General features: G+C 45.5%; 1 protein-coding gene across 3 annotated transcripts; it reads right to left on the reverse strand.

The window, feature by feature from the left end:
• Positions 1–2486: 2486 nt before the first annotated feature.
• Positions 2487–97987, reverse strand: CHD1 (chromodomain helicase DNA binding protein 1). Of its 3 annotated transcripts, none has more exons than XM_077289676.1 (37): positions 97574–97987; positions 91102–91264; positions 88509–88701; positions 88247–88390; positions 83202–83272; positions 82317–82481; positions 80184–80434; positions 69542–69767; positions 63337–63437; positions 62370–62548; positions 60202–60329; positions 59154–59370; positions 58500–58589; positions 52707–52897; positions 52135–52323; positions 51651–51813; positions 47928–48080; positions 47763–47834; positions 47456–47605; positions 42721–42869; positions 42524–42620; positions 42343–42438; positions 42001–42174; positions 29867–30030; positions 29555–29596; positions 17696–17823; positions 15723–15861; positions 15231–15381; positions 13380–13499; positions 12799–12951; positions 11204–11443; positions 10970–11107; positions 9290–9468; positions 5363–5459; positions 5195–5246; positions 4711–4921; positions 2487–3838 (listed from the first exon to the last, which is right to left on the reverse strand). In XM_077289676.1, exons 2-37 carry the CDS (start codon positions 91146–91148, stop codon positions 3478–3480), a joined length of 5421 nt encoding a protein of 1806 aa, XP_077145791.1. In that variant the 5' UTR covers positions 91149–91264; positions 97574–97987; the 3' UTR covers positions 2487–3477. The 3 variants fall into 3 exon arrangements, with proteins under 3 accessions (XP_077145791.1, XP_077145798.1, XP_077145807.1); XM_077289683.1 differs by having other exon boundaries at positions 11204–11439; positions 12795–12951; positions 97574–97957; XM_077289692.1 differs by lacking the exon at positions 82317–82481 and having other exon boundaries at positions 97574–97958.
• Between the last annotated feature and the right edge of the window lie 19251 nt (positions 97988–117238).

Raw genomic sequence — 117238 nt, forward strand, 5'->3', positions numbered from 1 at the left:
GGTTGATTTAGACGTGGAAGCTACAGCCGCATCCACTTTAGGAATTTTAACCCATTCCGCCAGGATTTTGTCATCAAAGGGGTACCTTCTCTTCGCTGATGGCAGGAAACCCTTATCCTGCTTATCCCATTCTCGCTTAACAAGTTCTTTCACCGTATCCACTACCGGAAACGATTTACGGCTCCTTTGGCACAACCCTCCTTGTTTTCTACAACCCCCATGGTGGTACGAACCGCTTTGGTGATGAGGAACGTGAGCATTCACCCTCTTGCATAGACGGGCTCGATCCTGGCGATACCTCCCTGGATCTCTCATGCCGACTGCTTTTAAGGGACCTACTAATCTCCTCCCTTATAACTGCCCTGAGGTCTGATGCACGAAGGGGAGCCTCCTCTTCCAAGGTCTGACAAATACAAGTTTGGCAGAGCCTTTTCTGATAACTATCAGGCAGGGGAACCGCACACAAAGCACATTGCTTGTGCTTAGATTTAGCCGATTTCTTGGCCTAAAACAAAGCACAAGGACAGACAAGCTATATGAGCTACTTGTTTTTTTTTTTTTTTAAAACACTCACCAAGGCTGAACTGTATAGTACCGGTCTCTGAGGAGGGGAATCCATACGTGACGTTGAGGCACCTGCCTGCTCCTGTCCCCATACCACGCTGCTGCTGCTCCTGGAGCGGCTGCTGTCACTCTTCTTACGCTGATCAGGCACCTCCACCTGAAGGTGCTCTGTATCCGCAACCGAAGTCATAACTGCCGCACATTCTCCTGCAGTCACCGCTGCTTAACTCCTCCTCCTCCTTTTCGTATTGCACATTCCAAATCCCTACTGTGCACAAGCGATAACATGACGATAGGCGTTCACTCCCCTAACACCTATGTCATCACTCTGCCCACGCTCATTCATTGGCTGAAAAAATGGCGCTAATTGCGTCATACGAAACGCGACTTTTGCGCCATGGTCGCGTACCGCATGGCCGACCCCGCACAGGGATCGGGTCGGGTTTCATGAGACGCTGACTTTGCCAAAAGTCGGCGACTTATGAAAATGAACGACCCGTTTCGCTCAACCCTACCCAGAAGTCCTACCTTCCACTTCCGGGTCCTCTGTATGAAGGACGCTGAGCCGGCGCCGCGCGCTTACAGACAGCGCTGCGGCATTCACGCGACCCAGGGCGGCGTGCCCGACCCCTGGGAACGCGTACCCCACGACCAGACGAGGAGGGGTCTGAAAAAGAACACCCCCGACGCTGCTTCCAGAGTCCCCGATTCTGCCGTTCTCAAGGAAACCGTGCAGAGGCATGGTGGACCCGGGTAAGAGAATCTCCTGCAGGCTCCCGCCATCCGGACAGGAACCCAAACTGGAGTGGTGAGGGGGACCGCCCCTTTAAATCCTGTAGGTTCCTGTCCAGATGGTGGGCGGATCCCCTCTCTCGTAAGGGTGCTGTCGTGGCGATAGGAAAAAATCTCTTTTTCGACATTCTATGATATGATTTTGTTTACTAAAAATAACGTGTGATCTAGTTGTATGTTGACTATTTTTTTTTTTTTTTTTTTTTTCATAAGAGGCCGACACATCCTGTTTTGTACAGATCACTCCTCAGCAGTCATTTCATTATTACAGGATTACAAGGGAAAGGTAAGACTCATATACAGGTAACCGGTTCCACAATTAAAACGATAGTTGGGAGTCACAAGTCCTGAATAATGAACTCTGCACAGGTGACAATTGATAACACTTATCCCATAGAAGTTGATGAACAGCTCTATTCTACAAGCTCCTATGGCTTACATTCGAAACATGTTGCTCGCCCCATCATGACATGGAATCTTTTAAAATATTTATTCAATAAAATTTTGCAGTTTTGATGAAGTTGGAACCTTACTTCTTCATTTACCTCCACATTTGGTTTCATGGAATCCGTTCTTCTACGTCTTTCACAAGCTGATTTCCAGTTAATACTATTATCTGCTGTAAAGCATCTCTGACTATTTCAAGCAAGCTGGTCATCCCCATTATCATGTACAAAAAAAGTATCAACCATTAGAAAATAAAAACAACAGAAAAAGGAATATTTAGCAGTATCCAGATTATTTGAGTTTCCTACTGTTAATGACTTGTAACAGTGATTGTATACACAGACCCACGGAAAAAACAGCATCTTCCCTGTGAGTCAATGAGACCTTGCTCGAGGAATCCCAGTGACATATAGCAACCTGCCCAATGAAGAAGTACACAGACAGGTCAAGTGACCCGAGTGTGTGAAACTGTGTGTAGGAAATATATACATATAATATAGAAGCCATGCCACTAAAATAAGCTGGAGAAAGCAGACGATTCAGAAGTTCTTACACTTTAATATCCTTATATAGAAGAAATCTATATACAATCAGTGTGCATTTAAACAGTATATAAAGTCAACCAATTTACTGGAAATCATACTGGCTGCATAGCACATTTGACATTATTGCCCATTTCTTTATAAAAAAAAAAAAAAAAAAGGGAAAACAAATGGATTAACAATAGAATTTTGGCTGGTTCGGACAATAGAGCTGCTTGTCTGACAAGTTGCCTGGTTTTAAAACAATACGTTAAACTATTTCAGGCTGCATAAAATCTCTCCAAGAATTAATTTTATCCATAGATTAATCACAACATTGACATTTGTTTAAAATTAATAAGAAAAAAAAAATGTGTACTATAAAATGGAACACTAAACAACATAAAATGGAATTAGTGTTCCCTTTCCCCCTGTTTTTTTTTTACATTCTGAACATTTATTCCATAAAGACTAAAGAGAAAAAAAATGTAATGAATGTACATATAATCCATACTTTATGAGAAGGCCTGAGTTGGTGGGGAAAGGAACAGTCAAAGAAAGCCTGAGGAAAGAAGAAATGTCCATTTAATTAATTTACAATAATTTACAGCAGTTTTTGTATAAAAAAATATTACAATTGATCACAAAGGAAAAAAAACTGGCTATTTTACACTTTTAGGTACAGGTTTTAAATATTCAAGCATATGATGAGAAGCGGCAAGGTGTTTGCAGTGTACAATGTAAACAAATAGCTTTGGAAAGTGAATAAAGTCCTTGAGAGCATTTCCCAGGCAATAAAAGCCTCTCCAATTACTTGTCATCATAATCATAGGTCAAAAGGTGGTCACAGTTCAAAGATGTTTGTTTTATACCTTTAATAAAATTCAGTCAAAATGGGCAGTGCTGAGGTCTCCATAATAGTAAACATCTAAGTTCATAAAAAAAAAAACAATGCCACATTTGCAGCACAGTGCAGCATATACCTTAAATACAAAAATATTCTCTGATCTGGTGTGATGCTAGACCTTGCATTCAGGAAAGTAGTAATGTCTGCACTGGGCAGATCCAGTCCATTTCTTTCAAGTCATGTAAGGCAATCACTGTGATAATTTTACGGAATATGGCTAACGTCCAGGACTGTGATGGCCCTGTGTTATGTTTTGCGGCCACTCCATAAATGTTCCGGCGTACTTTTATGATCTGAAGAACATTCAAAAGGTGATCTGCGGCCCAACGGTGATCTAGAATCATAAGGAGACCTCTGGTCCAATGGAGATCTTGGCCCACTACTTGAAGCTCTGTGGTCCATCTGCCAGTCTGAATGGTACCGGTAATCCCTGGAAGATTTGTGATGGCTGTAGTCAGAAGTGGATCGGTGATCTGAATGTAAACGGTGGTCAGAATGGGATCGGTGTTCTGAAAGTGACCTGTCCTTTAAATTTCCTTCAACATTTGACCTATGATCTCTGCTTCTGTGGTCATCTAATTTTCTGTGTTTGATTTCACTGTGGTACCTAAGAGAGACACACAATTCATTAACCCTACTTGTATAAAGACCAGGCACGTAAAATATAGTTTTTAAATAGATTCACCACAAGGGAAAAAGTATAGAATACAGGAAATCAGTAAATGGGCTGCTTAGGAATTCAAAACATGGCTACCTTCCTCCAAAAACAGCACCACACTGGCATAGAGGTTAGGTCTGGTATTTTCACTTCAATGGAGCAGAGCAGCATTCCAGATGATGTGAAGTTCTGTATTTAGAAGAAAGTTGCCATGTTTTTCCTCATGCTGAACAATTCTGAACTGATTTACAATAATTTCTTTAGATAATGTTCAACATACGCAGAGACGTTTTAAAGATTGCCATCACAGGCATCAGTGCCTGTCTCCATTGAGGCTCAAATCATCAGAAGTGACTTTAAGGTCCCAGGGAAAACCAGGTTCACGAGTGAGACCATCACAAACAAAGAGAAAATAAAAGCTTTCCTCAGATGCTTGGTCATCTCTGAACATAGGACATCAGAGCAAGGAAACTGTTCTGAGCCTAATACATCGAACGAATCGAAAGAATGGAAAGCTTATGACTAGTGTTGAGCGAGCATGCTTGGATGAGGTGTTATCCAAGCACGCTTGTGTGTTAATAGAGTATCATCGGCGCGCTCGAATAATATGTTCGTGTCACCGTAGCTGCATGTCTCGAGGCTGTTCTACACATGTAGGGATTGCCTGTTCTTTAGGCAATCCCTGCATTTGGTGACTCGAACATAGAGTATCTTTGGAGTGCTCGAACAACGCCTTATCTGAGCACACTCCCTCATCACTACTTATGATGACTATACAGTCCTAGAGAGCACAACACTAACCGGCAGCCCTGGACACTTACCTGTCCTGCTTGTAATGATGATCCCAGTCTCGATGGTCTTTACCATTGCTGAAGTTAGAATACGGTCTTTTTCTGGAATCGCCCTTGTAAGCATCACTGTGATGTCTGTCCTTGTGATAGTGATCGTGATACTGCGACAGATGTCGATCAGAGGAATAACTATCTCTGCTGCTGTCATCATGGTTTGTGTTTTCTTTTAACCTTTCAACATCTGAAAGGAAGAAGTATGAAATATGGTGACTGTATACAAGATATTTCTATATCTGTAGAGTCACTATCAGCAAAAGCACTTTTAAATGAACTGAACACGCATCATATAACAAAAAGTGAAAAGTGTAATGCTATGCGAAGAAGAGACCAGGAAATGTTAAAAAATGGAGAGATGATCTTATGAATCAGAGGGATACAATACTAGTGTAAAATATCTCAATACAGATCTAGACAATACAGGGACTAAAAATATGGATGTAACAGAGTAATTTACCTGGGTGTCTAATGATTGTGTTCATGCTGCTGCTGATGTTCTGGTCGTTGTGCTGTAGGGTGGAAGGGGGAATAGATCAATGAACTGACAAGAACCGGGGTCTAATAAATCAATTGCTTGTTAAAAACAACAAACAAAAAAAACACGATTGGCGTTGTGAATGATTACCTGAGATTCCTGACGTTTCTTGATGGCGTGCTTGTACAGTTTGTGCAGTTTACGAGCATCAAACTCTGTAAACTTGGATACAAAAATCCATAAGTTTCTAAAAGGAAATGATAAAGCTATAGTCAGTAAAAGTGCAAAAAATACTATAGAAGAATTAGCTTCCATGACGTAACGCATCACGGTGAAGGAATGCCCTTGCTTGTTGTAGCCAATAAGAGAAAAGCCAAACTGGAACTTTATCTAGAAATTAAATTAGTTACAATAGCATGTAAAAGCTTGTGCACTCCTGGTCAAACTTACTGTTACTGAGGACATTTAAGCAAGTTGAAGATATAATGATCTCTAAAAAGTCTAAAGTTTAATTTGTATTTGATTTTGCAGCCAGATAAGAGTCTTTCAAGATCTGGTTTGAGGAATTTTCATCCATTCTTCCAGTTCTGTGAGATTCCAAGGTCGTCTTGCATGCACTGCTATTTTGAGGTCTAGCCACAAATTTTCAATGATGTTCAGATCAGGGGACTGTGAAGGCCATTGAAAAACCTTGCGCTCGCGACTTTTGATGTATTCTATTGGTGACTTTGAAGTGTGTTTAGGATCATTATCCATTTGTAGGAGCCATCCTCTTTTTATCTTCAACTTTTTTTTTTTTACAGATGGTGTTATGTTTTCATCAAGGATCTGTTGAAGTTTTATTTAATCCATTCTTCCCTCTACCCGTAAAATGTTCCCCGTGTCGTTGGCTGCAACACAACCGCAAAGCATGATTGATCCACCCCCACGCTTAATAGTTAGCAAGATGTTATTTTCCTGAAATTCTGTGCCCTTTTTTCTCTACACATACCTTTGATCAATTGTTCTATTTTAACCTTATTATCGGACCACAGGATGTCTCCAAAATGCATCAGGATTATTTTTCGATGTTCTTTTGCATACTTCTGACGCTGAATTTTATGGTGACGACAAAGGAGAAGTTTTCTTCTGATGACTCTTTCATGAAGGCCATATTTGTGCAGGTGTCTCTGAACAGAACAATGTACCACAACTACAGAGTCTGCTAAATCTTTCAGAAGGTCTTTTTCAGTCAAGCAGGCGTTCCGATTTGCCACTCTAGCATTCCTACAAGCAGCTCATTACAATTTTGCTTGGTCTTCCAGATCTTATCTTTACCTCCACTGTTATAGTTTTCTGTAATTTCTTAATTATATTTTGAATTGAAAAAAGGGCAACTTGAAAACATTTTACTATCTTCTTATAGCCTTCTCCTGCTTTTTTGGCCTCTACCAATTTCATTTTCAGAGTGCTAGGCAGCTGGTTAGAAGAACCCATGGCTGCGGTTTTGGCACACGGTTAGAGGAGGCTGCGGTTTTATAAAGGTTGAATCACCTGGCCTTTCCTAACGATGATCGTGAACAAGCCATTACCTTTACAGGCTAATTAAGGTCTGAAACCTTGGTGAACATTATCCGAGCACACAAATCTCAAAGTGTGCCCCAAATTTTGCATTGGCCCATGTTCCTTTTTGGACTTTTTAAAATGTAAAATATGAAAAGCTATATTTTTTTTGTCTAAAATAAAAAAAGGAAATGTGTTATCTTTAACTTGCTTAACTGTTCACAATAACAGTAATTTTGATCCGGGTGCTAAATCTTTTACATACCACTTTATAGCCAAATATTAGTGAATGAAGTTAGCGCAGAAGTGAAAGTTTGCCATTCTTCTACTACTTTTCTGTTGTGGTAGCATCTATTTGTGCAAATGATTCAAGCAATCTGGCATGTCACTTTTGTATTAGCTGAAAAATGGGTACTGCAAACAGTTGGACTGTCATAACTTGACATTCTGGGAGGAATTAGTCTTTAGTTCAGGACCGGGCACAATATACGATTTTATCCCTCATACGCATATAATGGCTTAAAATTTTACTCACTGGATATTCAAATAAATTTGTGAGTCTTTTTTGCGATACATGGGGCTTAATTTTTATGTGATCTAATAGAAGAAAAATGTACGCATTTTTCACATTTTTTTCTATGACCACAAATAGTTACTTAAAAAACAAACAAAAAAACCCCACATTTTAAACTTGCAATGCTGTTTCCACAGGATTGGCAGCATTTCTATTTTTTACAATTTGTTTTCTTACTTTTTCATTTTTTCACACACTTTGCCCCCATAGGATCTTAAAGAGTTTTTGTTGGTAAGGTTTGGGGATGGGGATTGGTAGCATTTTAACATTTTATACATTCTTGTTATAGCTGATTTATTCTGTAATATTCGAGCAAATTCAGCCAAAGTTCCTGTCCCTATAACAGAGAAGTCTGCTTCTTCTAAGCAGGAGTGGACACAAACAGAAGAGGGCACCTGAGCAGGAACACTATATGGGCAGTCCAACAGCTCATCATAATACACAATTCCACCTGCTATAGAGATTGAAGTGGGCCAGCTTATCTCTTGCCCTTGTATGGCTGCACAAATTGCACCAATGTTATGTCTGTGTCTGCTCTTAGGACACGGCAGCGCTTGTTCTGTTCCTTGCTTTGTACTGTGTATACAGCAATCCGGAAGGCAGAGAAGGTATTGAACTATCTCTGCTTTTTCTTTGGGGTGACTGGCTGTGTCTGATACATTTGAAAAAATTGGTGACTCTAAGGTTCAGCACCTGTTCACACTTAATCTAATGTTTGGATGTGACGGTCAGTTTTTTCAAATGTATTATTTAGCCTTCTGACCGAGCACTCCGCCTCCTAGTCACAGGTGTCTTAATTGCAGCAGGTCCAGTACCCCTCCACAGAGAGAGAGAATGTTGTCTAAGAAGAGGTTTTCATAGGTACCCATTCACATGGAGACGTTTATTCTCAGCGAGGAAGGAAATCGTAGGACCTGGTATAAGAGAGATGCTGTAAAGTGGCTACCAGGTACACATAAAATTGGCCTTTTTTATGCGCTAAACGCTCTCATTTTTCATATTTCTAGTGCAGTAATGCAGTTCAATTTCTGTGTTTCATGTTTGCATGTGTTAGCGCTGCAGTGTGCTGCCTTTTTTGCTTGGCTGTGTCTGATAGTCAGCTCCTCACTGCTGCAGTTAGCCGCCAATGACATTTTGGAATGTCAGTTTATAGTAGAGTGTAAACCACTCTGACAGTAAACATTTGTAGGCAGTCCAGAACTGGTTAAGAAGGTCCTAAACATGTGTAATTTTCAGGTACATCTCTGGCCTGAAATCTCATTCCGCTGTGAGAGAGCAGGTGAAACTTCAGGACTGCTAAGCGGATTAATCCCCCTCTTGATGTTAAAAAATCCTTTATAATGTCAAGAATCGGATAACATTGAGGGTATGTGCCACACGTCAGGATTTCTTCAGGATTTTTTGTGGTTTTTTTTGCAGATTTCCTTAATAAAAACGCTATAATACCGCATAAAAAACGCATACATTATGCATCCTATCATTTAGAATGCATTCTGCATTTTTTGTGCAAATGTTGCATTTTTTTCCACAAAAAAAAACGCATTCCGGAAAAAGAAGCAACATGTTCATTATTTTTGAGGATTTCCCATGAAATTGGAGTGTCCGGAAAAAAACGCAAAAATTCCACAAAAAAAATCAGCCAAAAAAAAAAAAACGCACAAAAAACACGCATGCTGATTTCTGGCAAAAATGTCTGGATTTTGTCAGGAAAATTTCTGCAAGAAATCCTGACGTGTGCCCATACCCTGAAAGTTAGGGCAAACAAAGCACATTAACAGACATAATCCACAGACCTATTCTTATGTCATAAATTTGTTGCAACCTAACAAATTAGAGCAATAAGTGCCACATTTTACATTAGGCACAATTAGAAAATTACAGAAAAAAACAAACACGTATAACACAGTAAAACAGTTGTATGTTCTATAAAATGTTTTGTGAGGCAAAAGCCATTCACTTACTTCCTCCACTGTTTTATTTGTTCTGGGTTTGCATATTCTTTCAAGCATTCGGTTATGTGGTCCCCGATCTTAATCAAACACTGCCGGGTGTGCTCCAGCTGTTCACGCTCAGAGAGTCCTTTTTCAGGTCGATCCAACTGTTTTAATGCAGCTTTCACTGGCCTCATTCGCTCTTTACACTAAGAAGAAAAAAAAAAATGCTATTTTTATTTTTGCAATTAAATAAATTTTAAAAACAAAATACTTGTCCAAGAAAATCATCTCTCACCTGAGAAACAATTGCCAGACTACAAACATGTCTACTGTCCTAATAAATCAGTGGCAACAGAGTGCACCTCGTAGATAAGTACTGCTTTTGTAGAAAAGTCCCACAAATATACTTGTGTGTTTGCGAATGTAAATATTGTATACCGTATATAGTCGAGTATAAGCCGACCCCCTAATTTTGCCACAAAAAACTGGGAAAACTTAATGACTCGAGTATAAGACTAGGGTGGAAAATGAAGCCGCTACTGGTAAATTTCAAAAATAAAAATAGATACCAATAAAAGTTAAATTAATTGTGAAATCACAGTAGGTTAAGTCTTTTTGAATATCCATATTGAATCAGGAGCCCCATATAATGCTCCATACAGTTCATGATAGGCCCCATAAGATGCTCCATATTAAAATACACCCCATATAATGCTCCATATAACAATGTGCCACATATAATGCTCCATGCAGTTCATTATGGCCCCATAGATGCTCCATATACAAATATGCCCCATATAATGCTTCATACAGTTCAGTATGGCCCCATAAGATGCTCCATATAACAATGTGCCACATATAATGCTGCTGCAATAAAAAAAAAATGACATGCTCACCTATCGTCGCTGCTCCTCAGCAACCCGTCTCTCCGCACTGACTGTTCAGGCAGAGGGCGGCGCGCACACTAATACGTCATCGCGTCCTCTGACCTGAACAGTCACTACAGAGGACGCGGAAGACGGAGCGGCGCCGACGCTGGAACGAGGGACAGGTGAATATTTAATACTCACCTGCTCCCGGCGCGGTCACTGGCAGCTTCTCCCGGACAGATGGTCTCCGGCGCCCGCAGCTTCTTCCTGTATTGAGCGGTCACTGGTACCGATCATTACAGTAATGAATTTGCGGCTCCACCCTTATGGGAGTGGAGTCCATATTCATTACTTTAATGAGCGGTACCACGTGACCGCTGAACACAGGAAGGTGCCGGCACCAGAGACCATGGGACACGAAGGGACTGCGTCAGGAGCAGGTGAGTATGTGACAGTCGTCGCTCCCCCTCACCTGCCGACCCCCCTGCCTTCCATGACTCAAGTATAAGCCGAGAGGGGAACTGTCAGCCCATTTTGTGGGGCTGAAAATCTCAGCTTATACTCGAATATATATATATATATATATACGGTATATATATATATATATATATATATATATATATATATATATATATATATATATATATATATATATATATATATATATATATATATATAAACATATACACACAAAAAAGGATTTTTCCATTCCTGACCAAAACCTTTGAGCTCCAAAGTGACGATAAGGAAATGATGGGTTTTAATTTGCTGTAACCAAAAATTAAAATAGTCAGCAATCAAAGTAGCTAAACTCTTAAGTAAATCAGAAATAACCTACCACACTGAACGTCTTTTGATCCAGTTCTTCTGCCTCTTCAGAAATAGGAACGGGATCACTGCTTGCAGTTATGTGAACAGGGGTTTCAGCAGAGATATTTTTCTTTGCCTTTTCTTTTTCTGGTTTCACATCATTTACCTTGCATCAAAAATGTATAAATTGTCAATGTTTATCTGTAGCCCATGGAATAAATTAATAATGTACCATTCACCAAAAGCAGAAAACGTGACTCACCTTCTCTTCTTTAATTTCTTTATCTTTTACTAGCTCTTTTGTTTTAGCTTCCTTTTTGTCTTTTTCCTCTTTCTTTTCATCGCGATCTTTCCTTTCTTTCTTTACCTCTTTCTTGTTCTCCTTTATTTCCTTTTTCTCTTCTGGCTCCTTTTTTAATGGGACTTCTGCCTCTGTCCGTTCCTCATTTTCTCTTTCTACTTTAGCTTTTTTACTGTTTGTTTTCACAGAACTATCTTCTACCTGCAGCAAAAACAAAACGATCATTTTCAAGAGCACAGTAGAAAACAGCACTGTGTAATCATTTATACCCTGTACCTACCCTGGTGAGCAGGTACTGCGTGGGAAATGACCACTGACCAGTGCTACCATAGTTGCAAACATTTCTGGCGACATTTACATATAGCCCCCAGCCACACAATCACCTCTTACCCTACGTTCACATTTGCGGTGTGCGCCGCAGCGTCGGGCGCCGCATGCGTCATGCGCCCCTATATTTAACATGGGGGCGCATGGACATGCGTCGCACTTGCGTTTTGCGCCGCATGCGTCCCTGCGGCGCCCGCGTCTGGGCGCAGAGGACGCAGCAAGTTGCATTTTGCAAGTTGCAAGTTGCTGCGTCAAAAATCAATGAAAAAAAGGACGCATGCGGCGCAAAACGCAGTGTTGGGCATGCGTTTTGCTGCATTTTGGTTTGCGTTGTTTGAACGTACCATAACATAAACCAAACCCCATACCATCCAGTGTTATCATCAACCCTGCTACCCTTAGGGCCCAGGAGTCATGATAAGAAGACAATCATTGCGGGGCAAGTGCTTCTGACTTATTGATCCTCGCCAACTATAGTCTTTAAGATACACCTTATAGGGGACATCAATCATAGACAGGGTCACACATGTGGTGCTTCAGCCAAAGACAAAAAAGGATCAACCAGAAGTGAGTAGTCATAGCCTTAAATTTCCATTTCAGTCAAAGTTCACTTCTCTTGGAAAACACTATACAAGTAGTATGTGTGATTCCAGCCGTAAAGTGGTTGGCGACTAATTGTGCAACCCTTTTTTTAAATGAAGTAATCTCCCTCTCCTGTAGGCACCATTCCAGCTATGTTGGCACTGGGTCTCCCATTGCATGCATGACATTGCCTGTAGGGCTCACATGACAGTACAGTCAGCGCCCGCTTTTGTGATTTTCCAATCTAACTTCCCTTGGACAACCTCATAAGTGGGATCCGTATGATTGCAGCAGACCAATATTGGCCACCAACTGTTATGGCACGCGAGGCCCTGCAGCCAATGTCATGAGAGCCCCAGGCCATCTGCACTTCAACATAACTGGAACGGTTCTGGTGCGGGAGGTGAATTTCTGTTTATATTTTAGAATGGGGACTACGTTATTTAAAAAGAGGCTGTCCAGTTAGAGAACAACCCCTTTGAAGACATCAAATTCAGGTTGTTTTTCCCTAGTGACCACCATTAACAGCTCTAAAATATCACTATTATTATTGAGTGCTGTTTTGGTGAAGTTTTTGGTGTAATGTGTCAGTTGTATCCCAATGATCATGTCCTCTGTGTGAAACAGAGTGCGTTTGCTAAACTTGCCTTGTCTTCATCATCCTCATCTTCCTCTTCTTCCTCCTCTTCCTCTGATTTTTCTGACGTTTGCGGTGAGGATTCACTTTTGACTTCTTCAATTTTCACAGGTTTCACCGTTTTACTTTTCTTTGCTCTGGTCTTTCTCCGTTTTGAGCTTCCCTACAATAAAGTTGAGATGTTAAGAAAAAAAAGCTTAACTTGAAAAATAAAAACAGCGCAAATAGAATTATTAATAATAATAATCTTTATTTTTATATAGCGCTAACATATTCCGCAGCGCTTTACAGTTTGCACACATTGTCATCATTACTGCTAATAACTTCAATGCACACACAATGTACATCATGAGACAAAATCCATCTGCAAGGAGTTTGCATGTTCTCACTGTGGTTGCATGGGTTTCATCTGGGTTCACTTCACACCTCTAAGACATACTGATATGGAATTTATATTATGAGCCCCAATGGGGACAGTGATTATGTCTGTAAAATGCATTGCAATTAACGGTGCTATATAGGATAATTAAAATTGTACATATTCTCAAAAGTTCGACAGATTCTTTAAAGAACTCTTAATTAACAACTCACTCCTGAAAGCCGTTGTGCTTCTTTTTTAGCCAGGTCCCTGCTCAGCAGTTTAATGAGGTAGTCTGCTCTAGTCTGTAATTGCTTAGCTTGGGGCTTCTTATCTGGATCATCAGGCAATATCTAAAACAGGAGACAAACAATTATAAACTAGAGGTTAAAGTCACTTTTCCTGCACCCAAACCCTTGGGTACTATAGTCAGGGACACAAAACTTCCATATACGCCATTATGATCTTACTACGAAGAGAAAAAAACAAAAACAAAATCCTGCTGGGAAATTCAAAAGGTGCACGCCATTTTATAAATTTGCCTCATCTTTGGGCTGTTCATGTGCCACAAAGCAAAATTCTTGTCAATCTTCAACTGTTACACCAATACCGGTCACTGATTATAGTGAATCTATTAGGAAGTATTTGTTTACCCCCCCTGCCACAAAGTCTGGCCCACTTTTAAGAAAAGACATGGGGCTGGCATAAAAAGGGTCTAAATTGGCAACTTTTAAACGGCACAAGACATCTGTAAATATTCTGATAAATTCCCTCTGGGCCTCTCGAGTCCCCCTTTTGAAGGAGTGGGCATGGTGTACAAGTATGAGCCCCACCGCTTCATTCAATGTGTAGAGCTGGAGAGTAGTTCTAGCAGTCAGTCTCTAAAAGAAGCGATCATTAATGTCAGACTACTGCTGCATTCATACTGGGGACCTGGGACCCCCTGTTCTATTGATCGGTGGGATCCCAGTCATGGGGCTTCCAGGGGCTATACATTTAACACCTATTGAACAGATCTGATCCTTATAAGCATATGCTGCTACACTCCTTATTCCATTGTTGTAGAACCTTTAGAAATTAGCTGCAAGATTCTGCACTTTTTCTCACAGTCCATAAATATACAAGTTTCTCTCACAACTTAAGTAGTTTTAAATTCATTTTTCTGCACTTTACACATTCATTTCACGAAAACACCACAAAATTATGGGAGAAAACAAGTTTTAGTCTTCAATTATTGGGATCCAAAAGCATCTAAATACCCACCAATGTTTTATGATATTAAGTCATAAAAACACTTTGGTGGGACAAGTACTCCACTAAGAAAAGTCAATGCCATGCAGTGCAACATATGAGATAGATGAAACCTAAGTGTCAAATAAATGTCTATCTGCAAACAAAATAGAGGCATTAAATCAAGCACAAGCCCGCAATTAGTATTATAAACAGGGCACAAGACACTACAAAAGAAAACCAAATATGAAAAGCCCTCAGCAGCCAAAAAAAACACTAAAAACATTCACTACAAATTACACCCATAATGGGTCGAAGCAAAAAAATAAAAAGAGGAAAAGAAAAATCCTTAACCGTATTAATCTGAGTTAACAGAGCATGGGGCTATGGGTGCCAGGCGAGATCACGGGCCTCCCCCGTCAGGCGAGATCACGGGCCTCCCCCGCCAGGCGAGATCACGGGCCTCCCTATAAACAAGGACCGCACAACTCGCTCTCCAGTTGTAGGTCCACAAGTCAGCTCCTTGATGAGTCGCTACATATCACGGGACACATGGCATTATTCAGATAAGTGTCTTTCTTGGAGGGACTTTGAATATTTCAATAACTGGCATGGATTGGCAATATTAGGAATGTCCCCCTTGTGAGAGTATCCTCACAGAATGGTTACCTGATAGAGATCAGATGACTGTGGCCGAGTGTGCCATATGGTTCACCACTTGCTGCCACAAATAAAGAGGGGGTACAATTTACCTGGTTCCTTCTTGCTAATACGGAAAGGGAATTGGAGCAGATACAGTTCCTTACTGTATTCGCCCAAAGACCAATATGCACTTACAGAGCAGTTCATTTTACCTTTTGTGTTAAGTTGAGGTCAGGATCCATTTTTATCATTTCCCAGCTGCCATAACCATATTCATAGATTCCAATTAAAAGATTTGAGTCGTCGTCTTTTTTCCAGTCAATGTCAAAGTGTGCTGCTTTTGTGTGGCATGGAATAACATATCTAACAATCAGGAAGAGAAAAAGTATAAACTACATAGAAAACATAACAATCAAGTTAAATAAATAAATGGTTTCTGCAGATAACAGATTTTGAAATTCATTTCTAACACCATATGAGAAATCTTGTAGTCTTATTTTAATACTGAGGGCATAGGAGACCCAGAGGTCTGTGCTTGAACATATCTGATCGGCAGCTTCAGCTGCTCTGTGGCTAAATTCCGGCTACGTGATTTGAAATAAAGTGTCACCTCTGCAGATACCTTTGGGTTTTATGACCAAACCTAATTTGATGGCTACAGCATTAATCTAGACCATAAACACATTGTGCTAAATTCCACACACCTTTTCCTATCGTCGGGTTCTGGAGGAATAGATTTATGCAATGGAAGCAGCTCTTCTTCATGAGAACTGACCAGCTTTGCATTAACTTGTACTCCTGAGATACGGAATGTTGGTCCTTTCATTTTCCCTCTCCTTCCACCTTGGATGAAAAAACAATTTGAAAACCATATGAGTTTTTCTCACGGTGCTAGAGGGTATCTCACCAAGGCTACGGCAGTTCAGCCTGGCTGGGAACACAGCCTCAGTGATCGGAGGTAACCTCGATGACGTCACCACCGGTCACTGAGACTACACTCGCAGCAACTCACTCACCAGTGGTTCTCAGCCTGGACGGTCGCATTTTGGCACCGTCCAGGTTAAAAACTGATTATCCCCCAGACATGTATTACGGCGTTGGACAGAACGACCGAGAGGTGAGGGATATTGTTTATTTTTGTTTTCTTACAGAAGATGAGGGATTCGGTGGAATTAGGCATTAGGTGAGTATAACTGTGTTTTTTCAATTTAAAAAAAAAGTAAAAGTGTGTTTTTGTTTTATTTCTAATAAAAGACTTTATCCTGGCTGTGTCTTTATTTACAATATAACTATAGGATTAGTAATGGAGGTGTGGGCTTGATGTCACTTGACAATACAAAGGTGACATCAAGCCCACAAATATGAACCCCACTTGCCACCGCTACAGGGCAAGTGGGAAGAGCGAGGCTAAGTGCCAGAATTGGATCATCTATAAGATGCGCTATTTCTGGGGAGCGCTTATGTTTTTAGCCTGGAGGGTGCCAATATCCATGGCCCCTTCCCAGGCTATTACTATCAGCCCGAAGCTGTCTGCCTAGCCATTGCTGGTTCGATTTTATAGGGGGACCCATGTCAATTTTTTTCTTGGGTTCCCCTGTAAACTAGCCAGTAAGGGATGAGAAAACAGCTGTGAGCTGATATTATTAATAGAACCTGGGAACCTTTGGCTATTGGCTCCTTCCCAGAATATTAACATGAGCCCTCAGCCATCAGCTTTCCCTCTGCTGGTTACGAAAATTATGCAGGAGCCCATGCAATTTTTTAAAAAGATTTTAAAAAATAAACAGATATTGCATTTCACGCAGATTTGAGAGTTGCTGTTTTGTTACAGCATATGTAGGTTAATTATGTTAATGCTCCTACATTCCCACTTGCCAGCCACCGCTACAGGCAAGTGGGAAGAGCTGGGCAAAGCACCAGAATTGGCGCATCTAATAGATATGCCTTTTCTGGGCAGCTGTGGGCTGCTATTTTTAACCTGTGGGGGCCCAATATCCATGGCCCATTACCAGCCTGAGAATTCCAGCCCCCACGTGTCTGCTTTAGCAAGGGGGAGACCCAACGCCATTTTTTTATTATTATTTATTTAAATAATTAAGAAATATGGCATGGGGACCCCTCTATTCTTGGTAACCAGCCTTGTTGAAGCTGACAGCTGAGGGTTGCAGCCCCCAGCTGTGAGTTTTGCCTGGCTGGTTATCAAAAACACAAGGGAACCCACGCAGAGTTCTTTTTTTAATTATTTATTTACAGCGCAGGAGCCTGCTAATGAATACACCCATCAGCCGCTCCTACTCTCGCTGTTATTAGCGGCAGCAGGTGTCGGATGATGGGAGCTGTAGTCCCATCCGCTGACACCAGAGGTAAACTTTATACCTCCGATCAAAGCTGAGTGCTCACGCTCTTTTGACAGTGTGGGAACAGCGACTCTCTGACCGGCGGGGAAGATTTCAATGCTGATCAGAAGCTGTGTTTGCTGTGCTGTAATACACATGACAGCGTGACAAACACCCAGTGTTCGGGTGGCCGAACCCGACCAGTAACACGGATTTCCTGATGAAGTCAGTGTTCGGTGTCCATGCCCGAACTGTAGGTGTTCGGTACGGACGCCGAACTTTACTGTTCGGGTTTGCCCATCTCTACTTAAAACCCCTTTTTAAAGCATCTCATCACATACCTGTCCTTTCACTGCTAGAACTATCTTTCAGAGCTTTGATACATCCATTGTGTACCAGTTCTCCAAGTCTACGCAGGTCAATTTCAGATTTCTCTACCAACTCCGCATCTCGAGCTATAGCATCTAACCTAGAAAAGAATTTCATACAAAAATGTGAAAACGATCTTAAAATACTGTTATGTAAATTGTAACAATTGATAAACATTTATAGCACACTTCAAGAAATAACATTTCAGAATTACATTAATAACATCAAGCAAAAAGGAGATTTTTGTGTACTCACCGTAAAATCTTTTTCTCCGAGCCACTCATTGGGGGACACAGGACTATGGGTGTTATGCTTCTGCCACTAGGAGGACACTAAGTAAACAGAAAGATTAACTCCTCCTCTGCAGTATACACCCCTTCACTGGCTGCAATTTTAACCAGTTCGGTAAGTAAAGCAGTAGGAGCATGAACAATGACAACCTATGTCAAAACCAAAGAAGTAACTACAAGCCAAACAGGCTAACAGGGTGGGTGCTGTGTCCCCCAATGAGTGGCTCGGAGAAAAAGATTTTACGGTGAGTACACAAAAATCTCATTTTCTCCTACGCCTCATTGGGGGACACAGAACCATGGGACGTACCAAAGCAGTCCCTGGGTGGGGAGCAATATGCTAATACCCCATGTACCACTGGCTTATGGCTAAGGAACTGCCGCTCGCAGAATGCGCCTGCCAAGGGCGGCGTCTGCAGAAGAGAGAGAATGAATGTGGTAATGTTTGGTAAAAGTGTGCAAACTGGACCATGTCGCATGTTGTGTATCCGCTTTTTGGGCTCCCCTGGTGGTTGCTGGTGGTACTGGTGACTTGTTTGCACTTTGCTGCTTCTGTTCACCTGCTTCCATCAGCGTTTGGGAGTTTCCTATTTAGCCTTGCTCTCCAGTCATTTTCTTGCCGGTCATCATTGTAACCAGAGCCTTCGGTTGCATGTTCCTGCTACTAGTCTGCTGATCAGCTAAGTGGACTTTGTCCTTTTGTTTTGTATCTTTTGTCCAGTTTGCAGTTTTTGTTATTCTCTGTAGCTGGAAGCTCTTGCGGGCTGAAATTGCCACTCCTGTGTCATGAGTTGACACAGGAGTCTTAAAGTAATTTCAGGATGGTTTTTGAAAGGGTTTTCAGTTGACCGTGAAGTCCTCTTTTGTATCTTTCTGCTATCTAGTAAGTGGACCTCTCTTTGCTAAATCTACTTTCATACTGTGTATGTCTTTTCCTCTTAACTCACCGTTATTACATGTGGGGGGCTGCTATCATCTTTCGGGGTATTTCCCTAGAGGTAAGCCAGGTCTGTTCCTTCCTCTACCAGGCGTAGTTAGTCCTCCGGCTGGCGCGTGGCATCTAGGAAGTCGTAGGTATGCTCCCTGGCTACTGTTAGTTGTGTGGTAGATTTAGCTCACGGTCAGCTCAAGATTCCATCACCCAGAGCTCGTCCGTTATTTTCTGTGTTCTGATGTTTCCCTGCCATTGGGAACCATGACAGTCGCAGCCTTGCAGACCTGCTGTGCTGACGCCTGGTGCCGAATGGCCCACAAGGCGCCCACCGACCGAGTGGAATGGGCCTTGATCCCAGCCGGGATAGGAACACCCTTGACACGATAGGATTCTTGAATGGCTGACCGAATCCATTTAGCTAGTATAGCTTTGGAAGCGGGAGAACCCTTCCTGGGCCCCTCTGGAAGTACAAACAGGACATCCGACGTGCGGAAGGGAGCCGTCTGCGAGACATACCGACGAAGAGCCCTCACCACATCAAGAGTGTGCAGAGCCTTTTCAATGCGGTGGACTGGTGCCGGACAGAACGAAGGCAGAACAATCTCCTCATTTAGGTGGAAAGGAGAAACGACCTTGGGCAGAAAGGCGGGAGAGGTTCTCAATACTGCCTTGTCCGGATGAAAAATTAAAAAGGGAGGGCGGCAGGAGAGTGCAGCCAACTCCGAAACCCTTCTGATGGACGTAATGGCCACCAGGAAAACTACCTTCCAAGAAAGGAAGGTCAAGGAAACGTCCTGTAGCGGCTCGAAGGGAGTCTCCTGAAGAGCTCCGAGAACTAAATTAAGATCCCACGGATCCAAGGGCATTTTGTAGGGAGGCGCTACACCGCAAACTCCCTGGAAAAAAGTCTTCACCGGCAGTCTATTGGCAATTTTTCATTGGAAAAGGACTGACAATGCCGAAATCTGACCCTTTAGAGAGCTAAGTGCAAGTCCCGACTCTAGCCCCGATTGGAGAAAATCCAATATAGCAGGGATAGAAAATACCAGAGGAGATCGCCCCTGTGTGTCGCACCATGAAAAGAAAATTCGCCAGGTACGGTGGTAACTGCGCATGGAAACAGGTTTCCTAGCCCTGATCATGGTGGAAGACACCTTGGGAGTGAAACCCGCTTGGCCTAGAATCCAGGATTCAATGGCCAGGCCGTCAAAGACAGGGCCCCTGAGTTCTGGTGGTAAATCGGGCCCTGTGAGAAGATCCACGCGATCTGGAAGACGCCAGGGGGCGTCGGCGACCAGCTGAACCAGTTCCGCGTACCATGCCCGACACGGCCAATCCGGCGCGACGAGGATCACTGGTACCCCCTCTGCCCTGATCTTCTTGATGACCCTCGGCAGCAGGGGAAGAGGGGGAAAAATGTACGGGAGGCGGAATTGGCGCCAAGGTAAGACCAGGGCGTCTACTCCGAGGGCCCGTGGGTCGAGGGACCGTGCAAAGAATTGTGGAACCTTGTTGTTCATCCTGGATGCCATGAGATCCACATCCGGGGTCCCCCAGCAATGACAAATCTGCTAGAAAAGCTCCGGGTGAAGGGACCACTCGCCGGAAGCGAGACCCTGGCGGCTGAGGAAGTCACCGCCCAATTCTCCACACCTGGAATGTGGATAGCCGAGATGGGCGAATGGTTGGACTCCGCCCAATGCAGGATGTGGGACACCTCGAGCATAGCCGTCTTGCTGTGGGTTCCCCATTGACGGTTGATGTACGCCACGGCCGTGGCGTTGTCGGACTGGATTCTGACTGGGTGACCCGCCAGAAGGTGGTGAAACTGGAACAATGCTAGCCTGATAGCTCGGATCTCCAGGAGATTGATGGAAAGGCGAGACTCTAGAGTGGACCACCGCCCTTGCGCTGTGCGATGGTTGAAAACCGCCCCCCAGCCTATGAGGCTGGCATCGGTGGTCGGAGAAAAGACCTTCCCTGGGTTAGGGAGGACTTCAGCGTCCACAACCTGAGGGTCTTCCTGACCCGTGGGGACAGGATGAATCGGCGGTCGAGGGAGGACGGGTTGCCGTCCCATGCCGACAGTAGCACATGCTGTAGGGGACGGAGATGAAATTGCGCGAATGGAACCGCTTCCATGGCAGCTACCATCTGCCCGAGAACGCGCATGCTGAATCGAATGGAGTGGGAGACTGGACGGGAAAGACCCTGAGCTCCCCGCTGCAAGGCTAAGGCCTTGTCTTGAGGGAGGATGACCAGACCACGGGAAGTGTCCAGTGTCATCCCAAGAAAGGAGATCCATTGGGCCGGAATTGGAGGATTTTTGGAAGTTTATCTTCCAACCCAGGTGAGAAAGAGTATCCACCGTAAGAACGACGGACTCTTCGCAGGCTGGGTAAGAAGGACCTTTTATCAGTAGGTCATCCAGGTACGGAAGTCCCACAACTCCCCTGGAATGAAGAATGGCCATGGCAGCCGCCATGACCTTCGTGAAGACTCTGGGAGCGGTGGCGAGACCGAAAGGCAAGGCCACAAATTGGAAGTGTTCTCCGCGAAACGGAGGAACTGCTGATGCGGAGGGAAGATTGGTATGTGGAGGTAGGCATCTTTGATGTCTATGGACGCCAGGAATTCTCCTTTTTCCATGGACGCGACCACAGAACGGAGGGATTCCATTCTGAAGTGTCGGATTTTGACAAATTTGTTTAGCAGTTTCAGGTCTAGGATCGGACGTAGCGATCAGTCCTTCTTTGGGACCACGAATAGATTCGAATAGAAACCTTTGCTCTAGAGGGACCGGAATGATGACTCCGTCCTTTTGTAGTGCCCGTATGGCCCGGAGAAACGCTGTGGTCTTTGATTTTTGAGGGCAAGACTGGAAGAAGCGCGTGGGTGGGGGGGGGGGGGGGGAGGGGAGGGGAGGAAAATTCTATTTTGTATCCGGCGGGCACCAGTTCCCTGACCCACTCATCGGAAACGACTGAGAGCCAGGCTTGACGGAACTAGAGCAGGCGCCCTCCTACTTTGTTGGTGCCCTCCGGATGTTGCAAGGAGTCATTGAGTGGAGGATCTATGGGATGTGGATCCCTTAGACCCGGATGGTCTCGGTCTGGGTTTCCAACTACGGTTAGGTCTGTAAGAGACCTGGGCGCCTCGGTCACCGCGCGAACGTCGTCCTGATGCGGAGGCAGAGGATGTAGAAGACCAGTTGGTATTGTTACGAAAAGGCCGAAATGGAGGTTGCTGTTGGTACCGAAAAGGCCGGGTGGGCTTTTGCTGGGGGAGAAATTTACTTTTTCCTCCGGTGGCATCCGAGATCATTTGGTCTAGTTTTTCTCCAAATAACCGACCAGCCTGGTAAGGCAAGGATGTCAAAGAACGCTTGGAAGCCGAATCTGCTCGACAATCCCTGAGCCACAGGGCACTCCTAATGGAGATTGCATTAGCGGCTGCCTGTGCAGCGCAATTAGCTGCGTCTATTGAGGCGTTGACTATGAAGTCCCCGGCCTGGGCTATCTGGTTAGCCAGGTTGATAGCTTCTGGGGGTAAGTCACTAACTTGGATGGTCGTGGAAAGCGTCTCGGCCCAAGCGACCATAGCCTTAGCCACCCAAGAGGCAGCGAAAGATGGGAAGAGAGAGGCTCCTGTGGCCTCGAAGACGGAGTGAGCCAGATAGTCAATCTGGCAGTCAGAGGGGTTCTTAACGGAGGAGCCGTCGGAAAGAGACAGGATGGTTTTGGACGCGAGATGTGACACAGCAGGGTCCACTGAGGGGGACTGCAGCCAGTCCTTGATTAGTTCCTGAGAAAAAGGATATTTGGCCTCGATGGGCTTTTGACCCATGAAGCGTTTATCGGGACGGTCCCTATGTTTTTGTACAATCTCCTTGAACTCAGGATGAGTCACGAAAACCTTTTGAACACGTTTAGTCTTTTTGAACGACACCACGTGTTCGGGCTTAGATACGGATTCCTCAGTCACCTTCAGTGTCTGGTTGACCGCCTCGATGAGAGAGTCGAGAGTTTCTTGGGAGGAGGAGAAATCCTGAACGTAGGAATTGTCGGACTCATATTCAGAGTCATTTGGGTTTGGAGAAGGGGACCGGGAAGCAGAGCTTGCAGGCGCTGAAAAGCCCACTGGCCTATGGTCAGGGGATGGAACGTGAACACGTTTTCTAGAACCCCGGGTAGAAAGTGACAGCGTACGCCCCCTGCTGGTGGACGGATCCGTACCGTCGTCGGAATCCTCCGTGGTCTGATTTGGAGGGGTACCCCGGAGGGAGTCAATTGCCCTGACTAGGGAAGCCACAGATCGTGACAAAGAAGCTGCCCACTCCGGGGGACTAGGCTCTACAGGGTCGACGGCTGCGGCATCAGCGGCGGCGGCGAGAGGCGGCTGCACAGAGGCCGGGAGACAATTCGCACACAGCGGGTTACTGTAAGCTCGGGGCAGGGCCGTATTGCAAGTGGCACATACAGTGAAAAACACTGTGTGCTTCTTGTTACCCTTTTTAGTCTCCTTGGATTGAGACATAGTGTCTTTAGAGACAGAGCAGGGCAGTATACGCAGGGAAGGGTTAAGCTTTCTTGAAGCAGCTTACCCACGATCCTGTGTCTGTGTCCCCGGGGAGGAATTAGCCGTGGCGGTTCCTGGACTGCTGGTGGACGCGTGGGCCACCTTGCAGAGAGAAAGCAATATGGCCCCCGAGAACTGCAGGGTGCCTCTCATCCCAGACGAGAAGCGCCGATATAGGGGGCGGGGTTACGGCCGTGGGAGGGACCTGCCCACTGCGGCCTACTCCAGCTGAAAAGCCGGGGGCTAAATTTTCGGCCTGCCCGGCGATGCGCAGCGGTGGCGGTCGCAAGGAGCGTCGCTGACACCGCAGGGCCCCGACCCAGCTAGACTAGAGCTTCGGGGGGCAGGAGGGATTTGTACTTACAGTGCCCTCCGGTAGCCGGTCCCCCTGTCACCTGTGCGCTCCACTCCCGCATTCAGATCCTCTTCAGGTAACACCGGCGCCTGTCTGAAAATCTTGCAGGGCGCTGGAATAGCCTTGCAACGCCATAGTGTGGGCCTTGTCTGTGGGGCCCTCGGAGAGGTACATCAGAGCGGGCTCTGTGTGCTCGCCGTCCAGCAGGGGGGAAGGGAGATCTGGACCAAGATGGGAACCGTCGCCCCAGTAAAGTTGGCGTGCTCAAGCGTCGCAGGAGAGGGACGGGGAGGTATACTCTCCGTGCTCGCCTGTTGCTGGTTTGGGGGAGAGTGGGCCCTATAAAAGGGATCCTTCGCCCCCTTCACTCCGTTGTATAAAAAATAAAAATTAACATAAAATTAAAAATTAAAATTAAAACAAAAAAGTTGGGGTCTCAAAACAGACCCAAGTGCCTCCTACAGACACTAAGCAAGAACTGGTTGAAATTGTAGCCAGTGAAGGGGTGTATACTGCAGAGGAGGAGTTAATCTTTCTGTTTACTTAGTGTCCCCCTAGTGGCAGCAGCATAACACCCATGGTCCTGTGTCCCCCAATGAGGCGTAGGAGAAAAATATAGTCCTGCTCATCGTTATTGGCACACGAAGTTTAAGTACATAATATAGAATATCTCATGAAAAAAAATGAATCAAATGAAACAGTTCTTTTGTATGGAGCACTTCTGTTAAATACAAAAGAGTAAATGATAAACAATAATTTAAAACAAAAAACAATGGGAGGGAAAAATAGAAAAACCTAAAGATTGACGTGACAATGGTGTTGGCACACATTACTTGGAAACCTTTTTGACAAATTTTGAATCCCCTGTAGTAAATCACAAATGAGAATCACCTGTGATTAATGGTCGGTGCCCATGTGACATGAATTAGCCAATGAATATTGACTTCAGTATTTTAAAAAGCCTCATGGTAGGCCCTGTTCCTTTGTCATAATGGTGAAAACAAAGGAGGTGTCATCAGAACTGCTATTAGCAAACACTTCCAAAGGGTATAAAGCAATCTCCAAAGACCTTGGTATCCCAGTTTCAACAGTGCGCAATGTTATTAAGAACTTTGCCAAGCATAAACCGTCAAAAACTCTCTAGACGTGGGGGAAAGCAGAAAATTGACAAGAGAAGTCTTCAAAGGTTGGTTCGAATGGTGGAAAAAACATCACGTCAAACATCCGAAGACCTGAAGGCCAACCTGGAACAGTCTGGGGTTAGGCTAGGGTCACATTGCGTTATGTGACCGCGTTTAACGGACTACGTTACACCGCGGCATAACGCGGTGTTAACCTAGTCCGTTAACGCCGCCATAGCCTGTAATAGTGAGCGCGTCGCTAGCGCCCGCCCACATTGGGCGGGCGCTAGCGATGTCGCGTCATTTGAGTGACGGACCTCGGACGCTGCTTGCAGCGTCCGCGGCGCGCCCGAGGTCCGTTCCTCGCTAGTGCAGATCGGGGATTTGCGCTAGCGGGGACGCCGAACGCGGACCCTAGGGAAGCATTGCGTTAGCGCAACCCGCTAGCGCTATGCGCTTAACGGATTGCCCTAACGCAATGTGATCCTAGCCTTATGGTTTCAACAAGTACCATATGCTGCACACTAAACCAAGCAGAGCTTTATGGGAGAAGGCCAAGGAAGAAACCATTGCTTAAGAAAAGACATACAAACATACTGGAGCACTATGGAAAGCACGCTCTGTCTGCAACAAACTGTCATTTATCCATGACCTCTTTATCAACAAACTAACAAACTCTCCTTCCTTGGCATCACTGAAACCTGGCTCACCCCCTCTGACTCTCCAGCTGCACTTTCTTATGGCGGACTCAATCTCTCTCACACCCCTCGCCCCACCAGCAAACGTGGTGGTGGAGTTGGCTTGCTCCTGTCCGATACCTGCTCCTTTACCCCAATTCCACTACCACCCTCCGCTACTCTTCCGTCGCTTGAGGTGCACTCCGTCCACATCTACTCCCCCTCCAGCTGGCTGTCATCTACCGCCCCCAGAATTAGCCGTTTCCACCTTTCTTGACCACTTCACCACCTGGCTACTTCCTTTTCTCTCAGCAGACATCCCCACTATCATCATGGGTGACTTCAATATCCCCATTGACACTTCCACCCCAGCTGCCTCTAAACTTTTATCACTCACTGCCTCCTTTGGTCTCACTCAATGGTCCTCCGCAGCCACCCACAAAGACGGCCACACACTGGACCTCATCTTCACCCGTCCCTGTTCCCTTACTAATCTCACTAACTCGCCCCTCCCAGTCTGACCACAACCTACTGACATTCTCTTCCCTCTCCTCTGCTAGAGAACAACCCCCACTCCACAAACTCACTCACCCTCGCAGAAATCTCAAACACCTAAATTTATACTCACTCTCTGAGTCCCTTCTCCCTCTTACAGACATAGCTTCCATCCATGACACAGATGCTGCTGCCACTTTTTATACCACCACAATAACAGCTACACTTGATTCGGCCGCCCCCCTCACGCATAGCAAAACTCATACAATCAACAGGCAGCCCTAGCTGACCAAAGAACTGAGATGGGCTTCCAGGGTCGCTGAGCGGAGATGGAAGAGATCTCGTTCTGCTGAGCACTTTATCGCATACAAGCAGTCCCTCACCAGCTTCAAGTCCACTCTCACTGCCGCACAACAAACCTACTTCTCATCTCTCATATCCTCCCTGACTCACAACCCTAAACAGCTCTTCAACACTTTCAATTCTCTATTCCGTCCCGCAACACCTCCTCCCTCCTTTAAGCAGAAGATCGATTACATCAGACAAAGCTTTGGCCCGCAGCCCCCAATGCCCCTCCTCTTGACTGTTCAGCCCTGTTATTCCAAAGCCAGCTTCTCCACCATGACAGACGATGAGCTCTCCACCCTTCTGTCAAGATCACATCTCACCACTTGCATGCTTGACCAGCTCCCGTCCCACCTCATCCCTAACCTCGCCAAAGTCTTCATTCCAACCCTAACACAACTCTTCAACCTCTCACTTACAAACTGTGTCTTCCCCTCATCCTTCAAACATGCATCAATCACACCTATCCTCAAAAAAAGTCCCTCGACCCATCCTCTGTGTCCAGCTATCACCCGATATCCCTTTTCCCCTATGCCTCAAATCTACTGGAACAGCATGTCCATCTTGAACTGTCTTCCCACCTCTCCTCCCTCTTTGACCGATTACAATCTGGCTTCCGACCACATCACGCAACTGAAACTGCCCTAACTAAAGTGACCAACGACTTACTAACCGCCAAGAGCAAGCGACACTACTCTGTCCTCCTTCTCCTGGACCTGTCTTCTGCCTTCGACACTGTGGATCATTCACTCCTGTTACAGATTCTCTCATCGCTTGGCATCAGACTTGGCCCTATCCTGGATCTCATCATATCTAACTGACTGGACATTCAGTTGTTTCCCTCTCCCACACCACCTCCTCTTCTCGGCCCCTGTCTGTCGGTGTTCTCCAAGGCTCAGTTCTGGGACCCCTACTCTTCTCCATCTACACCTCCGGCCTGGAACAGCTCATAGAATCCCACGGTTCACAATATCATCTCTACACTGATGACACGCAGATCTATTTATCTGGACCTGACCTCACTTCCTAACTGACCAAAATCCAACAATGTCTGTCTGCTATTTCATCTTTCTTTTGTGCTCGCTTTCTAAAACTGAACATAGACAAAACAGAATTCATCATCTTTCCCCCACCTCACTCTACCCCTCCACCCGACTTATCAATCAATGTCAATGGCGGCTCACTTTCCCTAGTCCCGCACGCTCGGTGCCTCGATCCTTGACTCTGCCCTCTCTTTCAAGCCACATATCCAAGCCTTTGCCTCCTTTTGTCGATTCCAACTCAAAAAACATTTCCCGGATCCGTGCATTCCTTGACCATGAAACCACAAAAACACTAGTGCATGCCCTTATCTCCCGCCTCGACTACTGCAACCTCCTACTCTCTAGCCTCCCCTCTAGCCCTCTGGCACCACTCCAATCCATCCTAAACTCTGCTGCTCGACTAATCCACCTGTCTACCCATTATTCCCCAGCCTCTCCTCTCTGCCAGGCCCTTCAATGGCTTCCTATTGCCCAGAGGCTACAGTTTAAAACACTAACAATGACACACAAAGCCATTCACAACCTGTCTCCTCCATACATCTGTGACATGGTCTCCCGGTACCTAAATACACGCAACCTTCGATCCGCTCATGATCTCCTTCTCTACTCCTCTCTCATCTCTTCCTCCCACAACCGCATACATGACTTCTCCCGTGCTTCCCCTATACTCAAGAACTCTCTACCCCAACACATCAGGCTCTCGCCTACCATGGAAACCTTAAAAAGGATCCTTAAGACCCACCACTTCCGACAAGACTACAACCTGCCGCGATCCTCTGTCTGCTGAACCGCCGGATGACCAACTCTACCCTCTCCTAGTGTATCCTCACCCATACCCTGTAGACTGTGAGCCCTTGTGGGCAGGGTCCTCTCTCCTCTTGTGCTTGTGTGTGACTTGTTTTACTCATGTTTATTGTACTTGTCTATATTTGCCCCGTTCATATGTAAAGTGCCATGGAATAAATGGAGTTATAAAAATGTATAATAATAATAATAATAATAATACAAAGGAATTACTTATCTTTTCCAAAGAGTACTTTGACAAACCACAATCCTAATGGGAAAATGTTCTATGGACAGATAGAACAAAAATAGAGCTTTTTGGCAATGCAAAGCAATGTTTTTTTTGTTTGTTTTTTTTTAAAAAAGGGCGGAGTAAAGCATGTAAGGAAAATAACACCCTACCAACAGTTAAGCAAGGTGAAGGATCCATATCATTGTGGGGTTTGCTTTGCTGTGTCTGGTACTGGAGGCCTTGACCGTATCACAGGAATCATGAAATCAAAGTATTATCAAGAGATTTTAGAGCGAAATGTCCTTCCCAGTGTAAGAAAACTTCATCATGAGTCCTCTAGAAAGACAATGACTCAAAGCACACATCCAAAAGTACACAGGAGTGGTCGAAAAAGAAAAAAAATGGACCATTTAAAATGGCCATCAATGAGTTCTGACCTCAATTCCATTGAAAATCTTTAGGGTGAGCTGAAATATGCCATTGGGAAAAAACCCTGCAAACATTCAAGAGTGAACAAACTGCAAAGGAAGAGTGGGAGAAAATACCAGCTGAGAAGTGGAAGAGGCTTACAGATGGCTACAAGAAACATTTGGAGGCTGTCATCAATTCCAAAGGGTGTACAACCAAGTATTAATTAGGGGTGCTTTTATTATTCCACACGCTGTTATTCTGTTTCTTCTTTGAAATTGCAATATGTAAGTTGAAAAGCAATGTTTTATTGTTGTATTACTTTGGACCACTAATTAAAAACAATCCCAAGGATATAACTTTGTTACATTTCCATTTATTTCTGAAGATATTGTACAGTCTATAAAAAAAATGAAGGGGTGCCAATAATGGTGAGCAGCACTGAAACAACTAGACACTGTTCAGACCTACAGTGTATAAGCCAGGTTTACGGCCATTGTATGGCCAGCCAGATTAATCTCAATGCCCGGCAGAGACACCACAAACTCAAATCAAAGGGAGAACAATTACCTTTCCAGAGGTCCACCAAATTTTTTGTAACTTTTAATAAATCTAGAATGAATGAATGAAAAAAAAAAAAAAAACAGGTTAGAAAACAATTATAAGTTCTGAGCGCTGCAATATTGTAACACTGATAAGATCTCATTTATAATTTGCATACTCCACAGAAGACCAAAGGGAAACAACAAGAACAATACTAGCTGCATTTGTAAGTTGACTCTAGAAATGAGAAATATCAGCTGAAACAATATTCCAACCATCAGCCGACCATCAGAGCCTGCTGAAATGGTAAGTCCACTAGCAGCTTTACTACACACATACCTCCGGATCTCAGCGTCACTAAAACCTTTAATAATTTCCCTTGGTATGGTCCTTGGTCGACCACGTTTCTTGGGTCGTTTTCTATCAGAGCCTGAATCACTGTCATCAGAGGCTGAATATCTTCTATTCCGACTGCGCCTGCCTTCGCTTCCATTAAAGCTTGCCTGAAAGTCAGAAATATTTCTTGAGAAACAGAACACAATAATCCACAAATACAAATGGGAAGCTCCGGTTCTGGAGAGAAAAATACATGTCACAGCTTTATTGAAGGATATGCAAACTTTTAAGGACTTTTTAGTTTACTTAAAGGATTGTTCCCAATATGGTTAAAACTGCAATGTGGTTGTAAAAACAAGCAACATTGCAATTTATTGGTTATAAAAAATCCCTCTGAACTGAAAAATGGAAAGATAGCTGTGGTCAGTCTCCTAGGCAAGGAGCGCAGCACTTACAAGCTCTTAGTTACAGACCTTGCAAGTGCTGCTTTGAAGCTGTCAAGATCCAGCTTCAGTCCCCATGATGGTATAGAGGCAAAATTGCATTGGCTCAACCATGGCACTAGTCTGAATTGTCAATCAACAGGAGCGCAGCGCCACCTAAGGCCTCTTTCACACTTCAGTCTTTTGGCGTCAGTTTGAATCCGCCGTTTTCATCAAATAGCGGATCCGCCATTTTTTTTGTCGGATCCGCTATTTTCCCATAGACATGCATTAGCGACGGATTGTGGCGGATGGTCATCCGTTCCATCCGCCATGTGACGGATCCGTCGAAATTTGGCGGACATCTAGACATAGACTGACATTATAACGTTTTTTGTCTGCGCCGAAATGGCGGTTCGCGACGGATACGTCGCGTCCGCCATTCCATAGAATGGCCGCCTATGGGCGACGGATCCGTCGCGACCGTCATTTCGGCGGATCCGTCGCCCCAATCCTTTTTTTCAATTGCGCATGCTCCAAAAAGTAGATACTTTTCCCAGACAACCCCCAAGTAACAGATCTGTCAAAAAAACGGATCCGTTAGAACCGTTTTCTCAACAATTGTGACGGATCCGTCACTATGTCGGAGCTGACTGACGCCAAACAACTGAAGTGTGAAAGAAACGTGCCAAACAGGAAGCCTGGAGCCAGGGGAGAGATGACCTGCCTAAACAATGATTTTGAGAAGAACCCTCTGAATTCTTGTATTTTGGGTTAAAATTCATTTTTTGCAGTTGGGTTTCATTGAAAATTTTGTACCATTTGGCTTTTACATGCAGGTTTTTTTTTTTTACCTTGTACATAACTGAGTGCACAACGTGATTGACCGAGAGCATCAACCTTATAAGCCCCCAGCAGCTGATTTCTGACCACAAACCTAAACTTGGATGCAGTCTGAGGTAAAAGAAAAAAGAAAAAAAAAAAAGCTTTTCTGATCGGGGTTTTTTTTTTTTCCATAAAAGGAGATTTTTGTTTACTTACCGTAAAATCTTTTTCTCCGAGCCACTCATTGGGGGACACAGGACCATGGGGTGTTATGCTGCTGCCACTAGGAGGACACTAAGTAGACAGAAAGATTAACTCCTCCTCTGCAGTATACACCCCTTCACTGGATACAATTTCAACCAGTTCGGTAGTAAAGCAGTAGGAGCATGAACAAAGACAACTATGTCAAAACCAAAGAAGTAGGGTGGGTGCTGTGTCCCCCAATGAGTGGCTCGGAGAAAAAGATTTTACGGTAAGTAAACAAAAATCTCCTTTTCTCCTACGCCTCATTGGGGGACACAGGACCATGGGACGTACAAAAGCAGTCCCTGGGTGGGAAGCAATATGCTAATACCCCATGTACCACTGACCTACGGCTTAAGGAACTGCCGCTTGCAGAATGCGCCTGCCAAGGGCGGCGTCTGCAGAAGAGATAGAATGAATGTGGTAATGCTTGGTAAAAGTGTGCAAACTGGACCACGTCGCAGCCTTGCAGACCTGCTGCGCTGACGCCTGGTGCCGAATGGCCCACGAGGCGCCCACCGACCGAGTAGAATGAGCCTTGATCCCAGCTGGGATAGGAACACCTTTGACACGATAGGATTCTTGAATGGCTGACCGAATCCATTTTGCCAGAGTAGCTTTTGAAGCAGGAGAACCCTTCCTGGGCCCCTCTGGAAGTACGAACAGGACGTCTGACGTGCGGAAGGGAGCCGTCCTTGAGACGTACCGACGAAGAGCCCTCACCACATCAAGAGTGTGTAGAGCCCTTTCGATGCGATGGATAGGTGCCGGACAGAACGAAGGCAAAACAATCTCCTCATTGAGGTGGAAAGAGGAGACGACCTTGGGCAAAAAGGTGGGAGAGGTCCTCAATACCGCCTTGTCCGGATGAAAAATTAGAAAGGGAGGGCGGCAGGAGAGCGCAGCCAACTCCGAGACCCTTCTGATGGACGTGACGGCTACTAGGAAGACTACCTTCCAAGAAAGGAAGGTCAAGGAAACGTCCTGTAGCGGTTCGAAGGGAGTCTCCTGAAGAGCTCCGAGAACTAAGTTGAGATCCCACGGATCCAAAGGTGCCTTGTAGGGAGGCGCTACCCGGGAAACTCCCTGGAAGAAGGTCTTCACCGGCAACCTATTGGCAATCTTCCGCTGGAAAAGGACTGACAATGCCGAAACCTGACCCTTTAGGGAGCTAAGGGCAAGTCCCGACTCTAATCCGGATTGAAGAAACTCCAGTATGGAAGGGATAGAGAATACTAGAGGAGATCGTCCCTGTGTATCGCACCATGAGAAAAAAATTCGCCAGGTACGGTGGTAACTACGCATGGAAACAGGTTTCCTAGCTCTGATCATGGTGGAGGACACCCTGGGAGAGAACCCTGCTTGGCCTAGAATCCAGGACTCAACGGCCAGGCCGTCAAAGACAGGGCCCTTGAGTTGTGATGGTAAATCGGGCCCTGTGAAAGAAGATCCGCGCGATCTGGAAGACGCCAGGGGACGTCGGCTACCAGCTGAACCAGTTCGGCGTACCATGCCCGACGCGGCCAGTCTGGCGCGACGAGAATCACTGGTACCCCCTCTGCCCTGATCTTTTTGATGACCCTCGGTAGTAGGGGAAGAGGAGGAAAAATGTACGGGAGGCGGAATTGGCGCCAAGGCAGGACCAGGGCGTCTACTCCGAGGGCCCGTGGGTCGAGGGACCGAGCAAGGAACTGAGGAACCTTGTTGTTCATCCTGGAAGCCATGAGATCCACATCCGGGGTCCCCCAGCGATGGCAAATCTGCTGGAAGACCTCCGGATGGAGGGACCACTCTCCGGAGGCGATGCCCTGGCGGCTGAGGAAGTCCGCCGCCCAATTCTCCACACCTGGAATGTGGATCGCCGAGATGGGCGAATGGTTCGACTCCGCCCAATGGAGGATGTGAGACACCTCGCGCATGGCCGTCCTGCTGCGAGTTCCGCCCTGACGGTTGATGTATGCCACGGCCGTGGCGTTGTCGGACTGGATTCTGACTGGATGACCTGCCAGAAGTCGGTGAAAGTGGAACAATGCTAGCCTGATAGCTCGAATCTCGAGGATATTGATGGCAAGGCGAGACTCTTGAATGGACCACCGCCCCTGGGCTGTGTGATGGTTGAAGACCGCTCCCCAGCCTATGAGACTGGCATCGGTGGTCACCACCAGCCACCGTACTGGGAGAAAGGACCTTCCCTGGGTTAGGGAAAACTTCAGCGTCCACCACCTGAGGGTTCTCTTGACCCGAGGGGACAGGATGAATCGACGGTCGAGGGAGGACGGGTTGCCGTCCCAAGCCGACAGTAGCGCATGCTGCAGGGGACGGAGGTGAAACTGCGCAAATGGGACAGCTTCCATGGCCGCTACCATCTGCCCGAGAACTCGCATGCTGGCACGAATGGAGTGGGACACTGGCCGAGAAAGGCGCTGGGCTCCCTGCTGCAAGGCCAAAGCCTTGTCTTGAGGGAGTATGACCAGACCGCGGGAAGTGTCCAGTATCATTCCCAGGAAGGAGATTTTTTGAGCCGGAATTGGAAAAGATTTTTCGAAGTTTATCTTCCATCCCAAACGAGAAAGAGTATCCACCGTGAGAACGACGGACTCTTCGCACGCTGGGTAGGAAGGACCCTTTATCAGTAGGTCGTCCAAGTACGGAATCACCACCACTCCCCTGGAATGAAGAATGGCCATGGCAGCCGCCATGACCTTCGTGAAAACTCTGGGAGCGGTGGCGAGACCGAAGGGCAAGGCCACAAATTGGAAGTGTTCCCCGCAAAAGGCGAAGCGAAGGAACTGCTGATGCGGAGGGAATGCGGTATGTGCAGGTAGGCATCCTTGATGTCTATGGATGCCAGGAATTCTCCCTTTTCCATAGACGCGACCACAGAACGGAGGGATTCCATCCTGAAGTGTCGGATTTTTATGAATCTGTTTAGTAGCTTCAGGTCTAAGATCGGACGTAGTGATCCGTCCTTCTTTGGGACCACAAACAGATTCGAATAGAAACCCTTGAATCTTTGTTCTAGGGGGACCGGAATGATGACTCCGTCCCTTTGAAGTGCCCGTATTGCCTGGAGAAACGCTGTGGCCTTTGACCTTTGAGGGCAAGACCGGAAGAAGCGGGTAGGGGGGGGGATGAGAATTCTATTTTGTATCCGGTGGACACCAGTTCTCTGACCCACTCGTCGGAAACGACTGAGAGCCAGGCTTGACGGAACAAGAGTAGACGTCCGCCTACTTTGTTGGAGTCCACCGGATGATGCAAGGAGTCATTGGGCGGAGGATCCACGGGATGTGGATCCCTTAGACCCGGGAGGTTTAGGCCTGGGTCTCCAGTTACGATTAGGTCTGTAAGAGACCTGGTTGCCTCGGCCACCGCGCGAACCTCGTCCTGATGCGGGAGTAGAGGATGTGGAAGACCAGTTGGTATTGGGCCGAAAAGGCCGAAATGGAGGTTGCTGCTGGTACCGAAAGGGCCGGGTAGGCTTTTGCTGGGGGAGAAATTTACTTTTCCCTCCGGTAGCATCCGATATCATTTGGTCCAATTTTTCTCCAAATAACCGACCAGCCTGGTAAGGCAGGGCTGTTAAGAGAACGTTTAGAAGCCGAATCTGCTCGCCAATCCCTGAGCCACAGGGCTCTCCTGATGGAGATTGCATTGGCGGCTGCTTGTGCAGCGCAATTGTCTGCGTCCATAGAGGCGTTGATTATGAAGTCTCCGGCCTGCGCTATCTGGTTTACCAGGATGCTGGTTTCTGGAGGTAAATCACTGGCTTGGATGTTAGAGGAAAGAGTCTCGGTCCAAGAGACCATAGCCTTAGCCACCCAAGAAGCGGCGAAGGATGGGAAAAGAGACGCTCCTGTGGCCTCGAAGGCGGAACGAGACAGATAATCAATTTGGCGATCGGAGGGGTTCTTAACGGAGGAACCGTCCGAAAGAGACAGGATGGTCTTGGACGCGAGGTGTGACACAGCAGGGTCCACCGAGGGGGACTGCAGCCAGTCTTTGACTAATTCCCGAGAAAAAGGATATTTGGCCTCGATGGACTTTTGTCCCATGAAACGTTTATCTGGGCGATCCCTATGGTTTTGTACAATCTCCTTAAAGTGAGGGTGAGTGACAAAAACCTTTTTAACACGTTTAGTTCTTTTGAAAGACACCACATGTTCGGGTTCTGATGCGGAGTCCTCAGTCACCTTCAGGGTCTGGTTCACCGCCTCAATGAGAGAGTCGAGAGACTCTTGGGAAGAGGGGGGGTCCTGAACATAGGAAATGTCGGACTCATATTCAGATTCATTCGAGTTTGGAGAAGGGGACCTGTAAGCAGAGCTTGCAGGTACTGAGGGGCCCGCTAGCTCATGGTCAGGGGATGAAACGTGAATACGTTTCCTGGAGCCCCGGGTAGAAAGTGACCGGGTACGCCCCCTGCTGGTGGAAGAATCCATACCGTCGTCTGAATCCTCCACGGTCCGACCTGTAGGGGGGCCCCGGAAGGAGTCAATTGCCCTGGCTAGGGAAGCCACAGATCGTGACAAAGAGGTTGCCCACTCAGGGGGGCTAGGCTCTACCGGGTCGACGGGTGCGGCATCGGCGATGGTACCGGCGTCGGCAAGGGGCGGCTGCACAGAGGGTGAGACGCAATCTGCACACAAAGGGCTAGTGTGGGCTCGGGGCAGGGCCGCATTGCAAGTGGCACATACAGTGAAAAACACTGTGTGCTTCTTGTTACCCTTTTTTGTCTCCTTGGATTGAGACATAGTGCCTTAGGGACAGAGCGGGCAGTATACGCAGGGAAGGGGTTAAGCCTTCTTGAAGCAGCTTACCCACGGTCCTTGCCTGTGTCCCTGGGGAGGAATGCAGCCGTGGCGGTTCTCTGGAGTCCTGTGGACGCGTGGGCTCCTTGCAGGGAAAGGAAGAATATGGCCCCCGAGATCTGCAGAGCGCTTCTCATTCCAAACGAGAAGCGCCGATCTAGGGGGCGGAGCTACGGCCGTGGGCGGATCTAATCATTGCGGCCTAGTCCGGCTGGAAAGCCGGGGACTAAATTTTGTGGGCCTGCCCGCCGATGCGCGGTGTCGGCCGCGATGGAGCGTCGCTAACCGCCTCTGACCCCTGGCTGGCGGCTCCTCTCCCCAGGGACCCGGACCGTACGTCATGCCGCAAGAACATCCTCCTGAAGAGCTCCGGAGCGTGGAGGAAAGGGAGGGGGAGGGGGGAGTATGTACTCACAGCCTCCAGATGTGCAGGTCCCCTTGACACAGTGAGTGTGCGTTCTCAATCCATGCACCTTGGTGAATGGAGAGGAGTCTTCTTCCAGATGGAAGTGTGCAAACGCCATATAATGTGGGCCTTGTCTGTCGGGCCCCGGAGAGGAACATTAGAGCCAGGCTCTATGTGCTCGCCGTTTTTCAGGGGGAGGAGGGAGATCGGAACCAAGGAGGGAACCGTCGCCCCAAAATCGGCGTGCTCCAACGTCGCAGGAGAGGGACGGGGAGGTATACTCGCCGTGCTCGCCTGTTGCTGGTTCGGGGGAGAGCGGACCCTATAAAAGAGAAGTCCGTCGCCCCCTTCACTCCGTTAGATAAAAAATAAAAATTTACAGAAAATTAAAAATTAAAATAAAATAAAAATTAAAATAAGAAAATCGGGGTCTGAGGGTCAGACCCAAGTGCCTCCTACAGACACTAAGCAAGAACTGGTTGAAATTGTATCCAGTGAAGGGGTGTATACTGCAGAGGAGGAGTTAATCTTTCTGTCTACTTAGTGTCCTCCTAGTGGCAGCAGCATAACACCCCATGGTCCTGTGTCCCCCAATGAGGCGTAGGAGAAAAGAGCTTTTAAACTCTTCCATCAGAATGAGCTCACTGACGGACTCTTAAGGCCCCGTCACACATAGCGACGCTGCAGCGATACAGACAACGATGCCAATCGCTGCAGCGTCGCTGTTTAGTCGCTGTGTGGTCGCTGGAGAGCTGTCACACAGACCGCTCTCCAGCGACCAACGATGCCGAGGTCCCCGGGTAACCAGGGTAAACATCGGGTTGCTAAGCGCAGGGCCGCACTTAGTAACCCGATGTTTACCCTGGTTACCAGTGTAAAATGTAAAATAACAAACAGTACATACTCACCTTCGCGTCCCCCGGCGTCCGCTTCCTGCACTGACTGAGCGCCGGCCCTAACAGCAGAGCTGTGACGTCACCGCTGTGCTGTACTTTCACTTTAGGGCCGGCAGTCAGTCAGTGCGGGAAGCAGACGGCAAGGGACCTGACGGACACCGGAATGTGAGTATGTACTGTTTTTTTTTTTTACATTTACGATGGTAACCAGGGTAAACATCGGGTTACTAAGCGCGGCCCTGCGCTTAGTAACCCGATGTTTACCCTGGTTACCAGTGAAGACATCGCTGAATCCGCGTCACACACACCGATTCAGCGATGTCAGCGGGACCTCAACGACCAAAAAAAGGTCCAGGCCATTCCGACACGACCAGCGATCTCACAGCAGGGGCCGGGTCGCTGGTACGTGTCAAACATAGCGAGATCGCTACTGAGGTCGCTGTTGCGTCACAAAACTTGTGACTCAGCAGCGATCTCGCTAGCGATCTCGCTATGTGAGACGGGGCCTTTAAGATAACTCCTTCTGCAGCCAGCAGTAAGGTAGTGTTACACAGAGGCTAGGACAGGCAAACAGTGCAACCATTTTTAACTAATCCCAATTGCAAAAATTGTTGTTTTTAACCCAAAATTTATGCCTTTAAAGGAAAAATGCCATGAATTTTATTTTTGTATTAATAATTATTGATTATATGATCAATTATTTTTGTTACAAAATTAAATAGAGTGGTTTTACATTTTTTGAATTATCTTTTTCTGCAGCCGCTGGGGTTGCCATTTTCATTTGCTGGTGTGTAAGACTATGTTCACATGTCCAGTAATGATGATCAGCAATCCGATGGCAAAATAGTTAAGCAGACACCACTTTTACGTGCTCTTTTGAATAACTGATCTCTGCTGGATCCGTTTCTTTAACATTGCAGCCATGCGTTGAGCTCTGCGTACGGGTAAGACTTTTCTGCAGTGTGATCCTCACGCTGCGGTGCGCTAAACACTGACTGAGCTCTGCTACATCAGGATTACGCTTTATTCAGACGTTCCAGACGTCCCTGCGTTACAGACATCTGAAGGAGGCTATACACTGACATGTATGTAATCCCATCATGTGTGATACAGCCCACCGAGACCACAGCCTGTGATACACTCCCCGTAACTAATCCCAGATTGTGATGCAAAGACACGTATCTATTCACATCCTGTGTGATACACTCTGCTGAGGCCTGAATCTAATCCAATCCTGTAATATACTCTACACATCTAATCCCAGCGCGTGATACAGTCCACGTACTTAATCCCACTCTGTGTGAAACACTCCGCTCGAGGCCTGTATCTAATCCAATCATGTGTAATGCACTATACGAAGCCTTTTTATCTAATCACAGTGTGTGATACAGTCCACGTATCTAATCCAAGTGCGCGACGTAGTCCGCGTATCTAACCACAGCTTATGATACAACAAGAAACACCCTCTAACAGAATTGGTGCTGCCAGTCTTCCTCAGCGACAGTCCACATCTGAGTATCACTTTGCAGTCACCACCAAAAGGTTTCTGGTCCTGTGATCTTAATAAAATGATAACGGAGTATCAAGCTTAACACCCAGAAGCAGAGGGGATTGCCGTCAGATACATGTGAGCAAACCGCGCCCACTATTACTGCAGTAGTAAAGCGAGCTAGTTGTGCACTAGGTTTTTATGGAAAATTTCAGCAACTGCTCCCCCTAGTGTTTAAAAGTGGAAAATATCAAACATTTTAAAATTAGTTCTCTTTTTTATGCAATTAAAAAAAAATGTACCGTATATACTGAGTATAAGCTGAGATTTTCAGCCTATTTTTTTAGGCTGCAAGTGCCCCTCTCGGCTTAGACTCGCGTCATTGTCCCAGGGGGGGTCACATACTCACCAGCTCCCTGTGCGGTCCCTGATGGTCTCCGGGTGCTGACAGCTTCTTCCAGCGTTGAGTAGTCACATGGTACCGCTCATTACAGTAATGAATATGGACGCGACTCCACTCCCATATGGGGTGGAGCCGCATATTCATATTTGCAATGAGCGGTATCGGTGACCACTCAATGCTGGAAGAAGCTGCTGGCGCCGGAGAGACCATCAGGGAAGCTGCCAGGGACCGCGCCGGGAGCAGCTGAGTATAATGGGGAGGGTGAGCACTGCGCAATATTCACCTGTCCTCGTTACACTGCCGGGCTCCGTCTTCCGCGTCATCTGTCTGTGACGCTCAGGTCAACGTCAGTGCAGAGGACGCGGAAGACACAGCGGCGCCCGAAGGTGGAACGGGGACAGGTGAATATTGCAAGTGCCAGGGGCCTGAGCCACGAGAGGTGAGTATGTCTTTTTTTTTTTAATCGCAGCAACAGCATATGGGGCATAATAGTCTATGGAGCATCTTATCATAATCAGCATTTGTGCAGCATTATATGGGGCAAATATCTCTATGGAGCATCTTATGGGGCCATAATCAACATTTGTGCAGCATTACATGGGGCAAATGTCTCTATGGAGCATCTTATGGGGCCATTATTAATCTTTGTGCAGCATTATATGGGGCATATTTTAATATGGAGCATCTTATGCGGCCCATCATAAACTATATGGAGCATTATATGGGGCGTATATTGTATGGAGCATCTTATGGGGCCCATCATGAACTGTATGGAGCATTATATGAGGCTCCCGATTCAATATGGATATTCAAAAACACTTAACCTACTGATATCTCTATTCATTTTACTTTTATTGGTATCTATTTTTATTTTTGAAATTTACCGGTATCTGCTGCATTTTCCACCCTAGGCTTATACTCGAGTCATCAAGTTTTCCCAGTTTTTTGTGGCAAAGTGAGGGGTGTCGGCTTATACTCGAGTATACACGGTATATATATTCTTTTAAATTAAAACATTAATACTACATTTTTTCAACTGTTGAAAACATTTTAGGGGATAGCACATTCCATTTAACACCTTCACGACATATGACCTATATTTACGTCATATGTCGTCTCCCAGATTTTGATGCGGGCTTCGGCACCGAGCCCGCATCTTTCCGGACATGAAAGCTGATTTAATCAGCTGTTAGGGTACTGTCTCACAGTGGCACTTTGGTCGCTACGACGGCACGATCCGTGACGTTCCAGCGATATCCATACGATATCGCTGTGTCTGACATGCTACTGCGATCAGGGACCCCGCTGAGAATCGTACGTCGTAGCAGATCGTTTGAAACTTTCTTTCGTCGTCTAGTGTCCCGCTGTGGCGGCATGATCGCATCGTGTAACAAAGGTTGTATACGATGTGCGCACAGTAACCAACGGCTTCTACATCGCAAATACGTCATGAAATTATCGCTCCAGCGTCGTGCATTGCAACGTGTGACCGCTGTCTACGACGCTGGAGCGATATTGGAGCGACGCTGGAGCGTCACGGATCGTGCCGTCGTAGCGACCAAAGTGCCACTGTGAGACGGTACCCTTAGGTACATTTCACAGCAGCGGGTGGATCAGAGCTCCAACCGTGGCTGTTAATCTGCTAAATCCTAATGTCAACCTCTGACAGCAGGATTTAACATGCAGCAGCCACAAATGTGTCACAAATTCTGTCCATCCACGCCCATCACGATTGGGGGACACTGATGGATTGTCATGAAAGCTGGGGCTCTGCAGAAGACTGCCGTGCCTTGGGTCTGATTTTTTTTTCTCTTCACCTCTTAAACAAAACAAACTATACATGTTTGGTATCTGCGTACTTGTACTGACCTGGAGATTCATATTGTCAGGTCAGTTTTAGGCTACTTTCACACTAGCGTTGGGCTCGGCCCGTCGCGGTGCGTCGGGCCGAGGTTACCGACGCTAGCGTTGTCTCCGCCGCACAACGGGGGCAGCGGATGCATTTTTCCAGCGCATCCGCTGCCCCATTGTGAGGTGCGGGGAAGTGCGGGGAGGTGGGGGCGGAGTTCCGGCCGCGCATGCGCAGTCGGAAAAAGCGGACCGTCGGGAGCAAAAAACGTTACATGTAACGTTTTTTGCTCTCGACGGTCCGCCACAACACGGCGCAACCGTCGCACGACGGTTGCGACGTGTGTCAATGCGTCGCAAATGCGTCGCTAATGTTAGTCAATGCAGAAAAAACGCATCCTGCAAGCACTTTTGCAGGATGCGTTTTTTCGGCAAAACGACGCATTGCGACGTATTGCAGTTAACGCTAGTGTGAAAGTAGCCTTACCTGACAGTGAACATGGTCAATAAAGAAACAAAAAAAACTGGGAATTGCACTTTTTTTTTTCACTGTGCTTGGAATTTTTTCCCCATTTCCCAGTACACTATATGGTAAAATCAATTGTGCCATTCAAAAGTACAACTCATCTCACAAAAAAAAGCATTCATACAGTTATATTGATGGAAAAATAGAAATGTTACAGCTCTTGGAAGAAGGGGAAGAAAAAACGAACACGAAAAAAGGCCATGGCGTGAAGTGGCCAAGTAAAGAAAATGCCTCTAAGATGTCCTTATCCTTTAAAGCAGAAACTCACCTGCTTTGCACAGTTTCGCATCCTGGGAAGCAAATAGATTTCTTGAAGCTCCTTTTGTCTTTCCTCTTCCTCCATTTTTCTTCTCTGGTCTGAGGGTATAATGTCTTCCCATGATTTTGTATTTCGGTCAGACTCCACCATATCATCCTCTTCCATTGTTGAAAAGTTGGCAACCTTAAAACAAATAACTAAGCCTGTTATATGGACAAGAAAATGTAGGCACAAAAATGGAGTGATGTTCTATCAGGCAAAGAGAACCAGCATTATGCCAAGTCGTCCCTAGTCTGCTAAGCTTTGTGGCAGCATTATGACTAGTGATAAAAGCATATTAACAGAAAGTACCTTAAACTGGGAAAGTAATTCATCGCCTACAGTAAATGGGCCACCTTCATTTTCACGGGTCTCCGCTCTCTTCAATATTTCATCAATGTCCATTTCCTTGAGTTAACGATAGAGGATTGTTAATAGGGAAAACTGCGTAACACACACACACAACGTAGGAGAACGTGCGCTATAATTCTACCTGAGGCTCTTCCTCTTCTCCTTCTGGTTCCTTGAAAAGCTCTTCAGCACCAAACTTTAAAATAGCAGCAAGCTCTTCCTTGTTAAACGGCGTGGAGCTTAAATGTGGAACATATACCATTAATTAGCTGATGCAATTACTTGTAGGGCAAAAGAAGAAAATGAATCCAACAGAGAGTTCACCACACGCAGACATACCTAGACGGCGTTGATCCAGTGTGTAACACAGTCTTGCCAGTGGTGTCCATTCTTTGAATCACAAGGTGATCCAGCACCATCTTCTTCTTTGCCCTTTCAATAATTTCTTCCTCCACAGAGCTTTTTGTGACCAAGCGATATATATTCACCTAAACACAGCGATCTGGTAAGTTTGTGCGTGCACTTCGCTCCACATTGTAACTAAAACATCCCAAGAAAATATTCCATTAACCTGTTGGTGACTACTGACATACAAGTGTGGGGGACGTGCATCATCACTGCCTGCAGCAGGCGTCTGGTGCTGAGCCGACTCCGTACAACACAAGTTCAGGCTGTACTACATGGCTGGCATGTGGGTGAAACAGCTGCCATCCGAGATGACACTCTCAACCATAGCACCAGCATTTAAAGAAACTGGTCTGGAGCTCGAGACCCGTGTCTGCTTCCTAGTGACGCTAAACTGAATAGAAAGGTTGTCAGTAGGCGGGTGCAACCTGCTGGGGAGGAGCCCCACTGTTTTTGTTAGGTGTAATTCTTCCTGTCAGCCTCTGGGTGGCATCAGAGGACACCTATGAGCTCCTGTGTCCCACAATGAGGTGACCGACAAATATAGATAGATCTATATTCTATCTATACACACACCTGTATTCCTGGTCAAACACCGTCACAGGAGATTAGATCTACAAAACTTCATATTTACCACCGGTATGTCATTGAGACATTGGCCTCTTTATAGAGCCATCCTTGAAAATATTAGCCATAGGACTGCATCCATTTTATTAATACAAAGGATCTTTGGCTTAAGTGGAGCGTTTCATTTTAACCTAAATATGTAATTGAGGGTAAAAAATCATTTTTGCAAATGGTTTCCATGTGGCTTTTACAGGCTCATTCTTTTTAATTCACAATCAACTTTGATGTGGTCAGAAATCAGCCAAGAAGCTGCTCAGAAAAAGACAGATAAAAGCATTTCTAACTATCTCCCCTCAGACTGTCAGGTCGATCTCACCTCCCCATTAATGCATTCTGCAGTCAGTAATAGACAGTAACAAGGGAGCTATAGACCACAAACGATGCAAAAGGTTTAATGAAACCCAATTGCAAAAATGATTTTTACCCCTAAAGATGCGTATAGCTACAAAAAAAAAAACAAAAAAACAAAAAACAATCCTTATTACGAGAACCACGCTATAGAAATATCTTTAGAAAATAATGTCCTAAATTAATTGAAAATAAATATTGCAGCATGCATACTTAAAGAGGTTGTCCCGGATAAAATAACAAATCTGCAGCCACTGTATGTGACTGCAGACTTCTGAATCCCTCCAGCAAATGCACCGTGCTCTGCGAGGATTTGCCGATTTCTGAGCTAGGACCGGTGGGTACGTATGTGTTATACATACTCCTGGGCAGAGCTCGTCTAGTGGGCAACGCCTCACTCCATACAAGTGTATAGAGCGTGGCCATGCCCACTGGACAGAGCGCAGACTCGCTTAAAAAAAAGCGTATGTCGCGAGGGTGCACCCACTGCCCGGGAGTATACCTTAATCATACGTACCGGCCAGTCCCAGCTCAGAAACCAGCGTGCTTCTAGGGGGATTCAGAAGTCTGCGGTCACAGAGTTACTGCAGACTTATTTTGGCCCGGACAACCCCTTTCACAGAGGTGTACGAGCTTTCCAAAAATATTGTATTAAGAAATGTTAAAAAAAAATCTTAAGTTAACGTTCTTTAATTCCTATACTATGTTAAGCATTTAAAAATGGAGGACTGTATTCTGCACTCTGTCTCCCCATGATTATACTTCTGGTCAGTAACTATGTGGCAAGACTTGCAGAATGGCTCAAATATACAGTTTACATTAGGGCTGAAAATCAGATGATCGATGTATCACTAAACACTAATGTTTTTACTTTTTATGGTATAGCTCAGCGATGGTGACCTTTTTAGAGACCCAGCACCCAAACTGCAAACCAAAACCCACTTATTTATGGCAAAGTGCCAACATGGCAATTTAAAGGGAATCTGTCACCTAATTTTTTGTATATAAGCTGCGTCCACCACCTTTAGGGGCTTATCTACAGTATTCTGTAGTGCTGTATATAAGCCCCCGATGTAACCTGAAAGAGAAGAAAAACAAGTTAGATTATACTCACCTGGGAAGGCGGTCAGGTACGATGGGCGTCGCGGTCCGGGTCCAGCGCCTCCCATCTTCATGCGATGACGTCCAGTGCACAGGCGCCGGGAAAGGTCCGAGAAGCCCAGCGACTGCGCACTGCAGTACTTTGCGCTGCCCTCAACAGGGCAGATAAATACGCCTGAGCAGGAGCCGTGACAGGAAGCAAGGAAGAGGACGTCATCGCATGAAGATGGGAGGTGACAGACCCGGACCGCGACGGCCATCGGACCGGACCGCCCCTAGGTGAGTATAATATAACCTTTTTTTATTATCTTTCAGGTTACATCGGGGGCTTATCTACAGCATTACAGAATGCAGTACATAAGCCCCTGATGCCGGTGGCCGCAGCTTATATACGAAAAAGTAGGTGACAGATTGCCTTTAACCAGTATACTGAGGTTTTAGATTAGAAAAACAACTTGTACAAAGAGCAGGCGGGGAGCAGCAGAGAGTAGGCGGGGAGCAGAGGTTCTAGACTGCAGATATAAAACGAATATGCTCCCCATCCCGGTATATGCTCCCCCATTCCATGTACCCTATATATGCTCCCCCATTCCATGTACCCTATATATGCTCACCCAATCCATGAATATGCTCCCCCATCCTTGTATATGCTCCCCATTCCATGTACCTGCTCCCCCATCCATCCATGTAACCGCTCCCCCATCCTTATATACGCTCCCGCTCCTCCATCCATGTACACGCTGCTCCTCCATCCATCCATGTACACGCTGCTCCTCCATCCATCCTTGTACACGCTGCTCATCCATCCATCCTTGTACACGCTGCTCATCCATCCATCCTTGTACACGCTGCTCCTCCATCCGTCCTTGTACACGCTGCTCCTCCATCCGTCCTTGTACACGCTGCTCCTCCATCCGTCCTTGTACACGCTGCTCCCCCATCCATCCATCCTTGTACACACTGCTCCCCCATCCATCCTTGTACACGCTGCTCCTCCATCCATGTACACGCTGCTCCTCCATCCGTCCTTGTACACGCTGCTCCTCCATCCGTCCTTGTACACGCTGCTCCCCCATCCATCCTTGTACACGCTGCTCCCCCATCCATCCTTGTACACGCTGCTCCCCCATCCATCCTTGTACACGCTGCTCCCCCATCCATCCTTGTACACGCTGCTCCTCCATCCATCCTTGTACACGCTGCTCCTCCATCCATCCTTGTACACGCTGCCCCATCCATCCTTGTACACGCTGCTCCTCCATCCATCCTTGTACACGCTGCTCCCCCATCCATCCTTGTACACGCTCCCCCATCCATCCTTGTACACGCTGCTCCCCCATCCATCCTTGTACACGCTGCTCCCCCATCCATCCTTGTACACGCTGCTCCCCCATCCATCCTTGTACACGCTGCTCCCCCATCCATCCTTGTACACGCTGCTCCCCCATCCATCCTTGTACGCTGCTCCCCCATACATCCTTGTACACGCTGCTCCCCCATCCGTCCATGTACACGCTGCTCCCCCATCCGTCCATGTACACGCTGCTCCTCCATCCGTCCTTGTACACGCTGCTTCTCCATCCGTCCTTGTACACGCTGCTCCCCCATCCATCCTTGTACACGCTGCTCCCCCATCCATCCTTGTACACGCTGCTCCCCCATCCATCCTTGTACACGCTGCTCCTCCATCCATCCTTGTACACGCTCCCCCATCCATCCTTGTACACGCTCCCCCATCCATCCTTGTACACGCTCCCCCATCCATCCTTGTACACGCTCCCCCATCCATCCTTGTACACGCTCCCCCATCCATCCTTGTACACGCTCCCCCATCCATCCTTGTACACGCTCCCCCATCCATCCTTGTACACGCTCCCCCATCCATCCTTGTACACGCTCCCCCATCCTTGTACACGCTCCCCCATCCATCCTTGTACACGCTCCCCCATCCATGTACCCGCTCCTCCATCCATCCTTGTACACGCTCCCCCATCCATCCTTGTACACGCTCCCCCATCCATGTACCCGCTCCTCCATCCATCCTTGTACACGCTCCCCCATCCATCCTTGTACACGCTCCCCCATCCATGTACCCGCTCCTCCATCCATCCTTGTACACGCTCCCCCATCCTTGTACACGCTCCCCCATCCATCCTTGTACACGCTCCCCCATCCATGTACCCGCTCCTCCATCCATCCTTGTACACGCTCCCCCATCCATCCTTGTACACGCTCCCCCATCCATGTACACGCTCCCCCATCCTTGTACACGCTCCCCCATCCATGTACCCGCTCCTCCATCCATCCTTGTATACGCTCCTCCCATCCTGCCAGCGCAGCGGTTGTTCAATGCATAGAAATAACACAAACACTCCTACTCACCTTCCTTCCTCTGCCGTCATGCTGCCTTGTCTTCTGAAGCTAGCAGCTGACTTCAGCATCCAAGCAACTGGACATAACGTCACTACCATGCGCTCAGTCACGTGCACGCCAATATAAGAAAACAGATTTCGCTGGCTAGGAACATCTATTTAGGGACACTCTGCCTGTAAAGTATGGATGAAAGCAGAATTCTAAAAGGAAAACACATTACCTGTTTCTTTTGTCCTATTCGATGAGCTCTTGCTTGGGCCTGAAGGTCATTTTGTGGATTCCAGTCGGAATCAAAAATGACTACTGTGTCAGCTGAAGCAAGGTTTATTCCAAGACCACCGGCACGGGTAGAGAGCAAAAAGCAAAAGTCCTGTGCAAAGAAAGAACAAGTATTTTCGTAATTTTCTTTTATTTTTGCAATTAGAATGGAAGTGAAGCAAAGCTTCACGAGAAAATAGGTGGAAAAAAAGAGGTTTAACAATCATTCAAAAAATTTCATTATCACTTAAAAAACAAGTCATCCTTACCTCCGAACCTTCCGCATTAAAATGGTCCAAGGCTTGCTTTCGTATTTCACCTTTGATGGATCCATCTAATCTCTAAAAAGAAAACATGACAAGTTTAAGCAATCACGATATATCTGAAAAGTACTAACAGTTTTACAAACATAACTCAATGAAACTGAAATTTACCTGGAAAGGAAACTGCCGTGCCTTTAGATATTCTGCAAGGATGTCCAGCATCCGAACCATTTGAGAAAATATCAAGACTCTGTTACCACGTTCTCTCAGACGTACTAGCAACTTGTCCAGAAGAATCAGCTTCCCGCTACTCCGAATTAAGTGCTAAAGAGCAAAAACACAAAGTAAAACAGAAGAAAAAAAAATGAATAACTGAGAATGATCCAGTTTCCATCATTGTTTAGGTGTAGCTACACAATGGCACGGCCATCTACAGCTCTGAATATTACCAAAACCTAGTATGTCATATTCTGTATTATAAAATGCACAGATATTGTGCATCATCCACAATGCTGGACCACAGGAGGCCGGCTGCCAGGAAGCAAGGATTTATTTCCTGCATGAAGTGTCACATTCCCTGGGGATCAAAGTCTATCACTTCCTGAAATCATCCAGATTTCTTAAAAAAATAAATAAATAAAATCTTACCAACATGCCCACCGCTACACGTCCTACACTGTGACTGGCTGCAGCAGTGATGTGTTGATTATACTTGTGGATGTCCATGGGTTATCCATAGCATAGGTGATAACTTACTGATCAGTGGGGATCCAGCCACTGGAACACGCACTGGTTTGCAGAACAGGGAATTTTTATCCCTATCACACAATGAAAATTTAGCAATTTTCAAACTTTGAATTCTTATGCCCTTAAATCAGAGAGCTACCGTATTTTCCGGCGTATAAGACGACTTTTTAACCCCTAAAAATTGTCCCAAAAGTCGAGGGTCGTCTTATACGCCGGGTACGGGTGCACAGAGCGATCCTGGATGGTTCCCAGGGTCTGAAGGAGAGGAGACTCTCCTTCAGGCCCTGGGATCCATATTCATGTAAAAAATAAAGAATAAAAATATGGATATACTCACCCCTCCGACGGACCCTGGCTCTCAGCGGTGCAAGCGTCTGCCTCCGTTTCTAAGAATGCAGTGAGTGAAGGACCTTCGATGACGTCGCGGTCACGTGAGCGGTCACGTGAGCGGTCGCGTGACCGCGACGTCATCGCAGGTCCTTCACTAACTGCATTCTTAGGAACGGAGGCAGACGCTTGCACCGCTGACAGCCAGGGTCCGTCGGAGGGGTGAGTATATCCATATTTTTTATTTTTATTCATTTTTTACATGAATATGGATCCCAGGGCCTGAAGGAGAGTCTCCTCCAGACCCTGGGAACCACACGCCGTATAAGATGACTGGGCGTATAAGATGACCCCGGTCTTATACGGCGGGTATATCCCAAATTCCATATTTTATATGGAAAAGTTGGGGGTCGTCTTATACGCCCAGTCGTCTTATACACCAGAAAATACGGTATGTCACAGAAAACAGTTAATAAATAACATTTTCCACAGATTTACTTTACATAAACACTATTTTTAAAACTTATTTTTGTTAGGACGTGATAAGGGTTAAGGCTATGTGCAAACGTTCAGGAATTTTTGCGTTTTTTCGACCGTTTTCTGCAGAAAAACGCTAAAAAAAAAAAAAAAAACTCCGCGGTAAAAAAAGCAGCATGTGCATTAATTTTGCGGATTTTTCACGTTTTTGCCGCTATTTATTGCATTGGGAACCTTTGAAAAAAACGCGAAAAATCCGCAAAAAAAAAACAAAAAACGCATGCGGATCTTCTGCAGAAAAAGTTCAGTTTTGTTCAAGAAAATTCTGCACACTTTCCTGAACATGTGCACATAGCCTAAAAGTTGACCAGCAGTTTCTCATTTCTCCAATAACATTTTCAAAACCATTTTTTTTTTTTTTAGGGACTATATAATCAAAAATACCCAAATGTCACCATCCTAAGAAAAGCACCCCTCAATGTGCTCATAACCACATTCAAAAAGTTTATTAACCCTTCAGGTGCTTTAGATGCCAAACATGATTGGGGACTTGCTTTTTTTGCGGATTGAGTTGAAGCCTTTGTTAGGTACCTTTTAGATCACATTTATCTGGTGCTTTACACTGAGCACTTACATAGGATAATAATAATAATTTTTATTTATATAGCGCCAACATATTCCGCAGCGCTTTACAAATTATAGAGGGGACTTGTACAGACAATAGACATTACAGCATAACAGAAATCACAGTTCAAAACAGATACCAGGAGGAATGAGGGCCCTGCTGCTCGCAAGTTTACAAACTATGATGAAAAGGGGAGACACGAGAGGTGGATGGTAACAATTGCTTTAGTTATTTGGACCAGCCATAGTGTAAGGCTCGGGTGTTCATGTAAAGCTGCATGAACCAGTTAATTGCCTAAGTTTGTAACAGTACAGACACAGAGGCTATTAACTGCATGAAGTGTATGAGAACATGATGCGAGGAAACTGATTATGTTTTTTTTTTTTTTTTTTAATAGGCCACACAGGGATAGTTAGGTTAATGCGTTGAGGCGGTAGGATAGGGGTTTACGTGTGACGTGATTCAGATGAAAACCCCGGAGGGATTCAATATAATGAGGCAGCAGAGTTACTCTGGACACAGTCTGGCCTCTGTTCAGCGGTGCACTTTTTTGCACATCTAAAAAGACGTTCACTGCTGTTTTTGGGAGGCAGAATGAACAAATCAACAACAGGAATTGGTTTTATTCATTTTTTTTACGCCGTTCCTCATGTAGTATAAGTGATATGGCGACTTTATTCTTCGGGTCGGTGCGATTACAGAGATACCAGATTTATATCGATTTATGCTTGGCTGCTGTCACACACTAATAGATATTTTTCTCCTTCGCCTCATTGGGGGACACAGGACCATGGGTTATGCTGCTGTCACTAGGAGGCTGACACTGTGTCCCCAATGAGTGGCTCGGAGAAAAGGATTTTACGGTGAGTACACACAAAAATCCCTATTTTTATTGCAAACAAACAGTTTTTGCATCACCATATTTTGAGAGCTATAATTTTCCCATATTTCGTCCGACAGAGTCATGTGAGTGGTTGTTTTTTGTGGGACGAGTTGACATTTTTATCAGTATCATTTTCAAACACGACATTTTTTGATCGCTTTCTGTTCAGAGGCAGAATGAACCAAAACCAGCAATTCAGGAACATTTTTTTTTTTTGTCATTTCTCGTGTGGTAAAATTGTTAAATGCAGCCTTATTCCTTGGGTCAATATACGTACAGCGATACCACACTTAAAATATAGTTTATGTTTTGGCGCTTTTACACAATAAAAACTATTTTATATGAAAAAAAATATGTTTGCATCGCTTTTTGATCGTGTTTTATTCCACTTTTTGTTCAGCGATATGATAAGGCAGATTTGTTTATAAAAATATTTATTTATGGGTACAATGTAATATATACACATTTTTTTTTTTAAATTATTTTGGGACTTTTTTTTTTTTTTTTTTAAATATTCAGTCCCTTTACATGCCTGATAAATGCTATCGCTGTATTTCGATAGCAGCTTTTAGCGGGTTAAAGTGCCGGGAGCGGGGCAAGCAAGTGCCAGGTGTCAGAATTAGCTGACACCCGATGGCGATCGCCCTCCTGTGCGCGGAAGATTGCCATGACCTGTATATACTGTATTGTGCAAAAACGCATTGTGATTGCGATGGTTTCAGAAAATTGGCGCAAAACCTACACTACCATCCACAATGTGTGACTGCAGCCTAAAACATATGATTGATTTTATTGCTGCAGTACTTTTGAATGAAGTGACGGCATTATGTCTAACCTGTAAAGCTTCTTGCCTGTTGTAGAATTCATTATCTTCCGGAGGCTTAATGAGGTAGCAATGGTTACAACACTTTTTAAGCTCCATCATGATGTTTAAAAATCCTGAGGTACTTCCTTTCGAGCCTTTGCTCAAAGCCTTATAATTCCGTGTTAAGATCCACCTGAGGAAAGGACAGAAACAATGACTAGAGCTCTTTTACAAGAACATACATCCTGGATAGGGTACTGATATAATTCAATGGGGCTTTACATAGTTATATTTTCACATGGCGGTATAACAAGGCAGCATGAGATAAACTCTTGGCATAACTATTGGATGCCAAATCACATGAAATTTCCAGCACTAGCGCAGGAATAGTAAGGGTTAGTAGGATCGGAGATACAAACCCAATATAAAATAATAATGTTATTAATACTCATTGTGGTCCAAAATTGCATGCATAAGTTAATGTTCAGAAACAACCCACGGCACGTATACTTACTTATAGTACTGCTTCTGCAGAGCACTCATCTCAACTCTCAAAATTTGTTCTACTTTAGCTGGTAAAGATTTCTCCACATCTTTCTTTACTCTTCTTAGAAGGAATGGCTCAAGTTCTTTGTGAAGACTTGCATAGCCATATTCTCTGCCTTTACCATGCTCCTCCTCAAAGTGCTCCCAAGAGGAGAACCTATTATAAAATATATACACAAAAATAATCTTTTGTTTAGTCTGCTCTATGGAAGAAATTGTAGCTCTAAGAGTTGCAGAAGGCACAAGACAAAAGGGGTCATAACACTAAAAAAAAGTGTGTAAAACAGAGAATTCCCCAAATATTATAATGGAAAAGGACATCTTATACAGAATACAACATCTCTAAGGCTTCGCAGTCCGAATGGTTTGCGGTTTTCCTGACCAGAACTGGACAGGCTCGAATATGCCTCCAAGGATGTGGAGTTCCAGTTAGGAGACACTTATGGACAGCCTGTGCATCGTATTCGGACCACGAAACATGGATGTATAAAACAGGCCCAATATTCTACGTATTAATGCTTTCATATCTGAATCTCTTACTTTTCTGGCATAATGAAGTGAAGCAAGGACCACAATTCTTTAAGGGAGTTCTGTAAAGGCGTTCCAGTGATGAGGAGACGATGATTTGACTTGAAGTCTATCAGGGTCTTGTACAGCAGAGAATCATCATTTTTCAGCCGATGAGCTTCATCAACACCTACGAAAGACCAGTTAACACCACCTAGGAAAGACTAGGGAAAAGAAAAGCAACAACTCTGTTAATAGTTTCTGTGACTGACTAGAGTTGAACGCTCATATTCAAGAAAATTTAAGGGGCTGTCCACTGCTAAGACAACTCCCCTTTTTGATCTAAATGTTTGGTGCAGTTAAAAAAAAAAAATTCACTCACCTCCCATGTAGGCGCTGTTCCAGCCGTGTTGGCATTTGCGCTCCCAGGGATCTCATGCGGTTGATATGAAAAGTGACCCTGGCGCCCAATCAGAGCTGGTGTCAATGGCCACGCCTTCGGACAAATCGAGCATCAACAGGAAGCGAGAGCAGCCGCAGCGCTGACTCCCTTTTCATGCTCGATGTCTGAAGGTGGGGTCAGTGACGCCAGTGCTCACATTTCGTAACAACCGCATGAGAATCCCAGGAACCCGAGTGCCAACACCGCTGCAACAGTGCCAGCACGGGAGGTAAATAAGCTTTTTTACTTTATAGGGGCAAAGCTTATATGTGAGAAGGGGTTGTCCAAGTAGTGGGCAACTTCTTAAAGTCACAATTAACTTTTTAGTTAGCTGCTGGCAATTTGTTTTCTCTATTGCTTCATTGGGGGACACAGGAAACCATGGGGGTGTATGCTGCTGTGACTAGGCAATACAAAAAAAGTTAGCTCCTCCTCAGTAGTATACACCCACCGACTAGAAACAAGACGACCAGTTTAGCTTAGTGTCAGTAAGAGGCAGACATGGGTCTTTTATTAGACCCATATTTACCTTGGCTTTCTCTTCTATCCCATGGAGGGGAAACAGTGTCAACAGTCACACTGATATCCCATGTAGAGACAGAGTACGGCATAGACTGACAGCCCGTATCCTCATCTGTCTATCCGGCAGGACCCTAGCCTCTAACACATCATAACACATCAAGAGTATTCAGGTGATCTCAGGAAGGGTCCAGGTCCCCACTCGTGCCCACCAGAGCCAGACAGTGTCAGGAGGTACAGACATCCAGCAATCCGATGAGGTTTGGATGTTTGATCTTATATCGGAGACATCTTCAGGGACGAAGAGTTACCCTTTTTTATCCTGCAGGTTCACCTCCCCCTGTTCCCCAGGAAGATGACTGGACATTAAGTGTTACTCACAGGATTCACTATACAGGGGCTCTTTATTGTGTAGTTGTACATGTGGGGCTCTTTATTAGTGTGTGATGGATCATGGGCAGTGCATTGGAGGTGTCTTACTAGCCTTTTGTTTTCGGCACAGCCTCGTCCTCCTCGTCGCCCTGGTTCTTCATGGAACCCTTGTTCTCAAATTTAGCCCCCCGCTTAGCTTGGAGCATTCTCTTGCGGCTGGGATACGTCCCCGCAATCACAGCCAATCAGTCGCACTGGCTCTTCTGTACTTCAAGCCCACCGTCCTCAGCCAATCACAGTGCGCCTTGCTCCCCCAGATGCCTGCACCAACCGTTACATGAGGAAAGGTGAGCTGCAACTACTACTGCTACTATTACAGTGTTTGGGCCGGTTCCTGGCTGATTAAAGACTCTTTATTCCATCAGTCTAATCCACATTATGGAGAGTCTCTTCAGCCCTGGGATTCAATTCCTGAAGTCACGCAATTCCCTTCTCCAACATCGTAAACCACAGCCATAGTTCGAGAGCCGGTTCAGTCCTGGATCAGATGTTTGAGAACCACGAAAACAAGTTCCTTACTCCAGGAAAGCCTTGTATCCTTCTTGGTATTTAGAGTCAGTTTGTTTTTCCTCTCCCGGTCATTACATTTTGACTTCCAGGTACAGAATTGTCTCACACGGACAGACCATTCCAATTTAAGGAATCTCTGGCTATGTGGCCATGTGGTTCACAGGTTCAGCACTCGTACCCAGCTGGTTGGGTTGGTGAGTCACCCTCCACCCTCTGTTGCCTACACAAGGCACCCTGTTGCCAGGAGCAGGCATCTTCCCAGGGTTCACCCTCCCCCAGATGGTTAGACGTCACTGAACAGACTGCAATTAACGATCTTGTCCTGTTGCAGTTCATGCCAAAGTAAGCGGTCCTACATTCGAGGATCCTGGTCCCCTTCCTGCCTAGAAGGTCCGGGTTGGAAAAGGGTTACCCAAGAAGCCTCAGGGGGTCAGTACTTATTGTTTCCAATACGCTGGACCAGTCATTCTCATATCGGCTAGAGTCCTCATCAGTAACATTCTTTTCACCAAGTACGCCCTTTCCAGCTCTCAGTTTCACACTGTTGTTCTTCAGTACTTGGATTCTAGGTTCAGACCTCTCCATGGTTACCTCCCAGATAGTTGGTAGGTCTCCTTCCCATGCTTTGCAAGGCTTTACTCCAGCCACTAAAGTTTTTTCTCATCTAGCCATCTCCCTATTCAGTGTAGGACAATTCCTATCCTTCCATTCAGGATCTCCGGCTTATGTAGTGATGTTGCCTTCAACATTCTCAAAGACAGCTAAATCCTGCGAGTTTATCGCAGCGCAAATTCACCGCAGTGAAATGCTTCCGGTGAACTGCGGTAAACTCACCTCTGCACCGTGAGACTTTTTGTCACTGTGCTAGCGGTGATCTCACCGGAGGGAGTTCATTTGCCCGGCTGGGAACGCAGCCTTGGTGACTAGAGGTAACATGATGAGGTCACCGCCGCTCACTGATCATTCATCAGTGGTTCAAAGCATGGACGGTCGCATCTTGGCACCGTTCAGATTGAAAACTATTAATCATCCCCAGACATGGATTACCGCATTGAACAGAACGATGGACAGGTGAGGGATATTGTTGTGTTTTATTTTTGTAATATTAGCGGAGACTAGTGATTCAATGGAATCGGCGTTAGGAGAGTATTACTGTGTTTGTTATTCTTAAATAAAAAAGGGAAAGTGTGGCTTGTTTTTATTTCAAATAAAAGGAGAGAGAAGAGAGAGAGAAGAGAGAGAGAGAGAGAGAGAAGGAGAGAGAGAGGGGGAGAGAGAGAGAGAGAGGGGGAGAGAGAGAGAGAGAGGGGGAGAGAGAGAGAGAGAGAGGGAGAGAGAGAGAGGGAGAGGGAGAGGGAGAGGGAGACTTTTTTTTTTTTTTTTCCGGAAATGAAGATCCTTCTGGGCATGCTCAGAGTTGAAAAACTGGATCCGTCGCTGGAGTCCAGTGTGTGACGGTGAGTGACGGATCCTGCGTCCATAGGCTTCCATTATAGCCGACGACAGACAACACAGGATGCGTCGCTGACTGATTTTCCGACGTGCAGAAAAAACGTTTCTATGAATGTTTTCTTTGCACGACAGACCGTTATTTCACGACTGATCCAGTGCACGACGGACGGCCATCTGTCCCAATCCATCGCTAATACAAGTCTATGGGAAAATGCAGGATCCTGCATTCTCAAAAAACGACGGATTGTGACGGATTAAAAAAAAACCACTAGCGTCGTGTGACGTACGCCGCAATGCGTCGTTTTGGAGAAAAAACGCATCCTGCAAAGTTGCCCGCAGGATGCGTTTTTTTCTCCATACACTTGCATTAGCGACGCATTGCCACACGTCGCATCCGTCATGCGACCGTCGGCACAAAAAAAGTTCCATGTAACTTTTTTTGTGCGTTGCATCCGCCATTTTCGACCGCGCATGAGCGGCCAAAACTCCGCCCCTTCCACCCCGGACATTACAATGGGGCAGCGGATGTGTTGAAAAACTGCATCCGCTGTCCCCGTTGTGCTTTTATTTCACAACGTGCGTCGGTACGTCGGGCCGACGCATGGCGACGGCCCCGTACCGACGCTAGTGTGAAAGTAGCCTTACAGACACCCAGGGGCACTGAAGCTGGCTGGACCCATCCAATTTAACAGCAGCGCTTTACAACCTTTATAGCACAGGGCTTATGTACCATGTTCCTTGCCTAGGACAGAATGATAGACTACAGAGATGGCCAGCCATCTAGACAATGAGCAGTTAACAATCCATTGATGACAAAAGATATTTAATAAGACAACGACAAAGTTGCTTGAATTCATAAGCACTTGGTAATTTAAAACAAACAATTAACCTGAGAATAAGGGTACTGTCACACAGTGCCATTTTCATCGCTACGATGGTACGATTCGTGACGTTCTAGCGATATCGTTACGATATCGCAGTGTCTGACACGCAGCAGCGATCAGGGATCCTGCTGAGAATCGTACGTCGTAGCAGATCGTTTGGAACTTTCTTTCGTCGCTTGATCACCCGCTGACATCGCTGGATCGTTGTGTGTGACACCGATCCAGCGATGTGTTCGCTTGTAACCAGGGTAAACATCGGGTAACTAAGCGCAGGGCCGCGCTTAGTAACCCGATGTTTACCCTGGTTACCAGCGTAAACGTAAAAAAAACAAACAGTACATACTCACATTCCGGTGTCTGTCCTCCGGCGTCTCAGCTTCTCTGCACTGTGAGCGCCTGCCGGCCGGAAAGCGAGCACAGCGGTGACGCGGTGACGTCACCGCTGTGCTTTCCGGCTATGGTGCTTACACAGTGGAGAGAAGCAGAACGCCGGGGGACAGACACCGGAATGTAAGTATGTACTGTTTGTTTTTTTTTACGTTTACGCTGGTAACCAGGGTAAACATCGGGTTACTAAGCGCGGCCCTGCGCTTAGTAACCTGATGTTTACCCTGGTTACCCGGGGACTTCGGCATCGCTCCAGCGCCGTGATTGCACCATGTGACCGCAGTCTACGACGCTGGAGCGATAATCATACGACGCTGCGACGTCACGGATCGTGCCGTCGTAGCGATGAAAATGGCACTGTGTGACGGTACCCTAACCCTTAAAGAAAGGCAAAGGAGGATGAATATCATATCAGCGCCTAAGGGGATGCGATCTTGGGGTGTTCACATATTTTTGTCACGTAGTCTACGGGCAGATGGTAAGATAACATCAAAGGTGAGACATCTACTATGGTAACATAAGCTGGGAAAGATAGCGAGGATATGCCAACTAATAAGCCAATAAAAAGACCCAGCTTTTCTTTGAAAATAGATAAATGGCCCCAATATTGGAACAAATATGGTTATTTTTATCATTTTATATTCAGACTAAACTGGCTCAGCCATCTGTTCACACAATACTGAGTACTGTGCACTGTAAATGACAAGCCCTACATTTGTACCCTCAGGCTACTTTCACACTAGTCCGTCGGCACGGGCCGTCGCAAACCGTCGGCCCGACGTACAGTGTGTTAATGTAGCACAACGTGGGCAGCGGATGCAGTCTTACAAGTTTTACAAGTTACATGGAACTTTTTTTGTGCCGACGGTCCGCCAAAACACGACGCATCCGTCTCAAGATGGATGCGACGTGTGGCAATCCGTCGCTAATGCAAGTCTATGGAGAAAAAACGCATCCTGCGGGCAACTTTGCAGGATGCGTTTTTTCTCCAAAACGACGCATTGCGATGGACAGCAAACAACGCTAGTGTGAAAGTAGCCTAATAGTATAATAATCTCATAATTTGCTTCATTGGGACAGAGTAAAACAATGCAAGACTACCCTTGCAATTTTTAAATCCATGATTTAACACTTAGATCACTGGTTATGCCACATCCTTAAAAAAAAGGGGTAAAACTTTTGATAGAATGTTAAACTTACTTTGTCCTTAAGTAAAATTTCATAGGTGGTTAATACAACATTGAACTTCAATCGCTTTGTCTGTAGGTGCATCCACTCATGTGTCCGGATCTGAAGCAAAGAAATCTGGTTTAGGTAACATGAATCAGAGCAGAATGGAGAGTGCGCCAATAAAAAGAACAAGTACTGATAGGTGGGGGCAGGGATCAGACTCTCGGCAACCTCCCTAACTAGCTGTCTAAAGGGGCTGTTGTGATTGATGGTAATCAAAGTTGCTTTGCTATATTTACGCCCACCTACTTAGTAGAAGGGGTTGTGCTGCATGGTCCCATTGAAGACCTTACTGACCAGCTGAACAGTGGGAACGCAGAGAGTCAAAGCATGAAGATCTAATATAGATAGATTTTTTTTATCCTACGAATAGGTGATCAATTTTGAGATTCAGTAATGACCCCTTTAAAGGCTTGTCCACAATTAGGAAAAAGGGTCCCTTTTTTTCTATGCCTGGGGCTGCAGCCTTCACTGGGTGTGGTAATACTAAAAAAAATTCCAACTAGCTCTGGAAACAAAGCTAAAAATTAAGCAAAAGCTGCCCACGTTAACAAATAATTAATTTTTCTTGTGAAAAATCTTGGACATAAAACGAATACCAATATAACTGCAAGTTCAACTTACCACATTTCTACTATTAATGTCCCCCAAGTACACCACAGCATTCATTAATGGGGCCCAATTCTGGATTTCTCTTTGCCAGGACGTTAAAGTAGAAAGGGGAACCACAATCAAAAATGGCCCATAAAGCTGATGTTCATGGAACAAATAATTTAGGAAAGAAATGGTCTGAATGGTTTTTCCCAATCCCATTTCATCTGCCAAGATGCAACTGTTTCCTCTGTAGAAAAAGGACAAATTCAATTATTTCTGATGCCCAACAGAAGCACAATTGCAGTTGCAATTCATTTTCATTGTCAATGTGCGCCAACATAAAAGCAAAATGACATGTAGCATTAAACTGCACTAAGCGTAAACCTGGTCATAAGGGGTTCTTCCAACATATATTTATCACATATTGGCAAGGGTGAATAGGGGGAGCAACAGTCAGGTGCCCACCAGAAGTGTACATAGAAATCATGGGGCCCCAAAGCAATAGTCCTAATTGTACCCCTTTACACTTGTGCTTCAATAAAAGTCTCCCATTCCCTCCAACAAATAAATGTTATTAGTGGTGTCATGCCACATAGCATAGGTGTAGTCTCAGAAAGGCATATCTCACAATCTCCCTGCAGACAGACATGTACTGAAGCATTTACACAGCAATATTTCCACTATTGAAGCACTTTAGTGCTCTCACCCACTACATTTAGCTAAAGGCCATGAAAGGAGTATGTTGCTTCCCAAAATGGTCCCTATGCACGGAATATTACCCCCACAGTTCCACTCACAGTATAATGCCCTTCACAGCCACAGCCTGAGGTTGCAGATGCTTTTGTAGTTGTGACTTGGAGGGGGAGTACAGGGTCATTCAGCACCGGGTTTCCCAATTTATAAGGGTGCTGCTATCAGCAGTAGGCCACTGATTCCTGCTGATCAGACATATGTCACCTAGCCTGTGATTGCCTAATAAATAACTGTCATGGCACAAGCCCTTTGAAGTAGCAGTAATATAATTTGCATGCAAGAAATACATGTAAGTAACTAGCAAAGAGAATAATGCAGCACTTACTTGCACCATGAGTGTGCCAGCCAGTTTAGGCCATTTAACTGATAGTCTCTTAGCTCCAGTGCATCAGTCCTTCCAATGTAGGATGGCTGCTTCTTCAGAGCCACAAACCTTGGCCTTAGTTTTAAAACCTGAGACAAATATTACATCTGTTCATACAATCCAGCATGTAGCACAAATCATTAACATATGGAGATCAGTGTAATCACATACACACTAATGCTACTGATGTCTAAAAATGCTAAAGAAATACTGCGCATAATATACTTGGAATTTATACTCCGCGCTTAGTAATTCCCACCTGTGCAGCTGTATTACAGGTGGGCTTTGGTCCTATAACACTGATTTGCAATTAGAGGGGTTCTTCGCTGTCAGATAATGTTCCACATCTGGTGTAGATTGATAAAAAAAATAAGCCGTGCTTTGATTGCTTTCTCTGGGTCCTTAGGTGAGCTGCGATTAAGACATCAAAGCTCTGAACTCCGAAAGGGAGATCCATGTACATTGGCAATGATACGGAGCTCACTGATTGTCTGCGGCACTAATGTCATGTCGACAGTGCTGCAACCAATGTCAGACACCAGAAGCAGCAGCAGACACTCACCAGTGGGCAGGAGAAAGAGGACAATGTGTATGTTTTTTTTTAAACAAACTACAGCTGGAAGCAGAATCTTATCTGAAAGGGAACACCACCTTTAATGGAAAAAAGTGATCATCAATTAGACAGGAATCTGCTCATTTGAAGATTTTTCATTGCATGAAAGCTTATGGAGATTGTTGCCCTATTAAGAGAGAGGAAAATACAGCCAGCCACTCACTGTACGACAGAAATATGAGCTGGTAACATATAGGCAGGAATTGTCTTTAGTGGGAAAAGCAAAAGTTAAAAATAAATAAATAAAAAAAGGAAATACGTTCCATGATACTTTGGAGCAAGACATAAAAGTTGTCCATGTATATTTAAGGTGGTACAATCGCAGATAATTTGCAAACTACCATTCTTGAAGGCTGGCGTAGATTACAGTCTGCTAAAAATGTGATCTGTCACATAGGCGTTTTTCTAGCCTGCTTAAACTACAAGAATATGGCATTAACCACCCATATGGGTCGATCACTTCATGCCTAATTCTGCATTTTCTCCTTGTCAGACAGTTAAAGTAGACCTGCTGGTTTACACTATGCATTACCTTTATATGAACAGCGCCCTATACGGGCCTTGATTGTGTAAATCTATACTAAGCAGTCATCCCCTCCATGAATGGGTAGGTGGGGAGTGGCTGCCTATTTAGTATTCTGAACCTGTGTTGCCAACATCTTGCTATATGGGCTGGCTGCACCTTGTAGTGCATTTGTCCAAGGACCTGGGCAGGTAAGGGGTGCTGCCTTTTCTCTGCAGCTGGTTTAGTCTACCAAGTTAACGGTGCCATTGACTTGTTGCCCTATGGCTGAAACTAAGCTTATACGTATTGTCAGCTTTCAAAAAAAGCAAACAAAAAAACAAACAACTATCACATTTGGAGGCAGCCTGTTTCAACAAGAATCTGCTTCTCAGATATTTCTGCAATGGACAAAAGTTAGCAAAGTCTCGTTTCTTTAGTAAAGGGGTTGTTCGAAGTGATTAAATCATTACTGGTTTCATCTAAAAGCAGACCATATAATTTCTATTTGTAGTGTCTGGTATTGCAGCTCAGCTCCATTGACGTGAATGAGGCAGAGCTGCAACACCACATACAACCCGAGTACAGGTGTGGCACTGTCTTTGGAAGAAAGCAGCTATGGCTATTTGTTTTCAGAGAAACTCTTAGACTAAACAAGCTCTATCATATTGATAAACACTGGGAGGACGCGGGGCGGGGAGGACGCGGGGCGGGGAGGACACGGGGAGGACGCGGGGAGGAAGCGGGGCGGAGAGGGGAGGACGCGGGGCGGAGAGGGGAGGACGCGGGGCGGAGAGGGGAGGACGCGGGGCGGGGAAGACGCGGGGCGGGGAAGACGCGGGGCGGGGAAGACGCGGGGCGGGGAAGACGCGGGGCGGGGAAGACGCGGGGCGGGGAAGACGCGGGGCGGGGAAGACGCGGGGCGGGGAAGACGCGGGGCGGGGAAGACGCGGGGCGGGGAAGACGCGGGGCGGGGAAGACGCGGGGCAGTCCTCTGTGTCTATTAACTCTTACCTTGCATTCCTTAAAAGGAATGGTTTTGGACTGATTTCTACTGAAGTATTCATCGATGTGTGCCTGAAATTTTTTTGCGATAAGTGCACCATCCTCCCAACTGCATTCTGAATACGGAAGCCCCTGCCACTTGCAAAAATAATCTGGGTATCCTGCTGCAGATTTCTGATTGGAATGAGCTGGGGAAAAAAATGTACTGTGAGCTCAAAGCATCTACACATTTTATAGCTGTAGAAGAACAATGAAAGCACTGATCACTAAAGCTCACAAAGGGTTAAAATACACTTACTATTATACTTTATAGCATTCCAACATATTCCACAGCACTTTACAGTGAGGAAAAATGAAGCTCTAAAAAGACATTTAAAACATTCACCAACACTTGCTAGAAAGAATATTACAGAACACAGAATCTTCTGTATCACGGCTCAGCTCACGCCTGCCATAGCGGCAGATTCTTTGTCTGAAGGACTTTCCATGGGAAGAAGTGTAGTTTTCAATAGGACAGCAAACAGTAATGCATGCTGGGATTTCCTTGCCATCAAATCTGATGAATTGCAAATGAAGCTGCAAACAGAGCCTTGAATACGAATGTGAACATAACCCAACTTTCATTTAAGGTCATCACATTACTGCTGCCCACTACAGGCAGTATGGAGTAGGTACAGGCCCCCTGCAGAGCCTGCATGTCAGCAAGCCTCAAGTATAGGGCAATAGCGGAAAAATGGACCCAAAGTTAGGTTCTCATCATATTAGGTGATCACAATTCTGTATATGCCACAGACAGCTTTCACTGTATACTTATACAGCTGAATAGATCTGATGAAGACTACCGTGAAAACATGTATACCGCATGCTGGGTGCTTATTGGCACACAGTAATGACTTCATCCCCCTGGTTCCCAATACGTATAACAGAAAAATGTATGCCAAAAGCTCAGTATGAGGTCTATAGTCACCGTGCTCACCAATGATTCTTTCCACAATTTGATACTGTTTATGAAGGTCATCTGTCAGCTCCTGCTGACAGTTATAATACTCTATATCTTCTGGAGAAGCAGCTTTCAACCTACAAAATGTAAAGGACAAAACAGTTTAATCTTACTTACTTCTTAGGAATCTGAAAAAATTGTTAAAGGCAATCGAAGTGAGAAGCCCAAAAGTCAATCTTACAAGTACAAGTAGATTAGTGGGAGAGGATGAGGCAGGAGAGACCCTCATCTCATTTTCTTCCTCACGCCGGACTGTCAATCACGCCACTGTGTGAACCAGCAAACTGTGATTAAAGATCATTTTTACTAACACTGTAGCATCAAATAGGTGAATAAAGGGATCACTGAGCATCTTATTCAGAGGCAGAGGACGGGCTCCTAATTTATTATAGGGGTTAATCCCCTTGACAGGTTCCCTCTAAACGTCCTATCCGCTCATGTCAGGAAAGATTCAGAAAACCTCTCCCCCGGCTGCAATCTGTTTTTTTAAAACACATTGTGCTTTTCTTCCTCTCCCTGGGTTCTGCCTGTATAGTTGACACAGGCCCCTGGGCTCACTGACTGGCTGCAGTATTCTCAGCGTGAGGCCACTGCCACTGGCCAAGCTCAGCAGTTCTGCCCAGATAGACAACACGGGCCCCTGAACTCACTGACTGGCTGCAGTATTCTCAGCGTGAGGCCACTGCCACTGGCCAAGCTCAGCAGTTCTGCCCAGATAGACAACACGGGCCCCTGAACTCACTGACTGGCTGCAGTATTCTCAGCGTGAGGTCACTGCCACTAGCCAAGCTCAGCAGTTCTGCCCGGATAGACGACACGGGCCCCTGAACTCACTGACTGGCTGCAGTGCTGTCAGCGTGAGGCCATGACTACTAGTCGAGCTCTGCAGTTCTGCCTGTATAGATGACACGGGCCCCTGAGCTCACTGACTGGCTGCAGTATTCTCAGCGTGAGGCCATCACTACTAGCCGAGCTCTGCAGTTCTGCCTGTATAGATGACACGGGCCCCTGAACTCACTGACTGGCTGCAGTGCTGTCAGCGTGAGGCCATGACTACTAGTCGAGCTCTGCAGTTCTGCCTGTACAGACGACACGGGCCCCTGAACTCACTGACTGGCTGCAGTGCTGTCAGCGTGAGGCCATGACTACTAGTCGAGCTCTGCAGTTCTGCCTGTATAGATGACACGGGCCCCTGAGCTCACTGACTGGCTGCAGTATTCTCAGCGTGAGGCCATCGCTACTAGCCGAGCTCTGCAGTTCTGCCTGTATAGATGACACGGGCCCCTGAGCTCACTGACTGGCTGCAGTATTCTCAGCGTGAGGCCATCGCTACTAGCCGAGCTCTGCAGTTCTGCCTGTATAGATGACACGGGCCCGAGCTCACTGACTGGCAGCAGTATTCTCAGCGTGAGGCCACTGCCACTAGCCAAGCTCAGCAGTTCTGCCTGTATAGATGACACGGGCCCCTGAGCTCACTGACTGGCTGCAGTATTCTCAGCGTGAGGCCATTGCTACTAGCCGAGCTCTGCAGTTCTGCCTGTATAGATGACACGAGCCTGAGCTCACTGACTGGCTGTAGTATTCTCAGCGTGAGGCCATTGCTACTAGCCGAGCTCTGCAGTTCTGCCTGTATAGATGACACGAGCCTGAGCTCACTGACTGGCTGCAGTATTCTCAGCGTGAGGCCATCGCTACTAGCCGAGCTCTGCAGTTCTGCCTGTATAGATGACACGAGCCTGAGCTCACTGACTGGCTGCAGTATTCTCAGTGTGAGGCCATTGCTACTAGCCAAGCTCAGCAGTTATGCCTGTATAGATGACACGGGCCCCTGAGCTCACTGACTGGCTGCAGTATTCTCAGCGTGAGGCCATCGCTACTAGCCAAGCTCTGCAGTTCTGCCTGTACAGATGACACGAGCCTGAGCTCACTGACTGGCTGCAGTATTCTCAGCGTGAGGCCATCGCTACTAGCCAAGCTCTGCAGTTCTGCCTGTACAGATGACACGAGCCTGAGCTCACTGACTGGCTGCAGTATTCTCAGAGTGAAACCATCGCTACTAGCCGAGCTCTGCAGTTCTGCCTGTATAGATGACACGGGCCCCCGAGCTCACTGACTGGCTGCAGTATTCTCAGTGTGAAGCCATCGCTACTAGTCGAGCTCTGCAGTTCTGCCTGTATAGATGACACGGGCCCCTGAGCTCACTGACTGGCTGCAGTATTCTCAGCGTGAGGCCATCGCTACTAGCCGAGCTCTGCAGTTCTGCCTGTATAGATGACACGGGCCCCTGAGCTCACTGACTGGCTGCAGTATTCTCAGCGTGAGGCCATCGCTACTAGCCGAGCTCTGCAGTTCTGCCTGTATAGATGACACGGGCCCGAGCTCACTGACTGGCAGCAGTATTCTCAGCGTGAGGCCACTGCCACTAGCCAAGCTCAGCAGTTCTGCCTGTATAGATGACACGGGCCCCTGAGCTCACTGACTGGCTGCAGTATTCTCAGCGTGAGGCCATTGCTACTAGCCGAGCTCTGCAGTTCTGCCTGTATAGATGACACGAGCCTGAGCTCACTGACTGGCTGCAGTATTCTCAGTGTGAGGCCATTGCTACTAGCCAAGCTCAGCAGTTATGCCTGTATAGATGACACGGGCCCCTGAGCTCACTGACTGGCTGCAGTATTCTCAGCGTGAGGCCATCGCTACTAGCCAAGCTCTGCAGTTCTGCCTGTACAGATGACACGAGCCTGAGCTCACTGACTGGCTGCAGTATTCTCAGCGTGAGGCCATCGCTACTAGCCAAGCTCTGCAGTTCTGCCTGTACAGATGACACGAGCCTGAGCTCACTGACTGGCTGCAGTATTCTCAGAGTGAAACCATCGCTACTAGCCGAGCTCTGCAGTTCTGCCTGTATAGATGACACGGGCCCCCGAGCTCACTGACTGGCTGCAGTATTCTCAGTGTGAAGCCATCGCTACTAGTCGAGCTCTGCAGTTCTGCCTGTATAGATGACACGGGCCCCTGAGCTCACTGACTGGCTGCAGTATTCTCAGCGTGAGGCCATCGCTACTAGCCGAGCTCTGCAGTTCTGCCTGTATAGATGACACGGGCCCCTGAGCTCACTGACTGGCTGCAGTATTCTCAGCGTGAGGCCATCGCTACTAGCCGAGCTCTGCAGTTCTGCCTGTATAGATGACACGGGCCCGAGCTCACTGACTGGCAGCAGTATTCTCAGCGTGAGGCCACTGCCACTAGCCAAGCTCAGCAGTTCTGCCTGTATAGATGACACGGGCCCCTGAGCTCACTGACTGGCTGCAGTATTCTCAGCGTGAGGCCATTGCTACTAGCCGAGCTCTGCAGTTCTGCCTGTATAGATGACACGAGCCTGAGCTCACTGACTGGCTGCAGTATTCTCAGCGTGAGGCCATCGCTACTAGCCGAGCTCTGCAGTTCTGCCTGTATAGATGACACGAGCCTGAGCTCACTGACTGGCTGCAGTATTCTCAGTGTGAGGCCATTGCTACTAGCCAAGCTCAGCAGTTATGCCTGTATAGATGACACGGGCCCCTGAGCTCACTGACTGGCTGCAGTATTCTCAGCGTGAGGCCATCGCTACTAGCCAAGCTCTGCAGTTCTGCCTGTACAGATGACACGAGCCTGAGCTCACTGACTGGCTGCAGTATTCTCAGCGTGAGGCCATCGCTACTAGCCGAGCTCAGCAGTTCTGCCTGTATAGATGACACGAGCCTGAGCTCACTGACTGGCTGCAGTATTCTCAGTGTGAGGCCATTGCTACTAGCCAAGCTCAGCAGTTATGCCTGTATAGATGACACAGGCCCCTGAGCTCACTTACTGGCTGCAGTATTCTCAGCGTGAGGCCATCGCTACTAGCCAAGCTCTGCAGTTCTGCCTGTATAGATGACACGGGCCCGAGCTCACTGACTGGCTGCAGTATTCTCAGCGTGAGGCCATCGCTACTAGCCAAGCTCTGCAGTTCTGCCTGTACAGATGACACGAGCCTGAGCTCACTGACTGGCTGCAGTATTCTCAGAGTGAAACCATCGCTACTAGCCGAGCTCTGCAGTTCTGCCTGTATAGATGACACGGGCCCGAGCTCACTGACTGGCAGCAGTATTCTCAGCGTGAGGCCACTGCCACTAGTCAAGCTCAGCAGTTCTGCCTGTATAGATGACACGGGCCCCTGAGCTCACTGACTGGCAGCAGTATTCTCAGCGTGAGGCCACTGCCACTAGCCGAGCTCTGCAGTTCTGCCTGTATAGATGACACGGGCCCGAGCTCACTGACTGGCAGCAGTATTCTCAGCGTGAGGCCATCGCTACTAGCCGAGCTCTGCCTGTATAGATGACACGGGGCCCCCGAGCTCACTGACTGGCTGCAGTATTCTCAGCGTGAGGCCATCGCTACTAGCCGAGCTCTGCAGTTCTGCCTGTATAGATGAGACGGGCCCCTGAGCTCACTGACTGGCTGCAGTATTCTCAGTGTGAGGCCATCGCTACACTATATACAATAACAGACACCGGGAGCAGTGGCGTAGACAAATTTAGCATAGAGGCGGTATTTAAAAAAAAAAAAAAAAAAAAAAACAGAACCGTTTTAAAGTGTAATCCGTTATTTTTCCCCATAAATGACTAATACAAGTAAAAATGAGAAACTTTGTAATATATACAGTACTTAATCAGTGAAATTAGCATTTTATCTTCTCCCCCCAGTTTGGTCTTTGACTCTGATTTCGGTGAAGAGATATTCCTATTACTGAGATAGGAGATGACACCTGCTGCTTATAAGGCTCTACAGAGGAAGGAGGATGAGGTAGAGGCAGACACAGACAGTCTGCTGCAGGTTCTCCTGAAATTACAACACCTTTTCAAATACTCTAGTCCCACCCCATCCTCCCATGTAAAATATGTACTCGCCTCCAAGGTCAGCGGCATTTCAGCAATGCTGGCGCTGTCATGTGGGGGAAGGGCGAGTGCTGCAGCCAATCTGCAACCGGCGGACATAGCACAAACATCAGCAATACAGTGCCAGTCTAGGAGAAAACTATACGGTTTTATTATACTACATGGGGATGACACATCAGAAGGGGATGTTTAAGTAGTAGTGAACCTCTTTAACCCCTTCATGGCATATGACGTATATTTAAATGATATGTCATTGTCCATGACTGTTGCGGGCTCCGACGCTCAGCCCACATCTTTCCCTGCAGATGATAGCGGATTTAATCATGTCATGTGCCTTTAACAACCTCGGGTGGATAAGAGCTCCACACACGGCTGTTAAAAAGTTAAGTCCCGATCGTAATTGCCCTACTATGCATAGCACAGACTATCGCTGCTTCAAATCTCCTAAGGGGACTATTAAATTAGGTAAAAAAGTGAGAAGAAAAAAGTTTTAAAATATGGGGAAAAATAAACCCCACAAAACTTGAAATCCCCCCACCTTTTTGCCTATTGGATAAAAAACAAAACAAAAAAAAACCACATTTGGTATCGCTGAATTCAGAAATGTCTAATCTATTAAAATCTAAAAGGTAATACGATCGGTAATCAGTGTAACGAGAAAAAAGTTAAAATTCCAGAATTTTAAGTTTTTGACACTGCAACACTGCAATAAAATGTAACAAGAAGTGATCAAAACATCGTATCGTCCCCAAAATGGTATACATAAAAATGTCAGCTCGGAGCGCAAAAAAATAAGCCCTCATCTAGCCCCAGATCACGAAAATGAAAATGCTACGGGTCTCAGCGACATGGCAACAAACGCAAAAATGGTTTGTTTTTTCATACAAATTTAAGAACTGCTTTTCACCACATAGACAAAAAGTAACCTGTACATTTTTAGTATCTGCGTACTCGTACTGAATTACTGCAAGGTCAGTTTTCACCATACAGTGAATATGGTAAATAAGTTAAAAAAATATATGATTGGGGAATTGCACTTTATTTGCAATTTCACCGCACTAGGAATTTTATTCCAGTTTCCATACTATGTTAAAACCAATGGTGCCATTCAAAAGTATAACTAGTCCCACAAAAAACAAGCCCTCATAAGGCTATATTGACGAAAATCTAAAAAAGTTATGGCTTTAATGGAGGAAAAAATACCGGACTATAGCCATGGCTTAAAGGAGTTAACCTAGAGGGTCACTATTACAGAACTTGATCATTACCATCTTTTTTTTTCCTGCTCCTTTTTCTTGTAATTGTCCAGTTTCTTCATTCCCTTCACATTTTGCTGCTTTAGCGTTTCTTCGGTTTCCCAAGTATTATGGATGTGGGACCAACCTTTCCATTTAATTAAATACTGTGTCTCTCCGGCTTCCTTTGCCTTGTCGAAATTACCATTGGGATCACCATCAGCCTCAATAGCATATATCGTTGTGGTGCCACCAGTAACTGCCAATGGGGAAATATCAAATTACTAATATTTTTCACACAGAGCACTTACTCGTAAAGGAAAAAAAGCAATATTCAGACGTGCAACAATGCATAACCACATCATCAATACCAGTATAGCACCAAATCAAAGTACATACCCAATATCATTACACTTCTAGATTAGAAGACTCGTAGATGTCCGCACAATGCTGGGTTTCTCCCAGAGTGGTACAGGGTTGCTAGATTGCAGTGATAATGAAAAGCTGCATACAGAATTTGTGAGAATCAATCCGACTGACCCAGTCCAGTAGCTAGATCAATATTCTGCAGACTCTGGACAATAGCCCTGCGAGCCGCCTTCTATCTCCCTGCATCCGCAGCTATTCTTTTGATTAGCCCGTTTGGCATGGCATCACTACCCAATGGTGACATGGTGCCAGTTTGGCTAATCAAAAGGGGAGCCGTGGATGCCATCAGGTAAGAGACAGTTTGCAGGGTTCTCGTCAGATGGCCACAGAATACTGACCTATTTGCTGGACCAGGGTCCTGCAAAGTGATCTGCACCATCTATCTGTTGTCCTGAAAAGGAGACATGCTCAGCCCTGGAGTTTGAGACACCTCACAAAATTCTTAAAGAATAAAATCGCATCAAACAGTGCAATTCAGGTAAGCAGATACATGAGTTATGGTGACACACTACTAGGTGCATACATTATCCTAATGCAAAATAGGGATTTTTGTGTGTACTCACCGTAAAATCCTTTTCTCCGAGCCACTCATTGGGGGACACAGGACAATGGGTGTTATGCTGCTACCACTAGGAGGCTGACACAAAGTTGAGACAAAAAAGAGTTAGCTCCTCCCCTGCAGTATACACCCTCATGCTGGCTTCCAGAGACCCAGTTCATTGCAAAAGCAGTAGGAGATTAATAACAATACGATACCTAACATTAGAGTATAACATGTCAAAGAAAGTCAGTAACCAAATAGGTAACAAGCCATAAGGCTAACAGGGTGGGTGCTGTGTCCCCCAATGAGTGGCTCGGAGAAAAGGATTTTACGGTGAGTACACACAAAAATCCCTATTTCTCCTTCGCCACAATGGGGGACACAGGACCATGGGACGTCCCAAAGCAGTCCCTGGGTGGGAAACAATACAACCAAATAAACTCCGTGTACCAACTGACTATAAATGCGTGACGGACGCTTGCAGAATACGTCTGCCAAGGGCCGTATCCGCAGAAGATTGAATGTGGACATTGTAGTGCTTTGAAAAAGTATGCAGGCTGGACCACGTTGCGGCCTTGCAAACCTGCTCCGCCGTAGCCTGGTGCCGGATGGCCCAGGAAGCACCCAACGACCGAGTGGAGTGTGCTCTAATCCCCGCCGGGATAGGTCTGCCCCTGACCCGATAGGATTCTTGGATAGCAGACCGAATCCATCTGGCTATCGTGGCCTTAGACGCGGCTAAACCCTTTCTGTGACCCTCCGGGAGAACAAAGAGGGAGTCCGATTTGCGGAAATGAGCAGTTCTGGAAATGTACCTCCTAAGGGCCCGTACTACATCCAGGGTATGAAGGGCCTTTTTGACCCTGTGTTTTGGCTGTAGGCAGAAGGAGGGAAGAATTATGTCCTCATTAAGGTGAAAAGATGAGACCACCTTAGGGAGAAAGGCCGGAGATGGGCGTAGAACTACCTTGTCTTGGTGGAAGGCAAGAAAAGATGCCCGGCAGGATAAAGCGGCCAATTCTGAGACCTGTCTGATAGATGTCACTGCCACGAGGAAGGCAACCTTCCAGGAAAGGACAGTTAGTGGGACGTCCTGCAGAGGTTCAAACGGAGGTTCCTGAAGAACGCTCAGAACCAAATTGAGATCCTAGGTCTCTAACGGCATCCTGTAGGGGGGTACCACATGGGAGACCCCCTGAATGAAGGTCCTGACTTGCAGGTTGGTAGCGATCTTACGTTGAAACAACACGGATAAGGCTGAGATCTGACCCTTGAGGGAACTCAGCGCCAGGCCGGAATCCAAGCCGGAGTGTAGGAAATCCAAAATGGAAGGGATTGAGAAAACAAGCGGAGGGCGACCTCGGAGCCTGCACCACGCGAAGAAGGTCTTCCAGGTGCGGTGATAGATGCAAGCGGAAGACGCTTTGCGAGCGCTTATGGTGGGAATGACCTGCTGAGAGAAACCAGCTTGGGTTAGAATCCAGGTTTCAACAGCCACGCCGTTAAACGTAGGGCCCCTGAGCTCTGGTGGAAGATCAGCCCTTGGCGAAGCAGATCTGGACAGTCTGGTAAAATCCAGGGAACGTCGGATACGAGCTGGACGAGCTCCGCGTACCATGCGCGACGAGGCCAATCCGGGGCAACAAGGATGACCTGAACCCCCTCCGTCTTGATTTTTCAGATCACCTTCGGCAGTAAGGGAAGTGGAGGAAACACGTACGGGAGCTGGAACCGATGCCACGGAGATATCAGTGCGTCCACACCGATGGCCTGGGGGTCCCGAGAACGTGCTATGAAGTTGTGAACTTTGGCGTTCAGTCTGGACGCCATCAGATCCACGTCCGGGGTTCCCCAGCGAAGGCAGATTTGCTGGAAAACATCTGGATGAAGATCCCACTCCCCCGAGGCAAGACCCTGACAGCTGAGAAAATCTGCCGTCCAGTTCTCGACACCCGGAATGTGCACTGCGGAAATGGTAGAGTGGCTGGCCTCGGCCCAACGAAGAATGTGGGAGACTTCCTGCATCGCCGCCCTGCTGCGGGTACCCCCTTGATGGTTTATATATGCCACGGCTGTGACGTTGTACGATTGAACTCGGATTGGGTGACCCGCAAGCAGGGGGTGAAAGCGTCTCAGTGCTAGTCTGATCGCTCGAATTTCCAGGATGTTTATAGGGAGCTTCGATTCTCGAATCGTCCAACGCCCCTGGGCAGAGTGGTGTAGGAATACCGCTCCAACCGAGGAGACTGGCGTCGGTAGTTACCACTAGCCAGCGGATCGGGAGAAAAAAGACTTCCCCTGGAGGATAGACGAACCCAGAGTCCACCATGTGAGGGCTTGCCTGATCCGTGGGGACAGAGGGCATGGCCGATCGAGGGATAAGGGACTCCTGTCCCAGTTGTCGAGCAGAGCCAGTTGTAAGGGGCGGAGATGGAGTTGAGCGAAGGGAACAGCTTCTATTGCAGCCACCATTTTTCCCAGGATCTTCATGGCAAACCGGATGGACCGTGGACGAGGGTGACAGAGCGTCCGAACTCCATGCTGAAGCTCTTGGGCCTTGGACCGAGGAAGCAAGACCAGCCCCCTTGATGTGTCCAGGATCATGCCTAGGAATGAGATCCGTTGGGCAGGAATGAGAGAGGACTTGTCCGAGTTGATTAACCAGCCCAGGCGCGAAAGAGAATCCAAGGTAATGCGGACGCTTGCTTCGCAGGCCTGATAAGACGGACCTTTTAAGAGGAGGTCGTCTAAGTATGGCAACACGACCACTCCTCGAGAGTGAAGAATGGCCATGACGACCGCCATGACTTTTGTAAATACCCTGTGTGCCGTGGCAAGACCGAAGGGTAAGGCTGTGAATTGAAAGTGGTCCTCCAGGATGGCGAAACGGAGAAACCTTTTATGTGGCTGGAAGATTGGGATATGAAGGTAAGCATCTTTGATGTCTATCGATGCCAAGAACTCCCCTCTCTCCATCGAGATGACCGATCGGAGAGATTCCATCCTGAAGTGCCGTACTTTTACGTACTTGTTTAGTAGCTTCAGGTCCAAAATGGGGCGTACCGTCCCGTCCTTTTTTGGCACGACGAAGAGGTTAGAGTAGAAACCTCCGAATCTCTCGTGTTCCGGAACCGGAACGATGACCCCGCTTTGGCGGAGGGATTCGATGGCGCAGTGAAGAGCGCGAGACTGTGCTCCCGAACTTGGGAGACGAGAGGGAAAAAACCGTGCTGGAGGGGAGGCGGAGAATTCTATTTTGTAGCCAGACGACACCAGATCCCTGACCCATTCGTCGTGGACGACGGAGAGCCAGACTTGCTGAAAAAGAAGCAGACGTCCGCCTACTTTGGAGGTGTCAACTGGAATAGTCCCCGAGTCATTGTGGAGGGAATCTGGCAGGCCTGGACCCTCTGGTTCTGGGTTGCCTAGGCTTTCCACGCCAGGACTGATTCGGCCTGAAAGAAGGTCGAGAGTCTCTGTCTGAGCGAGCGGATCGTTCTGATCTGGATGAGGGGGCAGAATTGGACCAGAATGGGCTACTGCGATAGGGCCGAAAGCGAAAATATTGTTGTCTCTGAAAAGCAACTTTGGGCCTGTGTTGCGGGAGGAACTTGCTCTTTCCTCCTGTAGCGTCGGAAATAAGCTGGTCTAGCTTTTCTCCAAAAAGACGCCCGCTCTGAAAAGGAAGGGAAATCAGAGACTTCTTTGAGGAGGAATCTGCACGCCACTCTCTGAGCCAGATAGCTCTCCTAATGGTGATGGCGTTCGAAGCCGCAGTTGCTGCACAGTCCACTGCATCGAGGGACGCATACATCACGTAATCTCCAGCCATGGCAATTTGTTTGGCCAGGTCCGCCGCTTCAGACGGGAGTTCCTGTTCCTGAATGGATTTCGCGAGGGCATCTGCCCAGTAAACCATTGCCTTGGCAACCCAAGCCACAGCGAAGGAGGGAGATAGAGAGGAACCTGAGGCTTCGTACACTGAGCGAGCTAGAGAATCTAGCTGGCGTTCCATGGGATTCTTAATAGAAGCACCATCAGGAACGGATAAGAGAGTTTTGGTTGCCAAGTGCGAAACCGGAGGGTCTACTAGTGGAGATTCCGTCCAATCTTTAACAAGATCTGTGGAAAAGGGATACTTCGAATTACAGGGCCTTTTTTCCTGTAAAACGCTTATCCGGACGCTCCCTGTGTCGCCTGACTATATTCAGGAAATCTGGGTGAGAGGCGAACGTCTTGTTTCTCGTAAAGGAAGCCGCAAAATGACGCAAAAACGGGGGGCGGAGCCTATCGGGAACCGGCCTGTGCTAGGCCGAAGCCGGGGACTAATTTTGCGGCTTCGGCCCGGCGCGCGGAGCGCCGGCCCCTAAGGGAGACCCTGAAAAGGTGAAGGAGCACTCCGGAACCGCTGGGACGACCGACCCCCCCACCACATTATGGCACTTACCCCAAATAGAAGGGGATCACAGAGAAAGCTGCAGAGCTGTGCCCGGGGTGAATAGGACGGTGCAGGGTTGGGGGAAGCCTCTATCCACCATCCCCATAAAAAAGGGGGGTGGAGAGGAACCGTCCGCCTCCTTCCATCATCCACTTTCTCAGTGGTGATGCAGTGGGGGCTGCACGGATGCCACAATGCAAGGTGCCTCTGAACAGCCGAGGGAGAACCTGGTGGGCAAGGCAAAATGTCCGGCAATAGGCCTGGCTGCAGAAGAGGATACTGGAGGTGACACTCCAGTGCTCGTCTGATAAGGGAGGGGGAGATCGGTGCCCTTGAAGGGGCCAGTCGCCCCTAAAATCAGCTCAGGCAGTGGCTTCCCACGTCGCAGGAGAGGATACGGAGAGGTAAAACTCCCGTGCTCGCCTGTTGTTGGTTCGGGGGAGATTGGAACATGAAAGAATCCATCGCCCCCTTCGTCCGGAATAAAAAAGGTTTAAATCCAGTGTGCCTCCTACGGACACTAAGCTTGAACTGGGTCTCTGGAAGCCAGCATGAGGGTATATACTGCAGGGGAGGAGCTAACTTTTTTGTCTCAACTTAGTGTCAGCCTCCTAGTGGCAGCAGAATAACACCCATGGTCCTGTGTCCCCCCAATGTGGTGAAGGAGAAAGAGCAATTGACAAACCGACAGAGACAAACCTACCATTGTTCCTGAGCATTAACCAAGACAGAATTACATTATTACTGTAAGGGTATGTGTCCACGGGCCGGTTTATATCCAGATTAGCTGCGGATTTAACGCTGCATACAACCGCAGCGTTCAACCCGCAGCGTCCAGATGTTACAGCATAGTGGAGAGGATTTTATGAAATCATGTCTCCACTATGCGTGCGAACACGCATCCAGCGGCCCTGCGTTTATGGACATGCGGCGCGTCTTTTTAGAATGCAGCATGTCTGTTTACCTTGCGACGACGCTGCGTAGCCGCAAGGTAAATCACAGGGCCCTATGTACGAGGTGCAGAGATTCCGGATGTGTGCAATGAACACATCCGGAATCTGTGCGCATTAAGAAGGGGGCGGCCCTTTGGGCGGAGCGGGTTTTCCGTTCCGTCCAAAGCGCCGTAAATCCGGATGGTGGACACGCACCCTAAGAAGCAGACTCTATTATTCACACCTCACAGAGAGACTGTATTAGCAAGTGAATGGCAACCAAGGTCTGTAATACTGACCCAGGGGCCGTTGTTTGCCATCATACATGCTGTACATGAGCTCTTCATAGATTTTCTAATTGTAGTAAAATATGTGCATATATAAATCAGCGCTGAAAGATTAGCCTGATAATGGTTATAAATCAATTGCTAACGTTTACAGAGCACTGCAGCAACATTTTGACAAATAATCTCCCGATATATTCCCTCACGTCACCTCCTTCTCTCCTCCACACTTATTCGCTCCTCACCCAACCGCCTCCAAGACTTCTCCCGAATATCCCCCATCCTCTGGAATTCCTTGCCTCAACACCTCGCTGCCTCATCACCACTACCAAAGCTACCGCCTCACCAACACCGGAGCTCCTGCAAGCCTCGACCTACTGTCTCCTTCCCCATAATCCTGTAGAATGTAAGCCCGCAAGGGCAGGGTCCTCGCCCCTCTGTATCAGTCTGTAATTGTTAGTTTGCTTACTGTAAGTGATATCTGTAATTTGTATGTAACCCCTTCTCATGTACAGCAACATGGAATCAATGGTGCTATATAAATAAATAATAATATATCAGAACTCACCAGCACTATTCTAATTGCAAGTTTCATACACTCTCCGTTATATCTCAACGTTTTGAACCCTTCACTATTGGTGCTGCGTCATGTGATCGATAGTCCACTACCGTCCTAGTAAAAGTTCTGTGTACACAGGATGTCAGTCTCTGATACCCTGTGAATTACACGACGACATGGTAACCTATCGAATCCCAGCCCTTTGTATGACTTCTGTGCAGCTGAAGGTATAAATGTCTGTCCTATACAAGAAAGCATTGATAATGTAGGCCAGTCCTACAATTACCATATTTTTCCGACTATAAGATGCACTTTTTTCCCTCCAAATTTGGGAGGAAAGTGTGGGTGCGTCTTATAGTACGGATATAGCATGTGGGGAGGGGGGCAGCAGTGAGTGGGATCGCAATAATATCCCACTTCAGGATGTCCCCGCTGCCGGAATCAGCTGCTGGGGAAACCACATGGCCCCGCTGATTAAGTGCAGTGAATATTCATTAGCGGCTCCCCCCACCGATCAGCTAAGTGGTGAGCGGGGAGCAGCAAATGAATACTGCACTTAAGCAGCGACAGTTTCCCCAGCACTGATTCTGGGGAGAATCTGTGTGTCCGGGGGAGGAGGCAGCAGCAGCAGGGGCCAGGAGATCGCTGCATACCTGCCTGTGCTGGACGCTGAGCTGTCTGTGGTGCACAAGGAGGACCTGTGTGATGTCAGAAGTGGGCGGGCTGGAGCATCACATGGCAGCTCAGAGCCCTCCCTCTTCTGACATCATCATAGGTCCTTCAGACTCCCACCTAGAATCTGCAGCTTCCTCTTATGTCCTGCGCTGTGGAAAGGCAACAACAGAGAGAGGGCTCTGTGTGTGCAGCCATGGGATGCTCCAGCTTTTACCTCACCACAGGCTGGCTCCCACAATTAAGAGGTTAGTCTTTACAAAACACAATAAAGCACTCTGCCACTCCTTTGGTGAACTATAACTCCCAGCATGTCATAGGATCTGCAGGACATGATGGGAGTTATAGTTCTCCCATGGGATTTTAAAGCAGCACTCCAGTGTTATTTTGCAGTGCTGGAGTGGTGCTTTCACTATAAGCCCTGTGCCCCCATTCTTATACTCACCCTCCAGTGTCTTCATATAGTACTTCACAGACACCACACTGGTCCCTCAGCTTCCAACATAATAACGTACTATTATATATAATAACACCACATATAATAGTATGTTATTTATGTTATTAAATATTTTACCACATTTTTTTTGCTTCAAATATTTTTTTCCCTATTTTCCACCTCTAAAACCTGGGTGCGCCTTATAGTCCGGTGCGTCCTATAGTCCGAAAAATACGGTACTAACTACAGATCTGGGTCTCCTCTGACTCAAACTACATATCTCTACCTGTAAGTGCTGTGTGAAGGTTCATTAGTGTATCCTGTGAGAATCAGCTCAAGATTGTCTATCTCCTGCCTCCTGCTTGTGAGAGCTGACAGGAAAAATCTATCCCAAGCATGAGGCAGGGTGAATGTAATAAAGTTGCATTCCATCTGAAAAACAATGTGCATCATAGTAAATTTAGTCTGCATTAGGCCGGGTGCACAAGATCGGACCTAGTAGCATTTTGGACACAGCACACATGTTCGTCCAAAGCGCTGCCATCTATTAAAAGCACAGATGTTTTCACTGAATCGTGCATATTCACAATGTCTAATCCCACCTTGTACAACATCTGCAAGGAGTTTGTATGTTCTCCCCATGTTTGCGTGAGTTTCCTCCGGGTTCTCCGGTTTCTTCCCACGTTCCAAAGACATACTGATAGGGAATTTAGATTGTGAGCCCCATTGGGGACAGCGATGATAATGTGTGCAAAACTGGAAAGCGCTGCGGAATTTGTTAGAACTATATAAAAAAAAAAAAAATTATTTATTATGTCAAATATATTCTATTGGTGAAATTTCTCTTGCGGAGACTGGCGTCTCCACAAGAGAAACTGACATATCTGTCTCCATTGGTGATTCGCAGGCGTCTGTGGATGCATAACAGACTTGGGATTTCTTGAAATCCCATCCACTATGCTGTAACAGCTGGCTGCTGTGGGTTGGACGCTGCATAAGTACGCAGCGTCAAACGTAAAGCGATTACTGATTGTGTTCACATACCTTAAGACAAACAATGTGATAAAAAAAAAAAGAAATCTACGTAATAAAAACATTGATGGAGTGCTAAATTAAACCCACACTGACATATGACTGGTACATCATATGCTGGCTCACTGACTTGGATGCGGTCTCGCACGCCGAGCCCGCATCTTTCCCGTCACGACTGCTGATATAATCAGCCATCACGTGCCTCTAACAGTCACGGGTGGAGTGGAGAGGAGCCTGCGACTGTTAAGCTGTTAAATCCCGCTGTCAATCTCTAATAGAGGCATTTAACACATGCAGGCAGAGGGGCGAGCCATTCCATGTACCCATCGGTGCAACCGCAGCTGTTAATGTGCTGGACGGAAGCGCGCCATTCACCCTGCCCATTGGCACTCCGGCCACATGATCGTGTGGCACCGAAGGGTTATCATGACTGCTGGGTGTCTGCTGAAAACCCCACTGCCCGTCATTACGATCCTCCTAACGTTCATAGGAGATTGTGATTTCCCCTATACATATCAGTGCTGATGCACTTCTATATATAGCACAACCGATCAGACGATCATCGCTTCAAGTCCCCTAAAGAAACTATTAAATAAAGTAAAACAAAAAAAAAAAATGAAAGAATAACCCTCTACAAAAAGTTCAGATCAACCCCCTTTTGCACCATTAAAAATAAAACCATTAAAAAAAGATACACAGATTTGGTATCACCGTGTTTGTTTTAATGTCAGATCTACCAAACTATAAAATAAATTAATCCGATTGGTAAACAGCGTAATAAAAAAAATCAAAATGCCAAAACTATGTATGTTTTTGGGCTGCATAACACTGCAATAAAATGAAGTAAGAGGCAATCAAAACATTATGTCTTAACCAAAATGGTATTAGTAAAAATGTCTGCTCAGGGCGGAAAAAAATAAGCCCTCACACATCCCCATATCCTGAACACTGAATGTGTTTCGGGTCTTGGAAAAGGCGACAAGAAAAGTTTTTGTTTAGTTTGTATATTTTCTTTTAAATTTCCAAAAAAATTTTAAGCCACTTAAATAAACAAAAAATTCCACCAAACTAAGCACGTTGTGTATATGCGTACTCGTACTGACCTAGAGCTCTCACACAGGTATATGGGCGGAAAAATAAAACCGTTATGGCTCGTGGAAGAAGTAGAGGAAAAAATGGAAAATGGTCACGGTTTAAAAAAGATTAAAAAAACAAGTTAATAAACATCTAAAATAGAATGAGTAATCTACAGAGACAAACACATACAACCAAAATACACAAATATGGATATGGCATTCTATAAAAGGCGATAATTAACCTTAAACATGCTGAATATTTTACATAAACTTTACCTCCTTTTCGCCCAAATCTTGAGTCCATTACTCTCTCAATTGTTTCAAACTCATCTTCCTCTGGTTGTGGGACGTCTTCCCCACATACTTCCAACAAGTCATCAGAGTCCGTCTTCATTTCCTCATCTTCCTTGTAGCTTACATTTACTGTGGCCTGCCGCCTAGATCCTCTCTTATCAAAGTCTTCGTCAGAGGAATCTGCACCCATTTTCTGCTGGGCAGTAATCTTCTTACCATTTTTAGCTTTGGACCTAAAAAAAAAAAAAAACATGATTAACAATCACAGCATACAATATAATGTATACTTTGCTTGTAATAATTTTTTTTTTTTTGCACACAATTACCCAACAATTGGATTATTATAACAACTCATAGAAGACAATGGATGCCGAGTGGACATCTACACGATGTCTACAATGGTGGTGCATACAAGACAACTCAACAAACAGAGTCTCCTAAGGCTACTTTCACACTAGCGTCGGTACGGGGCCGTCGCGCTTCGTCGGCCCGACGTACCGACGCATACTGTGCAAAAAATGCCCGACGTGGGCAGCGGAAGCAGTCTTAGGACGCTTCCGCTGCCCCACTGTAAGGTCCGGGGAGAGGAGGGGCGGAGTTTCGGCCGCACATGCGCAGTCAAAAATGGCGGTCTCGACGCACAAAAAAAAGTTACATGTAACTTTTTTTGTGGCGGCCGTGCGCCAAAACACGACGCAACCGTCGCACGGCGGTTGCGACGTGTGGCACTGCGTCGCAAATAAAAGTCTATGGAGAAAAAACGCATCCTGCAGACAACTTTGCAGGATGCGTTTTTTATCCACAACGACGCATTGCGACGTGCAGTGCCTGACGCTAGTGTGAAAGTAACCTTAGATGGGCAAAGTTATCACAAACAGAGTACACACTCCACAAACACCCAGACTATAGAAAGATATAATGAGAGGAAAGATTCCCTATCAGATGACACAAATTACTTATTATACAATGGTTGTCAACTGCTTCCCAGGATGTTGCCTTAAAGGATTATTCCCATGTTAGCCACTCGGGGCTCAGACGAGGACCATCCATGTGCTGACCACTGATGGTGGAGTGGAGCAGCCAAGCTACAGCTTTTCTGTAACTCCCATTCATTTCTATAGGGATTAGAGAACAGAGTAGCACAGCCGCACTCATCAGCTTCCATAGTGCCTGGGATGGGAATATCTATTTATATTGATGCCTATGATTTTACCAAACTTTATATTTGCCATAAGCTTTGATCAGTGGGTGCTGAATTAAAAAAAAGGGGAACATGCTTACTTGAGTACTAAGGCCCATCATCTTTAATTGGCTCAGCTTGGTGTACAGACCCCACCAATCACTAAATGTCAGCTGAGAGCTGTGCCCCTTTGTTCTGAGGACAACCAAGCCTGTGATTTATGGATTCACCTTAGGTCTCTAGACTATGAATATGCACACCACAAACTGCGCTCTCTGAGCAGAGCCAAACTGAAATTAAGAGACAGAACGCTCAACCAAGTTCTTCTGTCCCTTCTTTTGCGAGTTGAAATTTCTTGATGAGGTTTGTTAAAATAATTGCTACCCTTCAAATGGCGCAAAGGTAGGTTTATTAACAGATCAGGTAATCCCTATGTGTCAAATTCTCTAATAAACAGATTATCCAAAGACAATTCCATGTGCCACAAGATGACGAGAAGAAGCAGGTTACTGCATTGCTTGCAATAAACATCACTAATAGAAATCTCAGAAAAATAAGGGGAACCTATAAAGTCTGAAATGTCATAAAAGGAAATTGACCAACACCACAGGAGATGTAAACTGTACACAGCTCATCAAAACCCCTTTGTACATGATTCAATTTTTTACGCTAAACAGATTTTCACTTTCTGCAAACCATTTACTAAAGGACATTATGAAAACCAGAACAATTAAACACCTATTTTGAAGAAAAACGACTGCTCCGTCCATGTGCTGATGTATTTTCATTAGATGAAAGTGAGTAATACAATAGAAGATGGTTGCATTTCTTAACACCAGATGTAACCAACGCCTGCACGGTAGCTCTGAAAGGGACTACATGCGCAGAAATTACATCACGTTAAAAGAAGACCAACATTAGAGTCTAGCCCTTACCTGTTTTGAGATTTCTTGTTTTTTACTTTATGGCTTGGATCATAATCAGATTCGCTGTCCCTACTGCTGCTTTTCTGTCTATCCCCCCCAGTCTCGGAATCTGAACTGGAACTGGCCGATGAAGAGTCACTATCAGAACCTGAGCTGGACATCTGCCAATCTTCACTGGATATATTGAGAGGGTGGAAATGATGAGAAGTTACAACATGCATGCTCGCCTCACAAACAAACCCTAAATATGGGACCATCATCCCAATCATTAGCCCCCACCCTTTATCCGGCAATGTAGCATAGGACACCACAAACTATACAATTAAATCCCATATAGCTAAAAATTGAGTTTTGAAATTCTCCAAGCATAAAACCAGAAAATTAACTTTTCTATCATGAAGGATAGCACATAAGGGAATCACATACTATATACCATGAAGCAGAACAAGACGTACACTGCAAGAAGCGGCTATAAAATTATCCATACAGATGCAAGCACAATCGGGTGGTTAAGACTAGCAGAACAGAGACTGGGACAGAGAAGCTACAATACCAAAGAAACATGTAGGCCAGAAACTTTACACTAACGCCAGGATGTAAGATCAAACCGGAAGAAAACAAATTCAACTTGCCCCTCCTAATTAAACCCAAAATGGCGGGGAGGCTAATCCTATCAACAGGAGAACAGGCAGCATTACGCCAACCGGGAAGGTCAGCACACACTTTAGAGGGAGAACAGGACAGGATAAACAAGTACTACATTTGGAGCTAGACAAACACTTTGGAAAGAGCAATGAAAATTACACCAGCACCAAGAAGCATTGAAACGACAGACAAGGCATCGGCACATATTATTTCAGAAGCAACAGCTCATCACACAACATAAAAACTTACTCTTTGGGCTTTTTCTTTTTATGATCACTTGAGGTATCCTCGTCCGAGTCATTGTCACTGCTGGATGAGTCCTGGGAGACAGAATTAATGATACTTCAGAAGTGTTCTTCAATGGCGAATGCATTACAGTGGTTTCCCACTAACGACATTTTTGACCCCAAAAGCGTTAACTGTTTAAAAGTAACAGCTCCCATGCGCCAGCGCTGCCTGTCTGATTTTTGCTGATAGGCTTGCGATGGTGACAACGGGACAATAGTGTACATGACCGCTGCAGACAATTACCAGCCTCAGTGGTCATGTTGATGACAAGCCCACTGAGCCCAGTGATTGGCTGTATCAGTCATGTGCACTGTAGTTATGATGTCACTGCTGCAGCCTGTCAGTAAGGACAAATGCAGCGGCAGAGAGCCAGCACTGGAGGGAGGACAGTGAGTAAATCTATATTATTTAGATACCGTTAAGGCTTAACCCCTTAGTGACAGAGTCAATTTTGACCTTAATGACCAAGTCAAAATGTTACTATTCTGACGAGTGTCACTTTATGTGATAAGTCTGGAACACATCAACGGATCCCACTGATTCTGACATTGTTTCATGACATGATAGCTGGTAAAATTGCTTCAATATGTCTTGCGTGTATTTATGAAAAAAATGGAAATTTGAAAAAATGTTAATTAACCCTTTCAAGACCTTGCCCTTTTTCAGGTTTTGCGTTTTCGTTTCCCTCCTTCCCAGAGACAACCTTTTTATGTTTCCGTCAATATGGCCATGTGAAGGCTTATTTTTTGCGGGACGAGTTGTACTTTTGAACGACATTGGTTTTAGCATGTCATGTACTAGAAACCGGGAAAAAAATTCCAAGCGCGGTAAAATTGCAAAAAAAAGTGCAATTCCACACTTGTTTTTTGTTTGGCTTTTTTGCTAGGTTCACTAAATGCTAAAACTGACCTGATATCATGATTCTCCAGGTCATTACGAGTTCAGAGACACCAAACACGTCTAGGTTATATTTAATCTAAGTGGTAAAAAAAAAAAGAGGGCCATTTTCTGATACAAGTAGCGTCTCCATTTTTTGTGATCAGGGGGGGTCAGGTGAGGGCTTATTTTTTGCGTGCTCAGCTGACATTTTTAACCTCTTAATCCCACATGACGTACTATCCCATCGAGGTGGGGTGGGCCTTAATTCCCACCGACGGGATAGTACGTCGTATGCGATCGGCGTTGCTCACGGGGGGAGCGCGGCCGAGTGTCAGCTGACTATCACAGCTGACGTCCGGCACTATGTGCCAGGAGCGGTCACGGACCGCCCCCGGCACATTAACCCCCGGCACACTGCGATCAAACATGATCGCAGTGTTCCGGCGGTATAGGGAAGCATCGCGCAGGGAGGGGGCTCCCTGCGGGCTTCCCTGAGACCCCCGGAGCAACGCGATGTGATCGCGTTGCTCCGAGCGTCTCTTACCTCCTATCCCTGCAGGCCCCGGATCCAAAATGGCCACGGGGCTGCATCCGGGTCCTGCCGGGACTACTTCCGGGTCCAGAGCAGGCGCTGGTAAGCCTGCAGCGCTGTAAGTCAGATCGCTGATCTGACAGAGTGCTGTGCAAACTGTCAGATCAGCGATCTGTGATGTCCCCCCCTGTGACAAAGTAAAAAAAAAAAAAATTCCACATGTGTAAAAACAAACAAAAAAAAATCCTAAATAAAGAAAAAAAATATATGTATTATTCCCATAAATACATTTCTTTATCTAAATTCTAAATTGGGTCCGTAACGACCCAACCTATAAAACTGTCCCACTAGTTAACCCCTTCAGTGAACACCGCAAGAAAAAAAAAAAAACGAGGCAAAAAACAACGCTTTATTATCATACCAACGAACAAAAAGTGGAATAACACGCGATCAAAAAGACGGATATAAATAACCATGGCACCGCTGAAAACGTCATCTTGTCCCGCAAAAAACGAGCCGCCATACAGCATCATAAGCAAAAAAATAAAAAAAGTTATAGTCCTCAGAATAAAGCGATGCCAAAATAATTATTTTTTCTATAAAATAGCTTTTATCGTATAAAAGCGCCAAAACATAAAAAAATTATATAAATGAGATATCGCTGTAATCGTACTGACCCAAAGAATAAAACTGCTTTATCAATTTTACCAAACGTGGAACGGTATAAATGCCTCCCCCAAAAGAAGTTCATGAATAGCTGGTTTTTGGTCATTCTGCCTCACAAAAATCGGAATAAAAAGCGATCAAAAACTGTCACGTGTCCGAAAATGTTACCAATAAAAACGTCAACTCGTCCCACAAAAAAGAAGACCTCACATGACTCTGTGGACCAAAATATGGAAAAATTATATGTCTCAAAATGTGGAGACGCAAAAACTTTTTTGCTATAAAAAGCGTCTTTTAGTGTGTGACAGCTGCCAATCATAAAAATCCGCTATAAAAAAACGCTATAAGAGTAAATCAAACCCCCCTTCATCGCCCCCTTAGTTAGGGAAAAATAATAAAATTAAAAAAATGTATTTATTTCCATTTTCCCATTAGGGTTGGGGCTAGGGTTGGGGCTTGGATTACATTTACGGTTGGGATTAGAGTTAGGGGTGTGTCAGGGTTAGGGGTGTGGTTAGGGTTACCGTTGGGATTAGGGTTAGGGGCGTGTTTGGATTAGGGTTTCAGGTAGAATTGGGGAGTTTCCACTGTTCAGGCACATCAGGGGCTCTCAAAACGCGACATGGCGTCCGATCTCAATTCCAGCCAATTCTGCGTTGAAAAAGTAAAAAACAGTGCTCCTTCCCTTCCGAGCTCTTCCGTGTGCCCAAACAGGCGTTTACCCCAACATATGGGGTATCAGCATACTCGGGACAAATTGGACAACAACTTTTGGGGTCCAAGTTCTCTTGTTATCCTTAGGAAAATAAAAATTTGGGGGGCTAAAAATCATTTTTGTGGGAAAAAAAAGGATTTTTTAATTTCACGGCTCTGCGTTGTAAACTGTAGTGAAACACTTGGGGGTCCAAAGTTCTCACAACACATCTAGATAAGTTCCTTGGGAGGTCTAGTTTCCAATATGGGGTCACTTGTGGGGGGTTTCTACTGTTTGGGTACATCAGGGGCTCTGCAAATGCAACGTGACGCCTGCAGACCAATCCATCTAAGTCTGCATTCCAAATGGCGCTCCTTCCCTTCCGAGCTCTGCCATGCGCCCTATCAGTGATTCCCCCCCCCCCACATATGGGGTATCAGCATACTCAGGACAAATTGGACAACAACTTTTGGGGTCCAATTTATCCTGTTACCCTTGTGAAAATAAAAAACTGGGGGCTAAAAAAATCACTTTTGTGGACAAAAAAAAAAAAAAAGAATTTTTATTTTCACGGCTCTGCGTTATAAACTGTAGTGAAACACTTGGGGGTTCAAAGCTTTCAAAACACATCTAGATAAGTTCCTTAAGGGGTCTACTTTCCAAAATGGTGTCACTTGTGGGGGGTTTCAATGTTTACGCACATCAGGGGCTCTCCAAATGCAACATGGCGTCCCATCTCAATTCCAGTCAATTTTGCATCGAAAAGTCAAATGGCGCTCCTTCCCTTCCGAGCTCTGCCATGCGCCCAAACAGTGGTTTACACCCACATATGGGGTATCAGCGTACTCAGGACAAATTGCACAACTATTTTTGGGGTCCAATTTCTCCTGTTACCCTTGGTAAAATAAAACAAATTGGAGCTGAAATAAATTTTGTGTGAAAAAAAGTTAAATGTTCATTTTTATTTAAACATTCCAAAAATTCCTGTGAAACACGTAAAGGGTTAAAAAAAACTTCTTGAATGTGGTTTTGAGCACCTTGAGGGGTGCAGTTTTTAGAATGGTGTCACACTTGGGTATTTTCTATCATTTAGACCCCTCAAAATGACTTCAAATGAGATGTGGTCCCTAAAAAAAATGGTGTTGTAAAAATGAGAAATTGCTGGTCAACTTTAAACCCTTTAAAAAAATTTTGGTTCCAAAATTGTGCTGATGTAAAGTAGACATGTGGGAAATGTTACTTATTAAGTATTTTGCGTGACGTATCTCTGTGATTTAAGGGCCTAAAAATTCAAAGTTGGAAAATTGTGAAATTTTCAAAATTTTTGCCAAATTTCCGTTTTTTTCACAAATAAACACAAGTTATATCGAATAAATTTTACCACTAACATGAAGTACAATATCTCACGAGAAAACAATGTCAGAATCGCCAAGATCCGTTGAAGCGTTCCAGAGTTATAACCTCATAAAGGGACAGTGGTCAGAATTGTAAAAATTGGCCCGGTCATTAACGTGCAAACCACCCTCGGGGCTTAAGGGGTTAAGTGTCTTTCAGGGTTCTTTATGACAGAAAATACCCAAAACGACACCATTCTAAAAACTGCTCCCCTCAAGGTGCTCAAAACCACATTCAAAAAGTTAATTATCCCAGTTTTTATGTTTTTCTGAAAGGGGGGCATGCTTACCACGACGGGGATTGTGGGGGTCATATGCACCACGATGGGGATATGCCAATAAACATGAGATGGAAATACAGTTAAAAAGCACCGGGGCAGGTTCAATCACCGCTCTGAGTATACATAACTCCTGCAGTTACTGCGTCCCCATTTCTGATGGACATTCACTTTGACTGGGGCCGGCTGTCCGGCAGTACCGGGGACACGGTTATAGCCACCGCTCTGTATGTTCAGAATGGTGACTGAACCAGCCCCGGCGCCGCCTACATGACTGAAACCGGAATGCTGCCAAGGAATATAAAGTTAATTTTCTCCCGACACTGTCCGGCTAAGAGCAAGCGCCAGGGCAGGTTAACGCTATTAATCCGCAGATTAACTTCATATGTGCAAGTTAATAGCATTTTTTTCTGGTGACAATTTCCCTTTAAGAGACAAATCTACAGGTATGACATTTGCTTCAGCAACAACAAAACACAAAAGGTGTTTATGTAATTATCTAATTTGCACACAATAAAAATGTATACATTTTGAAAACTATAAAAAATAAAGTTTCAACATGCCTCATCTGAGCCACTGTTAGAAGATGCTGGTTGCCTCTGCTGCAATTGCTGTTGCTGCTGCTGTTGTTGTTGTTGTTGTAGTTGCTGCTTTCTTAACATAGCAGATCTCTGCACAGCTAAAATGCTGGGATTCGATTTCCAGAACTGTAGAAGCAACATGAAAAACACATATATAAAATTCAAGTTCTAATAATTTATCTGTTGTGTATGTGATTAATGATATACATTATTACATGGCTCCACACCATCATAGCAATATTACCTCTGCTCCATCCATTCTCGGTGGCTTTGATTGCACAGCTTTTTTTTCTTTCGTGGTGTCAGACTCCGATTCTGATTGGCTCCCTGAATCTGATCCACTATCAGAGTCACTGCTTCCAGACTGACTACTGCTTCCATCGCTGCTGCTCCCTGAACTGGAACCAGATCCTGAGCCAGATTCATCATCTGATCGGCTATTGATAAAGGAAAGAAAATATTCAGCTGAGATGTTTATTTAGTCAGAGACATAGCAATTTCAAAGTGAAAGTAACCACAAGTTTATCACATATCTAGCATAACTATAGGGGACACCACATATGGCCACAGAACAAGATTATGGTCTTTAACTCTGATGTACAGGCCCAAATCATATACAAATTATAAACGTTGGCTTGTTTTTTGTATACTCAGAGCAGTGACTGAACCCCAGATGCTGCCAGGGAGAATAAAAGTTAATATTCTCCCCGTAGCTTTCGGCTAAGTGCGGACGCCGGGCAAGATAGTAACGCTATTAACCTGCAGACTAAACCCATATCTGCAGGTTAAGAGCGTTTTTTCTGGTGACAGTTTCCCTTTAATAGTCCCGTTAGGAGACTTTAGGCTGCAATCGTCCAATTGCCTGTGCTATACATAACAGCGCTATGTATAGCAAAAATCACGATCTCTAACGAATGCTTGTGTTCACAGACGTATCGTAATGACAGGCACGGGGATCTTCAGCTTACTCCCAGCTGCGATGACAACCCTATCTGCACCCTGGGGCGCCAATGAGCGGGATGACGAGCTTCTATCTGATGCATGCTAAATCCCGCTGTCGGTAACTGACAGTGGGATTTAATACGTTAACAGCCAAGGGGGAAGCACAGTTCCACCTGCAGATGCTGAAGGTCCATGATGACTGCCTATGTTAGTCATCATGTGCAGGGAAAGATGTGGGCTCAGCATGCAAGCCTGCATCAAAGGCAGGGACACGACCTTTGGAGTAATATACATCAAAGGTGGTGAAGGGGTTATCCGTGACTATTATATTTTTATTTCACTATGGACCTATGAACTTATTCTGTCCGCTGCCAATATCTGCCAACTAAGGGCGGTCACAGACCTCTACTGCCGGCGATTCTGCGCTTTTCGTCAACATCACGTCAACAGAACAGCTGGTCCTCTTCTGCGTTGACGGGGCATGACTGCCGATTAGTGATGAGCGAGTGTGCTCAGATAAGGTGTTATCCTAGCATGCCCGAGTGCTAATAGAGTATCTTCGGCGTGCTCTAACACTATTTTGGAGTGGCCATGTCCGCATGTCTCACGGCTGTGCGACAGCTGCAACACATGCAGGAATTGCCTTGCAGCCACGGCGACTCGAAAATCGTATTAGAACACGCCGAAGATACTCTATTAGCACTCGAGCACCACATTAAGGCTTTTACTGAAGGGGTCTTTTCTGTACATACTCTTGGTGGGTAAAGCATACAAAGGAAAGACAGATACTTCTTACTTCTGTATCTACTTTTCAGCTGCATAAACAAACATGTAAACATACTCAAACTCACTAGAAAGTCAATGCATGAAATCATTATAAAAAACAATTGGGAACAGATAGGAAAAAGATTTCTGTAATCGGCATATATAAGCTGTTATGGGCTAAACCGTTAAATAGAAAAGAGTTTCCAGGATTTTATCCATTTGACACACAAGTACATGTGATTTTGAAAGGCTTTGGACATCCTCCAACTACCGATATTAACATTTCCTTAACAAGGATTGTCTGGGGCTAGAGTTACATAATATACTTAGCTTACTATACTTCCATTTCGCCCACTGTTTGGAAAGCTACTGTGATATGAGACTCCATGACAGCAGCGAACAGTTCCCAACTTCCTTAATGACAGTCATGTAATGAGTCCACTCCACGGAGAACATATCACCATGCACCTTTCTAACCAAAAAGAGGTAGATGTCTAAGAAGATAGATGGTGGGAAAAAGGTAGACCATCCATATGTGTATGAAGATATACATTATGCAACAAACTAAGAAATATCTTTGAATTTCAGCATCTTTGTCCTTAAGAGAATGCTTTTCTTTTTAATAGATCACTAGAAACGTGCAAATGTTGAAAGATTTAAAAATGAATGAAATATGGATGCCTTACATTTTTTTTTTTTTGGGGTTTTCCAATGAGTGGCCAGTCCCTACTTAAATACTATATTGTCACTTGTAAAATGAAAATCCCCTATAGTCACCTCCCATACTGACACCATTGCAGCAATGTCAGCGCCAGGTCTCCTGAGTTCCATGTGAGCGCTGCCAGCAATCAGCTGCCGCTGCAGCGCTGACGCCTCCCCGCTGGAGGTTCATCCAAAGGACGTGAAAGCGCAGAAGCTCGATAGTGGCCACAGCCTTGCTGCAGGACCCACAAGGCATAATGTCCGTCGAGAATCGGGTGAGGGAACTGACATCGCTGCTACGGCTCCAGTCCGAGAGGAGAGCGTGAGGTATTTTTATTTGATAACAGAGAACATAGAATATAGGAAGGAGTTGGGACTAGTAGTAGACAACCTCCTCAATAATGCCTGCGTAACAAAGTAAATCTCACCTTGAATTTCCACTGCTATTGCTTTCGTCATCACTCTGCCCGTTCATTGTCAAACGTTCACAGATTTAAAACAAATAAGTACAAATTGAAGATGAGGAGATGGATATTAATACTTCCACATTAAGCTTCTTCCTTTTAAAAAAAAATACTAAGGAAATGTAATCTGAAAATAAAAAAATAAAAAAGTAAAGTTAATATGTAACTGTAAACCGTAAAAGAAGCTGCAACATACAATGCAGTGCGCCTGAGTTATGCTGCAGATAGGTGATAACATGCTGAATGGAGGCTGTTCCACCATTGGACCCTGCACCAATCATCAGATCGGGGAAATGTTAAACACGTGATAAAACGGGATGGCAGGATGAACGCCTGACTGCCGCTCCACTCATATGTGGATAAAAGTCCCCAGCTCTGCAGATTGGAGTCCGACTGCTGTCACCTCCACCAATCAATCAAGAAGTTATCACCTGGGTAATAACTTATTTCCACTCGACAACCCTTTTAATTAAATCAGCTTAGAGAAAAATAATTAAAATGTCATAAATTTGGGATAAAATCACAAAATCCTTAAGAAGCCAAGCTGAGGAACAATTAATCTTAAGCAATTTGTCCTTTTAATACAAGATAACTGAAAGTCATACTCGCCACATTCTGTGGTCTCACAGGTATGGAAGAGAAGGGGGCAGAAAGGGATGGCAAGACGAAGAGTGTCGCTCTGCAATACGCAGTGGCAGATATTTTGTGCGATGCAGTATGTTGTACTGGTGAACCATTTGGTGAGACCAGCACCACACCAGCTACATACGAGTTTATTTCACAGGGAAACAGAAAAGCCCCATAGAAGACTATGTCAGAACCCCCAAAAATATGGTTTTTGTCGCATCTAGTGCATGTCTGAAAAAGAGAAACATTGCCAGATTGTGTCTGTCTGAAGTGAGTGTCGGCTTCATTAGGATTACAGTTTGGGGGTTTCTGATAAAGCCCAGTCATAGCGCTTGGTGGAGAGCACTGTATAATGTGAACAAAGCCTTAAAGGGGATTCCCACTACTCTGACATCCCCATCTCAATTATTATGGAGGGGAGAGTGAACCGGCCACTGACTGACTGCAAGGCTTAAGTGACAAAGATGTCAATGTCACCAGAGCCCTGGGAGAGCCAGTGCCAGCACCAGAGGCGAGTATAGCTGATTTTATTTTGTAAGGGGTCCATTGTGATTAAGCGGTCCATAAAATGCTGTCATTTGCCTTAGGTCGCACTGAACACGCAAGGTACACGCTGCAAGGTACTGCCATCATATACTCCTCCTCAAATAGTAAGAGAGCTCAGACCATTAGGTCTTAGCAGTAAACACTGAAAATTGCAATTAATTCTGTAAATGTATGGGACAGGTCAATCTGAGATGGAATCGTTTTACAGTTACAGAACTTGAAGATCAAGTCCCTCCATCAGTAACACAGCGCTGTCATGTATAGCAGGCACATGGCGAGTTACGGAGAGCATCATTAGCGCTATGACAGACCGTGCATGACATGCAAATACACAAGATACATTTCCTGATTTACAAGACAGCAAAACCTCACATTTGTAGTAATGACAGTTCTCTCAGGGTTTCACGAGCTATATATAAGCCCCGGAAGAACTGTCGTTACTATAAACTAATAAAAGTAGTAATCCACATCTTCATGATCCCCGACACTCACATGCCCCAGTCTCCTGACAGTCTCTAGCCTTCTGGCTTCACAGATGATGTTGACAGACATGTGACCCCCTCAGTCAATCACTGGCTGTAGCAAAAATCTGCCAACTGCAGGGGAGGTCATTGATATGGCAAATGAGAAGTTCCAGACATCAGATGACAGCACTGACATGTCACCGGAGCAAAAACAAAATGATCCAGAAAGGAGATCTAGGATGGCACAGGATGACTGGAAAATTGGGAAGGCAAGTAATAGTCTAATTTATAAGTAATAACATACCAAATTTAAAAAAAAAAAATGTTAGGTGGCTGAGCAACCTCCTAAAAGGAAACATGTCAGTCAATTCATGCTGCCCAAAGCACAGGCAGCACGGATCAGACACTGAACGATTGCAGGCAGGTTTATTTTCTCTGAAATGGTCCACTGTTGGAGAAGCCATGGTTTGAAGAGCCTGCTGGGGGGCTATAGGGAGAGACCTGACTTTTCCGGTAAAGCCCCTGGACGGCTTTTACCAGTTGATCACCATGTCTTTCCCTATGTACACACACCTGTCACTCAACCTAGGCTCTCTGTGGCATGGTGAAGATAAGATCATACCTAGGTGCAATCGTGCAGCCAGGCTCGGACTCATGATGCCCTTGGTTTGGGCAGCAATAGTCAACTGACAGATTCAATTTAAGCTCGCCATAGATATGAGCTGACATAAGATTACCAGGCAACTACAAATGGTCAATCGGACCATCAGACCCCTGCATTTGCCTCCTCCTCTGCACATATCACTGTACACCATGAATGTCACAACATTTCACCACCTTGGCAGCACAATAAGATTCTGATGACTAAGGCAGATCACACAGACACTGCGACCAGAGCTGTCACCCCAGACCAATCGCCATCTCTACGTCTGCCCCTATATCAGTATATAAGACTACTGGACAATCTCTCATTTATAGCTCCACAGCGCTTTATAAACCTGTATATTTACTGCCTAAAATGGTGAATACGTGTCAGAGAACACATCACTGAGATTGAACGGCGCCGGTCCTCCTAGGAGGAAAGTATACAGTCCATATTTTATGGCGCACTGTATACTTACCCCCCAAACCGGCACCATTCATCCAATCTTAATCATGTGGTCCTTGACAACTGCAGGCAATCAACGATCTCTCTCAGAACAGGAGACACTGCCCTGAATCTGAAGGAATGGTGCTGGCCTGGGAAGTATCCAGTAATGTTATGTGCCCAATAAGAGCAGAAAATAAAGGGCAGTGGTGGTTCAAGAACATCATGGCGACATTTTGCAGGATGAATGCAGCGAGGAGAGTATAATGTACAGCATCACCCCGTTATTACAGGCCCCTGTACAGCAGAGAGGAGTATAATGTACAGCATCTCCCCGTTATTACAGGCCCCTGTACAGCAGAGAGGAGTATAATGTACAGCATCACCCCGTTATTACAGGATCCTGTACAGCAGAGAGGAGTATAATGTACAGCATCTCCCCATTAATACAGGCCCCTGTACAGCAGAGAGGAGTATAATGTACAGCATCACCCCGTTATTACAGGATCCTGTACAGCAGAGAGGAGTATAATGTACAGCATCACCCCGTTATTACAGGCTCCTGTACAGCAGAGGAGAGTATAATGTACAGCATCACCCCGTTATTACAGGACCCTGTACAGCAGAGGAGTATAATGTACAGCATCACCCCGTTATTACAGGCTCCTGTACAGCAGAGAGGAGTATAATGTACAGCATCACCCCGTTATTACAGGCCCCTGTACAGCAGAGAGGAGTATAATGTACAGCATCACCCCGTTATTACAGGATCCTGTACAGCAGAGAGGAGTATAATGTACAGCATCTCCCCATTAATACAGGCCCCTGTACAGCAGAGAGGAGTATAATGTACAGCATCACCCCGTTATTACAGCCTCCTGTACAGCAGAGGAGTATAATGTACAGCATCACCCCGTTATTACAGGCCCCTGTACAGCAGAGAGGAGTATAATGTACAGCATCACCCCGTTATTACAGGATCCTGTACAGCAGAGAGGAGTATAATGTACAGCATCACCCCGTTATTACAGGCCCCTGTACAGCAGAGAGGAGTATAATGTACAGCATCTCCCCGTTATTACAGGCCCCTGTACAGCAGAGAGGAGTATAATGTACAGCATCTCCCCGTTATTACAGGCCCCTGTACAGCAGAGAGGAGTATAATGTACAGCATCACCCCGTTATTACAGGATCCTGTACAGCAGAGAGGAGTATAATGTACAGCATCTCCCCATTAATACAGGCCCCTGTACAGCAGAGAGGAGTATAATGTACAGCATCACCCCGTTATTACAGGATCCTGTACAGCAGAGAGGAGTATAATGTACAGCATCACCCCGTTATTACAGGCTCCTGTACAGCAGAGAGGAGTATAATGTACAGCATCACCCCGTTATTACAGGCCCCTGTACAGCAGAGAGGAGTATAATGTACAGCATCACCCCGTTATTACAGGCCCCTGTACAGCAGAGAGGAGTATAATGTACAGCATCTCCCCGTTATTACAGGCCCCTGTACAGCAGAGAGGAGTATAATGTACAGCATCTCCCCGTTATTACAGGCCCCTGTACAGCAGAGAGGAGTATAATGTACAGCATCACCCCGTTATTACAGCCTCCTGTACAGCAGAGGAGTATAATGTACAGCATCACCCCGTTATTACAGGCCCCTGTACAGCAGAGAGGAGTATAATGTACAGCATCACCCCGTTATTACAGGATCCTGTACAGCAGAGAGGAGTATAATGTACAGCATCTCCCCATTAATACAGGCCCCTGTACAGCAGAGAGGAGTATAATGTACAGCATCACCCCGTTATTACAGGATCCTGTACAGCAGAGAGGAGTATAATGTACAGCATCACCCCGTTATTACAGGCTCCTGTACAGCAGAGGAGAGTATAATGTACAGCATCACCCCGTTATTACAGGACCCTGTACAGCAGAGGAGTATAATGTACAGCATCACCCCGTTATTACAGGCTCCTGTACAGCAGAGAGGAGTATAATGTACAGCATCACCCCGTTATTACAGGCCCCTGTACAGCAGAGAGGAGTATAATGTACAGCATCACCCCGTTATTACAGGATCCTGTACAGCAGAGAGGAGTATAATGTACAGCATCTCCCCATTAATACAGGCCCCTGTACAGCAGAGAGGAGTATAATGTACAGCATCACCCCGTTATTACAGCCTCCTGTACAGCAGAGGAGTATAATGTACAGCATCACCCCGTTATTACAGGCCCCTGTACAGCAGAGAGGAGTATAATGTACAGCATCACCCCGTTATTACAGGATCCTGTACAGCAGAGAGGAGTATAATGTACAGCATCACCCCGTTATTACAGGCTCCTGTACAGCAGAGGAGAGTATAATGTACAGCATCACCCCGTTATTACAGGCCCCTGTACAGCAGAGAGGAGTATAATGTACAGCATCACCCCGTTATTACAGGCTCCTGTACAGCAGAGAGGAGTATAATGTACAGCATCACCCCGTTATTACAGGCCCCTGTACAGCAGAGAGGAGTATAATGTACAGCATCACCCCGTTATTACAGGCTCCTGTACAGCAGAGAGGAGTATAATGTACAGCATCACCCCGTTATTACAGGCCCCTGTACAGCAGAGAGGAGTATAATGTACAGCATCACCCCGTTATTACAGGATCCTGTACAGCAGAGAGGAGTATAATGTACAGCATCTCCCCATTAATACAGGCCCCTGTACAGCAGAGAGGAGTATAATGTACAGCATCACCCCGTTATTACAGCCTCCTGTACAGCAGAGGAGTATAATGTACAGCATCACCCCGTTATTACAGGCCCCTGTACAGCAGAGGAGTATAATGTACAGCATCACCCCGTTATTACAGGCTCCTGTACAGCAGAGAGGAGTATAATGTACAGCATCACCCCGTTATTACAGCCTCCTGTACAGCAGAGGAGAATAATGTACAGCATCACCCCGTTATTACAGGCCCCTGTACAGCAGAGAGGAGTATAATGTACAGCATCACCCCGTTATTACAGGCCCCTGTACAGCAGAGGAGTATAATGTACAGCATCACCCCGTTATTACAGGCCCCTGTACAGCAGAGAGGAGTATAATGTACAGCATCACCCGTTATTACAGGCCCCTGTACAGCAGAGAGGAGTATAATGTACAGTATCTCCTCGTTATTACAGGCCCCTGTACAGCAGAGGAGAGTATAATGTACAGCATCACCCCGTTATTACAGGCCCCTGTACAGCAGAGGAGTATAATGTACAGCATCACCCGTTATTACAGGCCCCTGTACAGCAGAGAGGAGTATAATGTACAGCATCTCCCCGTTATTACAGACCCCCTGTACAGCAGAGGAGTATAATGTACAGCATCTCCCCGTTATTACAGGCCCCCGTACCACAGAGGAGTATAATGTACAGCATCACCCCGTTATTACAGGCCCCTGTACAGCAGAGGAGAGTATAATGCACTATTATGGCGATGTAGCCGGCAGCAGTGAGTTATTTGGCCTGTACGATCACGACATTCCCGGCAGCAGCGGGCACAGCGCCGCTCACACGTAACATGGCTGTGTTCACACGATTGCTCAACCCCGCGGCCGCCCAGGAGCTCAGGCCCCGGCAGTGGAGCCGCCCGCATTCCTGCTGAACTCCTTCACCGCGGCCTGCTGCCCCTGCTCTCCACCTCCCGCCGCGCTCTCACCTGCCGCCTTCTCAGCAGTCTCCAGTCACGGACAGTCCCGGGCGCACACAGGCCGCTACGTGCGCGCTGCCCCGAGGCCTGGGCCTCCTTCCGGCTCCGACTCTCTCTCCAATCCCCGCTCAAGGAGAGTTATCGTCTTTGTTTACAGGACGCGGCGGCCGCGCAGCCACACTCGGCCGAGTCTCCCCGGAGCGCGGCGACAGCTGAGGTTACCGCGGGTCACACGCCTCTTCCCGGCCACCTTCCCCTTATCTCCTGGCAGCCGCCATGACGCCGCCGAGCTCCTCCGAAACTCACGATGGATGGAAACCCCAGGCGTGACGTCACGGGAGCGCTGCAGGGCGCGTAGCTCAGGCCGTAGAATCACACGAAAACCGCTGACTCCGCCCCGCACTCGGCAGCAGCGTGTTCGTCGTCACCCGGGAGGCGTGGCTACCTTGTGAGTCTAGGTGAGTGAGAATGGAGGAGAGGCGGAGTTATCAAAGGGGCGTGTACACACGAGGCGAATCCTAGACAGTGGCGGCTCGGGGTGACGTAAGCGGCGTACTTCCGGCGCCTGCGCGCGGTTGTCTGACAGGAAGCTGTGCCTGGATGGAGCTGCTCAGCCGCCGAGACTCCGGCAGGAAGTTCATTACCGTTGGTGCAGCTGTCGAGCACCGTCTATTCTGGGCTTGTCTCTGTCAGGCGGAAATGTAGGGGCCGCTGCCAGCAGGAGGGTGACGGGCGCTCAGCTGCCTAACCAGGGAAGTCTGGTGTGAACTGGCGCTTATGTAATGTCCCCATAGAGGAGTGCAGGCGCAGCACGGAGGCTTCTGCTCACAGGGCTCTACCACAGTGTGAGCTCTGAGGGCAAATCCAGATCTCAGGGGCCGCTCAGTGATTGGCGGCAATAATGGCTGTTACAGGCAAGCACACAGCAGCGACCAAGGAGTAGCGGCCCATCCTTAAAGGGATTGTCAGATCTTATGCTACATGTCTACCGTCACTATGTGAGAATCCTCCTCATAGCGTGTGCGTTGTGAAGATTCTCTGGTGCCGGCAGCGGGAACAGGTGGTCTTGTGGCGTCAAGTCTGCGATCTATATATTCCCAGCCACATTCCGACTAGACTGTTTCTGGCCTTGTTCAATACAGTTGCATTAGGCCATGCAAGTCTAGTCGGCATGTGACCGCATGTGTGCAAATCACAAGCCCGCTGAATAACCACAGCACTGCGAGCAATGTGAGGATTCACGAGTCTGCAGTCACATGGAATGACACACGCACAGCCCCACTGTATAATGACACATACGCACAGCCCCATATAATGACACGCACAGCCCCACTGTATAATGACACACGCACAGCCCCACTGTACAATGACACACGCACAGCCCCACTGTACAATGACACACGCACAGCCCCACTGTATAATGACACACGCACAGCCCCACTGTACAATGACACACGCACAGCCCCACTGTACAATGACACACGCACAGCCCCACTGTATAATGACACGCACAGCCCCACTGTATGACACGCACAGCCCCACTGTATAATGAAACATGCTCACAGCCCCACTGTATGACACACACAGCCCCACTGTATAATGACACACACAGCCCCACTGTATAATGACATGCACAGCCCCACTGTATAGTGACACATAAGCACACAGCCCCACTGTATAATGACACACACGCACAAACCCACTGTATAATGACACATACGCACAGCCCCACTGTATAATGACACACACGCACAACCCCACTGTATAATGACACATACGCACAGCCCCACTGTATAATGACACACACGCGCAACCCCACTGTATAATGACACACACAGCCCCACTGTATAATGACACACATGCACAGCCCCACTGTATAATGACACACACAGCCCCACTGTATAATGACACACATGCACAGCCCCACTGTATAATGACACACGCACAGCCCCACTGTATAATGACACACATGCACAGCCCCACTGTATAATGACACACACAGCCCCACTGTATAATGACACAGCCTCACTGTATAATGACACACGCACAGCCCCACTGTATAATGACACATACGCACAGCCCCACTGTATAATGACACACACGCACAACCCCACTGTATAATGACACACACAGCCCCACTGTATAATGACACACGCACAGCCCCACTGTATAATGACACACACATGCACCACAGTCTTTGTACCTGCGCTAGTAGTGAAACACTTTGCCCATACTCTCTTCCCTCCTCTCCCCTTGTCAGGCCATGTAATCTTCAGCTCGTATGTGGATCACTGCTCACCATTCGCGCTGTCCGCCTCCCATACAGTACCTCCATAACGGCACCATAGAAAACCTCCATAACTCCACCCTAGAGTACCTCCTTAACACCACCATACAGTACCTTCAAAACACCACCATACGGTCCCTCCATAACAGCACCATGCATTACCTCCATAACACCACCATACACTACCTCCAAAACACCACAATATAGTCCCTCCATAACACCACCATACATTACCTCCATTACATCACCATGCATTACCTCCATAACACCACCCTAGAGTACCTCCATAACACCTTGTCCACCATACAGTTTCTCAACAGAACAGGACACTACCTCAGTAACCAATGAACACTGCTTTACTAATACCATCATAATGTGCCTCAGCAAAACCTACACAGTGTCTGAACAGTACCACACACACATATCCATATGTACACGCAAGGTCATAAAGTGTGTATACAGTGCCTTGCAAAAGTATTCGGCCCCCTTGAACTTTTCAATCTTTTCCCACATATCATGCTTCAAACATAAAGATACCAAATGTAAATTTTTGGTGAAGAATTAACAACAAGTGGAACACAATTGTGAACTTGAACGAAATTTATTGGTCATTTTAAATTTTTGTGGAAATTCGAAAACTGGGGCGTGCAATATTATTCGCCCCCTTTACTTTCAGGACAGCAAACTGACTTCAGAAGTTCATTGTGGATCTCTGAATGATCCAATGTTGTCCTAAATGCCTAATGATGATAAATATAATCCACCTGTGTGTAATCAAGTCTCCGTATAAATGCACCAGCTCTGTGATAGGCTCAGGGTCCTGTGTGAAGCACAGAGAGCATCATGAAGACAAAGGAAAACAACAGGCAGGTCAGTGATACTGTTGTGGAGAAGTTTAAAGCTGGATTTTGATACAAAATGATTTCCAAAACTTTAAACATCCCAAGGAGCACTGTGCAAGTGATCATATTGAAATGGAAGGAGTATCATACCACTACAAATCTACCAAGACCCGGCCGTCCCTCTAAACTTTCATCTCAAACAAAGAGAAGACTAATCAGAGATGCAGCCAAGACGCCCTTGATCACTCTGGATGAACTGCAGAGATCTACAGCTGAGGTGGAACAGTCTATCCATAGGACAACAATCAGTCGTACACTGCACAAATCTGGCCTTTATGGAAGAGTGGCAAGAAGAAAGCCATTTCTCAAAGATATCCATAAAAAGTGTCGTTTAAAGTTTGCAACAAGCCACCTGGGAGACACACCAAACATGTGGAAGAAGGTGCTCTGGTCAGATGAAACCAAAATCGAACTTTTTGGCAACAATGCCAAACGATATGTTTGGCGTAAAGGCAACACAGCTCATCACCCTGAGCACACCAACCCCACTGTCAAACATGGTGGTGGCAGCATCATGGTTTGGGCTTGCTTTTCTTCAGCAGGGACAGGGAAGATGGTTAAAATTGATAGGAAGATGGATGGAACCAAATACAGGACCATTCTTGAAAAAAACCTGTTGGAGTCTGCAAAAGACCTGAGACTGGAATGGAGATTTGTCTTCCAACAAGACAATGATCCCAAACATAAAGCAAAATCTACAATGGAATGGTTCACAAATAAACATATCCAGGTGTTAGAATGGCCAAGTCAAAGTCAAGACCTCAATCCAATCGAGAATCTGTGGAAAGAGCTGAAAACTGCTGTTCACAAAAGATCTCCATCAAACCTCACTGAGCTCGAGCTGTTTGCCAAGGAAGAATGGGCAAGAATTTCAGTCTCTCGATGTACAAAACTGATAGAGACATACCCCAAGCGACTTGCAGCTGTAATCACAGCAAAAGGTGGCTCAGCAAAGTATTAAGTTAAAGGGGCCGAATAATATTGCACACCCCAGTTTTTAGTTTTTGAATTTCCACAAAAATTTAAAATAACCAATAAATTTAATTCAACTTCACAATTGTGTTCCACTTGTTGATTCTTCACCAAATGTTAGGTGTCGAGTTCCCGCCGCTGCACAGGGGGAATCTCGAACCATGTCTGCTGCGGTCTCCCATTCTCCCCCAGCCGCAGTGGAGACGTCGGTCCCAGCATCTGGCTCAGGCTGATACTGGACGACTGGTTACTACTGCCCTTCCAGGCTCTGTCATTGTAGTCAGCAATGTTCAGCAGTGAGCAGGTCTTTCTGGGACTAAGTCCCGCTTTTCCCATACTGAGCATGCCCATGTGACGACCTCCCATTGGAGGTGTGGGGTCACATGCTCAGGTCCTGTAGCAGCTCCTATTGGACCACCAGGAAGGTCCTTGTCTGCTACAGCTATAAAAGGTTTGCATGGCCGCACGGCCATGCGCTAGTATCAACATATGTTTTGAGCCTTGCTACTGTGTGGTCATGTTTGCATGAAGTCAGGGTTGGCTGAAATAAGCCCCTAGAATACCGGCACCTCCGGGGAGCAGTTTTGTGTGTTTGGATTTAGGTCTTGGCTGAAAAAAGTCCCTACAATACCGGCTCCTCCGGTGAGGCGCTGAATTTTTTGGAGTGAATAACTATGAAGAAATCTAGAAAAATCCCCTAACTAATGACATGGTACATTTTTGAATAATATTATGGGGCTATAATCAACCTTTGTGCAACATTATATGGGGCAAATGTTTCTATGGAGCATCTTATGGGGCCATAATCAACCTTTATGCAGGATTGTATGGGGCAAATGTTTCTATGGAGCATCTTATGGGGCCGTAATCAACCTTTGTGCAGCATCATATGGGACATATTTTTGTATGGAGCATCTTAAGGGGCCCATCATGAACTTTATGGAGCATTATATGGGGCTTATTTTGTATGGAGCATCTTATGGGGCCCATCATAAACTTTACGGAGCATTATATGAGGCTCCTGATTCAATATGGATATTCAAAAACACTTAACCTACTGATGTCTCAATTAATTTTTTCTTTTATTGGTTTTTATTTTTAGGAAATTTATCAGTAGCTGCTGCATTTCCCACCCTAGGCTTATACTCGAGTCATTAAGTTTTCCCATTTTTTTGTGGCAAAATTAGGGCTCTCAGCTTATACTCCAGTCGGCTTATACTCAAGTATATACGGTATATAAAATATTCATTATGTAAAGTAGGGGGCAGGTCAGTGTGGGATCAGTGACCTGTCAGCAGTCTGCATTATGAATACCTAGTCAGAGCACCATATGAAGACCTCCCACAGGCCGCCTCTGGGCAAGAGCATGTCATTAAAACAAAACTGAAAATAAAGATCAGACAACAACCAGAAGACGGATTTCATCACCACTGACACTGTGTGTAGGTTACTGTGCACAATCCTGCTAACAGGGGCACTTTAATTATGCCGTTTATGTCACAAGGGATACGCTGGGGCCGACAACTATCCACCACGCTGGTTCCGGCGGGGTTGACCACTATCCACCACGTGGGATACGCCGGGGTTTTGAAAGTGAAACTATGGGCTGTCCACTCGCTCACACACATGGACGCTCGCACACATGCACGCTCACACACTTGAGAAAACACACACATGAGAAAACCACACATACACACAGGAAAACACACACATTAGCATAACTACAAAATTATGGGCCCCCCCACCATGCCAAAATATTTTCCACCCAAATTCACATTTTCCCTATTCATTTCGCACACTATAGCTTTATTGCAAAGTTGTATAGTGTGACCTCAGTGGTGTAACTATACTGTGCCCCATCCTGGTATATATTTGTCCCCTATACTGCCGTTATGTAATGTATAAAAGAAAATAAACCATTATACTCATCAGGGGCTTACAAAGAAGTCATGGGGATCCATATAAGAAGTATAATGCACCCCATAGTCCTCATAATATAATGCACCCCCATAGTCCTCTATATAATATACTGCACAGTTCGTAGTCATCCATATAGTATAATAGACTCCCCACAGTCCTGCATATAGTATACACTAGGGTGACCGGATCTTATATGGGTTTGAAAAAATGTGGGAATCTTGTCCGTCTGGACCCCACAAAACGATTCCCCTTTCCGGATATTGAGATAGCCAAAATTTGAGCTTGATCAAACGACGTTAACCCGTGCCGCTCGTCGCTCAAAGTTTGAAAAAATCCGAATTTTTGCCCAAAAAGCTGACATATGAAGCCATAACTCCAGAATGGTAAATAATAAAAACACGCTTAATATCTCAAAAGAAAGCTAATGTTGTTCTTCAAAATTTATATTTTATACATAATTGTTATTTTAAGTCAAACTGAGTTAAAACATCTTTTAGCCCCAAGAACGTGACCTGGTACCGCTAGGAGCATACTTCGTATATTTTGTTATTAAGTGATACATTTTTTTTTTTTTTGGTATATTTTAGAGTTTAAAGTAGAAATATAATAAAAAAACAAGTAATACTGATAAGTCTAATGACTTTTTTTATTTTAAAATATAAAAATGAGGTATTTAATACATACAAAACAGACAGAAAAGATACAGACGTAGTACCTACATGAGTTGATAATTTTACATAGTTATCTAATCTATTCTAGAGGTTTTGTTAAAGTAGTTTTTGAAACGTCAGAATATAATGCTCGGCATTTGCTTACAACTTGCAGGACATATTGCTTTTGTTCTTCATTTTTTGTCAGAAGGTCGTTAAAGTCGGTTATTAATTTAACACCACACTCAGCCATATCATTAACTACTTTTAATGTTTTGACAATTTTCAATCCTTCTTGGAAGTCATTATTTTGAGGCCAGGTGTTTGGATTTTGTCTTAGGAAATCCGTTTTTATATTAAATCGGTCAAAGAATGTAAATGTTTCTTTGGTAAGTAAATTTAACAATCCTCCATCAACGACCTCTTTTACTTTTTCTTTCTTAACTTTTGGATTTACAGCCCTAGCGTGCTCTGATGGTTCATCTGTGCTACTGAGCAATTTATTAGCCATTAACAACTTTTCATCGTCTGTAATGTTGGGATCAAAAAACGATAATCCCACCAACTCTGCATTCAAATACCACAAATGGTTTGAAAATTTGGTCAGGGCTATTTCTGCAATGTCGTTGTCACATTCTTTATAGTCTAACAGACTATGCAAAATACCTAAATCTTGCTTTGGCGCAAGATGAGCTTTTGGAGCATTGAACCAAGCTTTACAATAAATTTTAACTAGGAAAACAGAAATGGCACGCACAGAACTTTCTTCTTCTTTAGACATCTTAAATTGACGACGAAAAATGAACATCTTTAAGCAGTAAATAGCCTTTGCCATCCACCTAGCGTGATGAATGGCTCCTGGAGTTCTAAAACCCACAACATTGCCGTCTAGTGATCCAACAAATACGAGAACCAACTGCAACAGCTCCTTGTAGTCATCTCTGGGGTGGCTCTCAGTTAATTTGGTCTCGAATTCAGCAGTAACATTTGCAATTACTTCTGTAGTTAGCTGCTTTTGTATTAGCTTGTCACTGATACCTGTGTCGTATTTTCCTTTGTCTATCTTGGGCCACGCAGTGAGGAATCTTTTGAAAATGTCTGCATGAGGTCCAGTGGTTGATCCCATTTTTGTGTCGAATACGCCTCTTAACACAATTTCCAAGATATGGTGACGGCAAGCTAGGTGTAGCAATTCTCTTCCTAACATTTGCTCCAATAGGACGCATGCTCCTTTGAGTCTTCCCGTGTTCGATGCTGTAGTGTCGAAGCACATCGCCTTGACGGTGTTGGGAAGACCCCATTCCTGTAGGCATTCATATACGGCTACGGCTTGCTCCTCTCCAGAGCTGCTTGCTGTTACAGGAACTCCCAGCAGCTGTTCCTTTTCGCCATATGAAATAGCAATAGCTATTCGCTCACATTGCTCATTTTTTAAAACACCCGGTAAAAGTTTACCGTCCCAATGGACAACCACGGGCTCTTTTTCAGGAATGTTTACTTTATCTAACATGTTTTTAGTATATTGTTCTCTGAACGTTTGCCTTCTAGAATGTAATAAAGTTTTCGAGACTTTGTACTCAAGAGGGTCAAGGTTTAGTGCTTCTAGAGTAGCTATTAAAATTCTTGTGGCATTTCTGTCGGATAACTTACATCGATCTAACACAATGGATAATTTCATGTTTAAAATCTCTTTAACGCCCCTTGCAAATGAAAGTTTCATCCTCTTGCTCTCAGATGGTCCTGGATCTTCTGCAGCTTCTTCAGGGATGTTGTCCATTTCCTCCAAGCTCTCAAGTTCCTGGTAGATGTTGTCCTCTTCAGTATCTTCTTCTTCTTTTCCTTCTTCGAGCTTGTCTTCATCATCCGTCTCTAAGAAGTAACAAAAGAAAGAGAAAAAAAAGACTATAAAAACTTGTCGTTTTAGCAGAATAGTAATAATACATAGGTACTAAATTATCTACTTCTAATTATCAATAGGTAATATTTTAAGAATATAAACTCAATCATAAAGATGCCAAATGATGCTTTCATGTACAATTTTCTTTCAATTATATTGAAACTATTTACTTATTTGTTTATCTACTTTTTAGAATAATAATAATAAAATAAACTCACCAATATCAAAAGTTTCTTCTTGGATTTGTCGGTTCATTTTTGCAAGTTCCTTTTGCGCCTTGATTTCTTCAGCTTGACACAACTTGATGTCCACTCCAGCCATGGAACCTGGGCGGCCCTTCTGCCTCTGTTTCACGAGAAACGCCTTATCTTCTTCCGATTTCAACAGAGCCAAGGCATCTTGTTGAGCAATATCAAAGAGATCATCCAACCTTTCAACAAACTGTTTAAATTTGTTCTTGGCCGTTTCCGATGTTTTCTTCCGGTCTTTTTGAAGACTTCTCCACGCGGCGTGAACTTTTTCCAGCTTAGTAATTGCATCTTGCTCATGTTTAGTCGGGATTCGAGCTTTCCCCCAAAAAATGAACACTTCTCGTATGGTCAGTTTTGCTGATTCTCTTAAAGTCAATTTCACAGTACGTAAATTATAAAATAAAGCACATAAGACTTGACGATTTGAGGGTAGTTTACAACCGGTGATCTGGTGAATGGGATAGCCCACAAGAAATAATTTATCCTTGTTCCGGCTTTGTACACCTGATGTGAATGCCATTTCAGAGTCCAATAGGTAAATAACAGTTAACTAGAAAAACTAAAAAATATATATTAACTTAAATTTCAATAAAATATTTTCAAATATCTTTTAAAATAATACTATAATAGCTATAAAAACAATAACACACACTTGGAAAATTTTAAGCAGCATGTGCTTGTTTTTATGAGGAGCGCAGTCAGATTAGATTAGATAACTATGTAAAATTATCGACTCATGTAGGTACTACGTCTGTATCTTTTCTGTGTCTGTTTTGTATGTATTCAATACCTCATTTTTATATTTTAAAATAAAAAGTCATTAGACTTATCAGTATTACTTGTTTTTTTATTATATTTCTACTTTAAACTCAAAAATATACCAAAAAAAAAAAAAAAGTATCACTTAATAACAAAATATATGAAGTATGCTCTTAGTGGTACCAGGTCACGTTCTTGGGGCTAAAAGATGTTTTAACTCAGTTTGACTTAAAATAACAATTATGTATAAAATATAAATTTTGAAGAACAACATTAGCTTTCTTTTGAGATATTAAGCGTGTTTTTATTATTTACCATTCTGGAGTTATGGCTTCATATGTCAGCTTTTTGGGCAAAAATTCGGATTTTTTCAAACTTTGAGCGACGAGCGGCACGGGTTAACGTCGTTTGATCGAGCTCAAATTTTGGCTATCTCAATATCCGGAAAGGGGAATCGTTTTGTGGGGTCCAGACGGACAAAATTCCAACATCGATTTTTTGTGGTCACCCTAGTATACACTCTCACTCATGGGGACTAGGAGGAAGAGGAGAAGGGCACAAAGATATATTAACCCCTCTCTGACCTTAGACGTACTATCCTGTCGAGGTGACCTGGGCCTATCTGACCCTCGACGGGATAGTACGTCATAGTGATCGGCCGCTCTCGCGGGGGGGAGCGCAGCCGATCGCGGCCGGCTGTCAGCTGACTCGAAGCTGACATCCGGCACTATGTGCCAGGAGCAGTCACGGACCGCCCCCGGCTTATTAACCCCCGGCACACCGATCAAACATGATCGCAGTGTTCCGGCGGTATAGGGAAGCATCGCGCAGGGAGGGATGTGATCGCATTGCTCCGAGGGTCTCTTACCTCCTCCCTGCAGCAGGCCCAGATCCAAAATGGCCGCGGCATCCGGGTCCTGCAGGGAGGTGGCTTCACAGCGCCTGCTCAGAGCAAGCGCCGGGAAGCCTGGAGCTGTGCACGTCAGATCGCCGATCTGACACAGTGCACAGCAAAGTGTCAGATCAGCGATCTTACACTATAACATGATGGCCCCCCCCCCGGGCAATGTTATAGTGTAAAAAAAAAATATTCACGTGTAAAAAAAATAAAAAAAATTCCCCCCAAAAATAAAATGTATATATATATTGTTCCTATAAATACATTTCTTTATCAAAATAAAAAAAACAATAAAAGTACACATATTTAGTATTGCTGCGTCCGTAGCGACCCGACCTATAAAACTGTCCCACTAGTTAACCCCTTCAGTGAACACCGTAAGAAAAAAAACGAGGCAAAAAACGCTTTATTATCATACCGCCAAACAAAAGACAGATATAAATAAACATGGTACCGCTGAAAACGTCATCTTGTCCCGCAAAAAACGAGCTGCCATACAGCATCATCAAAGAAAAAATAAAAAAGTTATAGTCCTCAGAATAAAGCGATGCAAACATAATTATTTTTTCTATAAAATAGTTTTTATCGTATAAAAGCGCCAAAACATAAAAAAATGATATAAATGAGGTATCGCTGTAATCGTACTGACGTGAAGAGTAAAACTGCTTTATCCATTTTACCAAATGTGGAACGGTATAAACGCCTCCCCCAAAAGAAATTCATTGAATAGCTGGTTTTTGGTCATTCTGCCTCACAAAAATCGGAATAAAAAGCGATCAAAAAATGTCACGTGCCCGAAAAAGTTGCCAATAAAAACGTCAACTCGTCCCGCAAAAAACAAGACCTCACATGACTCTGTGGACCAAAATATGGAAAAATAGCTCTCAAAATGTGGTAACGCAAAAAATATTTTTTGCAATAAAAAGCGTCTTTCAGTGTGTGACGGCTGCCAATCATAAAAATCCGCTAAAAAACCCGCTATAAAAGTAAATCAAGCCCCCCTTCATCACCCCCTTAGTTAGCAAAAAATTAAAAAAATGTATTTATTTCTATTTTCCCATTAGGGCTAGGATTAGGGTTAGGGTTACGGCAAGGGTTAGGGCTAGGGTTGGGGCTAGGGTTAAGGCTACAGTTAGAGTTGGGACTAAAGTAAGGGTTGGGGCTAAAGTTAGGGTTTGGGTTTGGATTACATTTACGGTTGGGAATAGGGTTGGGATTAGGGGTGTGGTTAGGGTTACCATTAGAATTAGGGTTAGGGATGTGTTTGGATTAGGGTTTCAGTTATAATTGAGGGGTTTCCACTGTTTAGGCACATCAGGGGCTCTCCAAACGCGACATAGCGTCCGATCTCAATTCCAGCCAATTCTGCGTTGAAAAAGTAAAACAGTGCTCCTTCCCTTCTGAGCTCTCCCGTGCACCCAAACAGGGGTTTACCCCAACATATGGGGTATCAGCGTACTCAGGACAAATTGGACAACAACTTTTGGCATCTAATTTTAACTGTTACCCTTGGAAAAATGTAAAACTGGGGGCTAAAAAATAATTTTTGTGAAAAAAAAAGGATTTTTTTATTTTCACGGCTCTGCATTATAAACTGTAGTGAAACACTTGGGGGTTCAAAGTTCTCACAACACATCTAGATAAGTTCCTTGGGGGGTTTGTTTCCAATATGGGGTCACTTGGGGGTTTCTACAGTTTAGGTACATTAGGGGTTCTGCAAACGCAATGTGACGCATGCAGACCAATCCATCTAAGTCTGCATTCCAAATGACGCTCCTTCCCTTCCGAGCTCTGCCATACGCTCAAACGGTGGTTCCCCCACATATGGGGTATCAGCGTACTCAGGACATATTGGACAACAACTTTTGGTGTCTAATTTCAACTGTTCCCCTTGGAAAAATACAAAACTGGGGGCTAAAAAATAATTTTTGTGGAAAAAAAAGGATTTTTTTATTTTCACGGCTCTGCGTTATAAACTGTAGTGAAACACTTGGGGGTTCAAAGTTCTCACAACACATCTAGATAAGTTCCTTGGGGGTCTAGTTTCCAATATAGGGTCACTTGTGGGGGTTTTCTACTGTTTAGGTACATTAGGGGTTCTGCAAACGCAATGTGACGCCTGCAGACCAATCCATCTAAGTCTGCATTCCAAATGACGCTCCTTTCCTTCCGAGCTCTGCCATGCGCTCAAACGGTGGTTCCCCCCCACATATGGGGTATCAGTGTACTCAAGAAAAAATTGGACAACAACTTTTGGGGTCTAATTTCAATGGTTACCCTTAGAAAAATACAAAACTGGGGGCTAAAAAATAATTTTTGTGGAAAAAAATAGAATTTTTATTTTCACGGCTCTGCATTATGAACTGTAGTGAAACACTTGGGGGTTCAAAGCTCTCACAACACATCTAGATGAGTTCCTTAGGGGGTCTAGTTTCCAAAATGGTGTCACTTGTTGGGGGTTTCAATGATTAGCCACATCAGTGGCTCTCCAAACGCAACATGGCGTCCCATCTCAATTCCTCAAAAAATTCTTTTTTGGACTTTATTTTTTCTCCCTCATCTATGGAGATGGATCCGGTTAAGGTTCAGGCCATTTATGATTGGATTCAACCCACATCCGTGAAGAGCCTTCAGAAATTTTTGGGTTTTGCAAATTTTTATCGCCGTTTCATTGCTAATTTCTCCAGCGTGGTTAATCCCTTGACCGATTTGACGAAGAAAGGCGCTGATGTGGCGAATTGGTCCTCTGCGGCTGTCTCTGCCTTTCAGGAGCTTAAATGCCGATTTACTTCTGCTCTGGTGTTGCGCCAGCCGGATTTTTCCCTTCCGTTTCAGGTTGAGATTGACGCCTCTGAGATTGGGGCAGGGGCCGTTTTGTCTCAGAGAGATTCTGTGGGTTCCTTGATGAAACCGTGTGCCTTCTTCTCCCGCAAGTTTTCGCCTGCTGAACGCAATTATGATGTCGGCAATCGGGAGTTGTTGGCTATGAAGTGGGCGTTTGAGGAGTGGCGACATTGGCTTGAGGGAGCTAAGCACCGTATTGTGGTCCTGACTGATCATAAGAATCTGATTTACCTCGAGTCTGCCAAACGGCTGAGTCCTAGACAGGCTCGATTGTCCTTGTTTTTTTCCCGTTTTGATTTCGTGGTTTCGTATCTTCCGGGTTCTAAGAATATTAAGGCTGATGCCCTTTCTAGGAGTTTTTTGCCTGATTCTCCTGAGGTCCTTGAACCGGTCGGCATTCTGAAAGAAGGGGTGGTCCTTTCTGCCATTTCCCCTGATTTACGGCGGGTTCTTCAGGAATTTCAGGCTGACAGACCTGACCGCTGTCCTGTGGGGAAATTGTTTGTCCCTGACAGATGGACTAGTAGAGTGATTTCTGACTTTCACTGTTCCGTGTTGGCTGGTCATCCTGGTATTTTTGGTACCAGAGATTTGGTTGGTAGGTCCTTTTGGTAGCCTTCCTTGTCACGTGATGTGCGTTCTTTTGTGCAGTCCTGTGGGACTTGTGCGCGGGCCAAGCCTTGTTGTTCCCGTGCTAGTGGGTTATTTTTGCCATTGGCCGAGTTTGCCCTTAATAATCGGGCTAGTTCAGCTACTTTGGTTTCGCCTTTCTTTTGTAATTTTGGTTTTCATCCTCATTTTTCTTCTGGGCAGGTTGAGCCTTCTGACTGTCCTGGTGTGGATTCTGTGGTTGACAGGTTGCAGCAGATTTGGGCGCATGTGGTGGGCAATTTGGTGTTGTCTCAGGAGGAGGCTCAACGTTTTGCTAACCGTCGTCGGTGTGTTGGTTCCCGGCTTCGGGTTGGGGATCTGGTTTGGTTGTCTTCCCGTCATGTTCCTATGAAGGTTTCTTCCCCTAAGTTTAAGCCTCGGTTTATTGGTCCTTATAGGATTTCTGGGATTATTAATCCGGTGTCTTTTCGATTGGCGCTTCCGGCCTCTTTTGCTATCCATAATGTCTTCCATAGATCTTTATTGCGGAAATATGTGGTGCCCGTTGTTCCCTCTGTTGATCCTCCGGCCCCTGTGTTGGTTGATGGGGAGTTGGAGTATGTGGTTGAGAAGATTTTGGATTCTCGTTTTTCGAGGCCGAGGCTTCAGCACCTTGTCAAATGGAAGGGTTATGGCCAGGAGGATAATTCTTGGGTTTTTGCTTCTGATGTCCATGCTGCTGATTTGGTCCGTGCCTTTAATCTGGCTCGTCCTGATCGGCCTGGGGGCGCTGGTGAGGGTTCGGTGACCCCTCCTCAAGGGGGGTACTGTTGTGAATTCTGCTTTTGGGTTTCCTCCGGTGGTGGTAGGTGGTAATGCAGTTGTCCCTGAGTTGCTGTCCTGGTCAGGTGTTTCTGCTGATTGCAGTTCTGACTGGGGGTATTTAGGTGTGCAGGATTCATTAGTCCTTGCCAGTTGTCAATTGTTGTTGGGAGGTGTTGGACCTCTGCCTGGTTCCTCCTGCCTTTCTGCCAAATCAGCAAAGATAAGTGTCTGGGTTTTTTTCTGTGGCACACATGCTGTGTGCTTCATGATTCAGTGCTATTCTTTTGTGTTTTCTTGTCCAGCTTAGATTGTGTCAGTATTTTCTCAGTCTTGTTGGATTCTCTGGGGTTGCAGATATTCATTCCACGTCTTTAGTTAGATTGTGGAATTTTTTGTATTATCTGCTGTGGATATTTTTTGAAGGGTTTTAATACTGACCGCCTAGTATTCTGTCCTATCCTTTCCTATTTAGCTAGAGTGGCCTCTTTTGCTAAATCTTGTTTTCTGCCTGCGTGTGTCTTTTCTTCTCCTACTCACAGTCAATATTCTTGGGGGCTGCCTATCCTTTGGAGTTCTGCTCTGAGGCAAGGTAGTATTCCTAATTCCATCTATAGGGGTATTTAGTCCTCCGGCTGTGTCGAGGTGTCTAGGGTTTGTTAGGCACACCCCACGGCTACTTCTAGTTGCGGTGTTAGTTCAGGATCTGCGGTCAGTATAGTTTCCACCTACTCCAGAGAAAGTTTCATGCGGCTCCAAGGTCACCGGATCATAACAGTAAATATTAAACGCAGCTTAGCAGTCTATAAGGAACTTCAGAGGAAAAGGCAATCACGCAGAAAGTCTATGAAGCACAGTTATTCTTGAGGATACTTGACACGAATAAGTCCTTGTTTTAGTCCAAACACAGATAGATATGCTTATAAGGCAGTTCAAGCAAAGTCTTATCTCAACCAGGAAGGCCTGGGTGATAATCTCAGGTTTAAGCAGAGCAGCAACAGCTTACATGTCCAGCAAATGAAGATGGAAGTAAATACGAGCAGCAGATGAAGGAGTATTACTTGAAACTGGTGTATGCAGCAGGAACTCAGCAGAGTAGCAGGATAACCACACGGTTCACAGGAGCAGGTATATAGCCAGGGAGTCACCAGAGTCAGGAGCTGGATGCAAGGCAGAATACTCTAGCACAGACTGAAGGCTGGGGTGGAGTTTTATAGCAGTGCACATGAGACCAAAGACGCCATCTTGGAAAAGGGCAGTAATGCACAAAAGATAATAAAAATGTTCAAAGTCCTGACAATAAACTTCTGTGAATCACTTAATGGGTAAAAGTGCTCACCACACATCTAGATAAGTTCCTTAGGGGGTCTACTTTCCAAAATGGTGTCACTTGTGGGGGGTTTCAATGTTTAGGCACATCAGGGGCTCTCCAAACGCAACATGGCGTCCCATCTCAATTCCAGTCAATTTTGCATTGAAAAGTCAAATGGCGCTCCTTCCCTTCTGAGCTCTCCCATGCGCCCAAACAGTAGTTTACCCCCACATATAGGGTATCAGCGTACTTAGGACAAATTGTACAACAACTTTTGGGGTCCAATTTCTTCTCTTACCCTTGGGAAAATAAAAAATTGGGGGCGAAAAGATCATTTTTGTGAAAAAATATGATTTTTTATTTTTACGGCTCTGCATTATAAAATTCTGTGAATCACTTAATGGGTGAAAGTGCTCACCACACATCTAGATAAGTTCCTTAGGGGATCTACTTTCCAAAATGGTGTCACTTGTGGGGAGTTTCAATGTTTAGGCACATCAGGGGCTCTCCAAACGCAACATGTCATCCCATCTCAATTCCAGTCAATTTTGCATTGAAAAGTCAAATGGCGCTCCTTCGCTTCTGAGCTCTGCCATGCGCCCAAACAGTGGTTTACCCCCACATATGGGGTATCGGCATACTCAGAACAAATTGTACAACAACTTTTGGGGTCCATTTTCCCCTGTTACCCTTGGTAAAATAAAACAAATTGGAGCTGAAATAAATTTTTTGTGAAAAAAAGTTAAATGTTCATTTTTATTTAAACATTCCAAAAATTCCTGTGAAACACCTGAAGGGTTAATAAACTTCTTGAATGTGGTTTTGAGCACCTTGAGGGGTGCAGTTTTTAGAATGGTGTCACACTTGGTTATTTTCTATCATATAGAGAGATGTGACATATTGAGATGTGGTCCCTAAAAAAAAATGGTGTTGTAAAAATGAGAAATTGTTGGTCAAATTTTAACCCTTATAACTCCCTAACAAAAAAAAAATTTGGTTCCAAAATTGTGCTGATGAAAAGTAGATATGTGGGAAATGTTACTTATTAAGTATTTTGTGTGACATATCTCTGTGATTTAATTGCATAAAAATTCAAATTTGGAAAATTGCAAAATTTTCAAAATTTTTGCCAAATTTCCTTTTTTTTCACAACTAAACGCAGGTAATATCAAAGAAATTTTATCACTATCATGAAGTACTTTATGCCACAAGAAAACATTGTCAGAATCACTGGGATCCGTTGAAGCGTTCCAGAGTTATAACCTCATAAAGGGACAGTGGTCAGAATTGTAAAAATTGGCCCAGTCATTAACGTGCAATCCACCCTTGGGGGTATAGGGGTTAAAGCTTAACCTTTATTAGGTCTAATAAAACTATCATACAAAAATGAAAAAATAAATGGGGGAAGGGAAACCCTGTGCAATAGTGTGCCCTAATACCAACATAGAATAGGGAAGACAGAAATAACAAAGACAAAAATTCAATAAAAACTGACAGTGCTAAATGGTCACTGAACCTGTGACCTCACAAGCAAATGAGGCTAGAGTAGAGCTCAGCTTCTCTACACAAGCCAAGTCTGGACTGTGCCTATAAATCCATATATATATGGGACCATGCTACCTCATAAAATAGTTGTGAGCATCCCTTATGGTTATTATTATACGGTCACTATGTCAATTTTACACCAAATCATTTCTTAAAGCGCTGACATATATAGAGCCGCATGATATTAATAAGCCCACTGATGTGGGTGGATCTCACCGCAAGCTGGAGAGACTCTGCTCAATATCAGATCTCTCAGGGAAGGTGAGATAAAGTTAAAGCCTCTACTAAAGATGGCGTCTTCCGACGCATTTCATCCTAACAGAATCATCAGGGGAGTGTGGTAACCTGCATCTGCCGCTTTACAGGTCTCCCGATTCTGGGGTATTTGAAGACTGAGCCCAGCGGCGCGTCAGGGGAAACTCCGCCCCTAGCATGTGACGCGCCTGCAGGCTGTGAATCGCACTTCCGTATTCATGGAGCGCTCGTCCGGATTAGTGGAACGCAAGTCGCCGCTTTAGTGGAACGCAAGCGTTCCCATAGGCGGAAACAAAGCGCCCCGCCGGATCTATAGCTTCTTATACTCCATACCTATATTGCAGGACGTATACCACACTTTGGTGAGTGGATCAGTCCCAATTAGTGCCGCACATATGTTAATAGATGTCTGAGGATATATAACAGACATTCATAATGAGCAAAGCACTTCATACAAGACAGACCAACTTTCTTTCATTGCTGTCTTATACACCATTTAGCATGAATCAGTATTCCCTCAGCGCATTCATAATAACACCCGCAGAGGTAGCCAGAGACATAATGTGTAAAAATACTACTAAAACATATCGGATATGGAATGGAGAATGAGCAAAAACGAGCAAAATGTGAGTCAAAATGAGCAATTGATGCAATCGTAATATATTAGGTATAGAAGTGGGAAATAATAAAGTAATACTATGAGTAGCATATATAAATATAGCCCACTGAGGATAAGGATATGATTCCTGAAAAAACTTTCTTTAAAAAAATATATGCTGAAAAAATAATTTACTGAAAAAAATACGGAACACCACATAGCCTCATATATCAGGTTGGAAAGGAGTGAACCTATTGTGCCCTGTATGTACACAGACCTACACTCCTTATAGCCTACCTATCGTGGAGATTGGCACCCTAAAAGAAACCTGCGCATGTGGCGCCCCCACTCAACGCAGGCTGTCCCAAATTAACTGTCCCTGTGAGTCCCTAAAATATAGATAGAAACTAATTGAAACTGGTCCTAAAATTAGAAACCTGCCTAATGCGGGGTTGGCACCCTAAAAACCTGCGCAAAAGGCTCCCCCACTCCACGGCGGCTGTCCCTAACCAAATAGCCCTAATACTTCAAAATAAATGTATGTATGAAAATGTATGGATAGTATACCAAAAATAGGATTGTGAATGTATACAATACATATTACAGAAAACAGCTGTAGGGCTGAAGCTCATTCATCCCCAAAGGTTGGACCGTTCTGAGATTAAATATCCATCTGCTCTCTTTTTGAAGTATCTGTTTATCCCTGTCCCCTCCTCTTAACAGTGGCAATATCTTGTCAATCCCCACAAACAAACTTTTGGGGGGTTTCCTTGGTGAAAAAGATTCATGTGAGTTGCCACTGGGGTTTCTCTTTTATTGATGACGTCACGAAGGTGCTCTCCAACCCTCTTACAGAATTCCCTTTTTGTTTTACCCACGTTCTCCAAACCGCATTCACAAGTGGCTTTATAAATGACACCTTTAGTACGACAGTTGATAAAATGTCGAATGGAGTAGGTGGTACCCGTGACATTACTTGTAAACTTTTTGGTAGGTGTAATGGAGGCACAGGCTTTACAGCTGCCACATTTGAAACAGCCCTTAGTTTGGTTCATCAGCAAACTGGGTCTAATCTCTGGGTGGTAATGGCTGTGAACCAATCTGTCACCTAGGGATCTACCTTTCTTGTAAGTGATCTGTGGAAATGATGAATTTTTTTTTATATCTTTGT

The sequence above is a fragment of the Ranitomeya variabilis genome, chromosome 1, assembly GCF_051348905.1.
Source record: "Ranitomeya variabilis isolate aRanVar5 chromosome 1, aRanVar5.hap1, whole genome shotgun sequence".
In the NCBI taxonomy this organism is placed as follows: Eukaryota; Metazoa; Chordata; class Amphibia; order Anura; family Dendrobatidae; genus Ranitomeya; species Ranitomeya variabilis.

Coding starts and splice junctions, on each gene's coding strand:
- CHD1 (XM_077289676.1), bottom strand. CDS start 91,148: ATGAACGGGCAGAGTGATGACGAAAGCAATAGCAGTGGAAATTCAAG. Junction 83,273..88,246: donor CTAACAGTGGCTCAGATGAG/GCATGTTGAAAC, acceptor TCTGTCTCCCAG/GACTCATCCAGCAGTGACAA. Junction 69,768..80,183: donor AAGATTTGGGCGAAAAGGAG/GTAAAGTTTATG, acceptor CCCCATTGGCAG/TTACTGGTGGCACCACAACG.